The sequence below is a fragment of the Callithrix jacchus genome, chromosome 12 (assembly GCF_049354715.1).
Source record: "Callithrix jacchus isolate 240 chromosome 12, calJac240_pri, whole genome shotgun sequence".
Taxonomy (NCBI): domain Eukaryota; kingdom Metazoa; phylum Chordata; class Mammalia; order Primates; family Cebidae; genus Callithrix; species Callithrix jacchus.
This window is the reverse complement of record NC_133513.1, coordinates 3,367,470-3,489,571: the sequence shown is the minus strand read 5'-3', so window position 1 is coordinate 3,489,571 and position 122,102 is coordinate 3,367,470. Positions and strand designations below refer to the sequence as shown.

Genomic DNA, 122,102 nt, shown 5'->3' with positions numbered 1-122,102 from the left:
TCCTCCACGGAAGCCGCTCCTTTCCTTAGTGATGACTGTGTGTTTCGTGGGGAGATTCCTTGAGACCCTGTAACTAGCCGAGTTTGCATCAGACTCTCTTATTTATTTATTTATTTTGAGACAGTGTCACTCTGTGACCCAGGCTGGAGTGCAATGGTGCGATCTCGGCTCACCGCAACCTCCGCCTCCTGGGTTCAGGCAATTCTTCTGCCTCAGCCTCCTGAGTAGCTGGGATTACAGGCACGCGCCACCATGCCCAGCTAATTTTTGTATTTTTAGTAGAGATGGGGTTTCACCATGTTAGCCAGGCTGGTCTCAAACTCCTGACCTCATGATCCGCCCACCTCAACCTCCCAAAGTGCTGGGATTACAGGCATAGCCACCGCGCCCGGCCGGCGTCAGACGCCGTCTGTATTCATTTGCTTATTATAACTGCAGGGACTCACAGTCTCCTGGTTTGTTCAGTCATTTTCATTGCTTCTCTCCAGTCATTACGTGACAGGCGAACTCACCCTGATGCGGACACCGGGAGCGGCTCCGACCCTGAGCGTTCCCGCCCACGAGGTGACTCTGGGCTCCTGGTCTCTCCTCCTCTGCTCCAGGCGCTCCTCCAGGAAGTCCAGCTCCTGCCAGTGGCAAATGCATTTAGAGAACACGATGTAGGTGACGAGGGTGTCACCTCTTGCAGCGCTTCTCCGGGGATAGAGCTAGGGAATACACGTATATGTGCACACGCACACTCACACAAATGCACACACATGCACACGCAGGCAGGCAGCACTTGACCCACGCACACTCACACATGCACTCACACATACGTGTACACACACACACTCACACACCCACACATGACCACAAATGTTCACATGCACACACGCTCACATGCACACACATTCACATGCTCACACGCACACACACGCTCACACATGCACACACATTCACACACATGCTCACATGGACACATTCACATGCTCACACATTCACACATATTCACATACATACACAGGCACACACATGCTCACACAGGCACACATGCGTTCACATGCAAACTAACTCATGCACACATGTACACACATGCTCACACAAGCACAGATGTTCACATGTTCACATTCACACACATGCAAACATGTTCATACATGCACACGAACATGCTCACACGTGTACACACTCCCACGCATACATGCAGTCACACATGCACACATTAACATGCTTCACACATGCTCACACATGTATACACATGCACACACATTCACACTCATGCTCACAAACAGGCGCACACACATGCTCACACACATACTGACGGGCACATATGAACACTCACATGCATACTCACACATGCACACTGACACACACGTTCCCACGTGCACATCGACACGGCCATATCTATAATGAAACCATCAGCTCCCACAGTGCCTTGACCGGCTCCACTCCCGGGACTTTGCGTTTCCGCTCTCCCATGGCGCTGCCTTCTCCAGCAGTGGGAAGCGGGCTCCACCCGCAATTCACTGATCAATGTCACAGTCCCCCGTGTGCGCCCACTCTGGGCCATCGTGGCTGTGGCCCCCCAGGCCCACCCTGGGCCCTGTTCCACCAAGGGCTTCAGGACCCAATCTCTCAGAAGGAAAGGGAAGGGGCGGGGTGGGGATGGGGGCAGAGCGGGACTGTTTAAAAAGCTTCTGGCCAGGCCGGGTGCGGTGGCTCACGCCTGTAAACCCAGCAGTTTGGGAGGCCGCGGCGGGCGGATCATGAGGTCAGGAGTTCAAGACCAGACTGCCCAACATGGTGAAACCCCACCTCTACTAAAAAATACAAAAAAAAAAAAAAAAAAAAAAGAAAGCTGGGCAGAATGGCCTGAACCAGGACCAGGGAGGTGGAGGCTGCAGTGAGCGGAGATCTCGCCATCAGTGAGTGTGTGGTGGGCGCTCCCTGCGGTTTCACGCCGCGGTTCCCCAGTGACCAGCCTGATGGGCCAGGCTGCGCGGGAGTGGGGGTGCCGGAGCGCCCCTAGCCTTGTCTGCCCTCAGGGTGACTGGGGAGGGCCTCTGGTCTGCCAGGACCAGCTTCCCGGGGGCAGGCTGGCGTCAGGAGCAAGAGCTACAACGGCCCCGGCTGGCCAGGGCTCTGCACCCTCCTCTCGGCGTCTGTGGGCCCCACCGCCGCATCCCAGGATCAGGGGTTCAGGGGTTCACAGTCAGTCCGGATCCCGGCGCCTCCCCAGGCTCCCCTCCCGGCGGGCTTCTTCCTCCTCCTGCAACCCGCCTTCCTCTCGGCTGTCCTAAGCTGCCTCTGGGGCGGCGTCCGCGGATCTTCCTCCACCGACCTCTGACCCTTGACCCCTGACCTGCATGAGCCCCTCCAGCTCCCTCCTCCCAGAAGAATGGAGGGCGATGGCCACAGCTTAGGCCTGGAGGGAGACCCCGCTCCAGGCCTGCACAGCCCCGGCTCGCACCCCAGTGCAGTCGCGGGGCAGTCCTGCCTCTTCTCCCCGTGGGGAAACTGAGGCAGAGAGGGCGCAGTTACCTCCTACGGTCACACGCAGGGCCTATCCCAGCCCAGGAAGTTCCCGGGCTCTGAAACACGACCCCGCGGCAGGTGGGGCGGGCGGGGCAGCTGGCTCATCTCCGCCCCTCCCCGCACCTGCCTGCCCCCTCCGCAGACGCCCCCGCTTCCCCCACGCCGGCCCGGCCTTGCCCGGCTCCGCTTTGCACGGTCAGGGGCCCCCTCTGGTGGCGAAGTGCGGAAGTGCAGCACTCCGGAGGGAGCGTGCCTCGCAGGAGGGTGACGTCTGTGATCGCTGCGTGGAAAATCTGGAGGGTCCCGTGCGCCCTGGAATAATGGACTCGGCAAGGCTGCGAGATACAAAACCAGCATATGCAAAAGTAATGTATTTCCAAATGCCAGCCATGAACAACTGGAAAATAAACGTGAACTTCAATACCCTTTGCTATAGAATAAAAAATCAAACACTAGGAATACATTCATTCATTCATTATTTATTGAGACGGAGTTTCTCTCTGGTTACCCAGGCTGGAGCGCAATGGCGTGATCTCGGCTCACTGCAACCTCCGCCTCCTGGGTTCAGGCAATTCTCCTGCCTCAGCCTCCCAAGTACCTGGGATTACAGGCACGCGCCACCATGCCCAGCTAATATTTTATATTTTTAGTAGAGACGGGGTTTCACCATGTTGACCGGGATGGTCTCGATCTCTTGACCTCGTGATCCACCCGCCTCAGCCTCCCAAAGTGCTGGGATGACAGGCGTGAGCCACGGCGCCCGGCCCACACCTGTTACATTCTAAACACCTCACAATACACTGACTTGCTTTTCCTGTTCTAGCTTCAAACTGCCAATTCTCTTCACATCTCTTTTGAAAGAGGAAACCGTCTGACACAGCCGCAGCGGCTTCCGTCTCCAGGGCTTGTCGTCCCTTGGAAGACCTTCTACATCTCCCTCTTCATCTCTTATCATTTTCTTTCTGCCTGTGGAACTTCCCCTCGTGTTTCTGGCAGTGCAGCTATGCTGGGGATAATGACCTCCGTGTCTGTTCCACTGAAAGCGTCTTTGTCTGATCTTCGTTTTTGGACAGGTGTTTGCGGGGTGGCTCACGCCTGTAATCCCAGCTCTTGGGAGGCCAAAGCACGAGGACTGCTTGAGTCCAGAAGATTGAACAAACCTGGACAATATGGTGAGACTCTCTCTATACAAAATATATAAAAATTAGCCAGGCGTGGTGGCTCCAGAGGCTGCAGCAGTGCCACAGCCTGGCAGCTCAGGCACAGCAGGGATTCATTCCTGATGCCCCAGAGGATGGAGGTTTGAGGTTAGGAAGACAGTGTGGCTGGTAGCTGGCCATGACTCAGCTGCCACGGACCCTCCAGCCCAACCAGTGAAACCCCCTTCCCTGCTTCTCAGATCACCTGGCTCCAGGCACAGCGGGATCCACCCCCTTGGGTGATCTGGGTCACAGACGGGCACCCACTTCGGGGGAAGTGGGAAGCGCACTGCCTGGGGCTACAGAGACTCCTCCCCGGCCAAGGTGCCCAGGGTGGACTCTGTAAACCCGAGAGGGACGGGGGCACTGGTCTCAAGTGAGGACAAGCATCTGTGCCCCAACTCCATGCCTTTCTCAGCCACCCTGCACCCCGAGACTCTGGCCGAGAGCCTCTGAGGCCGGGATATGACCGTGAATGTCTGTGGGGCGGGCGGGTCGCCGAGGGGCTGTGGTTTCCAGGCTGTGAAAGAATCAGCAGACAACTGTGCACGTTTCTCCGCGTCTTCCCTTCCCAGCAGCCACTGTGACCCCGGCAGCCGGTGTGGAGCTGCTGAAGACAGCTCGGGCCCCGCTCCCCGGGAGTCAGAGGGTTTGAGAACGTTGTTCTCTGAGTGTTGGAGGAGGCGGGTGCGTTTGGAGAAGACTCTGCCCAACCCTGGAGGGGAGGGAGCAGGTGTCTCCAACCCCTTAGGGAGAGTCCAGGCCTGTGGGTTGGTTGAGGAGGAGACCCCTGTTGTGGCCTGGAGTGTGCCCCCCCATTCCTACTTTTTTTTTTTTTTTTTTTGAGATGGAGTCTCGCTCTGTTACCCAGGCTAGAGTTCAGTGGCGCAATCTCGGCTCACTGGGTTCAAGCGATTCTCCTGCCTCAGCCTCCCTGTAGCTGGGGACACAGGCATGCACCACCACACCCGCTAATTTTGTATTTTTAGTACGGACAAGATGTCTCCATGTTGGTCAGGCTGGTCTCGAACTCCCAACCTGAGGTGACCCGCCTGCCTCTGCCTCCCAAAGTGCTGAGATTACAGGCGTGAGCCACCGCCCGGCCTCCTCTATGTTTTTAAACACCCGCAGCCCACCTGCGGTGGCCGTTAACACTGGTCTGCGAGTTCCGTCCCTTCCCGGGTTTCTGGATCTACTTCTAATGACAGATTTTTTTTAATCGGAGGGTCACCTTTTCCTTTGCTTTCTGGCGCCTGCTTGTTTCTGACCCGCCCCGGATGGCGTGAGATTCTCTGGAGTATTTGTTTTGGGACGTGTTCATTCTCACAGGTGGTTAAGTGACTTGCAATCATCTGGACCCACCCGTGCTTTGCTTTTGGCTATGAGCGCAGCCAATTTTCAGCTTTGCGAGGGTGGGTCCAGAGAAGCCTTTGGTTTCAGGTGGTTTTGCTCCCCAAGCAGGTTGATAGCCTTCTGAGGCCCCTCCAGTGCCCGCCTCTGCCAAGGTCTCCACTCGGCTGGCGGGAGCATGCAGTATCCCACCCTGAGTGCACTCCAGAGTTCTCTGCCCGTCTTACCCGGTGGTTCGTCCTTGTTTCTGACGTGGCTCGTCCTACGTCCCTCTCATGCGTCTCCGGCACTCGGCCAAGGGCTCCGGAGACCCCTGCAGACCCCAGAGCGCTCTGAGCAGTTCTCTCCTCTCTGCCTCCCAAGTCCTGGCTGGCCTGGGCCTCTCCGGACGCCAGTGTCCGTCTCCTCAGCCCAGCAGGTTCCGGGGCTAAGTGTCCCATTGCCGCAGGGAGTCTGGACGTGGTCACTGTCGTCTCCCGCTGCTTCCCACCCTTCCCCCGGGGACATTGCCACACATGGCCTCTTGTCCCTTGTCTGTCAGCGGCGACCTCAGCAACTTTACCAGCTGCCTACCTGTCTGTGGTGGGAGGCCACACTGGGGCCCCGTGACTCCATCTTGGCTGGACGCAGTGGTCCCGGGCGTGCCGCCGTATCCTGCCGCACTGGGCTGAGTTTGGGAAGTCGGCAGGGCTGGAGCGGAAGCGCACAGGAAAACGCACGGAGGTGGAGCGCCTCACCCCACAGAGCAGCTGCACTCCTCGCCGTCAGAGACAGCAGAATAGCTGGAGAAACTGAGGGCTCCACCTTTGGCGAGGTCTCTGCTCTTCCGTCTTCATGCTGTCCCGGCCGTCAGGAGGAGGCTGGAATCCTGGATAGCTGGTGTCCACAGGCCAGCCTTCCAGATATCTGGCATTGCTCTCTCTCAGAGATCTCAGCTTGGAGCTGTGTGGCTCCAAATGCCCTGGAGGAGAAAGGGGCCAGGACAAGGCCAGGCTGATGACCACCCTGCCCTCCGCTTGGCAGTCGCCACGTCTGCCACGTGGTGTGTTGGAAACAGACGGTCAGTGCCACAAAGAAAAATCAGCACTGAGACAATGGATCTCTCAGCAAAGCAATTTTTACTTCCTGGACTGCAGGACGTGGACCCCTCACTAGCCATCGTGCCACAGGAGTGCAATGAACAAAGGAAAACACACACATTTATCCCTCACGCATTTGGGGTCGTCCTTCCTGTTGAGTGTGATCTCCGTTGGCAGGAGTCAGACCTCACAATCTAAACTAAAACCTGATTGGCCGATGTCTGAAAACTTTTCTAAGCAGGTAAGGGGCACAGGCTGCCAGCTGGGACAGGCCCGTGAGCACGTCCAGCACAGATATCCTGGTTAAAGTACAAGGACACAGAATGTCCCACGTGCCTGTAAGCATGGCGTGTCTAACAGCTTACAGGATGGAGCTTCACAGAGAGTTATCAGCACACTTAGGATTTATTCTTTAACAAGAAAGAAAACTTTGAAGAGGAACCTTTACTTCCCACGTTGCGTCCGACTGCATTTCTGGGAGGCTGCGAGGATCCTGTCTGAAGTGTTTATGATGAGCCGGTCCCGTGGGTTTTAGTATTCTTCTTTTTTTCTTTGAGACAGGGTCTCGCTCTGTCACCCAGGCTGGAGTGCAGTGGCGCAGTCACAGCTCACTGCAACCCCCGCCTCCCGGGCCCAAGTGCCTCCCAAGTAGCTGGGAGTCCAGGTGCACACCACCACCCCTGGCTAATTTTTCAATTTTGTGTAGAGATGAGATCGCCCTATGTTGGCCGGGCTGGTCTCCAACTCTGGCCTCAAGTAACCCTCCTGCCTGGGCTTCCCAAAGTGAGCCACTGTGCCTGACCTTTTTTTTTTTTTTTTGAGACAGAGTTTCGCTCTTGTCACCCAGGCTGGAGTGCAATGGCGTGATCTCGGCTCACCGTAACCTCCGCCTCCTGGGTTCAGGCAATTCTCCTGCCTCAGCCTCCCGAGTAGCTGGGATTACAGGCACGCACCACCATGCCCAGCTAATTTTTTTTTGTATTTTTAGTAGAGACGGGGTTTCACCATGTTGACCAGAATGGTCTCGATCTCTTGACCTTGTGATTCACCCGCCTCGGCCTCCCAAAGTGCTGGGATTACAGGCGTGAGCCACCGCGCCCGATCGACCATTCTTTTTTTTAAGCAGATTATTGAAGATGCAATTCGCCCACTCAACATGCACAGTTCCAGGGGTTCAGTGTATTCTGAGTAGAGCAGCTGTGACCACAGCCAATTTTGGAGCATTTTTATCACCCCAAAAAGAACCCTCGCCCCTGGGTGGAATCGCTGCAAGGTCGAAGGTCACCGTCTTAGGGCCCTTGATGGACCTCCTGCCACAGCATTCCTTCCCAAGCCCCGGGGACACCACCTCCCGGCAATGCCGGCTTCCTCCGTCCCAGAAACCTCCGTAAGCTGGAACCACCAAATGATTGCTGGTTTTACTTCGCATTTTTGCTCTAAACCGGGTTGAACCTCCTGGAGCACACAGGGTCCTTTCCATCTGGTTCTGAGCTGTGAGCTCTGTCGTTGCCGTTATTTGTTGCTGGTTGTAGGTGATGGGAGTTCAGCTTCTTGCTGCTGGACCGCAGAGGTGGGACGCGGTGCTTCCTGAGAGGGACCGGGCAGGGTCCATCCACTGCTCCCATGGGCCCCAGCCCCGCAGCACCCCCAGGTGAGGGCCGGGATCGGCAGGATGCCCAGGACCCGCCCTGATTGGCCCAGTGTTAGCCAGTCAAAGCACTCTCATCCCCATGGTGCTGACTAGGCCACCACCCAGGCCTGACCCAATCGGAGCATTCCTAGGAGGGCCCCTGATTGGGGGTGCCAGAGCCCTTGGCATGCCCCAGCCCAGGTGTCCCCATATGTCCCTGGGTTCTCTCAGCCCTGGTGTCCCTGCCCCACCCCCATCCCTGGTGTCACTCATCACCCCAACCCCTCACGTCCTGTGCTCCTGAAGGTCCCATCTTGTGGGCCTCTTTCGTGGGACCAGGATGAGGCACGTGGAGACCTCTGGGAAGTTTGTTGAGAGGATGGATGAGGAGCAGGATTGTGAGCAGGAGGGGCCTGGGTCACCCCTGCCTGTCCCCTGGGGAGGCACCTGGGAGGAGTCCAGGTGGATATGGCCCCATTGTGCAGAGTTGGCCCCAAACCAGACTGGTCCCAGGCAGGGTGGGGGAAGGAGGAGCTCTGACTGGGCCCTGTGTTAAAAGTCAGGGGCAGGCAGGGGGTCCTGGGGCTCAGAGCAGGGGGAAGTGGGCTGGAGGCCCCGGTGACCAGCAGGCCTGGGGGGATCGGGAGGTGGGGTGGATGGACCTGCAGGGACAGTGTCAGCGCTGGACGGGATGGAGGGCACAGGGAGCTGGGGCTGGAGTGAGTCCACGGGAGCTGGGCTGGGTCTCCTGGCGTCACACCTGCACTCTCGCCTGCTCCTCCTTCTGCGGATGAAGCTCAGATCCCAGGATAATGAGGCACCTACACGGACAGCCATAGGTGGACATTGGTGACTCATGGGAGGACTTGAGTCTCACATGGGAGGGAGGGAGCAGGGCCCTTTCCTGGCTGAGGACACTTGGTGCTGTCCCTCCCAAGGCTGTGTTCTCATCTGACCAGGAGGTGTCATGTGAGCCCGCCACCAAGTGAGTGGGGGAGGGCTGGCCCCACCCCCGTGGATTTGGAGTCTGTAGGGGGGGGAAGACTCCAGTCCTGTCCCTACCCCGTTGGCACCTCCTGCCTCTTGGAGGGTGGCCTATGGACATGGGTTCCGCTTCCCGTGTCCCTCTTGGGGAAACAGCTTGTGGGGTGACTGGTCTTGTAGCATGGGGCAGCCAGACCTGGGTGCAGCCATGCCTGAAGGCCTCCTGGCACCAGGGCAGGGGCAGGAGCTGATCCCACCAGCGGGAGGGTGGCGCGTTCCGAGCTGGGACCCACAGCTGAGAGGTGGAGCTGCAAACCTCCAGTGCTCAGCCCTCAGCAGGGCCGGCCTGGCAGCCCCACACACAGAGGGCATCAGGGCGGTGGGGGCACGTGTCACATGGGGGCCCCCGGGTCTGAATCATCCACTTCCTCCGCTGGATGGGAGGGTGCAGCGCCCCTCCTCCACCCCGCCCTGGTCTGGAGGGATAAATGGGGAGGGGAGAGCCCGCTGGGTAGAGGGAACAGGGAGCAGCCAGGGTAAGTCCCCACTCTCAGAGACCTGACTTCAGCGTCACCTGGAGCAGAGCGGCCCAGCCTCAGACCCAGAGCGCCGAGACCCAGGCCCACAGGCCTGGACCCTGGACCCACCCCGGTCCCCCCGCCTGGCTCATTCTGCACCCCACACTCTGCAGCCCCCGGCCCTGCCCTGTCCCCCAGCCGGGCTCACGCCGCCCCTTCCTGCTCCTCAGATGCTGAGCCTGCTGCTGCTGGTGCTGCCCGTCCTGGTGAGCCTGGCTCACTCGGCCCCTGGTGAGTCCCAGCCGGGGCCCACCCTGCCCCTCACCAGGTCCCAGAGGCCGGGGCCCAGGAGGGTTCTGGGGAGGCCGGGCTGGCCCCAGGCGTGGGGCTGCTTCCCGGTCCTGAACTGGCTCCTGCCCCAGCCCCAGGCCAGGCACTACCACGAGCGGGCATCGTCGGGGGGCAGGAGGCCCCCGGAAGCAGGTGGCCCTGGCAGGTGAGCCTGAGATTCCACAGCCAGTTCTGGATGCACTTCTGCGGGGGCTCCCTCATCCACCCGCAGTGGGTGCTGACCGCGGCGCACTGCCTGGGACCGTGAGTCTCCCGGGGGCTGAGGGGTGGGCAGGGGCTGGCTGTGCCCTGGCTCCTGGGTACTCCTGGGGGCTGCCCAGGGCCTGAGTGGAGCGTCCACCACCAGGGACGTCATGGATCTGGCCAACCTCAGGGTGCAGCTGCGGGAGCAGCACCTCTACTACAAGGACCGGCTGCTGCCCGTCAGCAGGCTCATTGTGCACCCCCAGTTCTACATCGTGCAGACGGGGGCGGACATCGCCCTGCTGGAGCTGGAGGAACCCGTGAACGTCTCCAGCCATGTCCGCACGGTCACCCTGCCCCCTGCCTCGGAGACCTTCCCCGCGGGGACGCCGTGCTGGGTCACCGGCTGGGGCGACGTGAATACTGGTGGTTTGTGTTGGGGACGGTGGGAGGCAGGGCCTGGGTCTTAGCCACAGTCAGCTTCTGGGCCCCCTCTGGGATCCGGGTGGGTGCTGCCGGGCTCCGTCCTGAGGCTGCACCCTCCTCCCCACCCACAGAGCCCCTGCCACCGCCGTTTCCCCTGAAGCAGGTGAAGGTTCCCATCGTGGAGAACCAGGTTTGTGACATGAAATACCACGCCGGCCTCTACACAGGAGACGCCGTCCACATCGTGCGTGACGACATGCTGTGTGCCGGAAACAGCCGGAGGGACTCCTGCCAGGTGGGCCCCGAGTGTGCCCCCACCCCTTGCACCACAGCCCCCGCTCCCGGGCCTGGCCGGTTATGCTGACCCCTGACTTTCCAGGGCGACTCCGGAGGGCCCCTGGTCTGCAAGGTGAATGACACCTGGCTGCAGGCGGGCGTGGTCAGCTGGGGAGAGGGCTGTGCCCTGCCCAACCGGCCTGGCATCTACACCCGCGTCACCTACTACTTGGACTGGATCCACCAATACGTGCCCAAGAAGCCCTGAGCCAGGCCTGCAGGTGGTGACCCAGGTCACTGGAGAGCCTTCCCCTCCTGTCCCCAACACCACTGCTTTCTACCCAGGTGACATCTGCCCCCCACACCTGCCCTGACCCAGCCTGAGTGCCCCTCTCTGTCCTGGGCACCCTGCTCTGTCCTGAGTCCCTTCCCCATCTTGAGCCCCCTCCCCTGGTTGGTCCTGAGTCCAACCCCCGATACCAGCCCTCCGGTGCCCCCTGCCCAGGTAGCAGGTGGTAGGCGCTGACCCTCCTGAGGGCTGCATCTCATTAAAGTGCATGAAAATCACTGGTGTGGGTCTCTGTGCTTCTGGTTGTGGGTGTCTCTGGGGGAGGAGGGCTCCAGGTGTGCTGAGGAAGCTGCTGGAGCTGTGGGGTCCCAGCCCCCAAGGCGCAGCCAGTCACTGTGGGGCGCGGCCTCCTGGGCAGCCCTGGTCCTTGGGGCCAGCCTCTCCCCACAGGATGCCTCCAGAATTCAGGTCACACAGAACCACTCGGGCAACTGGAAAGAAGACTGTAGAGGGCAGCCAGGTCCTACACCAGGGTCGCGACCGAGCACACTGGCCGGGAGCCCCTCCCCCTGCGTTTCCCACGAGGCCCTCCCCCCGCCCCTCTGTCCGATGCTTCTGCCCTGCCCAGTTGTTTGGAGACAGGGTCTCCCTCTGTCATCCAGGCTGAAGTGGAGTGGGGTGATCGGGGCTCACTGCAGCCTTAACTCCTGGGCTCGAGACTCTCCCATCTTGGCCTCCCATGTAGCTGGGACCACAGGCATGAACCACCAGGCCCTGCTAAATTTTGTATTTTTAGTAGAGATGGGTCTCACCGTGTTGCCAGTCTGGTCTGGAACTCCTGACCTCGTGATCCACCCGCCTCGGCCTCCCAAAGTGCTGGGATTACAGGCGTGAGCCACCGCGCCCGGCCTGAGTTTCAGATTTTTAAAACATTTTGAGGTCTTTACATTAGCACGTGGCCCCTTTGTGTCTGGCGAGTGCTGTGTCTTATCCCACTTAGCACGGACAGTGTGGGTGACCCCCAGTCCCTGCTCTCAGCCCTTCTAAGGGCTCTGCTTAGAAGCACATTTCCACAATTCCAGTGGAGGTTTAGTGGGGGTGGCAGTTGGAGGGATGAGATCCCGAAGGGAAGCTACGTGGCCCCTCAGGACGGGGCTTCTGGCGTAAGGGAAGGGGACTCCAGGAGCTGGTCACTTGGCGGGGCACAGGGCAGGCTCCAGCCCCAGGGCTCCCTGAATTAGATCTAGGATCCCTGGGAAGCTCAGTGAGGCTCGGCCCAGGGACAGTGGCAGAAGAGAGCATGGGCTTCGGCGGGAAGGGGCTCTCAGGACGTGGCGGGCAGGCTGCTTGCTAGCCGAGGCTGCAGCCACCTGTCTCCACCGGGACTGGGGGACCTGCTCCAAGGTCACCCACATGGCCGTTGACAGGAGGCCCTGGTTCCCCGTCACAGGGGCTGTAAGGGGGATGGGTGAGTGGGGGGGGCAGGGGTCCACCCTCTGTGGCCAGACAGGGTTTCCACTGAGGGGACAGTGCCCAGGTGGCCAGGCCACTGCAGATGGAAGCAACCCCAGGTCTCCCGGGGTCCTAGGCTACTGGAGACCCCACCACTCGGGGCCATCACCAGGGCCAGGCCCCCCTCCCTGTTCCTCAGCTGGCTCCTGTCAAATGGGGAGGAAATGATGCCACAGGGTGTGGGCTGCAATCTGGGCGGTGTGGCGTGCTTGGTGTGCTGGGGCACAGGCACAGAGACGGGTCCCCAGTGCTGCAGGTAAACCAGGTTGGGACAGGTGAAGGCCCTGAAGTCCCCTCCTGTGGGGACCTGGGGACTGCCCTGGGGTGTCAGGACTGGAGGACCCTGCTCTATGAGATCCTGCCCCTCAGGCTCCCTCTGCACTGGGTGACACTGTCCTGGGTAGGGGCACTTTGGGCGGGGACTCGAGGCTTAGTCCCACTTCTCTCTATGGATGATGCTATCCTGCCTCCGCTGAGACACCCCTCCAGGTGTCTACTGCTGTAAGGGAGGAGGGGGCCCTGTGGTTGGTGCTCTGCCACCCCAAACGCAGAGAGAGGGGCTGGTGTCATTCTTGTCATGAGGGTGAACACTGAACCCGCAGCTCTGAGCCGTGGCTGCCCCAGGTGCAGGAGGCCATGTCTGTGTCCGGGAGGCCACAGCCTGGTGGGTGGTCAGGCAACTACCCCTGTGCCTCAGTTTCCCCACATCGAAGAGTGGATCCCTGACCTAGAAGGTCTCAACTGGACCCTCTGGCCTGGCCTGTGATTTGGATCTGGTGAGTGGGGCAGGAAAGTCCCGGGCACTGCCCAGGGCCCCTAATCAGCTGAGTCATCAGGCTGGCGCAGCCAGGACGGTTAGGAAGGGCCCACCCGGGCTGGGCTGGGAGATGGTGCCCATCTGATCTGTGGCGTGAGCACGGGACCTGCTGATAGATGTGGGGACAGGGACTTCTCGGAGGGTGGGTTGTCACGGGGGCCTGAGCTATCTCCACGGGGCTGCTGGGCCTTGGGCTGGGACACTCCTGAGGAACCCCAAGGACAGGGCTCCCAGAAAATGAAGCAGAGTCAGGGAGGGCTTCCTGGAGGGGGTGGCACTGATAGGAACACATACCTCTCCCTCAGCCCTTGCCCTGGAGCTGAGATGGGGTGCAAAGCAGCACCTGCCTTCTGTCCTTCCCTGCTGTGTCCTGTCAGGCCAGCCACTGGGTGCCAGGGCTGTGGCATCCACACAGGGATAAATAGAGGTGACGACCCTTCTCTGCAGGTGTGCAGAAGGTGGGGCCGTCTGCAGCGCTCCAGCCTCCTCCTCCAGCCTCTTGCCCTGCCCAACAGCAGGTGCGTGGCCACCCCCACGCCCAGCAGGTCCAAGGGTCAGGCGGGCCCTCCTGCTTCTCCCTGCAGTGGCAGACACCATGGCCCTCGGGGCCCGTGGCCTTCTGCTGCTCCTGGCGGTGCCCGGTGGGTGACTTGTCCTGGGTGTGGGGATGGGGGGGCATCTGCTTCCTGCCTGGATCCCTGGCAGGGGTGGGGGTGAAGCTGAGGGCTTGCCTGAGAGGAAGAAACACGCTGAGCACCCACCCTGGGGCGCCCCATGCCTCCTCGGCAGAGACTGCACCCCTGGCTGGAGGTCCAGCCATCAGTGCCTGGGGACAGTGGGAGCTGAAGGAGCTGGGGGTGCCTGCCGTCCCAGGCCCCGGAACCCTGCAGACTTCTCCCGAGCAGGACATGGAGGGTGGGGAGGAGGCCCACACCTGAGGCCACGCTGCTGTTTATGGCTCTCGGCTGGTTCCACCCACCCCGGGGCCAGTGAGACAATGGCTGACCAGCCTCACCAAGCTGGGCCTCTCCGCTAAGGAATGGGCCCCATCCCACTGTCACCCTGAGGCCTGGTGGGCGCTTCCCAGGGGCCTCTGGGGCCTGCACACCCCTTCCCTCGGCAGCCCCCCTCCATCCTCCCCCTCTGTCTCTTTCCCTCAGGTGTGTCCCTCAGGGCTTTGGAGCCAGGTACGTCTCCCATACGGGTGTGGGGTGGGTGCAGGCGAGGCCGGGCAGGAGAACCTCCAGGGGACCCTGTCGTTTCCCGGGGGGTCTCACCGGGGGCCAGGAGGCCACGGTTTGCCACGGCGGTTTCTGCTCACATCTCTCAGTTGAGGGGGAGTCTTCCCACCACTGCAGTCACCTTGTACCTTGGGAGATGCTTTGAGGCCATGAAGACCATCCTGCCCTCCTCAAACTTCCTCCTCACAGCGTCCTACCAAGGCACGGGTCCCCGCTGGGGGCTCTGCTGTGCGGGAGACTGCGGCGCCGCCCCTGCCCCAAATACCTACATGTCTCCATCCAGCTTCCTGCTCCATCCAGCCGAGTGCCACATCCCATCCTAACTCTCCAGCTCAGGCCGGCCCAGGCATGGCCAGTGGCCCTCAAGCTGACTTCCTCTTATTTCTCTTTACTTTACTGAGTGACGTTCACAGAGATAAAGTTACATCACCAAGGGTCCAATGAAGAGGCCCCGGGGACCCTGGGCAGTGCCGTGTGCCCCCAACTCTGTCTAGCTTCAAACATCTCCATCACTCCTGAAGGAAACCCGGGGCCCGCTAGGCAGCCGCCCCCAGGATCCTGGCCTTTCCGGGGGCTCCACCATTCCCTGATCCCCCCTTTAGCCTCCCAGGTGACCTCGGCAGCCCCGCCACCGCCTCTGGGGGCCCTGGTTAGTCTGTGGGGCGTGGTGCTTAGAAACTGCAGCCTGGGCACTGGGCACGCTCACTGCTCCTCGGGTGCCATTTCTGCTGCACCCATGATGCTTCTGGGGAGAGTCGGGCAGATGGGGGCACTGGAAAAGTCCCCAAGAAGGCAGGGAGCTGTGGTCAGGGAAGGCTTCCTGAAGGAAGGGCAGTGGGCTTCTTGGGACCCCCCACCAGCCACCCCTTCCTACTTTGGTTTAGGATGTGGCCGGCAGCAGGTTTCGGATGCAGGAGGCCGAATCGTGGGAGGCCACGTGGCCCCAGCCGGCGCGTGGCCTTGGCAGGCTAGCCTCCGCCTGCGGAGGGTGCATGTGTGTGGTGGGTCTCTGCTCAGCCCCCAGTGGGTGCTCACAGCTGCCCACTGCTTCTCTGGGTGAGTGTCTGGGTGGGCAGGCGAAGTCTGAACGTCCAGGCCTGAGTGGGCACGGGGCAGTGCTGACGCCTCCACTTGGTCTTGACTCACTCTGAGGCCTAGGAACTCTTGAGCATTTCCCTTTAGGGGACGGGGAGGAGCTGACTGCCCACCCTGTGAGGTTTGTCCATCTTGGCTCACAGGGCAGGCAGCTCCCTCCCTCCCAGCTGCGTCTCTTCGAGTGGAGCTGAATGTGCCACCTGCCTCTCGCCCAGCCCCTCCAGGTGCCGGGAGTGCTGCTGGCTTCCCTCCCGGATGCTGGCAGGATCCCCAAGGTGCCACCACAGTCCTTGGGCTCTGGAGGGCGAGGCCACAGTCTAGGCTTTGTCCCCAACGCCCAGAACTGCTTCTGTGCCCTAAGCTCAGGAGGGAAGGGGTGGGCATCGGATGCCTGCAGAAGTGGGGTCTGGGCAGGGCTGACGCTCACCTCTGGACTTTGCAGTCGACTATTCTCAGGGCACCTGAGATGATGCCCCCAACACTCGGCCACCCTCCCTCCCAGGTCCCTGAACGCATCCGACTACCAGGTGCACCTGGGAGAGCTGAAGATCACTCTGTCTTCCCATTTCTCCACCGTGAGGCGGATCATCCTGCACTCCAGCCCCCCAGGACCGCCGGGGTCCAGTGGGGACATCGCCCTGGTGCAGCTCAGCATCCCTGTGACCCTCTCCAGCCGGATCCTGCCCGTCTGCCTCCCGGAAGCCTCGGCTGACTTCTGCCCTGGGACCCAGTGCTGGGTGACTGGCTGGGGCTACACGCAGGAAGGAAGTGAGAAGCCCTGGGGGGACGCTGGGATGGAGGAAGGGAAGGGCAGCCAGAGAGGGGGCTAAAGGGACACCTATGCCACCACCTGCTCCTGATGGCCTCTACACCCAGCCAAGGCCACTACGGTTGGCTGTCCCTTTTCAAAGCTTATTTAGCAGTGACCAAAATGCCAGATCATGACCCACATGCCAGTGATGCAGGACGGCCTCCCACTCCCCCAGCACAGGGGCTGCTGCCCCAACCTTGCCTGATGCCTGTCCCCCCTCCCCAGAGCCTCTGCCACCCCCATACAGCCTGCAGGAGGTGGAAGTCTCCGTGGTGGACAGAGAGACCTGCAGCCAGGACTACCCCAGCCCTGAAGGCAGTGCCCTTCAGCCCGACATGCTGTGTGCTCGGGGCCCCGGGGATGCCTGCCAGGTGAGCCCACCAGGCCCTGATGGAGGATGGGGGTGCCTGCAGCGCAGGAGGGGGCTCCCCAGTTGCTTGGCTCCCAATCTTCTTCTCTGCCCTCAGGATGACTCCGGAGGGCCTCTGGTCTGCCAGATGAATGGTTTCTGGCTGCAGGCTGGCATTGTGAGCTGGGGTGAAGGCTGCGGCCGCCCCAACAGGCCAGGGGTCTACACCCTCGTCCCTGCCTATGTGACCTGGATCCGCCGCCACATCCTGGCATCAGAGGTCTCAGGGTCTGGGTACCCCAGGCTCCCCCTCCTGGCTGGCTTCTTCCTCCCGGGCCTCTTCCTTCTGCTGGTCTCCTGCATCCTGCTGGCCAAATGCCTGCTGTGTCAGGCTGGGGGTGCTGCTCCCTTCCCCCGCCCCAACTCATGATGGCAGGAGTCCAAGGGCGTTTCTTAAATAAGTTACTATTTATTCCGCTCTGCCCCTCCCTCTCCCTTGAGAAGCTGGATCTTCTGCATTAGATTATTGCAACATTGAACCTGAATTTAAAAGCACACAAAACTAAGGTGTCAACTGGAATCTCTTGGCCAAAGCCCCCGGAAGGAGGGGAGGCCCGATTCACACGGGGGCCGGGCACGTTACTCCATGGTGATGTCCCTAGTGATGGCTGGGCGCGTCACATACCTATGATGTCAGCATCCCCCAGTCATGGACGGTTCTGGGAACAGAAAGGGTGGTAGCTGGAAGGGGAGAGTGGTGAGGGCGTGACAGGCAGACGAGGACTCAGACTGTGAGTGAAGGTGACATCGGGCCGCAGTGACCGCACCTGCTGCTGGCAAGGGCACAGGCCCCCGGCGAGTGTCCCGTATCGACGCGCAGCCTGGTACCTAACCCTCCCCACAGACATGGCTTCTCTCATGACGGGACACGGACACAACCGCCACACAGCCTCGGCTGGCAGCAAAACTCTAGAGAAACCCGAACGGGAATGGACGGAGGCTCGCGGGACCCAGCACCTCCCCTGCTTCACTGGGCAGGGAAGGAGTGCCTGCCGGCGTCCGCCTCGACTGCGGCCCCTGCCCACGGTGGGACCCAAGTCAGGGTCCACGCACGGCTCTGCCTGGGCCACCACCCTGCTGGGGCCCCCAGACCCCAGTGCCAAAGCCCTGTGCAGCACCAAGCCCTGAGCTACACGGGGTCATCTGCGTCACCCCCTGGGGCAGGAGTCACTGAGGGGGACCCTGGTTTCTCCAGAGGACACTGGGGGACTGTGAGGTACAGCCCATGCCTCTTCTCTGGGGGGTCACTGTCAGGCATGGCAGGCTCTGCTTCTGGGGGTTCCAGGGGCGCTATGGCCCCTGAAGAGGAAGCTCTAGGTTCTGGGGTCACATCGTGGCCACTGTCCAAGAAAGGGTCTCCACTGGGGCCCCCAAGGTCCAGCGGCTCAAAGGCAAAGCTGGGGACGGTCAGGTGCTCGGCCCGGCAGGAGGCCTGGCCCCAGCGCTCCCCCTTGCCTGCAGGGTCCCCTCCGGCGCCCGAGCCCTCCGTGGGCTCCAGGGAGTCCCTGTGAGGGGCCGCCTCACAGGACGGGGTCCTGCGCCTCAGGATGGTGCTGCTGCCCTCCGTTGCAGGGGGCCTCGAGGAGCCCTCATCCTCCGCAGGGGGCTCCACGGAGATGCAGGGCGGGCTCATCTTCTTCTTTCTGCGCGCGCCCAGAGCAGGCTCCGCATCGGAGCCCCAGGCCTTCCCCTCCCCGGGCTCCCCGCTGCCCGGCTCCGCTAAGGGCCGCCACTGCTCATCCGCCCGGCCCGGCTTGTCCAGGAAGCCCTGGGCGTCCACGCTGTAGAACCTTCGCAGGTCCCGCTCGCTGCCGCAGGGTGCTGGAGAGGCTTCGGGGCCGTGGGGCTCAGTCGCAGGCTGCCAGGGGCAGGCGGAGCTGGTGATGTGGCTGACCTCCTCGTCGGCTGGGTCTGCGGCCTCAGCCTCTTCTCCACCTGGGGCCGCCGGCCGGCTGGAGACGCAGCGCTGTCCGAAGGTGTGCTTCCGGGTGCGGACGCTGGCGGGCCGTGGGGAGCGCTGGGGGGACTGCAGGGAGCCCCCCTGGGATGCCAGCCTCACTAGGGTTTTCTCGGGAGGCTCCACAGCATCCAGGGTGTCCCTAGGGCTATCAATCTGCCCTTCCAAGGAATCTGTGCGTATTGCCTCCTGCAGGGGCGTGCAGTCAAAGTGAGGGCAGGACTCCGGGAGGGACCCGGGAGGGAGTCAGTGGGGGTCAAAGTGAGGGCAGGACCCCGGGAGGGCCTTGTCAGTGGGGGTCAAAGCGAGGGCAGGACCCCGGGAGGGCCTTGTCAGTGGGGGTCAAAGTGAGGGCAGGACCCGGGAGGGCGTCAGTGGGGGTCAAAGTGAGGGCAGGACCCCGGGAGGGCCTTGTCAGTGGCCAGAGCTTGGGGACCCCCTGCCATCCCATCCTGAAGAGGCCAAAGTGGGCAGGTTCCTGGGTGGCTCCTGACCCTCCGGACAGGGCTAGGCTGGAAGGCACTGGAGTGGGCATCCCACTCTCACCCTTGACCTGTGAGGCTCTAGGGAAAGCCTCCACCCACTGCCCTTTGGGAAGAGATGCTGTGGGCAGGAGACCCCCAGGGGCACAGGGCTGAGGCTGAGGCCAGCTCCCCACCCCTGGACACCAGCAGCCCAGCTGGGCACCCCTAGGATGGGGTTCTCCTAACTGCTCCCACATGGTGCAGGGGTCTTGCACTGGGCAATGTAGGGAGAGGCTCGAAGAGGAGCTGAGGCTGCAGGTGGGTGAGGCTGGGGCACAAGCCAGGACCGGAGAACCCGTCTGCCCACCGTGAGGCCTGAGAAACCGCCATCTGTCCACCATAAAGCTTGAGGCTGTGGGTCCAAGGAGACTCGGGTCCCTGTAGCCAGGTGCTCTGTGGCCACAAGCTCACAGGCCTGAGGGCCCATTTGGGCCCAACACCCCAAGATCCACCAAGCAACAGACAGAAAACTTTGGAGCCCCAAGCACCCAGTGCCGCCCTCCCTGGGCCTCAGATGAGAGAAGGCGCCCCTGCAAGCCCACCCCAACCCGCCTGTGCTGCGGGGCAAGGCTTCTCCTACCTGTCTGCAGAGCAGCCGGCTGAGGCTGGGGGAGCGTGCTGTGCGCCGAGGGGACACGGTGTGGATGGACTCGCTGCTCCTGGCCGGAGACGATATAGCCAATGGGACCTGAAGGGACGCACAGGACTCCGCGGGGGGTGAGTGCACAGAGGTGGCCGAGCCTGAAGCAGGGAAGCATCTAAGCGGGCAGCTCTGTCCCTGCCTTTCTGCCCAGCTTCCACCCACCCTCATCCTCCCGAAAACCAGCACCGTCCTTCTGCCCATCCTCCTTCTTGTCCAGCCTAACCCAACCTGTCCTCCCTTTAAGCCACCCACCCCAGTCCTTCCCAGCAGCCCACCCTGCTGCTTCTCACCCACCCTCGGCCTCCCCTCTCCCCCCTGCCTGTCCCCATCATCCTTCCCACCCATCCTCCCTCCTGCCAGCTCTGGCCAGACCCATCCTCCCTGCCACCTGCCTGCCTTGCTTCCCGCCCAGCCCACATCTTCCCGATGCCCGCCGTACCCGGGCGGGTGCCACCCCCATAAGTCTCCATCTCCACCTCCTGCAGTGGGCGAGGGCGGGGCGACGGGGCGGGTGCCACGGGCCGGAACATGTAGCTGTCATTGGGCAGTGAGAGCATCCTGGACACGGACACCTTGCGTGCAACGAGGAGGTTTGGGGCATCCCCAGCACCCCGACTCTCCTGGGGCGAGGGAGGCCCGTCCGAATCCACCCCGCGTGCGTCCCCGGGGCCCTGCGCCATCTCCAGTTCGATCTCGGCGTCCAGCTCCGCGTCCTCGCGGGCCTCCTTGTTGCTCTCCTCCAGGTGCTTCATCAGCACGGCCACCACCACGTTCACCAGCACGAACTGCGCCACCAGCACGAAAGTCACGAAGTAGACGGGCGACAGCGCGGGCAGGTAGCTGAGGCAGTGCTTGTCCTCACGGGTGCACTCTCGAAGTGTGTCCTGCAGTGGGGGGCAGCTGCCAGCCGGGATCCACACCACCTGTGGGCGTCACCCCTTCCCACTGCCCGGCCGGGACAGACCCAGGCCCGTCCCTGGGAGAGCCTCAGAAACAGCTGGGGCTGCCGCGTACCTTCATGATCCCATTCCAGTTGTCCCCCGTGGACACGCGGAACAGCGTGAGGAAGGCCATGCCGAAGTTGCTGAAGGTGGCGTGCCGGCTGAGGCCCTCGCACGGGTTGTCCTCACTGCACTCTGTGGGAGGGAGATGCGCCCCGTCAGCCTCGCCTGCTCGGGTGGGGGTGGGACACACACCTGGCCCCACATGCACCCTGCGGAGCCCAGAGGATATAGATGAGGCCCCGGTGGTCCAACTGAGGCTGACCCTGGTATGAAGCCGGAGCCCCTGGGCCGAGGCCTCTGCTGCCACACCTGGGCTGGCTGTGGTGACCCCGGGCCCTGGAAGAGTCATTAGTGTCTGTGTTTGTGACTGTGTGTGGTGGGGCCTAAGGGGGAGCCGGGTGACTGGAATTGAGCTTGCCCAGTGGACAGACACAGGCCGTGATGATACCACACCCACTGTCAGGACAGGGCCCTGGGGAAGGACCGGGCAGGGACTGGGCTGGCTGAAGTGGGACCTGGCAGGGGTGGGCTGGCTGAAGTGGGACCTGGCAGGGGTGGGCTGGGCTGTCCGAGGAGGGTCCCCCACCTGCCCTGCCCAGCCTGGGCCAAGGCTGAGGCCTGGGTGGAGGCTTCGGGAGGCTACAGCCACCAGGCGAGGGGACATAGCCAGCAAGGATCTCCTGGGACCATGTGGCGTTGGGGCTGGTGGCGTGTGTCCACGTGTACTCGCTCTCGTGTATGGCAGGCATCCCTGTGTCTGTGCTCCTGTGCACATGCCTGCACACATATGTCACAGTTGGGTGCACGCCTCTGTGTTGACACATGAGCCTCAGCCTGCCAGGACCCCAGGTGTGCCTGGAGTGGCGGGCAGGGGACACTTACCCAGTCTCCCGAACAGCTCCACTCCCAGCGCAGCATAGATAAAAAACAGGAGCATGAAAAGAAGGCCCAGGTTCCCCACCTACACGAGAGAGAAGCAGAGCTGGGTCAGGCAGGAGGTGGGGTGGCCTCAGCCCACCCTGCAGGGCACTTGGCGCCTCGGCCTCCAGACCCCCACCTGGCCACCCTTCCCCAGCACTCCCGGCCCAGGCCAAGTGGAAGCAAATTCCCAGAGCGGGGCAAGGACCCCTGCATCTCAGCCCCATGCCCCTCTGGGGGCTCCAACGGCCTCACCAGGTTGACAGGGCCCACCCCTCCGTGCTGACTTCTCCCTTCCTAGGCCCTGGCCCTGAGCCCACTCCGTTCTCTGCCCAGCAGGTTCCCCAAGGCCTAGCAGGATACCCCTGCGGGCTCTGGCCTGCCCTGTGCACGGGGTACCTCAGAGTTCCCATGGTGGGGCCCAGACCAGCATGAAGCTAAGGGGTCCCGGCAGGTGGGCCTGGAGCCTCACACCTCCCCTGCCCACAGCTCTCCTGCGAGCCACCCCACCAGCGCCAGCATTGGCACACACTGCCTCGCTGGGCGGCCCACCCCGCAAGGCTGGCCTGGCCCTGCTCTGAGACCCTCCTCCACACAGCTGAGCACCTGGGGGTTACTCAGGCCTTCGGGAGTGTTACTGGAACGGAGCAAGGCATGCTGCTGAGGACAGCATGAGAGGGGACAGCTGAGGTAGGAGGCAGAAGACATGCGGGGGGCACATGACAGACGGTGCAGGGATGGGAAAGGGGTGGGAAGAGGCGGCGGCTCCAGATGCGTGTGCAGCCGTGGGGGAGGGGTGGCTGGGAATGTGGCTGGGCTGGTGGATGGACGGACACACTGGGGTTGGAGAGATGGACTGGAGACTATGGATGGGGCAAAGCATTGGGTCTCTCGGCTCTGGAGGCCAAAAAGGATGTGGGCAGGGGCCAGGGGCACAGGGAGCAAGGAGGCCAAGCCTGCGTGGGCTCCGAGGGGCGGGTCTGTGGCTGACACCTGCATCCTGAGTGTGGTCCTGTGCCCCCCCCACCTCCCCCCACACACACTGGCCATCTGCTGCGCTCTGCCCAGAACCATCCGGCTCTCCATGGCCTCTGTCTACAGAAGTGCACCACAGAGGTGTCCCTGGTGAGGAGTCTTTGCCAGAGAACTGAGGCCCAGAGGGCAGCGGCTGGATCCATTGCTCCCAGCCCAGCCAAGCCATACGCTGCACGCACAGCAGGGACACAGGTGCAGCAGCCGCACGCCCGAGGGATGAGAGAGATGAGTGGGGCGACGGTGAGGCCCTCCCTGCAGTGTGGCGGCTGTGCTGAGGATGCTGCGGGCTCCACCTACCTGCGGCAGGGCTTGCATCACGGTGTCCAGCAGGGCGCGCATGCCCGTGGCCATCTTCAGAAGCTTCAGCACTAGAGCCGGGAGCTGAGCGTCAGTGGGGCTGGGCGGACCCTCCCTGCTGCGTGGGGACCCTGGGTGCCCCTGCTCTTACTCCCACCCAAGGCCAAGCCCCACCCTCCTCCCGCAGAGGGAACCTGGCGGGTATCCGGGTACCCACCACGGGCGATGCGGAGCACGCGCATGATTCGGATGATGGTGGGGTTGATGGGCAGCGCGGCGTTCATCTCGATCTCCTCCAGCGTGATGCCCATAAGTGACAGCAGCACGATGGCCAGATCCAGCTGGTTCCACCTGCATGGCCACAGGCTCAGTGCACATGGCCGGGTCCCGCCTCAACTCAGCACCATCACTTCTGCAGACTCCGGGGAAACGCCTGCGGCCTCGCCTGCCCCAGCCCCTAGAGCCCTGAGCCCCAAGACAGCCCCACCCCACACACCTGTCCTTGAAGAACCGACGGAACCCAAATGCCACCAGCTTCAGTGCGGCCTCGAAGACAAACACGATGGTGAACACGTAGTTGCAGTACTTGAGGGCCTCGTCCAGCGACTGGGGGTGCAGGTGGGGCTGGCTGAGGTGAGGCCGGGACTACCTCTCTCCCTGGCTCCCGCCCTGCACACCCGTGAGTGCCCCGCTGGTCAGGCCTGGAGGCTCCCAGGTCAGCCCAGAAGCTCCTCCCTGGGCACTGGCAGCCTCTTTGCCCCTCCTCTAGCCCAGCAAACAGGCAGTGCTCCCAGAGTGTCCAACGAGGTGAAACAGTGGAAGGTGCCCTCCCACATCCACAGGCCCAGCTGAACACCACTGCCTCTGGAAAGCCGCCCTGAGCCGCCAGCCTGTCACGCCCCCCAGCCATCTGCGTGCCCCAGCTCCTGGCCACCCACCCCCGTCCTCTGACCGGAGCACCTTGGGGGCATGGGGACACTGGCTGGCTGAGCCCAGCCCTGAGCATGTACAGTATGCAGGCTGAGCCAGGCTGGGAGGCCTGTCTGGAGGGACCCTGGAGCTCCCCACCCCGAGGATGAGCCTCTGGTGACAGAAGACCCCGCCCCTCCCAGCGCAGGCTGGGCTTTCCACATAGCAGAGTCTGTTCAGCCTCAAAGGCTCGCTGCCGCCCCGAGGCCACCTCCTCCCTCTGAAGGATGGGGAAGGTCATCATTCGCTGAGGAGGGGAGGGGTGCAGGGGGGAGTCCAAGCCAAGGAAGAACTCGTCCTCTCAGGCCTGCCTGTGTCCTATTATGCCCCTCCTCATGGTGGGGGCGTTCAGGGCCGGGCTGCGGAGGGTCCCTCAGGGCAGAGGGAGGGGAGTTTCAATCCATGTTAAAAGAGGTCTCTGTTCAAACGAAACCTCCTCATCCCCCAGCCAAGCCCCAGTGAGAGTGCGGTGGGGCGCCCGGTCCCGGGTCACGCCCGCTGCCTCGGCTGCCACGCAGGGAGCCTTCTCGCTGCCCTGGTCTGGAGGAAGGCGCCTACCTTGGGCTGGTTGTAGTGCTCCATGGACATGGTGATGACGTTGACGCAGATGATGAAGGTGATGAAGAGGTCCAGGTAGTGGCTCGTGCACAGCGAGTGAATGGAGCGGCGGGTGGGTGAGTAGTCGGCGTAGTAGGGCCGGCGCTGGGCCTCTGCAGGGAGGGTGGCCGTGAGTGCAGGGCAGGGGGCTGCCCGGTGCTGCTGGCTCCTGCAGACCTGTTTTCCTCCCAGGTGGCCAAGTGTAGGGGAGAAGTGGGGGCCCACTGCTCAGATGTGAAGATGTGGCTGGCCCTGCCTCCATGGGGGGCTCACACAAGGCTGGAGGAGGGGCCCCTGTTCTAGGTGAGAGGCAGCTCACTGTGAAGCTGGCTGGGCTGGGAAGGCCTGCACGGGAGCAGGCCTTTCGGGCAGGCCACTGACGCCCTCCTCAACAATGCAGCCGCGTCCCAGGCGGTGCCCAGGAGGGGATATGGAAGCTGAGATGGCTTCTTCACATCCCACCTGGGAGCCTGTGCAGACCCTGCCCTCCTGGGGCTCCCAGGTCGGCACAGCATGAGGCTGGGCCTCTGTGGTCTATTCCTGTTCTGGCCTCAGGCTGAGACACTGATGAAGGGCTGGGCAGGGCAGCCCCACTCCACCTCTTGGGTCTGGGCCCACCGGCCTCACTGGAGCAGAGACGAGAGTGTGACCTGCCCTCTGGCCACCAGCCCAAGTCCCTCCCTTCCCCATCCTGCAAAGGGCCATGGGTACGGTCTTGGGTCTGCCAGACTCCAGCACATCTGAAGTCGGTGCCCGCGATCATCAGTGTGTTCCCCCTGTACTGGTCTGCACTGAACGCTTGGCCTCCAGGGTCCCTACGTGCACAGGGAGCAGCTCCCACGGGTGAAAGCATGACCTGCCACCCCCACCCCCGGACCTGCCTCAGCCACAGAACCATACGTGGGTGGGGACCACTGGCACAGGGCCGGTAAGAGCAGGAAACACCCCCCACCCGCAGGTTGCCATGCAGTCACTGAAGCGCTTGATGCAGCCCAGGCAGCCAGAGGGGGCCAGTCCGCTGAGGACATAGAGCAGCCACAAGCCTGCAGGGGTGTGGGCAGCCCCTTGTTACCCTGGTGCACAGCGGAGACGCGGGCAGACTGCGAGCCGGGCAGAGCCACTCGCAAGCATGCACACAGCAGCGCGGGCCCTGGCGGGTGAGCACAGCCCCTCCCCGAGCCACACGCTCAGCACCTCTGGCCACCTGTGCCCGCCCTTCAGAGGACCTCAGTGGGCCTGGGATGCCAGCCCTCCCCCGAGCAGCGGCTGCAGAAGCGGGGCCTGAGGCATGCGGGGCAGGGCCAGTACCTGGGCTGGGGAAAGTGCCTGGAAAGACAAGGAGACAGTCTGAGGGCTGAGGGCACAGGGATGCTCGGGCAGGAGCCCTCTCTGCTCTCCCTCAGCCTGTGTCCCGGAGGCTGTGCTGGCTCCTCGTGGAGTGAGGAATCGGGGGTGAACCTGCTCCTTGGGCACTGGGGATGGGGTTGGGGGTGTCTCTTCCTCTCCTGCCGTGCTGGGCTCCCCCAGTCGCCCTCTCTGGCCAGCCCTCCACGGCCCGGCCCCCAAGCAGGCCCAGCAAGGCGGGTGGCGTGCAGAGCCATTCGGGGAGGCCAGGGTGGAGCGGGCAGGGCTCTGGTGCCCTCTGGATGACGAGCGTGCGGGGCTGGAGGGCCCGGTGGGCACACAGGTACCGACCCGCCACCGGGAGCTCCTTACTCCTGCGCCTCCTCTCCAGACGCCGCAGCCGCTTCTCCTCGCGCCGCCGCGCCTCCTCCGCCTCCTGGTGCTGCCGGCACTTGTGGAAGTTCTCGACCACGACACCCACGAACATGTTGAGCACGAAGAAGCTGACGATGAGCAGGAAGGAGATGAAGTAGAGCAGCATCCAGGGGTTGTGGTTCTGCACGGGCTGCGGCACAGAGGCAGTGGGTGCCCGCCCGCACGCACGCACGCCAGGCGCCCTACCCAGGACGGCCCCGCTCCCGAGGTCCCGCGAGTCCCCAGAGGCCAAGACAGCCACTCGGAGGAGACCCTGAGGTGAGCCGGCTCGACCCCGGAGGCTGCCGCTGGCCTGTGCGCACCTGCTGGTCGACACCCACGGCGTCCAGCCCGTCGTACATGATGTTCACCCAGCCGTCCTTGGACGACAGCACGAACAGCGACATCAGGGCCTGAGGGCCAGATCCAGGGTCACCGCCGAGGCCTGGAGCTGGGGTCGCTGGCCCTCTGGCTCCAGGGGGTCCCCCCTGCCGCCCGGCCCACCTGGCCCAGGTTGTCGAAGTTGTACTTGCGCCGCACCCAGCGGTAGTGGGCGGCCCGGCACTCGGCCTTGGTGGAGATGTTCCTCGTGTCCGCGCCCTCGCAGTAGTAGAACTTCCCCTTGAAGAGCTGATGGGGTGGGGCGGTCACCCCGGAGGGCCTGGCTCCTGTGCGCTACCCCACTCAGGGCCTCCCGGGGCTCTGGGGCGCAAGTGAGGCCTGAGCTGTCCCTCAAGCCCCGCGGCTGTGCTGCCGGAAGCCACACTGGGTGACAGAGCCTGTCTGCGATGGGGCAGACCCCCGGGCACGTGCAGGCCACTCACCTGCACGCCCAGGATGCCGAAAATGATGAAGAAAGCGCAGCAGATGAGGACGATGTTCCCAATGGGCCTCAATGATGAGATCAGGGTCTCCACCACCAGCTTGAGGCCTGGAGCCCGGCTGATGACCCTGGCCAGGGCACAGGGATGCACTGGGGTCATCTATGGCGCCAGCTGGCAGCCCCGGTACAGCTCATGCAAAGGCCCCAAAGTGGGGCCGACCGGGTGGCCTGCGAGCAGCTCAGGACTGCCGAAGCAGTGACGAGCAGCGGCATCAGGGGACTGTGCTTCCAAGCTGCCCCAGGAGCCCTCGGGTGCCCCTGCCCACACCTCAGAGGCCGCAGTGTCCGCAGCAGACGCAGCACGCGCAAAACGCCCAGGATCTTGGCACCACCGGCCGAGGCCATGGCCACGACAATGTCGACCAGGGACACCAGTACCAGCAGCCCGTCCAGCAGGTTCCAGCTGCTCTGCAGGTAGGCATGCTCGCCCGAGAGCAGCCCCAGGGCCACCACCTGGGGAGGGCCAGTGGCACTAAGCTCAGGCTCGGGGAGGGGCCTGGAGAGCTGGCATGCAGCTGGGTGGGGCTGTGGGCAGAATGGGGACCTGGGAACGAGGGGTACTCCTAGGCCCCGAGGTACCTTCACCATCATCTCTGCCACGAAGATGGCCGTGAAGATGTAGTTGGAGATGCTGAGGAAGACCCGCTCCTGCCGGGAGAGGACGCTGGGGAGCTGTGTCCACTCCACCCCGCCCTGGGGGTCGTGGTAGCCTGGGACGATGGGGTCGGCTGACTCACAGTGCTGCCGGGGTCGATGTCAGGCCTCTCCAGGGCGATGGTGACACAGTTGAGGAAGATGAAAATGAGAACCACATGATCGAACAGCTTGTGCGTGATGATCTTCCGGCAGGAGTCACGGAACCTGCGTGGGCAGGACCGGTTGAGAGGTGGGGCCGGGCACCATGGACAGCAGAGGGGATGGAGGTTGCAGGACGGCCCCGACCAGGCCTCCGCTTCAGCCCTGGTCCCTGTGGTCTCAGAGAAAGGGTGCCCACCCAGGGATGTCCAGCACGTGCCAGCCCTGCCCAGTGGGGACCTGGAGGCAGGGGTCCCATGGGGTGGATCTACCCACACAGCTCCCTGACCCGGGCCACCTCACCGGTTCTGCGGGGAGAAGAGATAGAGGGCCCAGGCCTCGCGGCTCCGGCACCACTGGGGCTTGTAGGGCTCCAGCACTTTACGCAGGCGGAAGCAGCAGCTCTGGGGACAAGGAGGCGGGTCCTCAGAGCCCCTTGCCCGCCTGCCCAGCCACCCCAGGGCCCTCTGTGTTTAGCTGGGCCACCCTTCCCAGCCCGAGCAGCCCTTCTCCTGGGCCCTTCTCAATCCTCACTCCTCACCCACTGGCCCTTGGCCTCTGGCTTTCTGGTCTCTGGGGCCCATGCCAAGGAGCCTCCTTCTCTACCCTGGGGATGGCAGAGTGACCCACGGGGCCATTAAGCGGGTGCTCTTGGGCCTGTGGCTCTGGGGAGCAGTCCTCAACCCAAGGGAGCCTGACAGTCTAGTGGATATGTGCCCCTGCCTTGGCAGGAGCTCAGAGCCTGTGGGTAACCAAACAGTGCAGAGCCCAGCCCAGTGTGCAGGCCAGATGTGGATCATTTAATGCACAGCCCCTAGATGGCAGTGGGTGGGGGGGACTCTGGGATCAGCTGTGGCTGAATCCCTGACCGCTGCTGGACTCCTCCCTGGCCTGGCCTGCTTCTCTCCCCTTCTGAGTCCCCTCCAGTGAATAACACGCCCCAAGTCCCACCTCAGACTCCACTCAGAGAACCTGCTCCAGACAGAGGGAGGCGAGGCAGCTGTGGGCCCCGGGACAGGGGAGGTACGGAGGCTGTGGGCCCGGCGCCACGCACTCACATCTTCCAAATCGTCATCGAGCTCGGCCGCCTCCTCCCTGTGGCCGTCGATGCGCAGGAAGAACTCACTGGGCAGGGCTACCATCTGCCCGTTGCAGTCGCGGCACTTGGTGGGTGGGAGGGCAGCTGGCCGCAGGGGCCGTGGGTCCAGGGACTCTGCACGCCGCAGGGGGGAGGTGCGGGGCCCAGGAGTGCCCCTGCCGTCCTCGGCTTCATCATCGGTGCTGCCCTTGCCCTCGCCGGACAGCAGGGACTCACGTTCCCCACACTGGCTGCGGCGCTTGAGGCTGGGGGCACGGCCCAGGCTGCTCCAGCTGGAGCGCCGGCTGCTCCAGGCTCCATTGGGGCCCCAGGGGGCACAGGGAGAGCCTCGGAGGCTGGCCTGGGAGGTGGTGGGAGTCAGTGGCCTGGAAGCATCACTTTTTTTTTTTGAGACGGAGTTTCGCTTGTTACCCAGGCTGGAGTGCAATGGTGCGATCTCGGCTCACCGCAACCTCCACCTCCTGGGTTCAGGCAATTCTCCTGCCTCAGCCTCCCGAGTAGCTGGGATTACAGGCACGCGCCACCATGCCCAGCTAATTTTTTATATTTTTAGTAGAGACGGGGTTTCACCCTGTTGACCAGGATGGTCTCGATCTCCTGACCTCGTGATCCACCCGCCTTGGCCTCCCAAAGTGCTGAGATTACAGGTGTGAGCCACCGCACCCGGCCTGAAGCATCACTATTAACACCAACCGTGGGCATTTATGGACCCCCCCGTTCGACCTGCCTTCTGTTTCCCGGCCACGTTTCTGCCCACCACCCCCAGCCCGCTTGCTGGGGTCTTCCCATGCTGTGCGCCATGCACTCGGGCACCCGCAGCTGCCACATCTGCTCCTTCATACGGGCCTTGCAGAGCAGCAGCCCGGCTTCCGTTTTTAGAAACCACAAGGCTTTCTTAGCCTCTGCATGGGGCTGGGACTTTATAGGTATAGGGGGCGGGACCCTCACTTGTCTTTGGGGAAGGCCGTAATGAGCCAGAATGCGAAGGGGCCTGAGGGCTGCGGCAGGAGATGGGCCCTACCAGAGGCTTCTGGTCTCCCAGCGTGGGGCCACCAGAACTGCTGCTGCCACGCCGAGAGGCTGGGAGGCTGGGGGCGTCCAGGTAGGGCAAGCTCTTGGGGGTGGGCATGGGCGTGGCCGCTGTGCACATGATGAGGGGAGGGGGCAGGCTGCCACGGCCCTCCAGGTGCCCGTTGGGGGTTACCGCCAGGGAGCACATCTTCAGCTCTGCAGGACAGAGGGAGGAATGGACCCCTAGAGCTGCCAGGCTCCCGGTCCAGGAATCCACCCACCTAGGACTTGCCCTCAGGGGGCCCTGCATGGCCAGAACCCAGCCCACGCACTGACCACACGCACCTGTGGCCTGCAGGTCTCTGAACTTGTGGAAGTCCTCCTCGAAGTGGACGGACGTCTTATCCTCGTCACTGTCAGATCTGTTGGCGTCGCCCTGCACCCCGCAAAGCACAAGGCAGGCGTGAGGGCCCTGAGAGTGGGGACCCTTCACGCCGTATGGAAGGCTGGGCTGGCCTGGTGGGGCAGGCAGCTAGAGGAGCAATCTGCCTCTCCAGACTGACCCCTGCCCACCCCACTGGGCTCCTGGCCTCCCCCTCCTCCTGGGGCCCCCCTCTTCTGAAGGAAGTCAGCTTCCCTTCTCTACTCAACTCCTGGAAGGCCCTCCACACCCCTCCCCTCTACCTAGAAGACCCTCTTCCTTTTCCTCACCCTCCTCCTGGCAGCCCCACACCGTTCTCATGGAAGCCCCCATCCCCACCCCCTCACCTCCGCCTGGAAGCCCTCTACGAGGATGGCCACCAGCAGGTTGAAGAGGACATAGTTGCCGAAGGTCATGAGGGCCACGAAGTAGAGGGCGGCCCAGGAGGAGGTAGAGGCCATGCCGTTGTACAGCACCACGTTCCAGTCCTCCTGGGTCAGGATCTGGGGGACAGTGGGAAGCCCGGGTGGTCAGCCCAGCCCCGTAACGCTCTGCACGAGCAGGCCGGAACATCCACCTCTCTGCGGATCAGACTCAGCACCGCACTGTCTGGGGACCCCAGGCGCTACCTGGAACACAGTCACGATGGCCCACAGCAGGGAATCGAAGTTCTTTCTGTCAGGAACCGTGTCTCCGCTGTCTGTCTGCAGGCTGAACTTGCAGCCGAAGAGGTGCATGCCCAGGATGCTGGGGGGAGGCAGGGGTGTGTTGACGGGGAGAGGGGGGAGCAAAAGGGGGGCGGAGGAGGAAGAGGCAGGGCCGGCTCTGCTCATCTTGGGTCTCCTGGCCTCCCACTCTCCCTGAGCACCTGGGCTCCCAGGCTTAGAAGGGACTTCCTACCCCCACGACTCAATACTACTGTGTCCTTTCTACAGGTGAGAAGACCAAGGCCAAAGGTGGGACAGACACAGGCCACTCTGGCTTCGGGTGGCAGCTGGGACCTGGGACACCTGCCTCATTCAGCTCCTCTGGGCCTCGAGAGCCCAGCCTGCCTGGCTACCTCCCCTGCAGCCAACCCTGACCTTGAGCTCCAGGCCAGACTGGCACCCAGCGGGTACTCAGAACACCCCAGCTGGAGCCCGGTACCCACCCCCACCCCCACCCCCAGCACTCTGCTCTTATGTGAGGAAGTGCCCAGTGTGTCCACCTGGTGGCCCATCTCTGAACCCTGCCATCTGTGAGTCCCAAGGGAGCACAGCCCAGGCTGCCTCTGTACCTCTGGCGAGTGGCACACAGCAGGTGCCCGATCAGTGCGTCTCAAATGAAGGCAGCCGAGGCCGAGTGTCTGAGGATGCTCTGGGGCTGGTGGTGGGAGGGTTCTTTTTCCTTGGGGGTAGACCCAGCCCTTTGCCTCCCAGCTGCCCTGGGGTGAGACGCTGGGTGGGCCGAGGGGTGGGGGTCCCACCTGAAGATGAAGATGAAGAGCATGAGCAGCGTGCAGAAGGTGGCTACGTTGTCCATGGTCTTCACCAGCACCACAAGCTGGCGCCGCAGCGCTGGCAGGAACCGCACCAGCTTCAGCACACGCAGCAGCCGGAAGGTTCGCAGCACTGACAAGCCGCCGTCTGCCTGCCCCACTATCTCCCAGACGCTGCGGACGGGTCGGGGTGAGGGTCAGCGGGGCCGCGATCCCTGACCCCAGTCCCTCCTCCCGCCAGAAACAGGATCAGCCGCCTGGGAGCCGCAGCGGCCCATGCTGCATCCCGCAGGTGGGAGCAAGTCTGGCTGCGTCAAGGCGCATGGGCAGCTGTAGAAGTGTCTGCTGACGGCCCCGGTGGCTATCCGGCCCCCGACCTCCCTGGGAGAGCAGAGCAGGCTCTCGCTGGGTCGGGGACGCTCCTTCACTAAGGGTGCTCTTCTGTCCTGGCCCTGCCACAACCAGACCCGGTCCATTTGCTCTGCTCACCTGCTCTCTGCCCAGGGGTGTGAGGCCCCTCACCCCTCTACTCTTGAGGGATGAGCTTCCTCCCAGGGGAAGACGGTGGGGGGGGGCATTTCCCCTCAAATTCTGCCTGCCCTTTCTGGTTTAATTTTGTAGCAAAAATGCTCCCCCAGCAGCTAACATGATGCAGCCTTTTAAGCTGGTCTTTCCCACGGGGCCTGAGCCCCTAACAGCTCAGCCCTGAGGCCACTGCACGTGAGCTCTGTTCCTACAGGGAATAGCTCCACTAGTTTCTAGAAACATCTGTCTGAGATACAGCTGATGTAATAGGTGCTTTCGGGGAAGCACAGGGTCTGGGAGGGGACGGTTCCCAGGACGGTCCCTTGGGCAGCGGGGTCAGCAAGCACCTGATTCCCAGGTGTCCAGTACTCTGCCGCTGCCAGCGCTTCCTCCTGTGCTCAGGGTTTTGCTCTGAGTGGAGCTCCCCACGCCCCTGTGGCCTGGGGAGGGGTGGGGACCCACCTGATGACCACGATGATGCCATCGAAGATGTTGTATGGGCTCCGGATGTAGCCCAGAGGGCCGCAGGCCAGCAGCTTCAGCAGCATCTCCAGGGCGAACATGCTGGTGAACACAATGTTGCTGATCTCCAGGGCGTTTGTCAGCTCCTCAGGCTGCAAGGGGCGGTGGCGTGGTCAGGGCCCCCCATGGCTCCCACCCCTCCTCAGCACTGATTGTGGGCAAGGGGCGGTGGCGTGGTCAGGGCCCCCCATGGCTCCCACCCCTCCTCAGCACTGATCTGGGGGCAAGGGCGGTGGAGTGGTCAGGGCCCCCCCCCAGCTCCCACCCCTCCTCAGCACTGATCTGGGGGCAAGGGGTGGTAGCACGGTCAGGGCCCTCCACGGCTCCCACCCCTCCTCAGCACTGATCTGGGGGCAAGGGGCGGTGGCGTGGTCAGGGCTCCCCACGGCTCCCACCTCTCCTCAGCACTGATCTGGGGGCAGCTTTGGCTGCATCAGGGCTCCAAGGGGTTAGGGGACTGCCACGGCAACTCATAAGCAGCCTAATCAGCTGCTGTCTAGAGAGGAAGCCAGGACCAGGGATGTCCCCCCCAGCAGAGGCACGGCACGCCTGGTCTCCTACCTCACCGTCCCAGGCCTCCCCGGGCCCTGCCTGACTGTCCTACCGTCAGGTCAGGCATTCAGGCTGCTGGAAGCCTCCTGAGACTCCCCAGGCCCCACAAGCACGAGCAGGAGCCCACGCCATGCCCACCGGCCCGCACCTGCTCGTGGTACTCCACGCCCATGCTCAGTGTGTTGACGAGGATGGCCATCATGATCCCGCGGCTGAAGTACTTGCTGTCCACGATTCGGCGCAGCTTGCTGCTGAAGGTGGCCCAGAGGAGGCCCAGCCTGCCCGGCTCGCCTGGGGCTGCCCTCTGCTGTGCCCGCTGCCGGGGGCTGCCTGGGCCTGGTGTGCCCGTTGCAGGGGGCTGTTGCATGGGGTCCCGGCGGTCGCCATGCCGCATGTCCTGCGTGAATTCGTAGATGCCATGGCCATCTGAGTCTCCACTCTCCGAACCGCTGAGCTCACCCTCCGGGTCCTCCAGGGCACGGGTACAGTACGGGCAGCTCTTCAGCTCACAGGTCAGCGTGCCTGCTGGGGGGCTGGGCAGGGGGCAGGGCACGTTCAGGCCCGACAGGTGGCCAGGGGCCTGGCCCAGTCCTGTGGGAGAGGGCACAGACAGGGGCAGGCCCACTCAGCTGTGCTGCTACCATGGCCTGGAACCCACACTCACACAAGCGGTGGGGTGAACATGTCCCCCCGGAAAAGACCCATCCAGGGTCCAATCTCCAGAACCTGCGAGTGGACTTCACCTAAAAGTAGGATCTCCGCAGGTATAATGAGTTAACGTGGGGAAGGAAGCTGTGCTGGAGGGAGGGCCCCAAACCGTGACTATTCCACTAAAAACAAGGAAACAAAGAGACAGCCACATGAAGACAGAAGACACAGGGACGTGTCTACAAGCCGGGGAGTGGCGAAACTGCCAGAATTTAGGAGAGGTGGGGAAAGTCCTACCCTAGACCCTCCAGAGGAGCTGACCCTGCGACACTGGACCACTGGCCTCCAGAGCTGAGAAAGTGGTTTTCCACTGTTCAAAGCCCCGTGGCTCATGGTTACAGCAGCCAGACACATGCAGCCACGGACTTGGGCACAGTCACACACACACACACACATACACACACCTGGGCGCACACTCCCTACCCCACAGCTGCATTGCTGCTCCCATACTAGGGAGGGACACTCAGGTGCAGAGATGTTTGCCTGCCTTGGGCTGTGCCATCCACAGAAATATACCACCACCCACGTCCCAGCAGCAACAGCACACAGGCGAGGTTAGCTACGGAATTCTGCGTAACCCGATGCGACCTCCACACGAAACAGACAGAAAAATGACTGAGACGTCCTGTGACATTTTCACGCTGTCTTTGGAACCCGTGTGCCCCTTATGACACAGTGGCTGGACTCCTGCAATTCAAGGGTTAGAAGCATGTGCCCGACACGCTCATCTGCACACCCTGAGTACCAGGGCATGAGGGCACACAGCGTCCCGGCAGCCTTGCTCATGTCTGCCCCGTGCTTGCCCACATCTATACCTCTGTGCACAGAACCTAGGAGGACAGCCAGGCCTGCGTGGAACCCCACCATCTGTGGGTCCTGGAGTCTCCAATTCACCTGTCTGTCCATGGTGGGCTGAAGCCAAGGCCCTGGGTAGGAGAACCCCACGCCAACCTGTCTCTTCCTGAACATTCTGATTCTCTGATGGTGCCCCCTGCACTCCCCTGCTCAGTGTCTCCACCTAGAAAGGGGCCAGCCTCAATGGCCACGAAGGGCTCTGCAAGTCCTGCAGACAAGCATGCAGGCTGTGGACATGAGCATACAATACCTCTCGGGGCCAGGCAAAGACAATGGGGTACTGGCCCAGGAGGGTCTGACAAGTCAGATTCAGAATCCCGCCTCCATGACCACCACTCCTGCTGGGGGCTGTGAGCCACCAGGCCTTGCTGTGGCACTGATGGGGGCAGGACCTCCCTCTTTTCCCTTCTTAGGGGTTCCAGAGGCATGGCTGATCTGCTCCACAAAACTCCAAGTTGGACTCATGAGAGTGCCCACGGTGGGTGCAAGAATGACATACTGGAGACCCTGCCCGCCCTGCCTGGGTCCCACCGCCTTATCCGTGGGGTGGGGCTGGGGTCCTCACCATGCTCCCCAACCACATGCTGGATCTTCTCGTAGGGGTCGGGGCTATCCAACCTCAAGGGGCTGTGTCCCCCGGTGCCTGGTGGCCCACTGGCCCACTTCCCCTTGGGTCCGGGGCTGGTGCTGCTTTTGCCGCTGCCCGGCCCTGAGGGCAGGATGGTGGGGTAGTTCATGGCGGCCAGCCCCGTGGCCAGCTTGAGACTGGCAGCGGCGGTGGCTGCGGCATGTGCCACCTGGGCCCTCTCCTGCGGCCCCTCTATGTGGCAGTCGGCATGGTAGATGCTGTGTACAGACTCTGCGTCGGGTGGTCTGCGGCCCGTGGAGGGTGGCGAGTGGGGGGCACCAGCCCGCACCAGCCTGGTGTCGCAGACGCCCGGCTCAGGGCCAGGCCGGCGGGGGCTGCCGTGGCTGAAGTGATAGTGGTGGTGGTGGTGGTGATGGTGGTGGTAGACCAGGTGGTGCACCGAGGCTGTGGGCCTGCCTGCCCGGCGCTGGCGGCGCCCGGGGCCCTGGCCTTGCACTGAGCCAGGGTCCACCTTCTTGCGCCAGCGGCTCTGCCAGCGGGCGTAGAGGCGCAAGCTTCGCCGCTTCAGCTTGCGGAAGACGTGGCCCACGTACTTCAGCAGCTCTTCGTAGCAGCTGCCGGGCTCGGAGAAGCTGGCCAGCGTGCTGTCGTTGGACAGGTGGCGCGCCCGCTGCTCCCGCATCAGCTGGCTCTCCCGCTGCTTTGTCTCCGAGAACTGTGTGGCTATCACCACCAGGCACAGGTTGATCATGAAGAAGGAGCCGACCTGCGATGGCAGAGGGCGGGTGGGTGGCAGTGAGTGAGCAGGTCCCCGATTCGCGCGGAGCCCCACTGTGCGCCGCCTGTGTGAGTAGGGGCCATGCCATGGGCACAGTGGGCAGAGTGCCCCGCTGTGGGCAGGTCACTGTGGTGTGCAGTGCTGAGCCCCCACATCTAAAACAGGCATCGCACAGTAGGTGCTTTGTGCCTGTTTGGACAAGACTGGGCACCCTCTTTCCTGCTCGTGCATGTGACTCGGCCCCTCCTTCACCTGCAGGTGACCTCCTTGACGGGGCCACCCTCCCCTCCCCAGCACCCCGGATGTGTTTCCTCCTCAGCGCAGGTCAGCAAGTCTCCTCTGCGTGTTCGCCTCACTTGCTGTCTGTGAATAAGGCAGGGACGTGTGTCTGCTTGTGTGACCTGCCGGGTCCTGGCAGGGTGGCTCCAGGCACACCCAGGACCCTACAGATGTCCGCTGATTCAACTGACTCTGCTAGGTCACCTGGGGCCTGTGAGAGGACCAGGTGAGGAGCATGCCTGGGGCCGAACACACCGGGGAAAGCTGTGCTGGGAGGGCATGGACCCCCCAGAGGTGTTCCTGGCTCTTTAGCCCTTAGCTGGCACCCACAGGCCTGGACCCTGTGTAGGTGATGGCATGGCTTCCAGGCATCCCCAGCTGCACGTCCCCATCCCCGCAAGCTCTGCCTCCCTCCCCTGTGCTCCTTCAGCTGGAGGCTGGCCAGAAGTCCCTCTGACCACGCGGGTAGCCCACCGCACCCCCAGCCAGCTACCGCCAGGGCCCATCCTGGTGGCCGCGGCCACCCACACTCACGATGATGAGCAGGATGAAGTAGATGAAGTTGTAGAACGAGTGGGCGTCCATGACGTAGTACATGATGTCCACCCAGCCTTCCAGCGTGATCACCTGTGGGGGTGGTGGCTGGACGTGGGCCCGCACGACCCCTCCTCCTCTTCCCCATGCCCCTGGGGTCTGGGCTGGGGGGCCCGTCCCTCGCCCACTCCCGCACTGTGCAGCCGGGCCCCTGGCCCAACCTCAGGGCGCCCACCTGGAAGATGGCGATCCAGGCGTAGCCGATGTTGTCGAAGTTGATGGCACCGTTGTGGGGGTTGGAGGCGCCCGAGCGGCACACGTTGTAGTACTGGTTCCAGTTGATGCAGGCGTTGGCTGCGGCGCCCACCCCCTCGGCCTGGGGCTGCGCATAGGCCTCCCAGCCCAGTGTGCAGGGCACGCGCAGCTCTCGGCGGCTGGGGATGTGCGAGCACTTCTGCATGCCATTGTCCCGGCGAGAGGAGCAGATGAACGGGTTCTCCTCGCCCTCCTCCGTCTGGTAGTACGGCCGCAAGAAGGTCAGGTTGTTGTTCCTGGGGGATGGGTACAGCCGGGGCCCAGAGGCGCGATCAGGGGTGGCAGACACGGCCAGCGTCGGGGGTACGATCAGGGTCAGAGACACAGTCAGGGTCGGAGGCACGATCGGGGTCAGGAAGGTGATCGGGGTCAGGGCCGGGCGACCAATGACAGCTAGGGGGGCACGGTTAGGACCAGGTGTGATAGGACCAGGTGTCATGACCAGGATCACGGGACACAGCCAGGGCCGAGGCCAAGTCCACGGAAAAACACACAGAAAGGAACAGAGAGAACAGACACAGGGACACAGAAACTGACAGAGAATAACACGGGGAAGCAGGGACAGGAGACCCACGTTCAGACCACGGCTGCTCCTGGAAAGGGATAAGGGGCAAGGGGTGAGGGAAGAGGACCCCAGGGAGAGGGGCGACGGTCCCGGGGAGAGGGATGAAGGGACCTCAGCATGAGGGATAAGGGGAGGGGGCATGGGTGAGAGGAGGGGATCCTGGGGCAATGTCTGAGGGACCCCTGGGGTGAGGGCTGAGGAGAGACCCCGGGGTGAGAGCTGAGGAGAGACCCCGGGGTGAGAGCTGAGGAGAGACCCCGGGGTGAGAGCTGAGGAGAGACCCCGGGGTGAGAGCTGAGGAGAGACCCCGGGGTGAGAGCTGAGGAGACACGGGGTGAGAGCTGAGGAGAGACCCCGGGGTGAGAGCTGAGGAGAGACCCCGGGGTGAGAGCTGAGGAGAGACCCCGGGGTGAGAGCTGAGGAGACACGGGGTGAGAGCTGAGGAGAGACCCCGGGGTGAGAGCTGAGGAGAGACCCCGGGGTGAGAGCTGAGGAGAGACCCCGGGGTGAGAGCTGAGGAGAGACCCCGGGGTGAGAGCTGAGGAGAGACCCCGGGGTGAGAGCTGAGGAGAGACCCCGGGGTGAGAGCTGAGGAGAGACCCCGGGGTGAGAGCTGAGGAGACACGGGGTGAGAGCTGAGGAGAGACCCCGGGGTGAGAGCTGAGGAGACCCCGGGGTGAGAGCTGAGGAGAGACCCCGGGGTGAGAGCTGAGGAGAGACCCCGGGGTGAGAGCTGAGGAGACACGGGGTGAGAGCTGAGGAGAGACCCCGGGGTGAGAGCTGAGGAGAGACCCCGGGGTGAGAGCTGAGGAGAGACCCCGGGGTGAGAGCTGAGGAGACACGGGGTGAGAGCTGAGGAGAGACCCCGGGGTGAGAGCTGAGGAGACACGGGGTGAGAGCTGAGGAGACACGGGGTGAGAGCTGAGGAGAGACCCCGGGGTGAGAGCTGAGGAGACACGGGGTGAGAGCTGAGGAGACACGGGGTGAGAGCTGAGGAGACACGGGGTGAGAGCTGAGGAGAGACCCCGGGGTGAGAGCTGAGGAGACACGGGGTGAGAGCTGAGGAGAGACCCCGGGGTGAGAGCTGAGGAGAGACCCCGGGGTGAGAGCTGAGGAGAGACCCCGGGGTGAGAGCTGAGGAGACACGGGGTGAGAGCTGAGGAGACACGGGGTGAGAGCTGAGGAGAGACCCCGGGGTGAGAGCTGAGGAGAGACCCCGGGGTGAGAGCTGAGGAGACACGGGGTGAGAGCTGAGGAGAGACCCCGGGGTGAGAGCTGAGGAGAGACCCCGGGGTGAGAGCTGAGGAGACACGGGGTGAGAGCTGAGGAGACACGGGGTGAGAGCTGAGGAGAGACCCCGGGGTGAGAGCTGAGGAGACACGGGGTGAGAGCTGAGGAGAGACCCCGGGGTGAGAGCTGAGGAGAGACCCCGGGGTGAGAGCTGAGGAGACACGGGGTGAGAGCTGAGGAGACACGGGGTGAGAGCTGAGGAGACACGGGGTGAGAGCTGAGGAGAGACCCCGGGGTGAGAGCTGAGGAGACACGGGGTGAGAGCTGAGGAGAGACCCCGGGGTGAGAGCTGAGGAGACACGGGGTGAGAGCTGAGGAGAGACCCCGGGGTGAGAGCTGAGGAGAGACCCCGGGGTGAGAGCTGAGGAGACACGGGGTGAGAGCTGAGGAGACACGGGGTGAGAGCTGAGGAGACACGGGGTGAGAGCTGAGGAGACACGGGGTGAGAGCTGAGGAGACACGGGGTGAGAGCTGAGGAGAGACCCCGGGGTGAGAGCTGAGGAGACACGGGGTGAGAGCTGAGGAGACACGGGGTGAGAGCTGAGGAGACACGGGGTGAGAGCTGAGGAGACACGGGGTGAGAGCTGAGGAGACACGGGGTGAGAGCTGAGGAGAGACCCCGGGGTGAGAGCTGAGGAGACACGGGGTGAGAGCTGAGGAGAGACCCCGGGGTGAGAGCTGAGGAGACACGGGGTGAGAGCTGAGGAGAGACCCCGGGGTGAGAGCTGAGGAGAGACCCCGGGGTGAGAGCTGAGGAGACACGGGGTGAGAGCTGAGGAGAGACCCCGGGGTGAGAGCTGAGGAGACACGGGGTGAGAGCTGAGGAGAGACCCCGGGGTGAGAGCTGAGGAGACACGGGGTGAGAGCTGAGGAGAGACCCCGGGGTGAGAGCTGAGGAGACACGGGGTGAGAGCTGAGGAGACACGGGGTGAGAGCTGAGGAGAGACCCCGGGGTGAGAGCTGAGGAGAGACCCCGGGGTGAGAGCTGAGGAGAGACCCCGGGGTGAGAGCTGAGGAGAGACCCCGGGGTGAGAGCTGAGGAGAGACCCCGGGGTGAGAGCTGAGGAGACACGGGGTGAGAGCTGAGGAGAGACCCCGGGGTGAGAGCTGAGGAGACACGGGGTGAGAGCTGAGGAGACACGGGGTGAGAGCTGAGGAGAGACCCCGGGGTGAGAGCTGAGGAGACACGGGGTGAGAGCTGAGGAGACACGGGGTGAGAGCTGAGGAGACACGGGGTGAGAGCTGAGGAGAGACCCCGGGGTGAGAGCTGAGGAGAGACCCCGGGGTGAGAGCTGAGGAGAGACCCCGGGGTGAGAGCTGAGGAGACACGGGGTGAGAGCTGAGGAGACACGGGGTGAGAGCTGAGGAGAGACCCCGGGGTGAGAGCTGAGGAGACACGGGGTGAGAGCTGAGGAGACACGGGGTGAGAGCTGAGGAGAGACCCCGGGGTGAGAGCTGAGGAGAGACCCCGGGGTGAGAGCTGAGGAGAGACCCCGGGGTGAGAGCTGAGGAGACACGGGGTGAGAGCTGAGGAGACACGGGGTGAGAGCTGAGGAGAGACCCCGGGGTGAGAGCTGAGGAGACACGGGGTGAGAGCTGAGGAGACACGGGGTGAGAGCTGAGGAGAGACCCCGGGGTGAGAGCTGAGGAGACACGGGGTGAGAGCTGAGGAGACACGGGGTGAGAGCTGAGGAGACACGGGGTGAGAGCTGAGGAGAGACCCCGGGGTGAGAGCTGAGGAGACACGGGGTGAGAGCTGAGGAGACACGGGGTGAGAGCTGAGGAGAGACCCCGGGGTGAGAGCTGAGGAGACACGGGGTGAGAGCTGAGGAGAGACCCCGGGGTGAGAGCTGAGGAGAGACCCCGGGGTGAGAGCTGAGGAGACACGGGGTGAGAGCTGAGGAGAGACCCCGGGGTGAGAGCTGAGGAGACACGGGGTGAGAGCTGAGGAGACACGGGGTGAGAGCTGAGGAGACACGGGGTGAGAGCTGAGGAGAGACCCCGGGGTGAGAGCTGAGGAGACACGGGGTGAGAGCTGAGGAGAGACCCCGGGGTGAGAGCTGAGGAGACACGGGGTGAGAGCTGAGGAGAGACCCCGGGGTGAGAGCTGAGGAGACACGGGGTGAGAGCTGAGGAGAGACCCCGGGGTGAGAGCTGAGGAGAGACCCCGGGGTGAGAGCTGAGGAGACACGGGGTGAGAGCTGAGGAGAGACCCCGGGGTGAGAGCTGAGGAGACACGGGGTGAGAGCTGAGGAGAGACCCCGGGGTGAGAGCTGAGGAGACACGGGGTGAGAGCTGAGGAGACACGGGGTGAGAGCTGAGGAGAGACCCCGGGGTGAGAGCTGAGGAGACACGGGGTGAGAGCTGAGGAGACACGGGGTGAGAGCTGAGGAGACACGGGGTGAGAGCTGAGGAGAGACCCCGGGGTGAGAGCTGAGGAGACACGGGGTGAGAGCTGAGGAGACACGGGGTGAGAGCTGAGGAGAGACCCCGGGGTGAGAGCTGAGGAGACACGGGGTGAGAGCTGAGGAGACACGGGGTGAGAGCTGAGGAGAGACCCCGGGGTGAGAGCTGAGGAGAGACCCCGGGGTGAGAGCTGAGGAGACACGGGGTGAGAGCTGAGGAGACACGGGGTGAGAGCTGAGGAGACACGGGGTGAGAGCTGAGGAGAGACCCCGGGGTGAGAGCTGAGGAGAGACCCCGGGGTGAGAGCTGAGGAGACACGGGGTGAGAGCTGAGGAGACACGGGGTGAGAGCTGAGGAGAGACCCCGGGGTGAGAGCTGAGGAGACACGGGGTGAGAGCTGAGGAGACACGGGGTGAGAGCTGAGGAGAGACCCCGGGGTGAGAGCTGAGGAGAGACCCCGGGGTGAGAGCTGAGGAGAGACCCCGGGGTGAGAGCTGAGGAGAGACCCCGGGGTGAGAGCTGAGGAGACACGGGGTGAGAGCTGAGGAGACACGGGGTGAGAGCTGAGGAGACACGGGGTGAGAGCTGAGGAGAGACCCCGGGGTGAGAGCTGAGGAGAGACCCCGGGGTGAGAGCTGAGGAGACACGGGGTGAGAGCTGAGGAGACACGGGGTGAGAGCTGAGGAGAGACCCCGGGGTGAGAGCTGAGGAGACACGGGGTGAGAGCTGAGGAGACACGGGGTGAGAGCTGAGGAGACACGGGGTGAGAGCTGAGGAGACACGGGGTGAGAGCTGAGGAGACACGGGGTGAGAGCTGAGGAGAGACCCCGGGGTGAGAGCTGAGGAGACACGGGGTGAGAGCTGAGGAGACACGGGGTGAGAGCTGAGGAGAGACCCCGGGGTGAGAGCTGAGGAGACACGGGGTGAGAGCTGAGGAGAGACCCCGGGGTGAGAGCTGAGGAGAGACCCCGGGGTGAGAGCTGAGGAGACACGGGGTGAGAGCTGAGGAGACACGGGGTGAGAGCTGAGGAGACACGGGGTGAGAGCTGAGGAGAGACCCCGGGGTGAGAGCTGAGGAGAGACCCCGGGGTGAGAGCTGAGGAGAGACCCCGGGGTGAGAGCTGAGGAGAGACCCCGGGGTGAGAGCTGAGGAGACACGGGGTGAGAGCTGAGGAGACACGGGGTGAGAGCTGAGGAGACACGGGGTGAGAGCTGAGGAGACACGGGGTGAGAGCTGAGGAGACACGGGGTGAGAGCTGAGGAGAGACCCCGGGGTGAGAGCTGAGGAGACCCCGGGGTGAGAGCTGAGGAGAGACCCCGGGGTGAGAGCTGAGGAGACACGGGGTGAGAGCTGAGGAGACACGGGGTGAGAGCTGAGGAGAGACCCCGGGGTGAGAGCTGAGGAGACACGGGGTGAGAGCTGAGGAGAGACCCCGGGGTGAGAGCTGAGGAGAGACCCCGGGGTGAGAGCTGAGGAGACACGGGGTGAGAGCTGAGGAGACACGGGGTGAGAGCTGAGGAGAGACCCCGGGGTGAGAGCTGAGGAGAGACCCCGGGGTGAGAGCTGAGGAGAGACCCCGGGGTGAGAGCTGAGGAGAGACCCCGGGGTGAGAGCTGAGGAGACACGGGGTGAGAGCTGAGGAGACACGGGGTGAGAGCTGAGGAGACACGGGGTGAGAGCTGAGGAGACACGGGGTGAGAGCTGAGGAGAGACGGGGTGAGAGCTGAGGAGAGACCCCGGGGTGAGAGCTGAGGAGACACGGGGTGAGAGCTGAGGAGAGACCCCGGGGTGAGAGCTGAGGAGAGACCCCGGGGTGAGAGCTGAGGAGACACGGGGTGAGAGCTGAGGAGAGACCCCGGGGTGAGAGCTGAGGAGAGACCCCGGGGTGAGAGCTGAGGAGACACGGGGTGAGAGCTGAGGAGAGACCCCGGGGTGAGAGCTGAGGAGAGACCCCGGGGTGAGAGCTGAGGAGACACGGGGTGAGAGCTGAGGAGACACGGGGTGAGAGCTGAGGAGACACGGGGTGAGAGCTGAGGAGACACGGGGTGAGAGCTGAGGAGAGACCCCGGGGTGAGAGCTGAGGAGACACGGGGTGAGAGCTGAGGAGACACGGGGTGAGAGCTGAGGAGACACGGGGTGAGAGCTGAGGAGAGACCCCGGGGTGAGAGCTGAGGAGACACGGGGTGAGAGCTGAGGAGAGACCCCGGGGTGAGAGCTGAGGAGACACGGGGTGAGAGCTGAGGAGACACGGGGTGAGAGCTGAGGAGAGACCCCGGGGTGAGAGCTGAGGAGAGACCCCGGGGTGAGAGCTGAGGAGAGACCCCGGGGTGAGAGCTGAGGAGACACGGGGTGAGAGCTGAGGAGAGACCCCGGGGTGAGAGCTGAGGAGAGACCCCGGGGTGAGAGCTGAGGAGAGACCCCGGGGTGAGAGCTGAGGAGACACGGGGTGAGAGCTGAGGAGACACGGGGTGAGAGCTGAGGAGAGACCCCGGGGTGAGAGCTGAGGAGACACGGGGTGAGAGCTGAGGAGAGACCCCGGGGTGAGAGCTGAGGAGAGACCCCGGGGTGAGAGCTGAGGAGACACGGGGTGAGAGCTGAGGAGACACGGGGTGAGAGCTGAGGAGAGACCCCGGGGTGAGAGCTGAGGAGACACGGGGTGAGAGCTGAGGAGACACGGGGTGAGAGCTGAGGAGACACGGGGTGAGAGCTGAGGAGAGACCCCGGGGTGAGAGCTGAGGAGAGACCCCGGGGTGAGAGCTGAGGAGAGACCCCGGGGTGAGAGCTGAGGAGACACGGGGTGAGAGCTGAGGAGAGACCCCGGGGTGAGAGCTGAGGAGAGACCCCGGGGTGAGAGCTGAGGAGAGACCCCGGGGTGAGAGCTGAGGAGAGACCCCGGGGTGAGAGCTGAGGAGACACGGGGTGAGAGCTGAGGAGAGACCCCGGGGTGAGAGCTGAGGAGACACGGGGTGAGAGCTGAGGAGAGACCCCGGGGTGAGAGCTGAGGAGAGACCCCGGGGTGAGAGCTGAGGAGACACGGGGTGAGAGCTGAGGAGACACGGGGTGAGAGCTGAGGAGAGACCCCGGGGTGAGAGCTGAGGAGACACGGGGTGAGAGCTGAGGAGAGACCCCGGGGTGAGAGCTGAGGAGAGACCCCGGGGTGAGAGCTGAGGAGACACGGGGTGAGAGCTGAGGAGACACGGGGTGAGAGCTGAGGAGAGACCCCGGGGTGAGAGCTGAGGAGACACGGGGTGAGAGCTGAGGAGAGACCCCGGGGTGAGAGCTGAGGAGACACGGGGTGAGAGCTGAGGAGAGACCCCGGGGTGAGAGCTGAGGAGACACGGGGTGAGAGCTGAGGAGAGACCCCGGGGTGAGAGCTGAGGAGAGACCCCGGGGTGAGAGCTGAGGAGACACGGGGTGAGAGCTGAGGAGACACGGGGTGAGAGCTGAGGAGACACGGGGTGAGAGCTGAGGAGACACGGGGTGAGAGCTGAGGAGACACGGGGTGAGAGCTGAGGAGAGACCCCGGGGTGAGAGCTGAGGAGACACGGGGTGAGAGCTGAGGAGACACGGGGTGAGAGCTGAGGAGACACGGGGTGAGAGCTGAGGAGACACGGGGTGAGAGCTGAGGAGACACGGGGTGAGAGCTGAGGAGAGACCCCGGGGTGAGAGCTGAGGAGACACGGGGTGAGAGCTGAGGAGAGACCCCGGGGTGAGAGCTGAGGAGACACGGGGTGAGAGCTGAGGAGAGACCCCGGGGTGAGAGCTGAGGAGAGACCCCGGGGTGAGAGCTGAGGAGACACGGGGTGAGAGCTGAGGAGAGACCCCGGGGTGAGAGCTGAGGAGACACGGGGTGAGAGCTGAGGAGAGACCCCGGGGTGAGAGCTGAGGAGACACGGGGTGAGAGCTGAGGAGAGACCCCGGGGTGAGAGCTGAGGAGACACGGGGTGAGAGCTGAGGAGACACGGGGTGAGAGCTGAGGAGAGACCCCGGGGTGAGAGCTGAGGAGAGACCCCGGGGTGAGAGCTGAGGAGAGACCCCGGGGTGAGAGCTGAGGAGAGACCCCGGGGTGAGAGCTGAGGAGAGACCCCGGGGTGAGAGCTGAGGAGACACGGGGTGAGAGCTGAGGAGAGACCCCGGGGTGAGAGCTGAGGAGACACGGGGTGAGAGCTGAGGAGACACGGGGTGAGAGCTGAGGAGAGACCCCGGGGTGAGAGCTGAGGAGACACGGGGTGAGAGCTGAGGAGACACGGGGTGAGAGCTGAGGAGACACGGGGTGAGAGCTGAGGAGAGACCCCGGGGTGAGAGCTGAGGAGAGACCCCGGGGTGAGAGCTGAGGAGAGACCCCGGGGTGAGAGCTGAGGAGACACGGGGTGAGAGCTGAGGAGACACGGGGTGAGAGCTGAGGAGAGACCCCGGGGTGAGAGCTGAGGAGACACGGGGTGAGAGCTGAGGAGACACGGGGTGAGAGCTGAGGAGAGACCCCGGGGTGAGAGCTGAGGAGACACGGGGTGAGAGCTGAGGAGACACGGGGTGAGAGCTGAGGAGACACGGGGTGAGAGCTGAGGAGAGACCCCGGGGTGAGAGCTGAGGAGACACGGGGTGAGAGCTGAGGAGACACGGGGTGAGAGCTGAGGAGAGACCCCGGGGTGAGAGCTGAGGAGACACGGGGTGAGAGCTGAGGAGAGACCCCGGGGTGAGAGCTGAGGAGAGACCCCGGGGTGAGAGCTGAGGAGACACGGGGTGAGAGCTGAGGAGAGACCCCGGGGTGAGAGCTGAGGAGACACGGGGTGAGAGCTGAGGAGACACGGGGTGAGAGCTGAGGAGACACGGGGTGAGAGCTGAGGAGAGACCCCGGGGTGAGAGCTGAGGAGACACGGGGTGAGAGCTGAGGAGAGACCCCGGGGTGAGAGCTGAGGAGACACGGGGTGAGAGCTGAGGAGAGACCCCGGGGTGAGAGCTGAGGAGACACGGGGTGAGAGCTGAGGAGAGACCCCGGGGTGAGAGCTGAGGAGAGACCCCGGGGTGAGAGCTGAGGAGACACGGGGTGAGAGCTGAGGAGAGACCCCGGGGTGAGAGCTGAGGAGACACGGGGTGAGAGCTGAGGAGAGACCCCGGGGTGAGAGCTGAGGAGACACGGGGTGAGAGCTGAGGAGACACGGGGTGAGAGCTGAGGAGAGACCCCGGGGTGAGAGCTGAGGAGACACGGGGTGAGAGCTGAGGAGACACGGGGTGAGAGCTGAGGAGACACGGGGTGAGAGCTGAGGAGAGACCCCGGGGTGAGAGCTGAGGAGACACGGGGTGAGAGCTGAGGAGACACGGGGTGAGAGCTGAGGAGAGACCCCGGGGTGAGAGCTGAGGAGACACGGGGTGAGAGCTGAGGAGACACGGGGTGAGAGCTGAGGAGAGACCCCGGGGTGAGAGCTGAGGAGAGACCCCGGGGTGAGAGCTGAGGAGACACGGGGTGAGAGCTGAGGAGACACGGGGTGAGAGCTGAGGAGACACGGGGTGAGAGCTGAGGAGAGACCCCGGGGTGAGAGCTGAGGAGAGACCCCGGGGTGAGAGCTGAGGAGACACGGGGTGAGAGCTGAGGAGACACGGGGTGAGAGCTGAGGAGAGACCCCGGGGTGAGAGCTGAGGAGACACGGGGTGAGAGCTGAGGAGACACGGGGTGAGAGCTGAGGAGAGACCCCGGGGTGAGAGCTGAGGAGAGACCCCGGGGTGAGAGCTGAGGAGAGACCCCGGGGTGAGAGCTGAGGAGAGACCCCGGGGTGAGAGCTGAGGAGACACGGGGTGAGAGCTGAGGAGACACGGGGTGAGAGCTGAGGAGACACGGGGTGAGAGCTGAGGAGAGACCCCGGGGTGAGAGCTGAGGAGAGACCCCGGGGTGAGAGCTGAGGAGACACGGGGTGAGAGCTGAGGAGACACGGGGTGAGAGCTGAGGAGAGACCCCGGGGTGAGAGCTGAGGAGACACGGGGTGAGAGCTGAGGAGACACGGGGTGAGAGCTGAGGAGACACGGGGTGAGAGCTGAGGAGACACGGGGTGAGAGCTGAGGAGACACGGGGTGAGAGCTGAGGAGAGACCCCGGGGTGAGAGCTGAGGAGACACGGGGTGAGAGCTGAGGAGACACGGGGTGAGAGCTGAGGAGAGACCCCGGGGTGAGAGCTGAGGAGACACGGGGTGAGAGCTGAGGAGAGACCCCGGGGTGAGAGCTGAGGAGAGACCCCGGGGTGAGAGCTGAGGAGACACGGGGTGAGAGCTGAGGAGACACGGGGTGAGAGCTGAGGAGACACGGGGTGAGAGCTGAGGAGAGACCCCGGGGTGAGAGCTGAGGAGAGACCCCGGGGTGAGAGCTGAGGAGAGACCCCGGGGTGAGAGCTGAGGAGAGACCCCGGGGTGAGAGCTGAGGAGACACGGGGTGAGAGCTGAGGAGACACGGGGTGAGAGCTGAGGAGACACGGGGTGAGAGCTGAGGAGACACGGGGTGAGAGCTGAGGAGACACGGGGTGAGAGCTGAGGAGAGACCCCGGGGTGAGAGCTGAGGAGACCCCGGGGTGAGAGCTGAGGAGAGACCCCGGGGTGAGAGCTGAGGAGACACGGGGTGAGAGCTGAGGAGACACGGGGTGAGAGCTGAGGAGAGACCCCGGGGTGAGAGCTGAGGAGACACGGGGTGAGAGCTGAGGAGAGACCCCGGGGTGAGAGCTGAGGAGAGACCCCGGGGTGAGAGCTGAGGAGACACGGGGTGAGAGCTGAGGAGAGACCCCGGGGTGAGAGCTGAGGAGAGACCCCGGGGTGAGAGCTGAGGAGACACGGGGTGAGAGCTGAGGAGACACGGGGTGAGAGCTGAGGAGAGACCCCGGGGTGAGAGCTGAGGAGACACGGGGTGAGAGCTGAGGAGAGACCCCGGGGTGAGAGCTGAGGAGAGACCCCGGGGTGAGAGCTGAGGAGACACGGGGTGAGAGCTGAGGAGACACGGGGTGAGAGCTGAGGAGACACGGGGTGAGAGCTGAGGAGAGACCCCGGGGTGAGAGCTGAGGAGACACGGGGTGAGAGCTGAGGAGAGACCCCGGGGTGAGAGCTGAGGAGACACGGGGTGAGAGCTGAGGAGAGACCCCGGGGTGAGAGCTGAGGAGACACGGGGTGAGAGCTGAGGAGAGACCCCGGGGTGAGAGCTGAGGAGAGACCCCGGGGTGAGAGCTGAGGAGACACGGGGTGAGAGCTGAGGAGACACGGGGTGAGAGCTGAGGAGACACGGGGTGAGAGCTGAGGAGACACGGGGTGAGAGCTGAGGAGACACGGGGTGAGAGCTGAGGAGAGACCCCGGGGTGAGAGCTGAGGAGACACGGGGTGAGAGCTGAGGAGACACGGGGTGAGAGCTGAGGAGACACGGGGTGAGAGCTGAGGAGACACGGGGTGAGAGCTGAGGAGACACGGGGTGAGAGCTGAGGAGAGACCCCGGGGTGAGAGCTGAGGAGACACGGGGTGAGAGCTGAGGAGAGACCCCGGGGTGAGAGCTGAGGAGACACGGGGTGAGAGCTGAGGAGAGACCCCGGGGTGAGAGCTGAGGAGAGACCCCGGGGTGAGAGCTGAGGAGACACGGGGTGAGAGCTGAGGAGAGACCCCGGGGTGAGAGCTGAGGAGACACGGGGTGAGAGCTGAGGAGAGACCCCGGGGTGAGAGCTGAGGAGACACGGGGTGAGAGCTGAGGAGAGACCCCGGGGTGAGAGCTGAGGAGACACGGGGTGAGAGCTGAGGAGACACGGGGTGAGAGCTGAGGAGAGACCCCGGGGTGAGAGCTGAGGAGAGACCCCGGGGTGAGAGCTGAGGAGAGACCCCGGGGTGAGAGCTGAGGAGAGACCCCGGGGTGAGAGCTGAGGAGAGACCCCGGGGTGAGAGCTGAGGAGACACGGGGTGAGAGCTGAGGAGAGACCCCGGGGTGAGAGCTGAGGAGACACGGGGTGAGAGCTGAGGAGACACGGGGTGAGAGCTGAGGAGAGACCCCGGGGTGAGAGCTGAGGAGACACGGGGTGAGAGCTGAGGAGACACGGGGTGAGAGCTGAGGAGACACGGGGTGAGAGCTGAGGAGAGACCCCGGGGTGAGAGCTGAGGAGACACGGGGTGAGAGCTGAGGAGAGACCCCGGGGTGAGAGCTGAGGAGAGACCCCGGGGTGAGAGCTGAGGAGAGACCCCGGGGTGAGAGCTGAGGAGACACGGGGTGAGAGCTGAGGAGACACGGGGTGAGAGCTGAGGAGAGACCCCGGGGTGAGAGCTGAGGAGAGACCCCGGGGTGAGAGCTGAGGAGACACGGGGTGAGAGCTGAGGAGAGACCCCGGGGTGAGAGCTGAGGAGAGACCCCGGGGTGAGAGCTGAGGAGACACGGGGTGAGAGCTGAGGAGACACGGGGTGAGAGCTGAGGAGAGACCCCGGGGTGAGAGCTGAGGAGACACGGGGTGAGAGCTGAGGAGAGACCCCGGGGTGAGAGCTGAGGAGAGACCCCGGGGTGAGAGCTGAGGAGACACGGGGTGAGAGCTGAGGAGACACGGGGTGAGAGCTGAGGAGACACGGGGTGAGAGCTGAGGAGAGACCCCGGGGTGAGAGCTGAGGAGACACGGGGTGAGAGCTGAGGAGAGACCCCGGGGTGAGAGCTGAGGAGACACGGGGTGAGAGCTGAGGAGAGACCCCGGGGTGAGAGCTGAGGAGACACGGGGTGAGAGCTGAGGAGAGACCCCGGGGTGAGAGCTGAGGAGAGACCCCGGGGTGAGAGCTGAGGAGACACGGGGTGAGAGCTGAGGAGACACGGGGTGAGAGCTGAGGAGACACGGGGTGAGAGCTGAGGAGAGACCCCGGGGTGAGAGCTGAGGAGACACGGGGTGAGAGCTGAGGAGACACGGGGTGAGAGCTGAGGAGACACGGGGTGAGAGCTGAGGAGAGACCCCGGGGTGAGAGCTGAGGAGACACGGGGTGAGAGCTGAGGAGAGACCCCGGGGTGAGAGCTGAGGAGAGACCCCGGGGTGAGAGCTGAGGAGAGACCCCGGGGTGAGAGCTGAGGAGACACGGGGTGAGAGCTGAGGAGAGACCCCGGGGTGAGAGCTGAGGAGAGACCCCGGGGTGAGAGCTGAGGAGAGACCCCGGGGTGAGAGCTGAGGAGACACGGGGTGAGAGCTGAGGAGACACGGGGTGAGAGCTGAGGAGAGACCCCGGGGTGAGAGCTGAGGAGACACGGGGTGAGAGCTGAGGAGAGACCCCGGGGTGAGAGCTGAGGAGAGACCCCGGGGTGAGAGCTGAGGAGACACGGGGTGAGAGCTGAGGAGACACGGGGTGAGAGCTGAGGAGAGACCCCGGGGTGAGAGCTGAGGAGACACGGGGTGAGAGCTGAGGAGAGACCCCGGGGTGAGAGCTGAGGAGAGACCCCGGGGTGAGAGCTGAGGAGAGACCCCGGGGTGAGAGCTGAGGAGAGACCCCGGGGTGAGAGCTGAGGAGACACGGGGTGAGAGCTGAGGAGAGACCCCGGGGTGAGAGCTGAGGAGACACGGGGTGAGAGCTGAGGAGAGACCCCGGGGTGAGAGCTGAGGAGAGACCCCGGGGTGAGAGCTGAGGAGACACGGGGTGAGAGCTGAGGAGACACGGGGTGAGAGCTGAGGAGAGACCCCGGGGTGAGAGCTGAGGAGACACGGGGTGAGAGCTGAGGAGAGACCCCGGGGTGAGAGCTGAGGAGAGACCCCGGGGTGAGAGCTGAGGAGACACGGGGTGAGAGCTGAGGAGACACGGGGTGAGAGCTGAGGAGAGACCCCGGGGTGAGAGCTGAGGAGACACGGGGTGAGAGCTGAGGAGAGACCCCGGGGTGAGAGCTGAGGAGACACGGGGTGAGAGCTGAGGAGAGACCCCGGGGTGAGAGCTGAGGAGACACGGGGTGAGAGCTGAGGAGAGACCCCGGGGTGAGAGCTGAGGAGAGACCCCGGGGTGAGAGCTGAGGAGACACGGGGTGAGAGCTGAGGAGACACGGGGTGAGAGCTGAGGAGACACGGGGTGAGAGCTGAGGAGACACGGGGTGAGAGCTGAGGAGACACGGGGTGAGAGCTGAGGAGAGACCCCGGGGTGAGAGCTGAGGAGACACGGGGTGAGAGCTGAGGAGACACGGGGTGAGAGCTGAGGAGACACGGGGTGAGAGCTGAGGAGACACGGGGTGAGAGCTGAGGAGAGACCCCGGGGTGAGAGCTGAGGAGACACGGGGTGAGAGCTGAGGAGACACGGGGTGAGAGCTGAGGAGACACGGGGTGAGAGCTGAGGAGAGACCCCGGGGTGAGAGCTGAGGAGACACGGGGTGAGAGCTGAGGAGACACGGGGTGAGAGCTGAGGAGACACGGGGTGAGAGCTGAGGAGACACGGGGTGAGAGCTGAGGAGACACGGGGTGAGAGCTGAGGAGAGACCCCGGGGTGAGAGCTGAGGAGACACGGGGTGAGAGCTGAGGAGAGACCCCGGGGTGAGAGCTGAGGAGACACGGGGTGAGAGCTGAGGAGAGACCCCGGGGTGAGAGCTGAGGAGACACGGGGTGAGAGCTGAGGAGAGACCCCGGGGTGAGAGCTGAGGAGACACGGGGTGAGAGCTGAGGAGACACGGGGTGAGAGCTGAGGAGACACGGGGTGAGAGCTGAGGAGACACGGGGTGAGAGCTGAGGAGAGACCCCGGGGTGAGAGCTGAGGAGAGACCCCGGGGTGAGAGCTGAGGAGACACGGGGTGAGAGCTGAGGAGACACGGGGTGAGAGCTGAGGAGACCCCGGGGTGAGAGCTGAGGAGACACGGGGTGAGAGCTGAGGAGACACGGGGTGAGAGCTGAGGAGACCCCGGGGTGAGAGCTGAGGAGACACGGGGTGAGAGCTGAGGAGAGACCCCGGGGTGAGAGCTGAGGAGAGACCCCGGGGTGAGAGCTGAGGAGAGACCCCGGGGTGAGAGCTGAGGAGAGACCCCGGGGTGAGAGCTGAGGAGAGACCCCGGGGTGAGAGCTGAGGAGAGACCCCGGGGTGAGAGCTGAGGAGAGACCCCGGGGGCTGAGGGACGGTGGCAAGGGAAGCGGAGCCTAAGTCGAGGTGCCGGTAGGGGCGCAGACTGACTGGGGGTTGGTGCCAGTGGGGGTGGTGACTGCATGGTGGGTGGAGCCATGGGGGCGGTGACGGCATGGTGGGTGGAGCCATGGGGGCGGTGACGGCATGGTGGGTGGAGCCATTCAAAGCAGGGCCTGCGTGATTGGCGGAGTCATGTGGGGCGGTGACGGTACGGTGGGTGGGGCCACAAAGTGCTGCGACTGGTGGGTGGTCACGTGCGGCCGTGACTGTGTTGGGTGGAGCCAGACTTGTGGGCGGGGCTTGGAGGCAGTGACTGCGTGGAGGGTGAAGCCATGTGAGGCGGTGATTGTGTGGTCAGAGCCACAAGGTTCAGTGAGTGCGTTGTGGGTGGGGCCACGTGGGGCGGAAACTACGTGATGGGTGGAGCCACAGGTGCGGTAACAGGGTGGTGGGCGGACCCACGGGGTGCAGTGATGTGCAGGGCGAAGCCATGTGGTGGAGCCATCTGTGCGGGACCTCACGGGGGCAGGGCCTGGCTACCTGACAAAGGCACTGTCCAGAAAGCAGCGGTTCCGCAGGAGGCCGGCCCAGAGCTGGACGCCAACGATGCCGAAGATGAAGAAGACGAAGAAGCAGAGCAGAAGAACATTCCCGAGCATGGGCAGCGTGTCCAGCAGCAGGGTGACCAGGATCCGCATGCCTGTGGGCAGCAAGGCCAGGGTGGGCCCAGCACGTGCGTCCTCCGGGCCGCAGCCCCTCCCTGGAGCCCTGAGCCCTGTCCACTGTTCACAGTGGGTGTCCATGCCCACCGCATGCTGACGGGTTGCCCCCTGGTGACTTTCTACACCCCAAGTGTGATCAGAGCTCCCTTTCCACCACCGCTGGCCCCCAGGGACAGGGACACCCCAGGGACAGGGACACCCAGGGCCTGACATGCCCAGAGGGGAGCTAGGTCTCCACCTCCAACCAGCCCAGGGCAGCTGGTCCTGCTGCTTTTGGAGGGCTGGGGTGTGAAGGGGGGAGGCGGGGCACTGCCAGGGCAGGCCTGACCACGAAGCATCCCGGGGCCTCAGGATGACCAGACTCCAGTGGCCCTCAAGGCTTGTTCCATGGCACCAGGAAGTTGCCATCAAGGCAGCAGCAGCCTTGGGAGCCCCAGAGCCTTGGGTGGTGGGCTGTCTCCTGGGGGAGTCTCGAAAGCTTTTTGTCTGATTCCCAGTGAGAATCCTGCCAGAGCAGAGCCTGACCCCAGAGAGAGGCTGCTGGGGGCAGTGGGGACGGAGACAGTGGCTTTTCGTGAGGCGGCACTGAAGCCTTCAGTCCTGGGTGCTGTGGGCTGTGTGAACTCCGTATCAATCCAGCAAGTGGGTCAGCCAAGCCCCAGGCACCCCTCGCTCCATCACGGGCCTGTTCCCCAAGACCTCTTTCCCTCCAAATTTAAACAAGGGTCAGGTTAAGGCAACAGGCAGAGCCCTGGGCCAAGAGCCTGGGGATGCTGAGGTCTCACCCAGCACCCAGGAGTGTCAATAGCAAAACGGGCTCCTCAGGTCATGGAGGTGAGTGAGATGCAGGAGGGGCATGGAAGTGCCAGAACAGCCGACCACAGCAGAAACAGATCAGTGAGCACTGCCCCGGCCAGACCACAACTGGCTCAAAGATCACAGATGATCCAGGGGTGAGAGTGGACCCCAGGTCAACAGAACGGGCTGCAGCCCAGAACGTGTCCTCATTATGAGGAACGTATGATCCAGTCTGGAAGAGTGTCCTAGTTCCCTCTCTGAGACAGGGGCACATCCCCAGGAGGCCAGGCTCCTGGTGACAATTAGGACCATTCTGGGAATTTAACTTGAAAAGCGAACATCATGGAAGGGGCCATGTGTGCCGGGCTGCTTCATGCTCCAACAGGTGGGGCCAGACTGGTGTGCAGACAGCACAGTGTGCGCCAGGTGCAGGGCCAAGACCCACACGTGCATCACCTCCCTGCATGCTCAGCCACCCTTGGGGCCCTAGGCACCCCTGTACACTATTCCAGGAGAAAATGAGGTTCAGGCTCAGTCACACAGTATCAACCCCTATCTGAGCTACACAGTAGATCCAGGCAGGCAGATGGAAGGAAGGCTCAGGGGCCAGCGGCACAAGCCTGACCCACCTGCCTTTCAGGAAGCTGGAGGCCCCAGGGGAGGGAGTGCCTAACCCTGGGGTGTGCTGCACAAGCCCTGAGTGCCAAGGCCACCAGGACCCAGGTTAGGCAGCCAGAAAGGCTGTATTACATCCACACGTGCACACACGGGGCCACAGCTACGCGCAGCGTGCGCTCACGCCTCATACGGCCTCGTGGGGGCCGCCCCCGCCCCCAGGAGCTGGAGCAGTTGAATGCAGCCCTGAGTGCTTTAAACAACTATCCCATACTGTCTCTGACGCAGGTGGGTGGCCCAGGTTTGACAGCACGGTTCCCAAACAAGCAGGCGTGTGACTTCCGGAAGCTCTTCCTCCGCCTCCCCTCACTCCCAGTGCACAGCACACACAAGCAGCTCCTCTCCACCAGGCCCCTCCTCACAGATGCTGGCCAAGTCCTGGAGGGTTTCTAGCCTTCCTTGTCAAAAATCAGCTGCTCAGGAGGGGACACGGAGGCCCAGCCCGGGCCAGCCATCTTCCCCTCTTCCCTTGGGTGGTGCTCCTGGTAGGAGGGTGGGAGCCAGGCAGTGGCAGGGGTGGGGAGGGTGAGTTGTCCTCAGGACAGACTCTCCCCTTGCATGTGTGGCAGTGAAGGGGGTGCTGTACAGAGCCCCCAGGAGAGCTGAGCCACACTCACAAATGTCTCCACCAGCGTGAGCCACACTAGGATGGGCCAGACAGCAAAGCCACCAGCAATCTGCTTAGCCCCCAGCCTTGCCCTAAATGCCAGGCAGACGAAGAACCTGAGGTTCAGGGTGGCCCCTGTCACCCAGCCATGTGGGAGCCAGGGACCCTGTGAATGCTGACTGCCCACCACACCCCAGCTGGATTCTCCCCAGAAAACCTCTAGCAAGTCCTGCAGGGCCCATGGTGAATGACAGGGGCCACCCCAGTGCTGGGACCTGGGCTGGGGCCGGGGTGCCTGGGAACCTTCACCTCCCAGTCCTGTGGTCCCGTGGGTCCTTTTGAGTGCTCTGCGGGGCTGGTGGACATGCAGGCCTCCCGGTCTCAAGCCAAGGTGGGGAGGGTCACTTACTGGGCACGCGGTTGATGGCGCGCAGGGGCCGTAGCACTCGTACAGTCCTGATGGCCGAGAGGCTCACATTGTGCCCATCCAGCGAGTACTCCATCATGCTGGGGGTGGGGCGGGGTGAGGGGGCAGCTCAGTGAGGGGCCCAGGGGCCAAGAGTGGGCTGGGGTACACAACAGGGCTGGCAGGGTGGGCTGGGGTGCACGACAGGGCTGGCAGGGTGGGCTGGGGTGCACGACAGGGCTGGCAGGGTGGGCTGGGGTGCACGACAGGGCTGGCAGGGTGGGCTGGGGTGCACGACAGGGCTGGCAGGGCCAGAGGGCCTTGCGCCAGCCAGGATGGGCCCCAAGGTAGCAGGAGCATGACCCTTAGTCACACGGACACCACCTCCATCACCTGTGCCCAGGAGGGTGGGTCTCCAGACTCCCCGACAGGATCCCTCACTCTACCTGGACCCCTCCGGAACATGCCTCTCATCTTTCTTTACAAGGGGACACAGGGATCCCGGTAGGGCGGGGCGGGGCCTACCCCGCCATGACGATGAAGAAGTCCAGCCTGTTCCATGTGTCCCCCAGGTAGCACTTCTGCCCGAACAGCCCCAAGGCCACCATCTTGATGACCATCTCCACCGCGAAGAAGGCGAAGATGAAGGCGTCGAAGGCCTGCGGGAGGAGGGGTCAGGAGGGGCCATGGGATGACTCCGCCCACCCCACCCGGAGCCCCGCCCCCACTCCAGCCGAGCCCCCGCCCCGTGCCCCGCCCCTCACCTCCAGGATGTTGCAGCGCTCAGAGCCGCACTCGACGTCCTCGCAGGGCCGGAACATGCCCAGGGTCACGCAGTTGAGCATGATGACCAGCATGCTCACGTGCTCGAACCACGTGTCACTGCGAGTTAAGGAGCATGCCGAAGCGGCCCAGGATCCGCCCCCACGGGGCTCCCAAGTGCCCACCCATCAGCTGGTGCCCCCGACAGAGCTCTGTGCACGTGAGGGTGTCCAGCCTGGCATGGGGGCCTCAGGACCGGCATCCACCCCTCCCAAAAGCAGCCACCAGGTGGCGTCCCGGCCTGTGCCTGGCTGGGCTCTGCACGGTGGTGGTCACCGTCCCAGACCTGGCCCCCAGGTCCCCGGGAAGGCTTATCAGGAAAGCAGGGTGCAGGAGCCCTCGGTGGGCTGGTCGCATCAGGAGTAAGGCCCCAGTGAGGGCCACTCAGACTCCCGGGGTCTAGCTACCCACAGGGGGGTCAGGCTGCGTGGGGCTCCCTCGCTGGGGGGCTGCAGGCAGGGCCCTGGGATGTTGGGGCACGGCCATGCATCCCACCGGGACAGGACGCCCCGGCCCACCCTCCAGTCCTGGGTGGTGGCACACTCGGGCAGGCTTTGAGGCCTGTCCCCCAGGGCTGTGCGCTGTCTGCCAGCCCGGCCCAACCCTGACCAGGGAACCAGAGGAGGGAGAAGGGGGCAACCCACCGGATGGCAGTGGGCCCAGAAGGACCTTCCTTAAGGAAGACAGAAGCCTGCATTTAGAGAACAGCTTTCCACGAACAGCCCCAGCTCTGCCAGCCCCCACCATCCCCAACACCTGGGAACCGAGGAGAGGACAGGGAGCTGGGCATCCATCCCTCACAGCTGGTTCAGGGGGCTGCCCCTCACCCTTGGCTCTGGACTTGAATCTTCGTGGCTGCCCTTCCTGGCAACCACCTTGCACAGGCCACAGGCCTCAGAGCCCCCAGCTCCCCCTCCCCACTGGCAGGTTTGCTTGGGACCTAGATGACAGTGGCAGCAGTACCCCTAACCAACAAGGGCCACGCTCACTACAGCGAGGTCCTAGGCACTGCCTGCAGCACTGGGGTCGGGGGCTGAGTGGCTCAAAGTCTCAGGATGACAAGGGCAGCTGCCACTGTCTAGGACAGGGATCAGCCACGGTAGGAGGGGAAGGGGCCCAGGGATGACGGCCTGCCCTGCCCCTAGCTGTCAGTCCAGCCTGGAACCCCTCCCCCAGGGACCCCAGCAGCCCATCCCAGACCCCTCCCTCCCACCAAGCCAGGGCCCCAGCCTCCTGGCTAGTCAGCATTTGATGCCAGTGCCACAGCTCCAAGCCACCATAATTACGAGTTCCCGCCAAGAGCCTGGTAATTATACTTAATGGGTTCAGCAGTAACAGGGGCCTCTGCTGCAACACGGCTGCAAGAAGCCGAAATCAGCCTCCCGCCAAGGGAGCTGGCACGCTGGCACGGCCACACTGCTGTCCCCTCCTGTGGGTGGGCGAGGCCACAGCAAGCACTGCCGCCTACTGGTGGTGCATCCACTGCAGGCCCAGGGGCCAGAGTGCCTGAGCTCAGTCACAGCCAGCCTCAGAGCACCAGGCGAGGTGGGGGTGGGGTTTGCATGACTTGCTCAAGGTGGTGAGGGCAGGTGGCGGGGGCAGTCACCGAGGGCCCGCTGTGGAAGCCTAGAGAGCCGTCCTGGGCCCCTTGGACTCTCCTGTCTCCTGACCCAGTGCCAGGGCAAGGGAGCAACTGTGGATGGCGGCTCTGTCCCCAGCCTCTGGTACCTTTGCCCCTGGAACTACTGCAAATAGCACCTTTCTGTGGGGGTGGCTGGGGACCGTCCTTGTGCATCTCCGAGGGCCATGATTTCCCAGGGGGAGGGGTATTCTTGGTTAAACCGAACAGGCCGGCAGGGAAGAGCTCAAAGGCACCACAGCAGGAGACGACACAGCACAGAGGCAAGTGTGGGGAACGGTGTTCCCTGACCTGAGCCCTCGCCCCACATCAGCCTGGCTGGGGCATAAGTCTTGAAGGTGGCACCACCTCTCCCGCGGCACAGGGCATCTCAGGCCTCAGCTTACCCCATCTACCCAATGGGGGTGGCGGGAATGTTAGTCCTGCGGGTGCCTGGGACCACCTCTCTGTCCCATCTCTCCCCACTCTCCTTCAAGTTAGGCAGCCCTCAACCATGACACACTTACCCTGCTAAAGCACGCGGTTTCTAGCCGCCCCTGCACTCCAGGACTCAGGCTGAGACTCGCCTCCAGATGCTTCCTGCTGCTGCCTGATTTATCCCGGGCCTGCCCGGTGTTTGCGCTAAGATTACCCCAGAGACCCACCAGAAATGTCCAGACTGGAGCTGGGGTTGCCCTAAGCTAGGGGGCTACCTGGACATGAGGCCCTTCACACCCTCCCTGCACCCGGATGCCCCCAGACAGCTCAGGACTTTGAGCTAAGGCTATGGGATGGCCTCCCCACACTGAGGGGGACTCTGACTTCTGGACCCCACCCAGACCCTGATGCAGAGGGCCCAGTGGGGACAGAAGAGAAGGTGCAAGCACCCCTGATGAGCCATCTCTGGGCCTGCCCAGCTGGCAGAGTGTAGTGGATGGTGTCAGAGGTCAGGGCCGGGCAGTGCCAGTGCCCATGAGAGCTGCCCATGGCACAGAGGAGCTGGCAGGGGCGGGTGGGACCCACTGCCTGGCAACTCCTCAAAGATGGCTGGCTAGGGGTCCCCGGGCCAGGGTCCTACCAGAATACCTGGACACCTTTGCGCCCTCTGCCATGCCACTGAGACCCTCCCCAAGCCCATGTGACTGATCTCGAGGGAAGCCAGGAGGGAGCCTGGGTGCCGGTCCGATCTCTAGGACCATCTGGTTTAGTGGAGGTTGGGGCACTGTCTTTTCCAAGCAGGGACATGGCTCCAGTGAGCCCTTCCCATCCAGGTGCACCCCTCAAATCACACACAGAACTGGTGAAGGTTTTGGAAGGGCAAGGCTAGGCCTGCAGGCACCCCCTGCTGCAGACAGCCTCCTGAGCTATGCCTGGTGAGAACAGCAACACCGAATCTCCTGGGACCCGAAGTGCTGCACAGGTGCTGGCTCTCAGAGACCTAGAGTGTGCCTGCGGCCACAGAGCAGGCAGGCTGTTGGGCACCTCCCAACTGGTCACACCCCAGCCACCAGCCCTCCGTGCCCTGGAGAGGGGCCGCCAGACATATCAGGTCCCAGTCCCCTCTGGGACTCTGCCTAGAGAGGGGAGCAGCCAGCCCAGGTCCTACATCCCACGGCGGCCAGCAGGGGCTTGGGCAGCTCCCGGGCGAACAGGCTGGCCTCAGGCGTCACACTGTCCCAGCCACACTTCCGTGGGCAGCTGAGGACAGGCAGTGTCTGCCGGCTGCATTGCACGGAGCCCAGTGACTTCTGGAGGCTTAATTATACAGATGGATTTTCTGGGCTTTAATTAAAAATTCCTTTAGATTTCAAATAATTTCTACAAATCAGAATCAATTTCCACTGAAGGTCGGAGGAAGCCAGGCCAACATGCAGCCAGGAGCAGGCAGCCCTGGGAAGAGGTCTGGTGCTGCTGGGGCCTGGCGGCTGCAGACCCGGCCAGGAAGGAGGCGGGCAGCCGGTGGCAGCAGCGCAGTGAGGTGCTCCTGGCCACGGGAGCACCTCCTGGTGCTCAGGCAGGGAGCATCCACCAGACCCTGAGGCCTGGGCAGCAGCAATGCACCCACCAACCCTCACTCCTTATCTCCCTGGACCAAGCTCCAGGACGTCAGTCATTCTCCTCTTTTCGGACAGACCTGGGTTGGTGGACCACAGGGGCCTTCTCCAGCCCCTGGAGTCTGGCCTGGGTGACACCTTCCCCAGGCGGCCCCCACCGGGCTGGGGGCTCATAATGGAGAAAAACCCCCAGAGAGGAGCTTGAACAGGGCAATAGGGCTGAGGACCCCTCAGCATTGGGGTCCTGTCGAAGAACCCCTCAAGCACAGCACCCACCGTCTCCATCAGTCCTACACTCCAAAATCAGTGCTCCTGGACTGGGTGCAGTGGCTCACACCTGTAATGCCAGCACTTTGGGAGGCTGAGGCAGGAGGATCACTTGAACCCAGGAGTCCCAGACCAGCCTGGGCAACATAGTGAGATCCCATCTCTACTAAAAATTTAACAAAAATATTAGCTGGGTGTGATGGCACCTACTCAGGAGGCTGAGGTGGGGGGATCGCTTGAGCCCGGGAAGTGGAGGCTGCAGTGAGCCACGATTGTGCCACTGCACTCCAGGCTGGGTAACAGAGCAAGATCCTGCCCCTCCCCCAAAAAGACACTCTTCAGGGCACCTACCAGGTCCAGCACAGCCTCCCTGCCTCCCCTTCCACAGGTCTTTGGGCCTGTGCACTTCTGAGTGGCTGGGTAGGAGCTAAGTCCCCTTCTCACTCCTGTGGCCCTGCCTGGGACTGGGCCTCCACAGCTGGCACCCACAAAAAAACCAGTCCTGCCCAGGACGCTTCAGGGGCACCAGCTCCTCAGCCTCTGGGAGAAGAACTGCTCTTTCTCAACCCCACAGGCATCTGCTGCAGGGTCCTGGAACAAGGGTGGCACCCCCCTGCCTCCTTTCTGTGGCAGGAAGTGCCCCCCTTTTCACGCGGGTACTGCCTTTGGCCACGGAGGCCCATGCCAAGATCCATGGAAGCCCCCTCTGCTCTCAGGATCTGGGGGGGCCCTCCAAGGGGCCCAGCTCCAGCGCACCTCAAATGCCAGCCCCGTGGACAAAGCAGGCAGTGCTGTCGCGGCTGCTGTCCATGGTGCTGAAGTGTCCTCCTGCCCCGGGCTTGTCCTGGGTGTACCAGAGCCAGGAGGGCTGGGGTTAGGCATGGGGGGCACGTCCATGAGGGGGCAAGGAAGCAGCCTCCTGGCTGGAAACACAGGGCTTCACTGAAGCTGCTCCATCGATCCCTGATTTTTCATTGGGGTGGGGCTGGGGAGCTGAGGAGGAAAAGAAACTTCAGAAACCCCTCTTCCCTGCTTGAGAGCATGGCTCTCAAAGTGCCATTTTCTCCTGGCCCCTGGGCATGGGCGAGGGGAGCCCCAGAGGCACTGCCCATTGTGTGTGTGTTGGGGTGGGCAGCAAGACCTGCATACCCCGCTTTTGGGTGAGGGGAGGGCCTGGGAGCGGGGACACCATGGCAGCTGCTGTTACCTCTGTGCCAAAGACGCTGCAGACCTAGGACTCTTAGGGGCCAGGAGCCAGTCTCAGGGCCACTCAGCAAATGGTGGGGCTGCCAGACCCCCAAACGGTGCCGAGTGAGCCCCGAGGTGTCATGGGACCCCTCTCCCCAGAGCCAGCAGTCTCCAGGGTCCTCGGTTGGGAGAGGGGGTCCTCAGAAGCCCAAATGCTATGGGACAGTGTGGCCCAAACCACCCGAACCCAAACCCTCCCAGGTAACACCAGCTGCCAGGCCCACCCAGACCTGCTGGCTCGGTACCCCTGGGCCAGGGTCTCCCCCACCCTGCCAAGTGACTAATGCCCAGGCCAGGGCTGTGGGGCAAGAGCTTGACCCCAATTCTACCTCCACCTGCACCTCCCCATCTGGGCCTCAGTTTCCCCATCTGTACAACAGGGCTATTTCGTGCCGATGGGTTTCACATAGACCCTCCAAAACCACTTGGGCTTTAAACCCCCCATCTACCCCTCCCAACTCGGGCTCGGCTTGGTCCCTGCTGACCCTGGAGGGCACGTTTCCACCACACCGAGGCCTCCACGTTTGCAGAAGGAAGGTCAGGACGGGACAGACGTTCCCACAGAGGAACACAGGCGGTGCTTCCAACAGACAGGAGGGGTCTTCCAACAGACAGGACCCCACCGCTGAGGGGGTCCTCAGCCCTATTGCCCTGTTTGAGTCCCCGTCTGGGTTTTTTTCCAGAGCCCTCAGCCTGCACTGGGGGCAAGCGAGCCCAGCCCAGTGGGGGCCGCCTGGGGAAGGTGTCACCCTGGCCAGACTCCAGGAGCTAGAGAAGGCCCCTGTGGTCCCCCACCTCGGTCTGTCAGAAAAGAGAAGGGTGGCCCCATTCACCCCTGAGCCTCAGTCAGTCCTATGCTTGCTGACCTCTAAGCAGGGCTGTGGCTCCCTGTTGGCCTGACATTGGTGCAGAGGCTGCAGAGCTCTGCAGCTGGGCGGATTGGTGGGAGTCCCCCCACCCCGCCCTTGGTCCCCCAGAGCAATCTGTTTAGCCGGCTGAGCCCCATTAGGCCAAATCCGGAACAGCTGGGTATAAGCGGCTTGAAGTGGAAGGGGAGAGAACATGGGCAGGGAAGGCACCCACAGCAGGAAGGAAAGCCCAGGGTGAGGTGAGCCAGAGCACCCTACTCAGGACTCCACGCCCTGAGGGCACAGACTGCAGCAGGGGTCACGGGCAGCCGGCTACGGAGCAGCTGGGACGCTCAGGCACGTGTTCCCCTCTCCACACCAACCCCTGGCTGGGCAAACCCCTCCCTGCCCTGGGGAGACTGTGCTAAGGCTGAGTCTGCTCCCTCCCCACCCGCTCTGCCCAAAGCCCCACGAAGTCACCTCCTTCCCTCCCGGAGAATGAGGGAGCACTCAACCTTACTTTTCCAATTTGCTCAAGGAGAAAACCTATGTTTATTCATGGGGGAAGCCCATTCCCGCAAGAGCCATCAGCCCAAAGTGCAGAGGGGATGGTCCTGTGCTCTGAGGGACTCTGTCCACCGGGGAAGCAACAGCTTCGTTCCACATCAAGAGACCTAGGAGGGGCCGGGCCAGCCGCAGACTCTGGGAGTCAGTGGGTGGCATAAGAGACCTCCGGGAACCGGCCACCTGGTCAGCACTTAACACCACAGTACACAGCCCTCGCAGAGCCTCTCCCTCCGGCCCTGTGTGAGCGGCTCCAAAGGACCCTGAGGTCATGGGGGTGGGACGACCACCCTGAAGTCTGTCGGCCACAGTGGTGGTCACGGCCCTGAGAGCCAGAGTGCGCTGCTTTATCGAGAGAATCTTAGAAGGGCAGAAAGTCTCCACTGACGTGGCACATTCACCTGGCCACGAAGCGTGACGTGTCCACTGGAAAGGAGGCGGTGGTGCCCTGGGGATTAGGACAGAGCCAGGACCAGGGCACACAGGACGGGAGGAGCGAGTCACGGAGGGCACAGGACCCCACTCACGACAAGAGCTGCACTGCAGGCCGTCTCGAGGGGCGCGTGTGTGCGCATGTGTGTGCAGAGGTCCAGGAAAGTTCCCGGGGAATCACTGAAGGATGAGAACACTGAGGACGCCGGCGCAGTCCACAGCGACCCTTGGCACTCACCCCCCGCCGAGGCATCATCTGGCTTTCTGCTCAGCGAATCCAGGCACTGCATGTGCAGATGCAAAAGTGAAATCCACATAGGGGTCCAGGCCTGTGCGGTCACAGCAGGCTGGTCCCTGCCTTCCGGGCTCCCTGGGCCCAGCATCTACACAGCCCTGACGGGACACCCCCGAGGGAGCTGCTCATTTTATCCAAAACACCATGAAGCAGAAGGTTCTTCTACAGAAGCCCCATGCAGCAGGGACCCCCAGGATGTACACCCCGACCCCACACACCCCGTACTGCCACTATGCATGCCAGCCACGGACCTCCATGACCCGCTACTGAGGCTTTCTGAGCATCCCTGGGGTCTCCTGGAAGGGCAGGCTTGGGGGTGGGCTCTGCAGATGGCCAGGTTCACGGGGTAGTCCAGCTCCCACCCGGGGCATGTCCGAGCGGGCTCCAGATAACCGGTGGGTGAGGCCACGAAGGCCAATCCTGCCTATACACCAGGGACAAGGGAAACGGGCACTCACAACAGACAGGCCCACATGCGTTCACGGCGGCAGTGACCCTGAAGGCCTGCGGTGGAAACAGCCCCAGTGTCCACCAACAGACCAATGAAGGAACGCAGGACGGTCCGGCCGTGCAGCAGAGTTTAACTCAGCATGAAAAGGAAGGAAGCTTGCCACGCCATGCCACGCCACGCCACGTGAACCTTCCAGGGTGAACCTGGAAGCGTGATGCCAGGAGGCCCTGGGCACAGAAGGACCACGAGACGTGGGAAGTCCCACACATGTAGAGCCAGAGACAGAAATCGGGGTGGAGACCACCAGGACTGGGGGAACAGGGTTTCCTCCTGGGGCAAGTGACGGCAATGCTCGGGAACCAGGCATTCCTTAAAATCACCTGATTGACAAATAAGCAAATACAACAGCGAAACCTGTGGTGCCTGAACCTCACTTCAGCCACCACCATAGCCTGCATTGCCAGCGTTTCCTCTAAGTGGCTGCTTCCTTTCACTGGAGTCCTGCTCGCCTGTCTGGAGTCCACTCAAAGCACCCTGTGGACGGGGAACTGAGACCCGGCACCTGGGCAGGCTCAGGGTGGTGGGAGCATCTCCTCCTGCTGCCACACACCTCCACGCTCGCTGGGCAGAAGGGCCCCACAAGCCCCAGGTCCACCCAGCCATGTGACTCCTCTCGGCACCCTCCAGCCCCTTGAGACCTGCCTTCCGCCAGGGGGTCCACATGTCCACGAGGGGGCAGGGATGCCTCCTCCCAGGCTCGCAGGGATGCCTCCTCCCAGGCTCACAGAGGATGAGGGTGAGGGCCGGGAAACGGGCAGCCCCTCCCAGAGGTGGGGAGCCCTCGAAGGCAGGGCAGCTGCTGTGCGCAGGTGCCAAGGCCAAGCCACCCCGAGTTCTCTGGGGCTGGTGGCCCCATGCACCCCTGAACCTCGGTCCCACGCTCACCCACCTCCACAGCCCAGCCTCTGTCTTGGGCACAAGGCCCAAAGCCGTCAAGCACTCAGTAGATCTGGGCCTTGGACAGGGTCTGCTCCCTGGGAGGGCCCCATGCAGGCGGAAGCCTGGGCCTGACCTTTCTGGAAGCACTGGAAGCCCCTCTGGGCAGGAGTGAGTGTGGCCCTGGCCCGTCTCCCCCACCAGCTCCACCTAGGCCTGGGGGGCCAAGCACACCCCTGCTAGCCTTCACTGTTCCATCCCCAGCATCCGGCAAAGCCCTGGGGCAGCCGAGCCACCGGCCAGCCAGATGCACCTTCCCCAGGCGGCCACAGACACCCATCCAGGAGTCCCAGGGGTTGATGAACTGATTCCAGACAGAATTAATTCAGGCTCCCTCCATAGTGAGGCACCCATTCTGGGCTGGATGTTTGCAGACTTTGGGGTCTCTTGGCAGTGGGACGGGACAGACCCCACCAGGGGAGCAGCACCACAGATCACATGTGCACACCTGTGTATATGCCTGTGCTCTTGTGCCCTGCCCCCCAGCCCCTCGGGGGAGATGTCGCAAAATACACTGAACGGTGCCTGGGGAGCTCCAGAGTCTGTCCCGAGCGCGGACCCCGATCCCAACACCACAACAGGGTGAGCATCCTGTTCTCCACTGGGGCCTTAGGGGGACGGGAGTGGGTGGGAAGCGGGCAGGCGAGGCGGCCACATGGTCCGGGATCAGGGATGCCAGGGATGCGCTGATGGAAGGAGTTTCTCCTCCTTCCCCGGAGGCCGTTGCCGTGGTGACAAGGGAGGAGGCAGCCTGGTCAGGGCTGGGGGAGGGGCTGGGAGGAATCCCCGGCTCCACACTGAGGGCGGCCCCCATGCCTGTCTGTCTCCTCCCAGGAGAAATGATCAAAGGGTTTTAACTGGGGAAAGTGGAGGGGACGCAGAGCCATCAGACCCAACAGGGCCGGTCAGGGGTCCTGGGGAGGCTTGCTCCTGAGGGCAGCTCCAGGATTTCCTCAGCCGCACGGGGGTGTAGGGGTACCAGGCAGGGCTCCAGGCCTAACACACAACTTCCTGGGAACAGCCACCTGGGGGTCCCACCATGTCGAACCCTGGTCCCTGACGCAGAGGATGTCGGGAGTCACGGACGGGGGACGGGGTGGTAGGTGGGACCCAAGCCTCGACGGGATGGGTGGGCTTGGCCTCCCGAGAACCCACAGTGCCCACTGACGCTGTGGCCTACTGCCATCCTGGGGAGCTCTCAGGCTGGGCCCAGGACTCAAAGCTCAGATCCACAGAGGTCACCTGTACCCCATCCCAGGCAGGGAACAGAGGGCCACAGAGGAGGAGGGCCAGGGCGAGGGGTCCCTGCCACACTGGCTGACCGTCCACTCTCCCGGCCTCTGTCCTGGTCCTCACCCCCGACCTCTCCCAGCCGACCCCCATCTGCTCTCAGTCTTGACATGCAGCCTGCTGGGAGCTTTCAGCCCAGCCAGACCCTGATGCGGCAGCCCCTCTACCCGGTGGCCTGGGCCAGGGAACAAGGCCGGAGCTGGCCGCGTGGGCTTGCCTGACTCACAGGGCGGTGGGGGGCAGGGAGTCCGGGCAGTGGCCAAACATGGAGTGTTTGTCTCCAACCAGCGCCGAGGGTCACCGGAGGGCGCAGGGGGCTGGGCCGCCCTGGGAGAGCACCTCCCCCGACACAGGGGTGCTGGAGCCCACGCCCACCACAGGCCACCACCCAGGGGATAGAGATCGCCTCTCCGTAAGTGCACGGCTCACTCCCGGCTGACAGAACAACAGAGCTACTCCCTGCAGTGGCCTCCGGAGACTCAGGCCCGCAGAGAGCAGCCCTGGCCTCCGCCTCCATGTCCTCTCAGGGCTGCACCAGGTGGACGTAGGCCCAGCTCTCCCACCCTGCAGAGCCTCCCACTCGCCACACACTGGAGGGGCTGAAATGGTCACACTGCCTGAGCTGTCTCAGGCATGGACCCCGCCCTGCCCCAGCCCAGGGAATCACCAGGCTCCCCTGGGCTGCAACTGCTCACCCTGGGAGCATCAGGCCCTTCTGTGTGGGTGGACAGGGAGGATGGGAAGCACACGGCAGCCAGGGACAGGCGGCAGCAGGGGCCTGTGTGCATTTCTGTGAGGGCTGCGTGTCTGGGTGTGGGTGTGTGATGTGTGTACGCCGCCTGTGTTTGCATGGGTCAGGCTCACACCATGAGCACACCCACCGCCTTCTCTAGGCCTGAGACAAGGGTGGATGCCGCACCTCCAGGGAGTAAAGGGGAGGCTGGCTCACGGGGCCACCACGGAGCTGCAGCACACGCCAAGGGCTCCTCCAAATACGCACACATTTTAAAAGCCACGCTAATTAGGAAGAGACCTAATTTACCTACTTAGCTCGAATAAAGAGCTTGATTCAGGAACTTTTCAAGGCACAACGAAGTGGAAAAGTGCATGGTCCCAGCCCGTCTTTATGCCTGCGGGAAGCCTGGCTGCACAGGCACAGAAGACTCTCGGAGACCCCGCCAGCCACTTGGTGGCAGCGTGCGGCAATGCCGGCAAGTACCGCGGGCACATGAGCACCCAGGCATGTTCTGCCTGAAAGCGGGGCAGGCCCCAAGACTCTCCTGGCTGGCTCAGGTGCGGCCGGGGGCTCAGCAGCTGCCCCGGGTCGGGGCCACCTGGTCAGGCTGGCTTTGTCCTGGGAGTGGGAGGCGGAAGGGCCAGCTGTGTCGGGTGAGAGCGCCTCTCCTCCGGCCTCACCCCTGCCCATCTTGGTCCCCATATGAGGGCTCCGCATGCCCCCAGGCTGGGAAGGGAAAGGCGTGGGCAGCAGAAACAGAGCCAGGAGAGGACCCGGGGGAAGAGGACAGACCGCCCCCGGGACAGGCCTGCTCCAGGCTGGAATTCTCCAGGCCAGAAATAACTGCCTCAGCGCCACTGCACAGCTGCCGCGGCCCAAATTAGAGACCCCGGGGGACCAGGCGCTCCTTCCATGGGAACGTGGCCTGGAGCTCCACCCCTGGGTCTATCCAGAAAGCCAGTGGAAGCAGTCCAGCCCAGGCTCTTTCCTGCCCCTGCAGACAGCCCAGCAGGTCTGTCCTCAGCACAGGGGCGGCCAGGTTGGGCGCTGAGCCGGCGAGTCCAGGGCAGGGGTGGCCTAGAGCAGGGCTGACCTCAATGTGGTCCTCTACCCCTAAGGGGCCTCCCTGCGGGAGCGACAGGCGCCATCCAGCGACGTCCCAGACTCTCGCCCCAAACTATGTCTCATCTCTCCCTGCCCCACCTGCCCTGTCCAGGCCCCTACCTGTGTCCCCTGCATCCTCCTCCACAGAGTGTCCATGGGGTCCTCCACAGAGTGTCCATGGGGACCCCTGCCCCAGGAAAGCCAAGGCCAGGCAGGTGGGAGGGCCACTCCCCACTCAATGTGCTATGCAGAGCAGCCCCTCCCCGGCCTCCCACACCCTGGCTGCAATTTCGGCCCCTGCTCAGGACTCAGAGGCTATGTCTGTACCTCGGAGGAGACACGGGGACATGGGGCCCACCTCTGTGCCCCAGGGCACCTCTAATCCCACCATGGGGGCTCTCCCTTAGATGACACCTCAGGTTCAGGCACCTGGCATACCCCCTCCTCACCCGTTCCACCCCTGCTCTGCCCCCCAGTTGTAAGACCCTACTCCCCAGCCCACGGCGGCCCGAGTCCCTCTCACATCTGCATGCTCTGCGGGTGACGCCGTGGTCTCAATCTGTGTGTGAGAGCCGAGCGCAGCTTTTAACACCCAGTGTTTTGCGATGAGAACACACATCACACACGTGCTCACACGGGTGCCCGGCTCAGCCAGTGTGCAGGCACAGGGACCCCACGGGGCACCCCACAGGCTGCCTGTCCATCCACACGACACCCCTCTGCCCTGTCCTTGCAGAGCTGGCCCCTCAGTGCCACCTGGAAACCAGATGTTTATTTAAAAAAGAGGGATGGGGTGGGGCGAGGTGGCTCAAGCCTGTAATCCCAGCCCTTGGGGAGACAGAGGTGGGGGGATCACCTGAGGTCAGGAGTTTGAGACCATGTTGGCCAACATGGTGAAACCCCGTCTCCACTACAAATACAAAAATTAGCCAGGCATGCTGGTGGGCACCTGTAATCCCAGCTACTCCGGTGGCTGAGGCAGGAGAATCACTTGAACCTGGGAGGTGGAGTTTGCAGTGAGCTGAGATTGTACCACTGCCCTCCAGCCTGGGCGACAGAGCAAGACTACCAGAAAAAAAAAAAAAAAAAAAAAAAGCAAGAAGAATGGGCTTCGTACGGTGGCTCATGCCTGTAACTCCAGCACTTTGGGAGGCCAAGGAGGGTGGATCGTGAGGTCAGGAGTTTGAGACCAGCCTGGCCAACATGGTGAAACCCTGTCTCTACTAAAAACACAAAAATTAACCAGGCATGGTGGCGGGTGCCTGTAATACCAGCTACTCAGGAGACCGAGGCAGGAGAATCGCTCGAACCCGGGCAGCGGAGGGTGTAGTGAGCTGAGGTCGCGCCAGCGTAAGACTGTCTCAAACAACGATAATAAATAAATAAATTTAAAAGGACGGAGAGGGCACTTGGCAGTGGCTGCTCTCCCACCTCCCTCACCTCACAGCAGGGAGGCCCTGGTGTCTGCCAAACCCCGATGCCTGGTCAGCCAGGGCCTCCATCCACCGCAGCCTGGTGGCTGAGGTCAGGGACCTCCAACTCACCCCGCCCACATGGCCGCCACACACCCCTTCCACCAGCCCTGGAGGCGCGCTAGATAAGAACACAGCTCCTGCTCCTGGGGAGACCACGGCCAAGCCCAGGGGTGGCTCTGCGGAGCCATGTGCAGGGAGGGCTGAAGCCCAGGCCCTCCGCAGCCTGGTGTCCACGGGCACTCACTCACCACCAGACAGGGTCTCTGTGACCTGGCAGGGATCACAGAGCCTCACTGTCCCCCTGGGAAACGGCAGGGCTGGGAGGGGAGCGGGGGCCGCCCTGCTGGGGAGATGCCACCGTCTGGTCCCCCTCGTCCTGCCTTCCCCGGCCACACCCTCCACATCTCTTCACCTCAGTGCTGACTTCTGGAGCTAGGTGGAGACAGGGGCGGGGGTATCTGGGCCCAACCTGCAAGGAGCTCCTGGCTGGGGATGAGCCAGGTTCAGCCAGGTAGAGAGAGGGCCCTGAGGGACAGTGTGGCCCCTCTACGGCTGGAGGCTGGTCTGCAGGGATGGCAGTGGCTGAAGCAACAGACACTCACTGTCCCACGGCCTGGAGGCTGGAGCTGGAGACCAAGGAATGCACAGAGCCGGCTCCTCCTGCAGACGCTGCTGACCCCCCTCTGTGTCTGTGTCTTACCAGGACCTGGTCAGGCTGGACTCAGACCCCTTGCAGCCTCACCTGATCCTTCCTTCTAAAGCCTCTCTCCAAATGCAGGCACATTCTGAGGCACTCCGGGGGCAGGTTAAGACTCTGAGATACGAGGAGCCCAGAGGTGGCAGGGGAGACCACAGGGGTTCAGGGAGATGGAGAGTCCAAGAACAGGGAAGGGACCATGGCGGGGGGGTCCAGGCAGAGAGGGCAAGAGAGTCTATGGGGGGGTACAGAGAGGGGGTGGGAGAGTCCATGGGGGCATCTCCAGGGAGTGGGGGATGAATCATGGGGAGTCCCAAGGAGAGGGGGTGGGAGGGACCAAGGGGGGTCCCCAGAGAGAGGGGGAGGAACCATGGGGAGGCCCCAGGGAGAAAGGGTAGGAGAGTCCATGGGGGGGGCCAGGGAGAGGGGGCAGAAGGGACCATGGGGGGTGTCCAGGGAGAGGGGGTGGGAGGGTCCACAGGGGTCCCCAGGGAGGAGGGGGCAGGAGGGACCACAGGAGCCCCAGGGAGAGGGGCAGTACCTGCAGCCTGGGAACCTGTTGGAGGTGGAGGATTTGTGACTCCACTGAGTTCTGACACTGAGACCTGATGGGGCCTTTGGGAGGTGACTGGGGTGAGATGACGTCAGGAGTGGGGAGTCCTCCAGTGGGGTTAATGCCCTCACAGTAAGGACCCCGAGAGACTCCTCTGCCTCTCAGCACATGAGGACACAGGGAGACAGTGGCATCTGCACCCAGAAGCAGACGCGGAGCCCAGTCCTGCCCAGCCCTGCCCGAGGGCATCCACCCTCCAGAACTGAAAAACTCCACTGCTCCCCGGCCGCCACGCCCTCCAGCCCGGACAGACTAAGGCACCCCTCCCCAGCCTGCCGTGGGGGACCCTTCCTCCCTGACACCCCACGTCCTGCTTGGAGCTTGTTCTACTCCCTGCCTGGGTCAGAATTTGGTCATGAAACCTACGATGGACATATATGACCATGAGCCACTATCTGGGCCAGCCCAGGGGACGCCAGGGCCACGGCAGGGAGGGCCTCGGTCAGATATGCTGCCCCCACCCCTCACGGTGAGGAGGGTCCTCGGCCCTGAACTTCAGGCCGAGTCTCCGAGGGCGGTGGCAGCCGCGGTGTGTAAACGTCAGGGCCGGGGCTGAGGGCCAGGCAGCAGGGACCCGGCCTGGAGGGACATTGGCCCCAGGGTGGCAGCACAGACTCCAACCAGCCTGTGTCACTTAGAAATCCAAGTGACAGAGTCCGAGACGTCCTTTGGAAATGTCAGTGGAATTAACGTAGGGCCGCCAGGACAGACGCCTGAGGTGGCAACCTCCAAAAGAAGGTGCCAGGGTCTAGGAAGCTCCTGTGGGGAGGGAGTGAGGCCGTCCAGGCCTCCCTAAAGTTCCTCTTTCCAGCCTGGGGGACTCCGCCTGTGCCCAAGCAGCCCCCACCTGCACTGCGCCAGGCCGCCCTGGCCGGGGAACTTCCTCACAGCAGCCCAGGCAGACAAGCACTCGGTCCCTGGAAGGATGTACCATCCTTTGGGGCCCCTCCCTGTCCCCTGGGGTGAAGGGACACGGGGGAGGGGCCAAGGGGAGGCCGAGGTGACTACAGGAAGGACACAGCTCCCCGGCGGGTGACCCCGCTCCCCTCCCAGCACCGAGATTATCTACCGAGCTTCAGGGTGCACCCCTGTGGCACCTGGGAGCCCCATCAGCCCCCTGCTCACAGCCATAGTCAGTCTGGGGCCTGTACAGGCTCACACCCTGCACCCCTTGGCTGGGGGGATGGTTCACCTGGGACCCACATTTCACTCTCAGGCTCCCAACAGCAGCCCAGGCCCATCACCTCTCGGTGTGGTGGGAAGTACTGGCCTCACGCCCCCCAGCCCCCGAGGTGCAGGTCACCGCCACACCTGCCCGACAGGAAGAGACGGCAGCTGGCATCCATGCAGAAGCCATGGTGCAGCCGAGAGCAGGGGTGGCCGACCCCACTCTGCAGGGACAGCCCTCCCAGACCCATGCCCGGACGTCCGAGCAGCTGGACCCAAGGGTGGGCAGGGCAGCTGCTGTGCCACGCCCCTGCCTGCCCCCGACATGGCAGGGGAGGCTCCCTTCCGGCACTAATTAGAGCCCTGAGTGCCACACCGACAGCCAGAGCCACTAGGCACAAACATCTCTACCCACAGCGTTTGTGTCTAATGGGCTGAAATTCCCCGGGTCTAGAACCCAGCTGAGCCACTATACAAGCCAATCTGCGAAGAGGTGGAAAGCACCACCTTCGGAGCCCGCTAGAGATGGCATGTCCCGTGACTGGGTGATGGGATCGGGAGGCACCTCCCCAAATAGCTGTGCCCGGGCGGCCACCAGGATGTCCTGGGAACACGACCGCCCCAGACCAGGAGCGGACGGAGGAACCGGGCTGTCGCAGCAGAGCCTGCACTGGGGTTCCCGGCAGGAGGAATGGGAGCCCAGGGGCCTGCCACAGTTGGGGCCGTTGGCATAGGCCCCTCAATGCACTATTCCAAGCCTGGCCCCAACTCGTCCTCCGCCTGTAATGCCCACCGCCCACCTACCTCCCCAGCCTGGGAACACTCCTACTCAGCCGTCAAAACCCACTCCCGGGATCTTCCTCCAGGAAGGAGACCTGGTTTCCTCCTCTTCCTCCCTCAGGCATTTGCTAAGCACCTGCTGTGTGTCTGGGAATGCTGCAGGTCCTTGGACATGAGGGTCAACAGACAGGGCACAGCCACGGGGAAAGACAAGCTTGGAACACATCTGGTAGGCGGGGACCTAGAGTGAGTGGGGCTCAGGAGCCAGCGGCTACGGGGTTGAGGGGCAGGGGTGCATCCAGCCCAGGCCACGCCCAGCAGGAGCAAGGACACCGCAGTGGGGAGGTCTGAGGGCCCCAGACCCTGTCTCCTGTCAAGTCCCTCAAAGCCCTGCCCCACAGCCAGCCTCCACGGTAGATGCAAATCCACCAAATGGACCTGTGGGAGGTGAGTGGTCCTCCTGGGGGTCCCCAGAACCCAGCAGGAAGGCCTTCCCGTGGAAGATACACCTACACACAGAGTAGGGCCTCACACCACACGGGGGCTGTGGACATTAACGTCGTACACAGAACGGCCTCATGTCACCTGGGACTGTGGGCACTGACCTCATGTGCAGTAGGGCCTCGCGTCACGTGGAGCTGTGGGCGTTGACCTGCACGCACAGTAGGCCTCCTGATGCACAGAACTGCCACCTAGCTGGCCTTCCAGTCCCTGTGGCCCTCAGACCCACCAGGGAGCCATGGCCAGGCCTGGCTGGTGGGGGTGGAGTGGGTGCCTGCAGCTGGCCGCCCGTCTGCCCATCGCCAGCTGACCGCAGACCTGGGCCCCAGGGAGCCTCCTCGGGGCCTCCCCAACTCGCCCATCCTGGCTCTCGTCCAGCGACCTGTGTCTGAATTGATCCACCAGCAACTGGATCCATTAAGGCAGATCGAAATTCCTGGAAGCCGCCAGGAAAGGGAAGGCTCTGTGAACCGTCTGAGTCATTTTTTTTAAACTAACAACGGGCGCCTCTCCTCCCCCAGTGGGGGGCTGGACATACGCTGTTCTGCTGTATCCTGGAAGGTGCTGCGGCCCCTGCTGGGGGAGGGGGCCAGACAGCCCTGAGCACAGGAGGGGCTTCCCTCTGAGAGCCACGGGACACCACCCTCCCTCCCCCTGGCCACACCCCAGCTTCTACAGAGTCTGGGCTGGGCCAGGTCGGTTGGGCTGACTACACTGGTGAGAGCCTCATGCCAGCACCCCAAGATGGAGCCCCCCACCCTGGCAGCACCCCAAGATGGAGCCCCCCATCCTGGCAGCACCCCAAGATGGAGCCCCCCACCCTGGCAGCACCCCAAGATGGAGCCCCCCACCCTGGCAGCACCCCAAGATGAAGCCCCCCACCCTGGCAGCAATTCACGCTTGGCTGCTGTGTAGCATTAGTAACCTCCACGTCCTGGGCTCTGGGGTCTGGCCCCCATTAAGGGTGGGCTCCAGGAAGAGTGAGAGGGAGGCACCTGGCCCATGGCCGTGGGGTGGCCTTGAACCCAGGAGCCCCAAAGGAGATTTCAACCAGCTGCCATGAACAGGGGAGCAAACTGAGGCTGTGGGAGCTCTGCCCTTCCCGGGGGGAGCAAAGTGAGGCTGTGGGAGCTCTGCCCTTCCCGGGGGGAGCAAAGTGAGGCTGTGGGAGCTCTGCCCTTCCCGGGGGGAGCAAAGTGAGGCTTCGGGAGCTCTGCCCTTCCTGGGGGACTCTACTAGTCCCTTCATCTGGAAAGCGTTCCAGCCGGACGCACTGCAGAAGGAAATTCTCCCAGGGTGAGCCTGCTGGTTTAGACTGGTGGTTCTCCGCACGGCCGGCCGGGGAGTCCCACCCTCCTTCCCTGGCCCCTCCAACAGCCCCCCGCCCCCATGCTTCCACCAGGCCAGGCAGCAGAGTCTCGAAAAATTGTGAAACAGAGCCCCTCTTCTCACCGAATCTTTACATCCTCGAAAGGTAACCATTCTCCATAAAAGACCACGTTATATCAACACACAAAGGGCTCATTATCGTGGTTAAGTGAATTAGTAAATAATTCTTTAAAATTCCTCGTGTTAAATACTAAAAAAGTAAACAGTGAGAGAGAACCCAGCAGCAGAGGCCCTTGAGCTTAATCCAGAATCCGTCCACCCCAGTGTGAAGGGTCCCTCGGCCCAGAGGAGCAGCCACTCTTCTGGAGGCCACTGGGGAGCACAGCTCGTCGCACACCGCAGAACGACCCCTACCCTGGGGCGCTGGCCACCTCTGTCTGCGCCTGCTGGGCCTCCCAATGTCACCCGCACAAACGCCTGCAAAACTGCACCCCGCTCCTCCCGGCGTGGCCACCAGCACCCCGTCACCTGCTGTCCCCGTCCAGCCCCGGCCTCTCGGGCACCTCCACTTCACACCATCAGCCACTTCAACACACCAGGAGTTCCACCTCGACACCCCAATATCCACAAGGCATGGGCTTCCCAGCCCCCTGGACCCAGAGCCACACGGAGGGCTCCTCACAACATGCCCGGGGCAGGTGTGCGACCCTGGAACTCCAGCCCCACACCTCCCCTCCCTCCAGGCAGCACCCGCCTTGCAGGTCCCTGGTGTCCTGCGGTCGGCTGCCTGCGACTGACACGGCTTATGACCAGTGACTGCCAGGATCCCCACGGGGTGTCCCGACCTTGATCACGGCCCCTGCTCCACCTCAGAGGAAAGGATCTTCTTCGAGTCCTCACTGCCCACAGCCCCGGGCGCGGACGGGAGCAGCCGTCCACCCTGCCCCTGGGTGTCCTGGGGCAAAGGGTGCCCCAGGCCACCCCATGTACCTGCACGCTACACCCCCATGTAAGCAGCTCTGCCCCTGTGGCTGCACTAAGCCAGTTATGGGGAAGCAGCCCCTTTAATAAGAAACTGTTCAATTAGGAAAGCTGGGAGCTCCTGCTAGGGTCCAGAGTGCGGGCTACCTGCGGCTCCGGTGCTCGGGGTTCCCGCCAGAGCGGGTGATGTGTGTGATGACACGCAGGTGCACACCCTTCCTGCTGGGACCCCAAGGCCACCCCGCATGGAGGCAGGCCAGGCCCAGTCCATCAGGTGAAGGAGGATACCTGGAGTGCAGCCTAAGGATGAGGCGGGGGCCAGGGCAGCCTGGGGCGTTGGGGGCGGCACGGCCTGGCTCCCGAGAAGCCTTTCTACTCAACCAGGAAGCCCCAAGGTGACGCGCTGTGGGGGGCGCCCCATCCCCCACTCCCTGCCAAGCTTCATGGGCACTGCCAGGCGGGAAAAGCAGACTCACCCTGGGCCAGCCGGATAGAGGCATGTAGCCATTCGCGTCCCAACACCCATCCCCTGCGGCCCGGGGCCCTACCCACCCCAGCATCTTCCTGGTGATGTCCTGGCACCTGCAGGCCAGCTTCAGACTTCAGCCAAGGCCGGTAGAGACCCTGGGACCTTGAGCCAGCCTGTCCTGAATCCACAGCGCCCTCAGATCCAGTGGGTGCTGAGAGACAGAGTTGGGTGGGGGTAGCGTCCGCCCAGCCTGGGAGGGGCAAAGGCATGGATGGCGGGAGGCTGCCCAGAGCTCCAGGGACTCCAGGGCAGGGGCGTGAGTGGTCCCCGCAGGCCCACGGGCAGCCCAGGAGTGTGGAGGGATGGAGCGGGCCCCCAGACGGCCTTGGCAAACTGGAAATGAGGGACCTCTGGCTCTGAGGGGCAGAAGCAGCCTGAGGCTCCTCTGCTTTTCTATGGCAGCCAAGGGAATTTACTGCCATTCCAACACGGATTCCAGAAGCTTCAGAGTGCCCTCCTCCAGGTTCCTGGCCCCACCAGTGGGCTGGGGAAGCTCGCTGTCCAGGGCCCCGGCGCCTTTCTAAGGAAAGCCTGTTCCAGGGTCACAGGCCCATCTCTCACCTCCCTAAGATCACCCTGGGTTGCTGACAGCCCCCAAGGCCCCACGACACCCCCCCCTTCCACAGACACCCAGACTGCCAGGGAGGGCCCTGCAGAGACCTCCCCACCAGAAGGTGGTCTTGGACCATGAGAGGGCGAGCAGCTGGGCAGGGTCGGGGCTTCCAGGGCTCTGAAGAGTGTGGATGGGAACGAGCTGGGGGAGGGGAGGGGCTGAGCAGCCACCAAGGCCTGGCCGTGGCCGTGACCAGGAGCTGAAGGTGTGTGGGGAGAGTGAGGGAGGGGGTGTGGGCGGGGCGGGTAGGGGGAGAGCTGGAGGGAGGGGCTGCCGTGTCCCAACATCTGGCTGCTGGGTCTCCTCTGGACCAGTCCTGGGGCACCTGGGCCGGGCTGCACTTGTCCCCTCGGGCAGCAGGTGGCCCCCACACCAGGCACCCCGACCCTCCACATGGGAGCCTCTGAGCCAAGGAGACAACGCGGGGTCAGCTCCTTAAACCTTGAGCTGTGGGGCCGGAGCCAACAGCCAAAAAAACGGAACGAAACCTGCACGGCCCCCAAGAAAGAGGGGTCTCAGTGAGGACCTGCCCCACTCACCGTGCCCCATCTCCCGGCTCCTGAGCTGGAAAGCCCTGTCCAGATCGTGGGGGCATGAGAAGGATCCGAAACTCGGTTGGCCTGACAAGAAGCCGGCCCAGTCCCACAGATCATTCACACTGGGCAGAGACCTGTGACCTCATTAAAGTCTGAACACAACCCCGAGATCCCAAGGCTGACAGACACCGCCAGGCTTGCGGTGGGGGGGCACAGGCCAGGGTGGGGGGCGTGGTGTTCGCTGTCCCTAGCCGTCCCCCTCATCCGTGTCTCTACGGGTCTCTTTCATGGTAGACTCCGACCAGGCCGACAGATGCCTCTGCCCAGCATTGCCCAGCCTCTCGCACCCTCCCGCTGGCTCCGGCCCAGGTAGCCCTGGCCCCTGATGGCTGTGGCACGACCTTAGGCCCCCACCCTAGAGAAAGGCCTGAAGGCGTGGGGAGGGGCTGCCCCTCACAAACAGGGCTCCACCTGTGGGGGTAGGCGGGTGGCCCTGCAGTCTGGACACACCCAGGTGGCCTGGGGTCAGGGTGCAGAGGTCAGAGGTCAGGCCCCTCCTCTGGCACGCCCGGGGCAGACCCCACACCCACCAGGCTGGGAGCTCTCTGTAAGCCGGAGGCCGCCCTGGAGAGGCGGGGTGGCGGGTGCTCAGCCCACAGTCTCTCCCCACCGGGACTTGAGCCTGCACATAAACAGTCTAAATTAGGAATTAAAACATCCTTGATCCTGACCCTCGGGCAGCCATATTTCACATGCTCAGAAAAACACCCCAGCCGCCCAGCCCCAGAGCCCCGAGCTTTCCAACAGGACTGCAGCGCTGGATGGCCACACGCCGTGTCTGGCCTCACGCGGGAGCTGCTCCTGGCCTCTAGACGCGTCCCCCTCACCCTGGGGCTAGGGACCAGGCCTGGGAGGCAGACAGACAAATGCCCCTGGAACAAGCACGGCCTGGCCGGCCCTGCACCCCCGCACCCACAGTGCTGTCGGCTGTCCCCACGGGCCTGTGGCCAGCTCCGAGGAGTGGGCTGGGGCCTCCCAGAGCTCTGAGGAGAAGCACAAGGACCCTGGGAACCAGCTGATGGGGGAGAGGCGGGACCACGGCCTGCACAGCTCTGGAGGTCTCTCGGGGAGAGGCTGGGGCCCGGGGAGTCAAAACATACGCTGCACCCGCCAAGCCGCTGCTGGGAGCATTGTGGGGCCGTGGCCATGCTGGTGGGGACCAAGGCGAACACTCCCTGACCCTCTTGGGGCCCACACCACCAGCCCTGCCCATGATACCCATGTCAGACAGTAGGAAGGCAGCTCAGGGCCTCCGGCCAGCCCAGTCATCATCTGATGCCAGCCCCTTCACCAAGTGCTGTTTGGGGCAGGAGGACCTGCCTGCCGGCCACGCTGCCACCCCACACCCGACACAGCTGCAAAGGAAGCCTCGGGCCAGTGCCTGTCCACGTCTGTGTCCGGGGCTGAGACCCTCCAGCAGGCCTGACCCTTACACCCACACTGCCACCGGCCACTGCCAGGCAAACCCTCGGATGTGCACCCAGCGTTGCTATCTGGAATGCTCCAGAACCTCCCCTCCATCGCCTGCTGCCAAGACTGCGTGCTTCCGTAGCACCCCTGCCCACCCACTCGGACCCTGGTCAGAGCCCTCCTCGGCTTCACCCCAAGACTCCACCGTGGACAGATTCACCCTAGACAGGCAGGGACGGCCCCAGCCACCTCCTAGAGGCCATGGGCCAGGGTATTTCAGAGCAGGACACCCCCTGAAACCCTCAAAGTGGGGAGGGGGCTGAGGAAGATAGAAAGGTCCAAATGCAGACAGCCTCACCCCTCCTCTGGCCTCACCCCTCCTGGGCCTCACCCCTCCTCCGGCCTCACCCCTCCTGGGCCTCACCCCTCCTGGGCCTCACCCCTCCTCCGGCCTCACCCCTCCTCCGGCCTCACCACTCCTCAGGCCTCACCCCTCTTCGGCCTCACCCCTCCTGGGCCTCACCCCTCCTCCGGCCTCACCCCTCCTGGGCCTCACCCCTCCTCGGCCTCACCCCTCCTCCGGCCTCACCCCTCCTCCGGCCTCACCCCCCTCGGCCTCACCCCTCCTCGGGCCTCACCCCTCCTCGGGCCTCACCCCTCCTCGGGCCTCACCCCCCCCTCGGGCCTCACCCCTCCTCGGCCTCACCCCTCCTCCGGCCTCACCCCTCCTCGGCCTCACACCTCCTCGGACCTCACCCCTCCTCCGGCCTCACCCCTGCCGGGCCTCACCCCTCCTTGGGCCTCACCCCTCCTCCGGCCTCACCCCTCCTCAGGCTTCAGGCTCCAGAGGAGGCAAAGAAGGCTGGGGGGCTGTCACAATCCACCTACGACAAGGCACCCAGGGTGGGGCACAGTGCCCTGGGACTCGAAGGGTCTGGAGAGCAATGAGCTGGGTACAATGCGTGAGGGGCTTGGGGGGGTACTTCCAGACACACTGGGTCATCCTAGGGTCATCACCATCCCCACCCCAACCCCACCTGTCACCACCTCCAGGGAGCCCTCCCTGCCTACAGGGTGCATCTCCCCAGCTATGGGGTGACCTGGGCACCAGCAGGGCAGCTGCGGGGTCCCCCAGAGTGGCTTGAGCCACCAAGGAGCCATGGTCCCAAGTCCAGCAGCCTCCCCGCCTGCCCAGGGGCCTCTCCATATCATTGGCCTCAACCTAGAACCACACTCGCAGCCGGGTGGTGGGAATACGTGGACTCTATCAGCTTCAGACCTTCCTGCTTTGGAGATTGCAGGCCTCAGAGGGGCCGTGGGAGGAAGGGGGGGGGGTCACTGGATGGCCAGCATCCACACAGACTGCACATGGTGGGACCCCTCATGGGGTGATGTGAGCAGAGACTGTTGTGGGGGGTTCCCACAGGAACGTCCCCAACTGGAGGGGGCGGGGGCACTGGAGGCCACCCTGGTCTCTCAACCCAACCTCTCAGGGGAATTCTGGTCTATCTCTCAGGGAACAGGTGCCATAAAAACCATCCCTGGCCCAGGCACAGTGGCTCCTTACAAAACATCCCCCAACTTGAAGGCCTGGGACAGACAGAGGCGCACACGCCAAGCCTTGGGGACAAGTAGCCACCTCCAGGCAGCCCCGTGGAACATGCCCAGGTCCCAATGCCCCACGTGCTCTGTGCACCGGCCTGGCAAGTATTTACTGGGCACCTGCACCCCGGCCCTGTGGACGGCAACCCCAGGCATCCTGTATGTCTCCTGTGTCTAGCTGTGTCCCTGAAGCAGGGGTGGGCTCCTTTCAGAAACGGGGGAAGGGGTCTCAGGGTCTCTAGCCGGGAGCAGGCCTGCGGGGGCCAAACTGCTTTATGTAATGTGGGCCGGGCCGGTCAACGGGGAGCAGCTGGGGGTTAGCAACAGGCGTTGCCACGGCAACCCCACCACTAGCACTGCCGCGGCGAGGAGCCTGGCTCCGGCCTTCCTCAGCAAAGGTAACAGGAAACCCCCGAGATTCATTAGCAACAGGTTCCCATGGCAACCGCACCAAGCTCATTAATAATTTTTTTTTTTATTCCAAGTGTGGGTGTTGAAATTCTCCAGAGGACGGATGGAGGGATGGATGCGTTGCAAACGCGCCAGCTTCTCCCACCCGCGGCCCGGGCGCCACCCTGCCTGCTCCGATCTGCGCCGACACCGCCTCCACACCCGTGCGTCAGGACTCCAAGGTTCCCGACACCCGTGGGCGGCCGGCACGTCCCCACCTGCCAGGATAGGCCGCTGACAGGAGGCCCGCACCCCACAGGCCCCTGCAGAGACCCCGTTTCAGGCTCACTGGGTAGGTCAGGCGCTGCCATTCCCCACACAAGATGCCCCAAAGGGTTGGCGACGAGAGAAAGGGCCGTGTCCGCCGCCCACAGCCCTGAACTCGGGCTCAGGGACCCAAAGGCAGGGGGTGAGAGGCAGGTTAACAGGTGGGCAGCACTTTGGAAAACGGCCTGGTCGTTCCTCCAGGGACCAGACAGTGTTCCCGCCTGACCCAGCAACTCCGCTCCCAGATCTACACCCAAGAGACACGGAGCTGGGTTTCCACAGAACCGGGTGCGGGGAAGTGCTGGCAGCACTGTGAACAGCAGCCAAGGGCAAAATGGCCCAGAAGTCCACCCGCAGCAAACAGATGAACACCGAGGACGTCCGCACAGGGGCGCATCCAACGCAGAAGGGTCAGGGCGCCACCGCGCACCTCATGGGACCCCACGTACAGGAAACATCCACAACAGGCCAGCGGGAGAGGTCTCAGACAGCCAAGGGCAGGCTTTCCTCCCGGGACGAGGGAAACCTTCTGGGAACCACACCTGCCGGGGCCACACAACCCAAGGACACAGAAGAATGACCGAAGCGGATGCTTCATCAGTGCAGTGGGTCAGGTGGCGGACGAATTACCTTTCAATCAAACTGGGAAAAGACTAGGAACAGATATGAGTTGGGGCTGGGCCAGCCGGAGGCCCCTCTAGCGTCATCCTCCTCCTTGGCAAGGTCGGGGCTGAGACAAACACAGGGGCTCGGTGCCCCAGGTGGGCGCTGCCATTTGGGGCACCGTGGAGGGTAGCAGAGTCTCAGCCACAAGGCTGTGTTCTGCTCCAGACACAGAGGAACAGAGCAGCCAGTGGAGACCCTGCTCTAGGATAGGAAGGATTCCCTCGTGGATACCCCACCTGTCCCCGGGGGCAAGACGCACCTTCACCCTGATAGCCACGGTCCCCTGAGGCCTGCCTGCCCCTTCCCCAGGCCTCATCATCCTCTGAGTCTGAGTGAGACTCAAACACAAACAAGAGATCTCGGCCTCAGCTCTGAGTCACCCAGTTCCAACCCACAAATGGGAACAGGACCCTACAGTGCCAGCAGCAGGAGGACCAGGGAGGGGCCGTGGCGGAAGGAGGCATCTCAGTTACAGGACGCACGGGCCGGCATGCCCGCCACCCTCACCCCGCACAGCCAGCTGGCCCCAGACGCCGCCGATCTCCCAGGCGGGGCCACTGGACCCTCTCAAAGAGAGCAGGGGAACCATCTCCCAGCCCTAAACCTCCCAGAGAGAAAGGAAACCCTGAGCTGCTGGGTGGGTCTGGCAGGGAGGCCAGCACATCTCGGGAGAGCCGGGAAGCCACCTGAGCTATGCTCTCAGGAGGGGTGTCCCCAGAGTGGAGCCACCTGGCAACGGCCTCCGGGCAACGCGGCTGCAGCTGTCGAGAAGAAGGGAGGGCAGGTTGGCTCTGGGAAGGCTCGTGCTGCCCGACCCCCACGCCTGGATGTGCCGGGGCCCAGGCACCTCTCTCTCCACCTGGAGCTCCTGGATGGGGGCTCAGCCCACACGGCTCCCTGAGACCATTGTCCTCATCCTCCTTATTCAAGTGACCCAGATTTTTACGGAAGGTTAGAATATAAAAGCTCTGGAGCGTCACGAAAGAGCGTGGCCCGGGAGGGCAGCAGGCCCAGCCTCCAAACACACGCACCGTGGTCTGCGTCTGCCGCTTCTGAGTCTTTGCCCCCTGGCCAGCCCTAGCTGCTCCTGAGACGCCGCCTCTGGCTTCTACAGCTTTCATCCAATGGGGCCTGTGCCTCGTGTGCCCCCCAGTCCTCCCTGTGTCTCCCCAGCAATCGCACCACGGTGGTCAGCTGTGCCTGCTGTAACGCCACCCACTCCCGGGCCGCAGACACCCCGACACCTCCGCTCCTCCGGCCCCTTCGGCCCCTCCTCGCCCCGCAGGTAGCGCCGCTGTTCCAGCCTGGCACGGGCGTCCTTCACACCCCGGAACCTCACGGAGACAAACCACCCTGAGGTCAGCCCATGCTGGACTGAGGGGCCCCGTCTGCTGCGCCTGAGGAGGAAACACACATATGCCAAGCCGGGGCCAGCAAAAGGGGTGACTCAACCCACCCTCAAGACCCCGAATGGGGCCACAGGCTCACCCATGCCTCCTCCAGACCCCAGGGCCATGGACAGCCGCCCCCATCTGGAGCAGCGTGTCCCAAGCCCAGCCAGCAAGGGTAGCGACACCAGACCCCAGCTCCACCACTGGGACCCTGACAGCCCCTCTGTGGACTTGAGGGCCAGGGCCTCACAGACGGGGGTCCAAAGGGTTGTCTGATGCCAGGTCACTCTCAGGTCTCAACAGCGTGCCACTCTGTGCAGCAGTGAATGCTGGTGAGGCCGTGCTCAGCCCAGCCCGTGCCCAGCCACTGCCCACCCGACGGCCACTTAACAGCCGTCTCGGTTACCAGACTAAAAGAACAGAGTATGAGGCCAGGGGTGACGGCTCACACCTGTGATCCTAGCATTTGGGGAGGCTGAGGCAGAAGGATCGCTTGAACATGGGAGATGGAGGCTGCAGCGAGCCATGACTGCCTCACCGCACACAGCCTGGGCCACAGAGTGAGGCCTTGTCTCTAAAAAAAGAAAAGAGAAAACAGCCCGTACAGGACAGGCTTCCCTGAGCTGAGGCTCGGGGATCCCAGGGGCCTCGCACTGCACCCCTGCAGCTGGGGCACGACTGTACACCCCAAACACTGCAGGGACACCCCCAGCCCAAAACCTTCTTTACCTAAAACGCAAACAGAATTAAATGGGCGTCCTGGGTTTCTCTGTCGGGGACGCAGGCCTGGGGCCCCGGTGTGTGAGGCTTCCAGGGGAGGGAGAGGTGCCCCCATGCCCGTGCCAGCCTCCATACCCGGCAGGAGGCAGTGAAGCCTCACGCGCCAGTGCCAATGACAGGCCACGTCCACCGGCTGCTCCTCGGCTGGAACGGGGCAGCTGAGCCAGACACGGCCTCTCCCCTCCTCACTAACCGACAGGAAGCTGAGCCGCTGAGCCACAGGCGGGAGGGTCCCCAGACAGGCACTGAAGGTCGCAGCCACACCGCCCAGCCCCTCCTCGAGACAACCAGACTTCCCAGGGAGAGGAGGCGGCCTCCGGGGCCTCCCACCCCAGCACCTGCTGGAAGCACCGAAGGTGTGGTCAGCACTGGCACCAGAGCCCGGGGCCCAGTGGGCTTGGCCGAGTGTGGTCCCAGCTACCAGCCAAGGCAGCACCCTGAGCCATCCTCAGGTCCCCCCCGCTTGGACGCTGCCCTCCCGGCATCAGTGGGGCCGGGCCTATGTATCACAGGAGGGCCCAGGTCTCATCCATCTGTGGCCCCCCACCCCTGCCCACCAGAGCCAAGTGTAGCCCCAGACCCTTCATAGGGTCCTAAGACGTTCAGCTCCTCCTAGGACACTAGGTGCCCGCAGGAGCCGGCGTGGGAGGCGACTCCTAACCAGGGCACAGAGAGACAACAGCAGCACCGCCCCCCGCGCCAACAAGGGCTCAGAATGACCGATTTCACGCCTCAGTGTCCTCTCTCCCCGGGGCCACTCCTCAATAGAGGAGCCTGACTCAGCGGGCAGCCAACCGAGACTCATCCTGAAAGAGGCTGACTCCCCACACTGCGTGGACCTCCTCCTGCTCACGGGCCATTTCTCTCCCTCCGGGGGGCCCAAGGTGCAGCAGGAGGGAGACAGGCAGGTGCTGGGGCCTCCCCGGGCACCCTGCTCGCAGCTGTGAGGGTAGGTGGGGACATCCTGGCTGGGGTGCGGAGGCAGCCGTACAGCAATGGCCCCATGGGGCTCTGGAGGCTGGAGGCCCAGGGCAGGGGTCTCAGGGCTGGGGGGATCCCATGTCCTGCACCAGCCCGGGGAGTGGGTGGGGATGAGGAGTCCCTGCCATACACCTGGAGGCCACGTACGCAGCAAGCCCACTTGACGAGGAAAGCAGCACCCAGGAGATGATGTCACCCTGACACGGGGGCCTCGCTGTCACCTCTGCCAGGCCACTTGGGACTCCACAGGACACAGCCTGGCCCACCGCAAGGACCCTGCTGCCTTCTAGAAAGATCTGCCCCGAGCCTCACCAGCAGTGCCATTAATGTGTCTGACCAGACACACCCCACCAGCAAGCTTCGGCCAGGGGACAGGCCCGGGTGCTGCTCAGAGCTGGGGACAGGGCTGGATGGGGACAGGTCCATGCCCCAGCAGCCGCCGCACAGGCCACGCTACGACGGGACGGGGCCAACAGCCTCTCTCCCGGGACTGCATCCGGTCCCTTGCCTCGCTCCATCAGTGACCAAGATGAGAGACCAACGTGGTGTGACAGGGAAACTGAGGCACACGTGGAGGCACTGCCCATGCAGGCAGGGGTCTTGAGCCCCAGTCCTGTGGCCAGGGAGACCCCAGGGGGCTCCACCCAGGTGACGCTGAGTAACATCTGAGGCTACGAAAGCCTGCCTTCCCCAAAAAAGACCTCAGCGTGTCCCCATCTCAGTCCTCAAGCCAGAGAGGGGCCTCCCGATGACCACCTCCCGCCATGGGGCTCACCCAGGCACAGACGGCTGGGGAGGGGAGAAAGGATGAGAGCACAGGGTGAGGGCCAGGCCAACAGAGGTGAGGGCTCCCCGAGGGGGCTCCAAGCCCTCCCCTGCCCCAACCCCACCTGGAGCCTGCCCTCAGGGACAGGCAGAGCCCAGGTGTGACAGTCAGTGACCGGGAGCCCCCAACTAGGGCCTCGCACACACCAGAAAAGGCCCAGGGCCTCGGGTGTGGTTTGCTCACCAGGTTTCGGGGGCTCGCCCAGCTGCTGACACTTCCCCTGCCACCCTAGACAGCTCTGCCCCCAGACCGCTGGCCTCGCCCCCACCTCTGCCACCTGCTCGGTGCCAGCTTTTATTAGCGCCAACACCCTGTGGCACCGAACAGTCCATCCGCAAGGAAACAGCCCCACTGCCATCAGTCGCCAGTGGCAGAGGCGCCCAAGGTCAGACGAGTCCAGCGGGACCAGCCAAGGCTGAGGCCTCGACCGAGGCCTTCTCCCCAGGAGCCGGGTCCGCAGGCGTCGAAGCCGGGCTGGGGGTGCCCCTGCCTCAGGTGGTCTACACCCCTCGGGGGCCAGAGGAGCCTTTTCCCCGAGAGAGCGTGGGGCTTCCAGGTCCTCCCCCTGCCAGCTCTGCTCCCAACTTGGGCAAAGGACCCAGGGCTGCACTGAGGGTGGGTGGGCAGCACTGGGAGGACACCTTGGTCCATGTCGGCCACCCACCCGAGGACGGGGTGCTCTGGCATCCTGGGTTGATGCTGTGCCGGGCCTCTCAACGCAGGCGGTGGCCACACCCACCCAAGGCTCTCTGCCCACGGCTCCCACTCCCAGAAAGCACGAAGGAGACCTAGTTTAGCCCATTCATCAACTGTCCCTGCTAATCCAACCCTGGGGCTCTCACCACCCCGCTGCCAACGGCCACTTCTCCCCGTCTGCCCGGGGCCCACCCCCGCCCGTTGAGGATTGTGCGTGGAGGCCAGGGACACCAGTGGCCACGTGGCGGCGGCGGCACACCCCCTGCGCCACGGCAAGCTGCTACTCGGTCCCCATCTGTCATCCTCGGCAGGCACAGCGCTCTGGGGACGGTGCCCGGACCTGCTGCCAGCTCTCCTGAGCCGGGCAGGGGCCCAGAACCAACAGGCGCCTTCCCTGAGCCCCGCCCCCACCATCTCTGACGAAGGATCAAGCCGTCCATCACCACTCAGGGCGCCACCGGCTACCTTCACCCCTGGTTCCTGCCCAGGCTAATCGGCCGGTCTTTAATCTCCAGCTTGGAAATTCAACCTGGGCCTGCGAGACTTAGAGTTGGTCCAAGTTACGCCAGTGTTGACCGCCAAGGAGAGGAGAAACTCCTCTTCTGTGCCAGGGAGGTGAATGCTCTCTTGGGGGGGGCGGCTGTGGCAGTCCCCTCTTCCCACAGCGGGCTCGGCACAGGCGGCTGGACCGGCAGCCCCGGCGTTCCTCGCCTGACCTTGACTGCCAGGCCGGCTTGGACTCCGCCAACAGAGCTGCTGCGGATCCACCCCTGGAGTGTGACAGGCCACCCCTCCCCGCATTCCTCCCGTCCTGACCCTGGAACTGGACGTCTCTTTTGCAGCTCTAGGAGCCCGGCCTGGTGGGCCCGTGTTGCCCTTGGTTCTCAGCCCTCAAGGGAGGCGAGGGGAGGACACAGGACCACCTCTGAGCACTCCACCGGGCCGGGAAGGGCGCTCACAGCCGGCCCCGACTGGAATGAAGTCTGGAAGCTTGGCGTGGGGTGATGCCCACAAGCCCGGGAGCTTCGTCTCAGGGCTGTCAGCAGCCATGTCCTCTGGACCTGCGGGATACCAGCGCTCCCCTCTCCCAGCCCCTGGCCCTCTGCTGCCCTCACCAGCCTTCCAGCCCCATCTCTCTCCTCAACTTCCCACTGAGCCTGGCCGCCAGGTCTCCCCTCCCTAAGGAGCAGCTAGAAACACAGCAGAGCCCTGGGCCCCCAGGCTGGCCCACCACCCACTGGAGCCCACCCTCACTCTGCCTCCTCACAGCCCCACAAGATCCCAAGAGCAAGCTCGGGGCCAGGGCCACTATGCCGGTGTGCCAGCTGCCACACACCCAGGCCTCCTCCCCATGGCTCACCCTGCCCCTTGCCCAACCTGCCACATGCCCAGGCCTCCTCCCCACGGCTCACCCTGTCCCTCGCCCTCCTTCCTGTCGGCTATACGGGCACCCCCACTTCACTGTCCCCCTGCCTGGACACTCTCCGCCTCGACACGCCCCGTCCAGGTCTCAGTCTGAACACCTCCTCCCACACGGGCTCCAGTGCCCACCCCACTGTCTGAGGGCCCCCACCGGCCTCAGTCACAAGGATCATCAGGCCAGCCTGGGGCGGGGACCTAGACATGAAATGTTTGCCAAGGCCAAGCATTCAGAGGCCCCTCCCCACTCCGCACTGCTCCCCAAGTCCCCCCACCAGGGGTGAAGGCTGTGCTCAGGGACTCCCTCCACCCTGAAGTGCCCACCCGAGGTCCATCAATGCCAAGGACGACCCAAGCGATGAAGGTTCTGGGAGCCGAGGGACAGTGAACCAGAGCCCCTCAACGGTGCCGGCGGTACTGGCTGAGTGGGGACCTGTGGGGCCGGGGGTTCAGGGCAGGGGTGTTGCAGTCCCCCCTGGGCCTCCCTCAGCCAGGAACCAGAGCTCTCGCCAAGATAGTTCCCAGCAGCACCAGGGTTGCACCCGGCCAGCCCCGGCCGCAGAAGCAGGTCTGGGAGGCCCACGGTCCCTGCCAGGGCCCAGCCTGCTGTGGGCGCCATCTCCTCCCTCCTCCCCAGTGGGGACTGAGCCTGAGTCCATCGGGGCAGCCCGGCACGGAGGGTAAGCCCGGCCTGCTGGCGTCACGCCCACTTCCTGGCAGGGACGGGATGACGTCACTCGGGGACGGGCTTCAACAGGCGCTTGGCAGACCCCTGCCCTGCCGTCATCCCTGGGGGCCTCTCCCTACCGCCCGGGAAGCATATGCTGCCCCCAAGGCTCCCCCGACTCTGTGTGGGAATGCCCCTCCCCCCCCTGCAATGCTCCCATCTCGGCCCCATCTGTGTCTTTCCTTCCTCCCAGGATCAGCTGTGGGGGTGGGGAGGCTGCCTCCCCCACCCTACACTAGCCCAGTAGGCAGAGACACATCCAGCCCCACCCGGGCAGGACACAGGGCTCCACGGGAACTCACATCTGCCCCAGGAACACCGCGAGGCCAGTTGGTGGCTTCAGAGACTAGTGGACCCGTCCCTGTGACTCTCCTTCCTGTCAGAGCGAGGGCACGAGCACCGGGGCCAAGGGGAGGGCCAAGGGGAGGCCGGGCGGGCCCCAGCAGGGACAGGCAGCCCCGAGTCCCCGGCACACACGGCACCCCAGCACAGCAGAGAAGCCAAGCCGAGGGTCGGGGAGCAACTGTCTTTCTTGTTCACATCCTGGTCCAGCCAGGCCGAAGGGACTTCCAGTCTGTGACGGAGCCTGCGCCCGGCCCCACCCTCCTGAGTGACCCCAGCTTGAAGCTCAGGCCCAGGGGTCATGGGACAGCTCCAGGCCATCCCGGGCACCTGACTTCCGACCGAGGCAGCTCCTCTGAGACCAGTTCGGATGTCCTGATGCAGCTGAGACAGGGTTCAAGGGGGTCCCTCGAGGCACCGTCAGCAGGAGAGGAGTGGCCCTTCCTGCCCACGCGGGATCTGGGGGCATGTGGGGCCCGGGGAGGCAGGAGCAGGCGGGACGGGTGCCCTCTCACAGTCCTGGAGCAGCGTGACGGCCGAGTGTTCACAGACACCGTGAAGGACTGTCTCAGGCTCATCCCTAACCTAGGCAGGGCTGTGCCAAATGCGTGGCCGGCAGAGCCAGGACAGGCTCGCCCAGCTCTGCCCTTCAGCATCCGGATGACCTTGACACATCCTTCCCCCTCTCAGAGCTCCTGGACACGGGGCGTTTGGAGCCTGGGCCTTGGGGGATGCCTCCAAGAGGGTCCTGCCATCCCCAAGCCCCCAAGCGGCCCCCTGGTCACCTTCTGGTCCCTACACACCCGCAGCCCGTCTCCCTCGCTCTCGTAGGGACTGAGGCCGGGTCCCCCTTCCTCCAAGCACTCCCTGGGGCACCCCCGGCCCCGCCCGTGTGCCGGGATGGCGGCAGCTGTGTCGCAGGCGAAGCGGAGTCAGGAACCCTGGGATCCCGGGCAGCACATAACCTAGCCGGGCTACAACACACAGATCCCACCCACCTTCCGCTATAAATAAACCTGTGTAGGAGACACAGCACTCGCCCCGAAAGTTCTAAGACAATTATATTTTTCAGAAGCAAATCAATAAAGATAAGGGCCGTCCTTGGAGGCTCCTCTGCCTGGGATGAAGTCACCCCGGCATGCACGTGTTCCCCGGTGCGGGCGTCTACCTGGGGGCTCCGGAAAGGTTCAAGGGTAGACTCGGGCCCACCCCCAGCTTCCCGTGCTAACCGAACCCGGCTCCGGCTGGGCCTGCGAACAGAGGCTGGGACTCTGCCAACCCCTGGGGAGCATGGAGTCACTTTACGGAGTGTGGGTTCCCTGAGCAAATCCAACGATCCCTCCCTCTCAAGTTCACTCTTTCAGGAGGGATTTGGGGCCTGGGAGGCTGAGGCCCTGGAAGGACCCTCTTGCTACGGGACACCCAGGGTCCCAAGCAAAGCCCCGGCCACACCGACCACCCACCGCCCCGCCGCCTCCTGCAGAGCTACCCCTCCCAACTCCCGGGAAGCTGAAGGGCTCTGGAAAGCCTCCGCCGTGGCCCACACGGGCTTCCCCGAGCCAGCCAGTCCCCCACCTGTCCAGGCCTGCCAGCTTATTTTAGGTTCTGAGGCTGGGCATCTGTTGGAGGTCACACCCACCCCCACTCAGCCGGGGGGCCTCCACAAGCCCACTCCACCCGGCAGAGGGGTGTTTCCACGGGGCCAAGAGTGAATCGATCCTGGGGTCTGAGTTTCGCTTCCAACGTCTCCCAGAGTGGAGGGCATCGGGGTTTGGGGCTGGGAGAGTCAAAGCGTGCCAGAGGTGCTGGCGGTGAGGAGGGTGAGGGTCTGGCCGTGCTGCAGACAGACCCAGTCTCCAAGCGAGGGAGCAGGAGGCTGACCACCCACCCTCTCCCTGCCCGGGAGCCCCAGGGACGCCGGGGTGCTTCTACCGGCAGGAATGGGCCGTCTACTCTTCCCAGGCTGAAAGGACCATCCAGCTCCCAAGATCAGGACAGCACCACGCCCCTCTCCAACTACCAGAGCTTCCCCCCGTCAGACCCCGAAGCCCACGAGGACAGAGCCTCAGGACGCCCGGGGACAGGGCCTGGGTCACGTCACGCTGCTGGCCCCAACCCTCCTCTCCCGCCAGAGGGCTCATCCCACCTCTGTGAGGCCACCAGGCCAACACCCTCCCTGCACACAGCAACACAAACCACCTCCCTGGAAACCCTGAGGGACGCAGCCCGCCAGAGCACCAGGGCTAGGCTCCAAAATTCTCTTAGCTGCGAGGGGACAGAGCAGCCAGACGCGGGGCGGGAGAGTCCAGTTCCTGGTTGGGGACAGGGCAGCGAGACCCAGGGCTGTGAAGACAGAGTCCAGGCCCTGATCAGCTCTTTCTCATCTCTGGCCCGCACACGTTTGGAAACAAGGAACGCAGGCCTCGGCTTGGGGCCAGCCTCCTGTCCCAACCTCTCCAGTCCCCTCTAGCCCCTTCCCCAGGGCCTGCCAGCACCACCTCACTAACCCCCACACCCGGTCACTCTCCACCAGAACAAAGGGGCATGACTACCTCCTGCCTTGGCCGTGGAAAGGAAACAAAGCTACAACCGCCCCTCAAGGCCAGGCTGGCTCCTTAGCCAAGGGCCAAGCCCTCAGCCCTCAGCCCCCAGGGATGCCCACCTACCCGCAGACACCACCCGGGACTACAGGGGCGCCAAGGCTGCCTCAGCAGTGGGTGAGGGGCTCCAAGGCAGCCCTCTGACCAGGCCCGCTGCCCCCCGGGACCCCACAGCCTCCTCTTCCTCTGAGCAGAGATGAGTCTGACTCACTGGATGTTTGGATTTGGGAAGGAGAAACACCGGCTTTATGACTTTTTTGGTACAGATTCCTCTTTTGTGTTTAATATTTGTACAGTTAAACACACAAGATAGGAAAGTGTACACACGCCGCTTCTGCTCCCAGCCTGTCTCCCACCTCCGACGGGGGATGTCTGAGCACGGTGTCCACCCTGTCCTGGGCAGCCCACCACCCATCCCCAGGTTCGAAGCGGCAGCCACCGCCTGGCCACCCAGCTGCTAGCTCAGAAGGGTCGGTGGGGAGACCTGGCCTGGACACAGGCACAGAGCAAGGCCCTTCTCAGGGTGGGCAGAGACCCACCCGAAAGGCTACCTGCTGGGGGGAGGGTGGTCCAGACCTCCCTGTGCATCCCAGAAATGCCCCTGGCCCTGACCCAACTCTGTTCTGGAACCTTCTCTGAAAATCTGTGCCACTCTCACCCGGAGTAGAAGAGCTGCCCCTTCCTCCCCAGACAGGGAAGGGGCTGGGGAGAAGGGACTCCCCTGGGCAGTGCCAGCTGCTTCCCTGCCCCCCACCCCCAAGCTGCGCATGACTTAAATCAGCCGTGGCACTGAGTTCAGCCTGAAAAAGCGAGTTCACAACCAACGTCACCGCCTCTCTCCATGGAAAAGGCCCTGGCAGCGCTCACAGGCCCCACGGGTCTCCCCACGCACGCAGAACCACCAGGCATCGGCTGAAAAGTTTGCAGCCCTGACTCCAGCACCTCCGGCCTCTCCTCCCCCGAGAGGGGCCTGCCTTGGGCCGGACCTTTAGAAAACAAGGGGTGGGTGGGCAAGGGGAAATTCCCATCCGGGACAACACCCTTGGGTACTCGAGGAGTTACGACCTTCCCTTCTTTCCTCCCGACTCCTCTCCCCTCCAAGCCCTCGGTGGCTCCCGGCTTCGCTTCCACCTTCTCTGTCCAGGGCCAGCTCTGGGACAGGAAGCCCCGTGGCACCCCCAAGCCCGCCCCACGGCCACCGGGCTCTGAAGAGCGCCGTCCTCGAACCCCTGCCCTACACCTCCGCGCGCCCAGACCACACCAGGTCCCACGAACCAGGGCGTGCGCGCGGGGGCGCACACCGAGGGAGTCCCGCGCCCGCCCCCACCCCGCGCCGGCCGGGAAGGATATGGGTTGCAGACCAGCCGGAGGCACCAGCTGCGCGGCCGCGTGGTCTGCCCGAGGCAGAAGAAGACCGTGGCCGCCAGGGCCGGGTACGGGACGCGCTGCTCCTCGTCGGCGCCCAGCTCCGCGCCGGGCTCGGCCGCCGGGCTCTCGGGGGGCGACGCGCCGGGCTCGGACCCCCGCTCCGCCTCGCGTCCCGGCGCCCCGGAGCTCGCCGGGGACGCCCCCGCCGCCGCCGCCGCCGCAGGGCCAGGGGGCGGCGCTCCCAGGGGCACCCGGACCTCGTCGGCTGCCCGTGCGCCCTCGATCATGGTGGCGGCCGGCAGCACCTGCGGAGGACAGGGGGTGACCCGGGGCCGTGGCGACGCCCCCGCCCTGCCTCTGCCCGCGCGGAGCTGTGGGAACAGCCGCGGCCGCCGAGATGTCTTTGTCTTTTCTTATTAGAGACAAACGCGCCCCCCGCCCCCGCCCGCCCCCTCCCTCCCTCCCTCCCTCCGCCGAGGGCTGCGCGGCCCCACCCCCACCCCACCCCGAGGGGAAGCCGGGCGGGCGCTCCGGGGCTCCCCGGCCGGCTCCGCGCGAGTTGAAGACGGTCCCGGGCGCGCAGTGGGGCGCGCGTCCTCGCCGGGGCTCACCTCGCTCCGCTGGCCGGCGGCGTCCCCGCGGGCATCGCCCGGTCACCGTGGACCTCGCTCGGCGCCCGGCCCCGGCCCCGGCCCCGCGCCCCCAGCCCGCCCGGCCCCCGGCTCCTGCCGGCGGCTGGACTCCGGCTCCGGTTCGCCCCGGGGAGGTGACGGCGGCGACCCCGGCGCGTCGCGGAGGCCTCCGGGCGGACGGGCGAGGCCGGGGCAAGGGGCACGGGGCGCGGGGCCGGGGCCGGCGAGGCAGCGAGCGAGCCTCGAGCCGGTCCGCGCGCGGCGCAGGAAACTTCGGGCTGAGCGGCGGGGGGCGGGGCCGGCGCGGCGGGGGCGGGGCCAGAGCTGCCGGGAGAGGGGCGGGGCCGGCGCGGCCGGGGCGGGGCCAGAACTGCCGGGAGAGGGGCGGGGCCGGCGCGGGGCGGAGAAGGGGGGGGCGCTGGGGAGGATCTGCCCCCGGCCCGAGATGCGCGCGCCCGAGCTGCCCCTCCCCGTCGCAGCCCGGCGTCCCGCCCCCACCCAGGGTCCGGGAATTGGACCCCGCCCGCGCCCCCTCCACTCCCCCGCTCTGCGCTCCCTGCCGTCCGCGCTCCCGGCTCTCCGTGCTCTCCCCAGTGCCGGGCGCTGGGAACACCAGGGGGCGCTCGCGGGAGGCTCCGGCGGAGTGGGAGGGGGAGCACCTACGTCCTTCCCCGCCCCCAACTGCGGGGGCGGCCGAGCCGCGGATGCCGCGCCCCTCCCCCTCCCCTAACCTCCCCTCCTCCTCCCCCTCCTTCTCCCGCTCCCCACCTCCGCGCGCGCTGCTGCGGTCGCCCCCACTGCGATGCGGGCCGGGGTCGGCGGAGGGGCGGGGACCGGGCGGGCGTGGAAGGCGAGCCGCGGCCGTGACCAAGAGGGTGCGCGCCCCTCCCCCCGCGCGTGTGTGAGGGACGCGGGGGCGGGTGGGGTGTCCTTTGCGCCGGGAGCCCGCGGGTGGGATTCTGGGCGCTCCTGCATTCGCGTCTCTCCCCGACACGCACACGCGCGCACGGGCAGGTTCCGCGAACTTGTCTCGATGCCCAGCCCCCTCCCGCGTGGGGCTCTGGGGGACCCTGGGGACGGCGGGCTGGTCCTCCTGCATCCCCACCCCCGCTGCCACACTAGACGCACCGAGGATCCCCCAGGAGAAGTGCAGGCCCCTCGCCCTGCCAGCAGCTGCTCCTTCAGTCAGGCGTGTGGAGGGGCCTTCCCCTGGGACCCCCGAGCAAGTGGCTTGATCGGGAAGGGGTGGTCCCTTCCAGCACTGGGGAGGACGAAGCCCATGTCCCAGGGAGGGGTCGCCGCACCTCGAGGTGCCAGCTGATGGGGGCAGGTGCCCAGGCCCCCGGCATCCCTCCAAGCTAGAAGGGTGTTTTTGCTTCCGGGACCACCCCTTTGTGCCCCGGGAACCTTGAGCTCCCAGATCTGTGCCCCAGCAGGCCCACCAATAAGGGGCTCCTCATACTGGGAGAGACTCCTCCTCCCTCCAGACAAAGAGGCCCGGCTCCAGGGCCCTTGGGGTGGGCAGAGGGCCAGGAAGACCCCACAACTGGAGAGGCTGTGGGGAGGCTGTGGCTTCCCCACCTGCGGGTGAGCAGCAGAGAAGCAGGACCTCCGATGGGTTGGCCACGTCATGCAGGGAGAAGACCAGACCTTGCCCAGCTGGGGCCCAGAGGGACACACAGCACCTGGGGTGGGCCATCGAACTGGAAGGCATGAGTGTGGGGGCCCAGCTGGGATACAGGTCCATTCAGCAGCACCTCCTCCTGTGTGTGCGAACTTTTCAAGAAAAGGAAAACATTTACTCTATTTTAATGCAGCTGCTCAGCGTTGGAGGGCCCAGCCAGAGAGTGAGGGCTTTAAAGAGCTATTAAGTCCCCAACCACAGAGGCAGGGACCTCAGAAAGCCCAGGGCTTTGGACATGTCCCTGGAGGGAAGCTCCAGCAGGTGAGGAGACACAAAGGCTGAATTGGGGTCCTGGCCAGAGGGCACTCAGGACCTCTGATCTTTTTCTCAACACTTTGCTCATTAAAAGGTGAGGCAGCCGGGCACGGTGGCTCACACCTGCAATCCCAGCACTTTGGGAGGCCGAGGCGGGCGGATCACCTGAGGTCAGGAGTTCAAGACCAGCCTGGCCAACGTGGTGAAACCCTGTCTCTACTGAAATACAAAAATTATCCAGGAGTGGTGGTAAAACCATTTCTGAGCTAAGTGCTGTGTGTTGGGGGGGGCGGCAGATGGACGAGGTCGAGGCCTCTGTGAGGTCGAGGCAGCCAGGAGAGGAGCAGGGGCCCTTTCCAGCGGCAACAGCAGCCGGTGCAAAGGCCCTGTGGCAGGCAGGAGGGAGCCAGGGAGCAGGAGGACCCAGAGGGCACCTGGGAAGCATTGTGGAATTTCTAAAACACAGCAGCTGGTCACCCTAGCTGCCACTCTCTGTCCTCCAGATGTCGGCAGAAGGGAAAGGGACCAGGGACTTCTAAAACAGTCGTGGTTTTTTTTTTTTAAAGAAAGCGTCTGTAATCTGACAAAAGACAATTTGCGGACCAGTGGAGCTGCACCAGCACCTTAGAGGGGGCACTTCGCAGCTCAGGTTCTGGCAGGGAGGCCTCCTCCCACTGCCTCCCGCTCAGTCAAGCCCGTCGGATGGCGTGCCCGCCTTGTCCTTGGGGGCTGTGCATCCCCACTGATGTGTGTGTTTCGTGTCCCGTGGGACGGGTGCCCGCACTCCTGGAACATGGGCGCTCCCTGCGCTAAACGTCCATCAATCCATCAGCCTGAAGATCAGGCAGCCGAGGCTGCGTTCACGCAGCTGGAGCGGGGACCGCCTCGACCCGACGTGAGGGTCTCCACCGAGAAAGGAAGTGAAAGGCAGACAGCACCGTGACAGGAGATGAAATCGCCCCGAGGGCAGAGAGGCCATGTGGCTGGCGCTTCTCTGAGCGTTAGGAGCAGCCCGGGAAGGCGGGAAACTGGTGTGGAGATTGTCTAACTCACCTGCAGAGTGGATGTGTTGTTTCCAGTCCTCAGGTCTCTGGAAAATTTGCTTCTGCTTTTCCTGTTTCCTTTTTTTCTTTTGGCGGGGAGTTGGGTTTTTTGTTTTTGTATTTATTTTGAGACGGAGTCTCACTCTGCCGCCAGGCTGAAGTGCAGTGGCATGATCTCAACTCACCGCAGCCTCCGCCCCCTGGGTTCAAGCGATTCTCGTGCCTCAGCCTCCCGAATAGCTGGGGTGCAGGCGCCTGCTACCACACCTGGATAATGTCTGTATTTTTTATAAAGATGGGGTTTCTCCATGTCAGCTAGGATGGTCTCGATCTCCTGACCTCACGATCCGCCTGCCTTGGCCTCCCAAGTGCTGGGAGTACAGGTGTGAGCCATCATGCCCAGCCCTACAAACAGGGTTGTATTCTTGTTTTGAAGGGCAGTATTTTTCTTTGACAAAGAGCTGTGGGGAGGGAGTACAAGTGACCCGTCAGCTCATCCATCATGAGGTGGAAGCCAGGATGGCGGTTGGGCTCCTCGAGGTCTCCCACGTGACAGTCCCTGCCCAGGGTCCAGTGGATCCCTTCTCCCAGCCAGCTCTGGGTCCTGCTGCTACCTGTGTCCTGTGAGCCAGGGACCCAGGCCACCACCACCAAGGAGGCAGCCCTCCTGGGCCAGGAAACCAGGTCACGGGGAGATGCAGGCGAGAGGGGTGACCCTGCCTAGCCCGGTGCCTGCAGAGATCGGCCTCCAGGGCAGGCGACAGGGCCGCTCGCTGACACAGGCCGGGCCCTGGCTGGCTGGAAGGCTTCCTCGGGAGCAGCCTTGGCAGGGAGCCCCAGACTCTAAAGCAGGCCAGAGCAGCGTAGGCCACCCTGAGCACGGCGGGTTCTCCACCTTCGTCCTGCCGTGGAGTCAGGAGACACCGTGAGACCCTTGAGCTTGGAGCAGGTGGGTGTCCTTTGCTCTGGGTCCTGCTTGCTGGGCAGCTCAAGGGACTGCACAGGAATTCAGGGATCTACAACCATTCAGGCTGCGCTGGGTGGGGGGTGTGACCCCACACTGTGACAGGGAGCCTGGTGGCTGCCGGCTAGCAGGGGCCCCGAGCCCTCTCCTGGGGCTCAGCCGTGAGCTTGGGACCGTTTTGACTCCGCAGCAATGATTTTTCTATTTTTTTTTATTGCATTTTAGGTTTTGGGGTACATGTGCAGAACATGCAAGACAGTTGCATAGGTACACACGTGGCAGTGTGATTTGCCGTCTTCCTCCCCTTCACCCACATCTGGCATTTCTCCCCATGCTATCCCTCCCCTATGATTTTAAGAGTTCCTGTATTAAAATGGTGAAAGTCTGCCGGGGCCGCTGGGGGAGGGCGCAGTCCAGACGCTGCTCACTCTTCTCACCTTCTCTGTCGCTTGCGTGGAAGGCGAGAGGGGCGGGGCAGGCCCCCAGGCACTTCCAGGAGGCAGCTGTGGTCAGTGAGGTGGCCCTTCCCTGCCCGGGACAGGCTGTGGAGGGGACTCGGGCTGAGGCTGGGCGGGGGAGTGCTGGGGGGATCACTGGGCTGGGAGGGGGCCGCAGGCTGCCTGGGCGGCAGGGAGGGAGGCTCCGGGGCTGCCTTCGGCTCTGCAAACATACAGCTTGGGTTGGAATTCCAGCTCCCTGGCTGTGTGGCCTCGGACATGCATCTTACCGTCTCTGGGCCTTAAATTTCCTCCTCTGGAAAATCAATTATTCATCAAATAAATGATGAGCGTACAGGCGGTTCCTCAGATGATTCTGGAATTACCATACGACCGTGCAGTTTCCCTCCTGGGTGTACCCAAGAGGAGTGAAAACGTGTGTCCACACAGAAGCGTGGACTCGGGTGTCCCAGCAGCATCGTTCACAACAGCCAAGGGTGCAGACATCCCACGTATCCCGCAGACGAGCAGACTTGGGAGGCTGAGGCAGGAGGATCACTTGCCGGGGAGACGGAGGTGCAGTGAACCGAGATCACACCGCTGCACTCCAGCCTGGGCGACAGAGCCAGACTCCCTCTCCAAAAAAAAAAAAAAAAAGGAATGATCTTCTGACACGTGGATAAACCTTGAAGACGTCACACGAAGTGAAATAAGCCAGACACAAAATGACAAACATCGCAGAATCCCATTTATATGAGATTTTCGGCACAGGTAAAGCCAGAGAACAAGGATGGTGGCTGCCAAGGGCTGGGGGAGGCAGAGATGGGGGAGGGGAGACTGCCAGCGGGTAGGGGTTCGTTTGTTTTGGCGCAGAAGGAGGCATTCTCGACTACAGGATTCGTGGGCTGGCGTGCCTGCCACTCACGCCCCACACAGCTGGCCGGGGCTCAGACCCTGCCAATCACCCAGGCAGGTGCCACGGGACCCTCTCTCAAGGCGAGCAGGGGAACCAGCTCCCAGCCTCTCCGCTGGGGGAGGCAGGGATGGGGGACGGAAGACCGCTAGCCGGTAGGGGGTTCATTTGGTTCTGATGTGTGGCCCCTCCAAATCTCATGTTGAATCTGACTTCCAGGGCTGCAGGTGGGAGGTGCTTGGATCAGGGTGGATTCCTGGGGCGTGCCTTCTTGCTCCCGTGGCCCACTCAGGAGCTGGCACCTCCTCTCTCCCTGCACCCTCTCCCTCCATGTGACTCCTGGCTTCTCCTTCCATTCTGCCACAACGGGAAGCTTCCTGCGGCCTTTCCAGAATCGGATGCCGGCACCGTGCCTCCTCACAGCCTGCAGGACCAGGAGCCAGACCAACCTCTTTTTTTCAGAAATTACCCAGTCTCAAGGATTTCTCGACAGCAACACAGATCAGACTGATACAGAAAGGGGTTTATCTTCGGGCGATGACAGTTGACTGAGCTGGATATGGTGGCTTGCACCTGCAATCCGGGCTCTTAAGGAGGCTGGGGCGGGAGGATCGTTTGAGCCCAAGAATTGGAGACCAGCCTGGGCAACATACTGAGACCCAACCCCATCTCTACAAAAAAAAGAAATAAAATTAGCCAGGTGTGGTGGTGGTGCCTGTGGTCACAGCTACTCTGGAGGCTGAGGTGGGAGGATGGCTTGACTCTGAGCAGTGGAGGCTGCAGTGAGCCGAGATTGAGCCACCGCACTCCAGCCTGGGCGTCAGACTGAGACCCGCAGAGATGGTTTCACCACTGGGTGGTGCCCGTACTGGATGAGCGGTCTGTGTGTGAGCCCCGTCTCAGGCTGTGAAAGCAGTCACCAAGGATGGGAGCCCGCACTTGATAAAGGCTCACAAGGTGGGGGTCGTTTTTAACAGCTCCCTGTGGGGGGTGGCGCTAGGGGGTGTGGCCTCATGGGAGGGGACAGAACCCAGGATGGAGCTGTGCTGGGGGAGCAGAGCCTGCAGCCTGTCCCTCGGGGTCCACAGGGTCTCTGAGGCCCTAGGGGTGGGACTGTCAGGGGCTTGAGGCCAGGGTGGACACGTCTGGTTCAGTCTCCTGGCCCCAAATGCATCAGGGAAGCCTCCTCCGAGGGCATGGGGGGCAGGGAGCTGAGTCCGGGGTGCGCAGGGGCGGGCATGGGGCACATGCCTGGCAGCACCCGACAGCCCTGAGCTGCACCCTGTGGAGTGGGGAGGATGAGGGCTGACCTGGAAGGGGATGTGACAGGATGGGTGAGCCCAGGCCGGCGCCTCCAAAGTGGGAGGGGCCGTGGAAGGTACAAAGCTGACATTGGTGCCCCTCTCCCCTCCCCAGGTCCCTCACCAGCCCCCAGCTCTGGAACAGCCCCTGTGCTTGTAGGAAGGGCTGAGCTGGTGCAGACTCATGGAGTCCTTTCTCAGGGAGTTCTCAAGAGACCAATGCAGCAGGTCCCCCAGATTGCTGGTCTGGCCACCGGACCCCCCTCAACACCCCCACCTTGCTCTCCCCCAGCCCCAGAAACGTGGATATGCTGCAGCCCCAGGTCCTTCACCCTCCCACCCTCAGGTGCTCCACTCTCAGCCCAGCCAGGCGAGATCCTCGGATCCACAGATGACCATGTGTGGGCTGGGGGAGTGTGTGTTGGAGGGAATTTCACTCGGGGGGCCACTTGGAGAAGGGGCCGGGTCGCCCAGGGACGTCTGAGGACCAGCTGAGCCAGACCCAGGGCGGGGCCTGTGAGAGGGGTCAGGGGTGGGGCAGAGGAGGCGGCCCCTCCACAGCCCGTCACCTGGGAGAACTGGACAGGAGCTTTTCCTTTGCACCACACCCTCCGGGCCGCACGCGGTGGCCATGCAGAGTGGCTGGGCCCCGGCTGAGCCAGGCGCTCTGACTCGGGCCCCTTTTGTACTCACGTGGTCGGCTTCTTATCTTTACGGTTAACTGAGCTGAGTCGTCAACTGCCAGTGTTTGAACAGCCCCTCCGGAGGGAGGCCCCCTCCTGGCTGTGACAAAGGTCAGCGTCCAGAGAGGCGGCGCCGCTGTCCCGGGGATGGCCATGGGGGTGTGGGGTGCCTGTGCCCCAGGCTGCCCGCCGAGGCCTCAGGGCTCCGGGGCGGAGGCTCCACAGCGCCGACAGCTTGTATAGAATTGACTGCAAATCATTCCTGCCTTGTGTAACGCCGATTCCACACCGGCTCCTGTGCTCACCAGCCCGGCCTCATCGACCGCAGCCGACCACAGAGAGGGAGAGCCGCCCCCGACAGTCGGGCGCTGCCTTGAGTCCAGGCGTGCAGCCCGCCAGAGCCGTGGCCGACCCTGAGCTCCGGACAGCACTCTGGCCATCTATGCCCGGCACCCCAGACCAGCACCTGCCTTCCCTGGGAGGTGGCACCAGATGGCAGGAACCTGGCAGGACAGATGCTTTTCCTTTGCACCACACCCTCCGCCCCCATCTAGGACACACAGGGACAGCCAGGCCACCTGGGCCGGAGCTGGCCATGGGCAGCACCTCAGGCATGAAGGTAACGACAGGTCATGCTGGAACCTTGAAAAGAAGGCCCGTTCCTTCCGTTCCGGCCCAGAAGTGGGGGCCGTGGCTCTGGCCCTGGTGGAGACTCTGAGGTCCCAGCCTCTTGTTGTCTCTGGGGAAGCTGGGGGTTCCCCACCCTTAGAGATCTCCAGGGGCCTTGGAGAACATGTGGGGTGCAAGTGGTGGCCTCGGAGTGGGACTCAGCAGAGTGTCATGGCCGGCTGGGGCCATGGGTGCGAGTCTCTCCTCTCCCCTCCGCGGCTCCACCTGGAGGCCAGTGTGTGCTGGAGGCAGTGCAGGATGGGCGTGTGGACCGAGGGCAGGTGCAAGCCAGTCAAGCTGCGTGGCTTCACTCAGTGGGCTCCAGGGCACAGGGTCTCCTCTGGGTGGGTCGCCCTTCCTCTACCCCGGGCCCAGCTGGGGCCTGGGCCACACTCTGACTGCCTTGGCCCCCATCACCCATGTAGGACGAGGTCCCAGTCATCCCAGCTGGGGGCCTCTGAGCCCAAGTGACCCTGGTGGTTCCTCTCATCTGGGTCCTGGCAGCTGCCTGCAAGCCCCAAACCGGCCTCGCTCTACCCAGGGAAATGGGGGCCTCCTGCTGTGTGCAAGGATCCTGTCTACTGGCTGGCTTCCTTCCCCGGGCGTGATGCTTCGAGGTTCACCCTGGGAGTGTGGGTAAACGCCTCCTCTTCAGGGCTGAGTACTAGTCCACCCAGCAGGTGCACCGCACAGAGTGTGTCCGTTCCAGTGCGTCTTTGGAACGGTGCTGTGTTGTGAGACACAATAAGCCTCCCAGGTGTGAAGCACGTGCAGCGTGATGAGCTTTGACACACGTGCTCAGCTCCAGCCGGGGTGACGCGCACCTTCACCCCTCCCTGCTGCGTGGCCGAATCAAGCACCCTGATCGTTTTCCCCATTCCCTCTGGGCTTCAGACAGCAAGGGGCGGGCAGAGGCTTTTGTCCTTTCCATCTTGTGCCAGGGAATCAGCTTTTTAAATTTATGTATTTATTTATTTCGAGACGAAGTCTTGCTCTGCCACCCAGGCTGGAGTGCAGTGATGCGATCTCGGCTCACTGCAGACTCTGCCTTCCAGATTCAAGCGATTCTCCTACCTCAGCCTCCCCAGCAGTTGGGATTACAGGTGCCCACCAGCACACCCAGCTAATTTTTTTTTTTTTTAATTTTTAGTAGAGATGGGGTTTCTCCATGTTGGCCAGGCTGATCTCAAACTCCTGACCACAGGTGATCTGCCCACTCAGCCTCCCAAAGTGCTGGGATTACAGGCGTGAGCCACCTCCCCCAGCCTACTTTTTATTTTTGGAGATAGGGTCTCACTCTGCCGCCCGGGCTGGACTGCAGTGGGGTGACCACAGCTCATGCAGCCTCCACCTCCGGGACACAGGCGATTCTCCTGCCTCAGCCTCCCGGAGTGCTGGGATTACGGGCGTGAGCCGCTGTATCCGGCCCTAAATCAGCTTCTAATTGTTGTCGGGGGCAGCGGTAAAAGAAAAGCGCGTCTTTTCCCCGAGATACGCGTTCCAGCAGCGGCAGTGGCAGGCTGGTGGGTGAGTGTCTGTTTAGAGCTGGCAGTGCCCTCGCTTAGCAAGCCGGCCGCCACCTGGGGTGCATAGACCCCTCGTGTATCCAGCCTCTCCCTCTATGGGCTGCAGGGTCGCAGAGCTGCCTGTGGGACACACAGAACAGTCCTTGCCAGTCAATCACACCCAGACCACCGTGGAGCCACCAGCCTTCAGCCCCTGGAGGGCTGGCAGCTGTTCGTTCTCTCCTGGAGGGCAGGACTCCCAAACGCTGTGCCGGCACCGGGAAGCCTCCCCTCGCTCCGACATTCCACCATTAATGCGTCATTCCTGTAAGTTAAATACTAAGTACTGAGTGTTGCTGTCCTCATGGCCTCTTCTTTTTTTCTTTTTCTTTTTTTTAGAGTCAGGGTCTTGTTCTGTCACCCAGGCTGGAGTGCAATGGTGCCATCATGGTTCACTGCAGCCTCGACCTCCTGGGCTCAAGTGATCCTCCCACTTCAGACTCCAGAGTAGCTGGGACCACAGGCACCGCCACACCTGGTAATGTTCTTTATTTTTGTAGAGACGGGGTCTCACTACGTTGCCCAGGCTTCTTTTCATTTTCTTTTTCTTTTTTTTTTTTTTGAGATGGAGTTTCGCTCTTGCTACCCAGGCTGGAGTGCAATGGTGCAATCTCAGCTCACTGCAACCTCCACCTCCTGGGTTCAAGCGATCCTTCTGCTGCAGCCTCCCGAGGAGCTGGGACCACAGGCGCGTGCCACCATGCCCAGCTAGTTTTTGTATTTCTAGTAGAGAGAGGGTTTCACCATGTCGGCCTGGATGGTCTCGATCTCTTGACCTTGGGATCTGCCTGCCTCGGCCTCCCAGGGTGCTGGGGTTACAGGCGTGAGCCGCTGCGCCCACCAGGTTTTCCTTTCTCCAGGCCGTATCTTCCCAGGAGGGGCTGTGTACCAAGCAGCGGCAGCCATCGCCCTTTGCAGTGAGGATGAATTTCTCAGGCCGCTCCTGCCATCGACAGCAGAGGGCAGGGGCTCTGGGGGAAGAGGATGGGACGGGGCAGCAGGTGCTGCTGGGTGGTCTGGGTGTGGGTGCAGCAGTGCAGCCCTGGGGTTGGAAATTAAGGCTGCAGGTTCATTGGTGTCTGCAGATCTCAGCCTGCTGGCTGCCCCCCACCCCACCCAGCCCCAGGGAGGCACGGTCTCAGCTCAGAGGCGTGGGCTGGTGGAATCAGGGGATCAGGCTGCAGGGGATGCTTTCCAAGCGTGAGGACTCAAGGCAGCAGGGATGGGTGGGCTAGGCAGAGGGTCAGGCAGCAGTGGCCATGGTGAGCACAGGGCCCACTTTAAGGAAGACCCCCAAGGGGAGCTTTCTCTGGGAAGCACCTGCCCCCTGCTGGGGTCTCCAAGGGTTCGGGGGCACCTGCACCCCTGGGCCTGTGCCTGATGCAGCCAGAGGCGCCGTCGGGGCTGAGCTTTGGGCCTACACTGGAGGCTCAGCCCCTCGGCCTCACATTTGGATCCTGAGCCCCCATCGCAGGCACAGGCTGGGTACTTGGGAACAGGCAATGCCTGCTGGACGGGCCTTGCAGATGGGGGTGGGGATCCCCTGCCCAGTCCCAGGGGCCAGTGTGGAGATCCCGGGTATGACGACGGGATGGCCTTTCCAGGAGTCCCTGCCTGCCTCCCGTGACCTTCCTCCAGCTCCTTCCCCTCCCACGGTCAGACAGCAGCTGCAGGCGACGCAGATTTCTGCCTGGGAGATGCTGAAGCTTTAATTTTCCTGGATTTATAGCCTCTTCTGTGGCTTTATTACTGAGATAAGGATGCAGAAAGGGCCCCTCTCCAGCGGGCTGCTGGGGGCGTGGAGCAGCTCAGCAGAGCAACAGCGGCAGCTCTTGTTCCTGGCCAGGCATGCTGGGTGACGCCTGGGAGGGTGCTGAGTTTCGCAGGCTTGGGGCAGTGCTGGGTGATGTCTGGTAGGGTGCTGAGTTTCGCAGGCTTGGGGCAGTGCTGGGTGATGTCTGGTAGGGTGCTGAGTTTCTCAGGCTTGGGCACTGCTGGGCGATGTCTGGTAGGGTTCCTGAGCTTTCGCAGGCTTGGGGGAAGGGGCAGGGGTGTTGGCCTCCCGATGGGTCCAACAGGCTGCAGGAGGGGCCAGGGTGGCAGAGAGCCCAGCCACCTTGTGGTCCAGCCCCTGCCCGCAGGCCCAAGGGTTCTGCCTGTCCTCACCCCCACTGGCCTTGGTGCCTGACTTATCCCTCTGGGTGAGCTGAGGCTGGCTAGTAAAGAGGACTCTGGAGTCCCCCGGCCTGGGGATGCCGGGAAGTAGGATGCTTCTTTCTGGAAGGTTCCGTGTTCCTCATGAGCCCAGGACGTCCTGGCTGGGTACACAGTGCCAGGCTCGGGGAGAAGTTAGAAGCAGCCCCTGCTGTCAGACCCAGTCAGAGGTCAGTCACGGGAGACAGGTGCCAGGTCCGGTGAGTCTGGGTTGGAGAGACCCCAGCCTGAACATCAGGGGGATGCCAGGGGTGGGGAGTGGGGGTGAGCAGCGTTTGGGGAAGATGGGAGCAGGGCAAGGGCAGCGTGCAGGTGGGAGGTCCTGAGTGCCGTCAGGAGGAGGCGCCGGGCCGTCTGCGGGCAGCCGTCCCTGGGGGTCTCGGCCTCGAACTCTGGTCTCGAGCAATGGATTTGAGTCCTGAGTGGTCAGGCCAAGAGGGACGGTCGACAGCCCTCGACGGGGAGCGTGGCAGGAGGGAAATAGCGTTTCAGAGACATTTGTGAAGTTCAAGTGGTTTAATGCATATACTGTGGGGCCTCAGAGGCCTCATGAGGAGCAAGACCAGGACAGAAAAGCAGTTCAAGAGCACAGCCCCAGATTTCCCAAATGTGCTGGGAAGAAAGCGTGCACTTAGGGTCCAGAAAGCCGAACCCGCCCAAAGGGGGACCGATACCAAGAAAACCGCTCCCGAGTCCATCTCAGTCAAACTGCTAACATCTAGAAATAGAGAGAAAAGCTCGAAAGCGCGGAGAGAGCAAAGCTGCCTCGCAGACCCTGGAGGAGGAGGCTTCTCAGCGATCGGTGCTGGGAAACTTGGATAAACCCAAAATGAGCGGCCGCCCCTGCCTCACGCCACACGCGCACCCTTCGGCTGAGAGGAAAAGCGGCGAAGCTTCCGTAGGAAATTAGACGGGGATAGCTGCATGATCTTGGTGTAGGCAAATGTTTCTTAAAGAAAACACAGGCTGGGTGCAGTGGCTCACGCCTGTAATCCCAGCACTTCGGGAGGCTGAGGCGGGCAGATCACCTGAGGTCGGGAGTTCAAGACCAGCCTGACCCACATGGAGAAACCCCCGTCTCTACTAAAAATACAAAATTAGCTGGAAGCCTGAGGCAAGAGAATCGCTTGAACCCGGGAGGCTGAGGTTGTGGTGGCCCGAGATCATGCCATTGCACTCTAGCCTGGGCAACAAGAGTGAAACTCTATCTCAAAAAAAAAAAAAAAAGAAAAGAAAAGAAAAGAAAATAGTGAGCTGCTTGTTAACACACAGCCACGACTGAAAGTTAAATTATGTGAACTTACAAGGAGTGTAGAAGCCGAAAGAAGCTTGAGTTTAATGAATCTAATTTGCCCCAGGGCGAGTACTGGTTGAACTGAGAATCAAGTATCAGATTTACAGATAACACTCTCACTGGGGAGGAATCAGCAGGCGGGGAGCAGCCACACTGCGTCTCAGGCTGGCTGCCACGTGAGTCGGGTGAAAGCAGCCACGGCGCCCGTCAGGATCCATCGGCCACGTGGGACTTAGGGCAGACCCCATCCCGTATTCGATCAGTGTTTGCAAACCATGTGCTAACATCAGTGAAACTCACAATACGCTGCTGTCCATCTACAAATGCACACATTTATTCCTCTGTGCGCGGCTCTCCCACGGGAACAGTGAGGATGGCGGCCGGCGGAAGGGGCCGGTCAAGTCAGGGGCATCCACCCTGTGGATTTCAACACACCAGCAGCCCCACCGTGGGGTCGGGGTGCTCAGAGGGGGTACGCAGTTAGTGCTGTTGTTTTCTGTACTTTTGAATATATTTAAAATATCTTTTTTTTTTTTTGAGACGGAGTTTCGCTCTTGTTACCCAGGCTGGAGTGCAGTGCCACGATCTCGGCTCACCGAAACCTCCGCCTCCTGGGTTCAGGCAATTCTCCTGCCTCAGCCTCCCGAGTAGCTGGGATTACAGGCACGCGCCACCGTGCCCAGCTAATTTTTTGTATTTTTAGTAGAGACGGGGTTTCACCATGTTGACCAGGATGGTCTCGATCTCTTGACCTCGTGATCCACCCGCCTCAGCCTCCCAAAGTGCTGGGATTACAGGCGTGAGCCACCGCGCCCGGCTATTTAAAATATCTTAGAGGCTGGGTGCAGGGGCTCACACCTGGCACCCCAGCACTTTGGGAGGTGGAAGAGGGAGGGTCACTTCAAGCCAGGAGTTCCAGACCAGCCTGAGCAACAAAGCAAGATCCCATCTCTACAACAACAATAATAATAATAATAATAACCGGGCATGGTGGCCGGCACCCGTGGGCCCAGCTCCTTGGGTGGCTGACGTGGGAGGATCAGTGGAACCAGCAGGTGGAGGCTTCATTCAGTGAGCTGGGATCACGCCACTGCACTCGAGCCTGGACGACACAGAGACCCTGGCTCAGAAGAAGAAACAAAAGGAAAAAAGAAAAGGAAAGAAAAGAGAAGGAAGGAGGGAAGGAGGGAAAGGAAAGAAAGCCAGTTGTGAACAGAAATAGGTCTTGGCTCTCAGGCTCCCCACTCTGTGGCCCAGCCTCACCCCAGGGAAGGTTTTCACCCACCTCCGGCCCTGACTGGGAAAACAGGAACCCTGGGTTCGGGTGATCCCAGGCCTTGGGCACAGGGCGGACCGTGGTGTGAGCTGCGGAGGATGGTTCTCGCATGTTTCCAGCCAATGGAGTCCTTGGGAACTGGAGGGGACCCACGCCTGGGACGCCTGGCTCCCCTGCCCTGCCCACCGTTTATGTGTGGGGCTGCGGTGCTGGGTGGGGGTCTCACAGGTAAAGGGCAGGGGATGGAGCTTAACTGGGTCCACACCAAGAGCCCCCGCCTCCAGGCACCCCATCCCCCGGTCTGCCACCCAACGCCCTCAGGGTGGGAGACAGAGCGCCAGCTTGGCTTGCACAGCTGTGGTGGAGAATGGATCGGCTGTAATTGGGACTTGGAAGAAGTTTAATATTTAACTGGATTAAATATTTAAACAGAAGGAGCTGATGGAGTGGCGGGGCGGCCAGGGCAGCGGCGGGACGGCCACTGAAATTGGGAGACAGGGACTCCAGTGCCGGGACACCCAGGCCCCACCTACCAGGTATACAGCAGGCCCTCCCTGGCTTCCTTTTGGAGGGGAAGGCTGCATCCTATATGCACAGGTGGGCAGTGGGGCTCGCTCTTCCAAAGCTGCTGGCTCACAGTGCACGGGTGAACTGGGAGGGTGTGGCCCTGAATTGGGAGCTGAGACGGTGGGAGAGGCTGGGGCTTTTTCTGAGGCGGCTTGGACCTTGGCCAGCTCATCAGACAGCATCCCTAACCGCGCTCTCCCGAGAAGACGGACCACCAGCCTCTTCCCACCCTCCCTTTCACAGCTGGGAATGGTTGGTCTTTGGCCACCAGGGAGAGTGGGGGGGTGGTTCTCCTAGAATTTCCAGAGGGACGCAGATCTGGGTGGGGTGGGCGGGTGCCTGGTCCCACTGCCCTCAGTGGTCCATGAAGACCCCACCGAGCAGGGCTTCTGCGGTGCACCGAGGGGAGGCAGCACCCACCCCAGGCCCAGGATGCCCAAGTTCCTCCCAGTGCGGCGCGGCTGGCTCTGCCAGGGTGGGCTCTGTGGGTGTCAGGGAGCCTTTGGGGGCCCTGCAGCCCTGATGTCCTGTGTCCACGCTAACTTCCTGGCAGGACGGCCCTCATGACCGTGGGCCCCTGTGGTGTTTGCTCTGGGTCTCCCTGGGGGTGGCTTCCGGCACAGAGCCCCCCAGGGCTGGGTGGAGCGGCTCTGCAGAGTGTCAGCCAGCCCGCAGGGAGGAAGCGGTGAGCAGGCCTGACGATGTCTTGCAGGCCCCGGGAACTGGACAGACGGCCCTACACACAGGCCAGACCCGTGGCTGCCTTCCAGGTGGACCCAACGCTTCCTGAGGCCTCCCATGTCCGATGTCCTGGGCTGGCCCTCGGGGCGTGATCAGGGCTGGGGGAGAAACAGGGCAAGGAGGAAGAAGCCTTGAGACAGAAGGGGCCCGAGCCACACAGATGCTCTGCAGCCCCGGCACACCTGGCTGAGGCCTCTGCGGGCCACTCCGCGCAGATCGGGTCTGAGGCAGGACGCCCTCCTGGCTGCGTGACCCGGGCAGGTGTCCTCACCGCCTGAGCCTTGGACTCCTCACCTGTGACATGGTTTTAGTCACTGTCCCTGTTCAGAGGGTGGCCATGGCTGTGAGACACAGGAGCTGCACCGCAGGCAGTTGGCGTTTTGGTGTTTTGTAAGCAAGAGTGGAACAGCCGGCTCACCTGGGGCCCAGGGGCCGCCCAGGCCTCCGCCTGGTGTGTCTCGTGGCAGCGCCCCGCCAGCCTGCCTGGCCTGCTCTGAGCTGAGCCTAGAGGGGCAGCTGTCACCCTGTAGCTTCAGGAGCTCACTTGGACCCCCCGGGTGGGCAGAGCCAGGAGTGGACACAGTGTCCATCTCAGCAGAGGACCGGCAGGAGGTGAGCTCCAGAATGTGCTAGAAGGTGTTGACCTTGTGTGGCCCGTGCACTTAGCGCTGTGGGTGCTGTGGTCCTGCAGACGTGGCTGAGCACGTGGGTCCACAGACCCCATGAGGATCCCATGTGGAGCCTAGGCAGACCCTATGCAGACCCCACATGGCACTCCATGTGTCCCCAAGTGCCTCTTCCTAGCCCCCACACGGCCCCACTGAGCCCCTCACTGAGCCCCCCACTGAGCCCCCATACAGCCCCACTGAGCCCCCCACTGAGCCCTCACACAGCTCCACTGAGTCCCCCACTGAGCCCCCCACTGAACCCCCACACAGCCCCACTGAGCCCCCCACCGAGCCCCCCCACTGAACCCCCACACAGCCCCACTGAGCCCCCCACTGAACCCCCACACAGCCCCACTGAGCCCCCCACCGAGCCCCCCCACTGAACCCCCACACAGCCCCACTGAGCCCCCCACTGAGCCCCCACACAGCCCCACTGAGCCCCCACTGAGCCCCCACATGGCCCCACTGAGCCCCCTCTTTGTTTCCTGGCCCCAGCCCGGCCTCCGCCCCTAGCTGGCTGATTTGCAGTCACTTCCCGGCAGCAGAAGCTCCCCCAGGACCAGTTCCTAATGAATTGTTTGATCTCAGGCCCCTGTTTGATCAGGGGAGGGAGCTGCTCTGGAATTAAGCAGATGGCCCCAGACCTGGCGGTTCTGCCCTGTGGGGGTCACGAGGGGACATGAGGTGGTCCTGGTGCTGGGGGATTTGTCCTCGTGGGGAGACGCATCTCGGGAGCAGGCCGGCCATGATCCCTGCTCTCCGTGGGCTGTGCCTTCTCTTAGAGAGCAGCCCTGAGCTCTCTCACCTGTGGAGGGTCAGGCTGTGGACCCCCGAATGTGAGCACGTGCTGCTCGGGAGGACCAGCGTCGGGTTTGCTGTCCCTGCAATGCGGCTGCCCTCGGAGCTGCAGCGACAGCAGAGGTGGGGGCCGGGCTGGGAGGCGCAGGATGGGGTCTCCTCTCTGCTGGCCGGGGCTGGCCTCCAAGGCCCTCACTCCCTCCACCTGAGGGGGAGGCGGGAGCGGGAGGACGGAATGCCCTCGGGAAAAGCATCTGCAAACGTAGCCTCGTCGAGGACCTCCAGGTGGGATTATCCTCAGAGCAGAGATCACAGCCGGGAAACCTGGGAGCTGGAAGAGGCGGGAAGGACCCTGCCCTGAGGCGCCGGAGGGAGGGGCCCTGGCTACACTGGCTGTTGGACCTCTGGTCTTCAGGGTGGGGAGAGAGGATGCTGCTGCTATTCCACACCCCCGGGGTGGCGTGAGTCACAGAAGCCACCGGAACGCACCACGTTCCCCGAGCTTCCAGTCCATGGGCTGAGCTCGGAAGTTTCCGGACCAGCGGGGCCCCAGCAAGGCCAAGGGAGGCCCCAGGTCTGGCCAGGTGCACACAGGCGGGTCCCGGCACTCAGACCCTCACCCGGGACTGTGCCCGCTCCTTGCCAGACACTGTCCCTAGGCCTGGAAGGACGGCGGGGACCCAGCACCCAGAGACACCCGGGGTTCTGCGCTGGAAGATGAGTGTCGCTCCTGCCCATGGAGGAGCGAGCCAAGGCTGGCACAGCGGCAGGAGGGACCAGGAGCGGGCGCAGGGAGGGGGACGCGTGGGGGGAGGGGCGTGGGAGTTTGGGGATCTCTGCTGTAGAATCTGGGTGCTGCAGGCCCGGTGGGCTTCCCGTGCGTGCCTCGCCCCCGGGAAGGCTCCTTTGCAGCCCTGAGCTCAGGCAGGCCTGCTGACCCAGGCCCGGGGAAGACCCAAGGGGCACATTTGGGCTCCCAGAGCTTCCCTGGAGCTGGGCACATGTCGGGACCTTGGCCCCAGGTTCCCAGGAGGTGCTGGGCAGGCAGCCCGGATGGCCATCTTGGTCTTCGGATCAATACTGAGGTCTCTGGAGCCAGGGCAGCCCCAGCCTGGGAAGGGGGACACTGGCTGTGTGGGCACGGAGCGGGCAAGAGGGTGGCTCACCCCTGACCCCACCCCCACTGCATCTGGCCCCTGGCCGACCTAGGGGAGCCTTGCCCAGCTTGGGGGATGCTTTAGGTGCAGACCACAAGAGAGGGCCAAGCCCTCTGGGGAGGAGCTGACCTGCACCAGGCGCCCTCTGCCCTCCCCATCCGCTGTCTTCCCCAGGTCCTGCCCAGTGTGGGGCTGCGGGACAGGTCCGCAGGTGGGCCCGGGGAAGCTGGTGACCTTGAGCGGGGGCAACATTATCAGAGTGACAGGTAAATTGTGGGTCAAAGGTCACTGGCGTGTGACCTGGGAATGGGGCCACCCACCACTCAGACCTCAGAAGAGAGGGACTCAGGGGCCTGAGGCAGTCCTTGTCCTCGACCTTCTGGCTCCCTCGGCCACAGCTGTCCCCAGCCCTCACCACATGGACATCAGAGCACGCCCTTGGTCTTTGTCCTCCAGCCTCCTGGGCAGCCTCTGGGGGTCACAGAAGCCTGCCCCCGGCTCATTGGAAGTGAAGGTGTCCCCAGCCTCCACACTGAGGTCTCCCTTGGGAGGATGCTCAGGCCAGAAGGGACGGCTATGGCCACTGCAGGCCCTGAGGCTCCTCAGGATGGCTACGAGCCTGGAGGACAGGGGCTCGGGTCCCTGAGGGGCCTCCATCCATTTGCTTCATGTAAATGAGCTGTGCCTCTCGCCCCCAGGAAACGTCATCCAGTGCCAAAGGGAGTGGCTAAAACTGTTCTCTGAGGTGGAGGCAAGCTCCCAGACAGCAAGGAGTGGGGGGTGGGGGCCAGGCTAGCTGTTTCCCAGGGGTGCAAGCAGAGCTGGGCAGGGTGTGAAGCCTGGAGGAGAGCTGGGGCAGATGAGACGGGGACTCCTGCGCGGTGCATTGGGGTGAGGCTCCTGGTCCACAGGCATGTCATGTGGGTGCCGGGCCCTGGGCTGGCTGCTAGGGTGAGGACACACAGGCTGCGGGTGTCCTGGGGCATGGCAAGAGAGGCAGAACTGAGCAAGGCGACACACACCCACTGACAGCCCTGCATGCTAAGTCTCCGCCCGCAGGGTGGTGCAGACGCCCCAGCAGGGACGCACGAGGCCCAGGTGTTCACCCTGAGGGTGAAGCATGCTACCCCCGTGTGAACCCAGCCAGAGCCTGGGGTGGGGGCTGCAAACAGTGGCCGTGCACTTACTGGGTGGCGGCAGCCTGCTTGTGGAGGCGGGGTGAGCAGAGGGAGGGAGACAGGTGCGGGAAGGCTGAGGGTCCCTGCGTGAATCAGGCAGGTCTCCCAGAAGCAGATCCGGAGACACGGACCTTGTGCAGCCTTTCCAGGAAACCCCTGCAGCAGGGACAGGCCCGGGAGGAGGACGGCCAGGCTGGGTTTGAGGGCCACAGAGGGGCCCCAGAGCGGTGGGCACCGGGCTCCCCCGTGTCTGGTCAGGAGGGAGCTGGATATTTAGACCCCACCGCAGACATCACTGGTTAAAGCCCTCAGCACTCAGGGTCACCAGGTTGGGGCAGGAGGGTGGGGGAAGGCCCTGGGCCCTCCCCTGCTAAGGAGAGTCATGTCCCCGGCCCAGCCTGGCCTCCTCGGGGCAGACACACCAAGGAGTCAGGACTGTGGGGTTCAGTGTGCGCCCCCTCCCCACAAAGAGGCTGGGGGAGAACTTGGCATGGTGTGGCCTGGGCAGCGTGATCCCAAAGCAGAACATTCGGTTTCCAGGGCTGATACCTTGGAAGGTGAGCACTGCCCATTTCCAGGAGGCATCCGTGTGGGCGGGAGGCGTCTGTGCGGGCTCCCAGTGGGGCGGCCGTTCCCCAGTGAGCCGGGCATCTCCTCTCCTGCTGCTGCACTGGTGACCTGAGAAGTCAGGGTCCCCACTGCCCGTGTTACAGGGGAAGGAACGTGGGCTCAGACCCAGGCTCTGGGGGATAAAGGGCTGGTTCTAGGCGTCTGCCCAAGGACCCCCAGGCTCTCAGGAGGGGCTTCATGGGAGACCAGGGAGGGATGCAGCTGCCTCTTTGGAGGGTGCTTCCGGAGCCCTGTCCCCCACCCCAACTCCTCCCAGTCAGGACCCGAAGCCCAGGCTATGGAGAGGCTGGGACACGGGGTCTGGCCACCACGGGCAAGACCAGGCCAGGGACGGAGAAGCAGGCACCTCAGCAGGTGCCCCCCAGGACCCAGAGCTCGGCAACACTGACGGCTCCCCCCGGACAGCAGGGGAATGGGGGTGTCCTGCGGACATGGGGGCCGGCTGCCTGGGGCCCCTCTCGTCCTGTCATCTTGCTTCCTGCGTGCTCTCCCAAGTCCTTATCAGCAGGTCCTCTGTTGTCTTGTCTGGAACGAGGCCATTCCCCATGTTCCCTGCACCCCCCAGCCCAGCTGTTCCTAAATATGGTAGGTGCTCAGTAAGATGCCAGCCGACCCCAAGTGTGAAGTGTGACCCGGGAATGAACACTCCCTGCCCCCCAGGACCCCCAACTGTCACTCCCCACCCTGCGCAGCTCAGCGCCTCCTCTTCCAGGAAGGCTTCCTGGACTGGACTGGGAGAACTGTGCTCTAGTCAGCAGCAATTGCGAGGGTCCCGGTGAGGACCCATCCCGGATGCCCAGATGTTCTGCTGACGAGGTACAGAGCAGCAAGGGGGTTCCCGGCAAAGCCCACAGCACTTCTCAGAAGAGACCAAGGGGTTCCCAGGCAAGTGTCCAATCCGCAAAGCCTATCCCGGGTTCGTTTCGTCACCCAGGCCCGGTGCTCCTGCTCACCCAAGACTAGAAGATGTGGCTTCCTCCTAATTAGCGAGACCCACGAGAAGATACCGCACCCTAATTATGGAACTGCCCGACCCCTGCACCCACCTGTGCCTTCTCCAGGCCAGCAGGAACAGCCTCAGGAGGGTCAGGCCTTCTGTGCTGAGTGCGGGGTCTCTCTGGGCATCTGTCCCAGGCTGACCCCAGGAAGGGCCCTGGGCATCTCGGGGCCTGCAAGCTGTCCCCCAACCCTGGGCTGAGCCACTGCCCCTGCCAACCTCCTGGGCAAAATGAGGGGGTCCTGGGAGGGCACCTGGCCCCTGTAGTGGAGAATGGGGGTCCATCGAGGTGATCCCCACAGCCCCTGGCTATCTCTGCTCGGGGTCACAGTGGACACATAAGATTGTGGGGCTAAGCCTGGACAAAGGGGAAGTCAGGGGAGGGGGAGGGGGCGGCTGCAGTCCCCGCCCCAGCTCCGTCCACACTGGAGGGCAGCACATCCCACCTCGGGGGAGGACACAGGCTCAGGATCTGAGAACAGACCACTGCCTGGGCCCAGGATGGCCCTCACTGTGCCCCCCAAGCCACCCTACAGACAGGGCCACAGGGTCCCAGGAGGACAGGGCCGGGCGCCTCCTCCCTCCGGGGACACAGGTTCTCGGGGGTGTGGAGGCCACTCACTGGCTCTGGGAGGAGGGAAACGCGGGACTCTGTCCCATCCAGGTGGGATGACAGCAGAAAGCCCCCCAACTGCAGTGGGGGCTGTGGGAAGGAAGCCCCAGAGCCATGGGGGTTTAGGGAGGGGAAGTCCTGGTGGGAGGGGCTTCTGCCCACCCTGGATTGTTGGGCCCAGAGCTGGGATCTGTCCCTGGAGCTGGGTGTCATGGGGTCTCTGTCCAGCTTTATCCGTGGGGAACAGAGCTGAGGAACGACTCTTCCCTGAGTCTGCTGAGCTTGCTGGGGCCGCCCTGCACCCTTCGTGTCTCCTACCCCTGAAGATGGGGCGGCCCAGTCCACGCTGGCCTCAGGCTACCCTGGGCCTTTGCCCTCCCCATCTCCTCTCGCGAAGCTCCAACTCCCATCCTTGGGGACCTTCCAGCAGCTTCCCCAGTGCTTCCCCCACCTGGCTCAGGACGGCCCTGTTCCCAGTGCCCACTGTCTCCCTCCCAGCCCCATTCCAGTCCCTGGTGTGTCATCGGATTCACTTCCCCAGCTCTTCCCCAACAGGTCCCCTGCGGGCTCTGTCCCCACGGTATCTCCAAGGTCCGGACTGGCTCGGGTGGGGCGGGGCCCTGGAGGGGACGGAAGGAGTGAGAGTTCCCTGAACCCCTTTGGAAGGGTGACCAAGTGGGTCTCCCGGGCTGGGGAGGCCTCTGCAGAGATGAATCAGCAAAGGGACCCCGGATGGGGTGAGTCCTGGGTGGGGTGAGGGCTCCTCGGGGCGGCAGGTGGGGGCGGGGGAGGGGCCGGGGCTTCTCAGTTCCAGCTCTGGCCCAGATGCACCATTGCAGGTGGCCCTCAACACCTGGGCCTCCCGCACCAGGTGACCTTGGAGCTGGCTCAGGCACCGGAGACCCAGGACCCTCCACCCTTTGCTTCGAGGCCACCGGTCTCTCACTGGGAGCCTCATACAGCCCAGGTACAGCCCAGGTCAGCCTCGGATCACACATCACATCGAGAGCGGGCGCCATCCCCTTCTGGGCTAAAATTGGGTTTCCACATCTGACATCAGCCGGTCCTGCCCCTCATGGGGCCCACCCACCACCTGGCCACCGGCCGGCGCAGGCCGTGCACCCACCTCAGTTCCTCACATGAGGATGGCAGAGGCCGGAGCTCCAGAAGGAGGTCACCCAGGATGGAGTGCGGCCAGGGCTCTTGGTGGGGAGCCCCTGGCTTTCTGTCTTTTGGGAGCAGGTGTCCCTGGACACCAGGACTCTGTGAGTGGGAGAGTCGGCAGCAGACACCACCCGCCCAGGGGGACTCGGCCAGGGCCTCTTCAGCTCCACCACAGGGGCCTTCGGGCCCAAGCCCACCCCAGGAGACAGGGAGCCGGCCTGGCCCGTCTTGAGAGGGGGCCTGCACTGAGTCCCCTCGGCCTGGCCCGCGGGGGCCCTGAGCAGGAGGTGCTGAGTGGAGGCGGGCTGGGCCTGCGTGGGCACAGGGGCTCCTGCCGGCAGCGGGTTGCCAGGCAACGCCTCGTGCATCCGGCGTCTCCTCTCCATAGGGTGGAGGAACCCGGGTTCCAACGTCTACGTCTCGCCGCTTGCTACGGCATGGCGGTGTTCAACCTGGACGGGAGGCAGAGGAGGGGCGGCCCTGGGAGCTCCCGGCCCCGAGTCCTGCTCCTGGGAGGGCTGACTGTTTTCCTGGCGGCTGCGGTGGCTCAGAGCCGAGAGGCCGAGCTACTTCGATGGAACTACAGGCTTGGGGGCTGGCAGGGACCTTCCTGCCGGACCCACAGTGACGACAGGAGCTGCCTGTCCCCTCTGCCTGGGCCACGGTGATGCCAAGTGCAGCCCTCCTGGGTCTCTATTGGCCTCTGCACATAGCAGCGTTGCTGAGGGACCAGGGTGTAGCCCCATCTCCACAGGCCTGTTTCCCCAAAAGCGCAATGGTCATCCTGGGTGCCTGGTGGTGTTCTGACACTTTGGGGTGACCACAGCCCAGAGCCCCTACAGGCCAGAGGTGGGGGTTCCCATGGGCTCCAACAGAGGAATGTCAGGCTGCCAGGGACGCAGAGCCAGAGGGGGCCCACCTGGGAGGCCCCCCCTGCCCTTGGACGCTGTCCAGGGCTTCCTGGCATGAGGGCACGGGACCCCAGGATGTCGAGCCTGCTGGCAGGGGTCCAGTGCAGTCCACCCCCCAAGGGCTGAGCCCAGCCCCGGGCAGGGGAGCTAGGGCACCCCACCGGGCCACTCAGGATCCTGCTGGGTGGATGGCAGGGTCTTCCGGCACATTCTGTGGTCCATCTGCTCCTGAACTCAGACCTGCCAATTCAGGTGGGGTTGGGGTGCTCCCTGCAGGTGCCCGCAGAAGTGTCAGGGCCTGGCTGGAGGGGAGGCAGCCATGTGGGTGGAGGCTTCTGGCTGTGGCCCCATCCTTCCATGAGACCACCTCGAGGCAAGGATGAGCCTCAGTGTCCCCGCCCCAGGGGGGCCCAGCCTGCTCTAAAAGCTGTGGCCCAGTGGCCTGTGTGCCAACCTACCCCTAAAGGAAGCTCGGGGGTCCCCAGGTCCCCAGGTCCCCAGGCAGCCTGGGCTTTGGTTTCACACCTGAGCCATTACCTGCACTTCCAAGTACTCGTGTGAACCAGGACAGCCAGGGCCTGGGTTGTCCCCTGCTCAGGTGCCAGCTGGGGTTGCCCACACCCCTGAGCGCAGCCAGCAGGGTGGAGGGGCGCTGGCACCAAGATGACCAGGTGCCTCCTGCCCCGCCCCCACCTCCTCCCATGGCCCTCACCACAGACCCTCCACTGTGTGCCCCTGTCCACCCCAGGAGGGGCCTGGCCCTAGCCTGCCCCTACTCTTGCCTCAGCCTGGCAGCTTCAGGGAGAGGCAGGAAGTGCGGAGGGCACAGGGGACTCCATGGTGGGGTGGGGTGAGGTGGGGTGGGGTGGGCTGGCCTCAAAGGGGGTCGGTGCATGGTGACCTCTCGACCCTGGCTTCTAGGTCCAGGGATGCGGATATCTGCACCCTGATGCTCCCGCCCACCTGTGTGGGGACAGCTGTGCCTGGTGCCCTCGTGGCTTCCTGTGGTTCCCATCTCAGCAGATGACCAGGGTGCCTGCTGCCCTGGCCTCACCTCCCTGCACCGCCCTCACCTCCCCGCATCACCCGCACCTCCCGCCACTGCCCTGGTCTCCTGCTGTTAAATCTGAACCTCACAGCTTTGGGCCCAAGGTTCCACCTCGGTGCAGAGTCCAGCCCCTCCCCCAGCCTGGAGCGCCTGCTCCAGCAACTTGAATTTGAACTCAGCACTGATCCAGGAGCTGATCTGAAGAGCTGCGTGGCCTCCCGCAGCCCCACAGTCCAGCCTGGCCCACCTTGCACGCTGGGGTCCTGGATGCAGCACAGGCAGTGTGGGAGGCTCCCCTGGTCCAGCTGAGGAGGTAGGGGTCCCTGGCGGGAAGTCCCAGCTTTGTACAGGGGTCTGTCCTGGGGGCAGGGGAGGGGCTTTCCTAGGCATGCAGTGGCCAGGGGCCTGTTGTAGCTCACAGGGAAGCCGCACAGGGCACCCCCACCCCTAGCCTCCGGTACTGCTGGGCTCCCTCCTGGGGCCAGGCCTGGGTCAGCCTGTCTGTCCCTCCTGGGGTCCTGGAGACACAGGGCAGCCAGGAATCCAGGCACCTGGGAACCCAAGAAGCCCAAAGCCAAGGCTCCTGCAGAGGGTCCAGGTGCTTCCGAGGACCACAAGGGCCAGTCCCAGGTTAAGGGCTGCCCAGTTGCAGCTTTGGGACCTGCAGGTGGATGACACCCTTAACTGTGCACAGGAGGCTGGAGATGGAGATGAAGATGGAGGCACATGAGAGGCAGGAGGCCGGAGGGGGAGGCACATGGGAGGCAGGAGGCTGGAGGCAGGAGGTGGAGGCTCACGGGAGGTGGAGGTGCATGGGAGGCCAGAGGTGGAGGCGCACGGGAGGCCGGAGGTGGAGGTGGAGGCTCACAGGAGGCAGGAGGTGGAGGCACACGGGAGGCCGGAAGGGGAGCGCATGGGAGGCCGGAGTCAGAGGTGGAGGCACACAGGAGGCCAGGGGTGGAGGATCACAGGAGGCCGGAGGTGGAGGTGGAGGCGCATGGGAGGCCAGAGGTGGAGGCTCACGGGAGGCCGGAGGGGGAGGTGGAGGCTCACAGGAGGCAGGAGGTGGAGGTGCATGGGAGGCCGGAGGGGGAGGCACACGGGAGGCAGGAGGGGGAGGGGGAGGCACACAGGCCTCCTGGATTCTGGGATTTTCCCTCTTTTTCAAGTGAACAACGTGTAGGGCAGGTTCTAGGTGCAAAGGGTGCCTGTAGGCCGGGCCCAGGGGCTGGTGGCTGCTGCTAACTGGGGGATGGGGTGGCCGCAGAGGGAGGGCCCTGAGCCAGCCCCACAGCCCAGGACCTGGGCCCCCATCCCAGCTCAGTGTCCTGCAACGTCAGCAGGGCCTCTGGGCAGGACCCTGGGGCTCCACAGGAACCTGCCTCAGCCTGGACCTTGGGTGGCCCTGGCTGCCAGATGAGGACATGTGCCCTGTCCTGGGCTGTGGCCAAAGCCCTCAGCCCCAGCCCCTTAGGGACCCAGGCCCAGCCAAGCCCTCCCTAGGCCTCTCTAGACTCAGCCACTGTGTCTGCCCAGAAATGATTTCCCTGGCCTCCGAGTCTCCGGTGCCGTCTGGGGCATCCAGACAGAGCTGAGGATAGGCGGGGGCCCCGAAGGGCGGCCTGGCAGCAGTCTGGCTGAACCCGAATGCTCCCTATTGATCTGGAACAATTATGGGATGGCGAACCCCATTATGTCACTCATGCACCATTAAAGAGTTTAAAAATAACAATTTATCACCGACCTCGCAGACCAGAGCTCAGGCAGGACATCGTGTGCTCAGTTAAGAACCTGAGGGTACGGAGAAGTCCCGGCCTGGGCTGGGATGTGTGTGAATTGGTCCCCGCAAAAGGCAAGCTTGGTCCCCAGGATGGGGAGGGCAGATCCTCCGGGCTTGGGCCCGGCCCCTGGGAGCGCCCAGAGGTGAGCTTGGCCACTGCGGATGCATGGAGGGGTCTTGTCCCTGAAACTCGCCCTCACGTCCACTCTTCCACTGACTGGACACCCTCCCTCGCCAAGCTCAGGGCCCTGGCGGAGGGGGTGCTGCTTTCCAGGCCTCCTGCCTTGTGCATGGGAAGGGGTTCTGGGGGAGAATTCCAGCCTACAAGCCGCGAGACTGAGGTACAGGTGATGTCCAAACTGAGACCTGGGTGCCGGGGGAGCCGGTTTCTTGAGAGGAATCCTGGGGCGAGGGTACCCTTGGTAGGGGACCTCGAGGAAGCCCAGGACACCAGCGGGAGGGGTGTGGCTGTGGGAACCCCCAGCCATGCTCGGCCCCCACCCCAGCCCCACTCCCTAGGCCCATCGAGTGTTTCTCCGCTGAGATCAGGAGGGGTTCGTGTCACAGAAATAGGCCACATTCTCAGAGTGCACTGTGGCCATTCCGGTTCCTCTCCGGCCAGAGTCTCGGGTGGGTGAGGGCTGCGGCCTCCTCACGTCTGTTAACCAGCCAAACACGGTCAGAGCCCCGGGGGCACCTGCCCCACCCGTGTGGCTTCCATGGCACAGAAACCAAACCTTGTGGCCCCCGCTCCACCCAACCCGGTCTCCCACGATGGCCTCGTGCACCACGCTGGCCACAGCCTCTGGCTGGACACACCACACCCAAACCCCTCCAGACCCCAGCACCCGAAACAGTCACAGCCTGGGAAATGGGGCCCCAGGGCCAGAGGAGGCAAGAGGGATCCTCCCTGGAGGAAGCCAGGCCCTGCGATGCCCAGATGTGACGCAGCCTCCGGTGCCGGGGAGGACTGTGTGTTGTTTGGTGCCGGGTCTGTGGCCCCAGGAAACTAATCTGCTGCCCTGAGCCATGATGATCAGGGCAGTTCTTAGTGCAGATGCTGGCAGCTTATGGCAAACGTGACATAAACGCACATGCTGTTATCTCCAGGCAGCCCACCCCCCTTCCCA

At 63.7% G+C, this 122,102-nt stretch overlaps 3 protein-coding genes and 1 long non-coding RNA gene across 12 annotated transcripts; 2 read left to right on the top strand and 2 right to left on the bottom strand.

Moving 5' to 3' along the window:
- The first annotated feature begins 9,266 nt into the window (after positions 1–9,266).
- Positions 9,267–10,918, top strand: LOC128929226 (tryptase alpha/beta-1). Its single transcript, XM_054242401.2, has 6 exons — positions 9,267–9,292; positions 9,505–9,565; positions 9,697–9,868; positions 9,972–10,237; positions 10,366–10,529; positions 10,614–10,918. Exons 2-6 carry the CDS (start codon positions 9,505–9,507, stop codon positions 10,776–10,778), a joined length of 828 nt encoding a protein of 275 aa, XP_054098376.2. The 5' UTR covers positions 9,267–9,292; the 3' UTR covers positions 10,779–10,918.
- Positions 10,919–13,684: 2,766 nt separating this feature from the next.
- TPSG1 (tryptase gamma 1) lies at positions 13,685–17,086 on the top strand. 4 transcript variants are annotated; one of them, XM_078343927.1, is made up of 6 exons: positions 13,685–13,769; positions 14,289–14,315; positions 15,254–15,425; positions 15,967–16,232; positions 16,501–16,646; positions 16,743–17,086. In XM_078343927.1, exons 1-6 carry the CDS (start codon positions 13,724–13,726, stop codon positions 17,052–17,054), a joined length of 969 nt encoding a protein of 322 aa, XP_078200053.1. In that variant the 5' UTR covers positions 13,685–13,723; the 3' UTR covers positions 17,055–17,086.
- CACNA1H (calcium voltage-gated channel subunit alpha1 H) lies at positions 17,074–94,547 on the bottom strand. Of its 5 annotated transcripts, XM_054242397.2 has the most exons (35): positions 94,402–94,547; positions 93,774–94,095; positions 57,024–57,136; positions 56,785–56,918; positions 56,263–56,360; positions 53,592–53,751; positions 37,650–37,965; positions 37,415–37,507; positions 35,800–36,589; positions 33,820–34,262; positions 33,060–33,211; positions 32,061–32,246; positions 31,225–31,342; positions 30,943–31,098; positions 30,520–30,610; positions 30,185–30,390; positions 29,123–29,503; positions 28,368–28,468; positions 28,007–28,130; positions 27,849–27,917; positions 27,538–27,722; positions 27,211–27,337; positions 26,891–27,016; positions 26,710–26,799; positions 26,345–26,537; positions 25,937–25,954; positions 24,590–24,741; positions 23,559–23,668; positions 23,280–23,413; positions 23,063–23,133; positions 21,695–21,773; positions 20,823–20,944; positions 20,248–20,692; positions 19,746–19,906; positions 17,074–18,830 (listed from the first exon to the last, which is right to left on the bottom strand). In XM_054242397.2, the coding sequence occupies exons 2-35, from the start codon at positions 94,075–94,077 to the stop codon at positions 17,814–17,816; spliced, it is 7,065 nt and encodes a 2,354-aa protein (XP_054098372.2). In that variant the 5' UTR covers positions 94,078–94,095; positions 94,402–94,547; the 3' UTR covers positions 17,074–17,813. The 5 variants fall into 5 exon arrangements, with proteins under 5 accessions (XP_054098372.2, XP_054098371.2, XP_054098373.2 ...); XM_054242396.2 differs by lacking the exon at positions 25,937–25,954 and having other exon boundaries at positions 26,324–26,537; XM_054242398.2 differs by lacking the exon at positions 25,937–25,954.
- Positions 94,548–106,647: 12,100 nt separating this feature from the next.
- Positions 106,648–117,580, bottom strand: LOC118146153 (uncharacterized). Of its 2 annotated transcripts, XR_004731618.3 has the most exons (6): positions 117,196–117,580; positions 114,379–114,507; positions 113,839–113,985; positions 111,502–113,628; positions 108,730–110,126; positions 107,587–108,564 (listed from the first exon to the last, which is right to left on the bottom strand). It is a non-coding gene; the product is annotated as an uncharacterized LOC118146153 (long non-coding RNA). The 2 variants fall into 2 exon arrangements; XR_013524324.1 differs by having other exon boundaries at positions 106,648–110,126.
- Positions 117,581–122,102: the final 4,522 nt, after the last annotated feature.

Excerpts from the sequence above, each read along its gene's own strand:
- LOC128929226 (XM_054242401.2), top strand. The coding sequence starts at position 9,505 with ATGCTGAGCCTGCTGCTGCTGGTGCTGCCCGTCCTGGTGAGCCTGGCT. Across the intron at positions 9,566-9,696 it reads CCTGGCTCACTCGGCCCCTG|CCCCAGGCCAGGCACTACCA; the intron begins GTGAGTCCCAGC and ends CTCCTGCCCCAG. Across the intron at positions 9,869-9,971 it reads GCGGCGCACTGCCTGGGACC|GGACGTCATGGATCTGGCCA; the intron begins GTGAGTCTCCCG and ends GTCCACCACCAG.
- TPSG1 (XM_035266078.3), top strand. The coding sequence starts at position 13,724 with ATGGCCCTCGGGGCCCGTGGCCTTCTGCTGCTCCTGGCGGTGCCCG. Across the intron at positions 15,426-15,966 it reads GCTGCCCACTGCTTCTCTGG|GTCCCTGAACGCATCCGACT; the intron begins GTGAGTGTCTGG and ends CCTCCCTCCCAG. Across the intron at positions 16,233-16,500 it reads GGGCTACACGCAGGAAGGAA|AGCCTCTGCCACCCCCATAC; the intron begins GTGAGAAGCCCT and ends CCCCCTCCCCAG.
- CACNA1H (XM_054242396.2), bottom strand. The coding sequence starts at position 94,077 with ATGATCGAGGGCGCACGGGCAGCCGACGAGGTCCGGGTGCCCCTGGGA. Across the intron at positions 30,391-30,519 it reads CAGAGACCTGCAGGCCACAG|AGCTGAAGATGTGCTCCCTG; the intron begins GTGCGTGTGGTC and ends TCTGTCCTGCAG. Across the intron at positions 27,918-28,006 it reads ACATCGACCCCGGCAGCACT|GAGCGGGTCTTCCTCAGCAT; the intron begins GTGAGTCAGCCG and ends CTCTCCCGGCAG.